Source organism: Trichosurus vulpecula, chromosome 8 (assembly GCF_011100635.1).
Source record: "Trichosurus vulpecula isolate mTriVul1 chromosome 8, mTriVul1.pri, whole genome shotgun sequence".
Classification (NCBI taxonomy): Eukaryota; Metazoa; Chordata; class Mammalia; order Diprotodontia; family Phalangeridae; genus Trichosurus; species Trichosurus vulpecula.
Genome location: NC_050580.1, coordinates 199,490,172 through 199,607,379, shown reverse-complemented (window position 1 = coordinate 199,607,379; position 117,208 = coordinate 199,490,172). Strand labels below are relative to the sequence as shown.

General features: G+C 41.3%; 1 protein-coding gene across 1 annotated transcript; it reads right to left on the bottom strand.

The window, feature by feature from the left end:
* Window positions 1-37,818: 37,818 nt before the first annotated feature.
* Window positions 37,819-105,844, bottom strand: SORD (sorbitol dehydrogenase). Its single transcript, XM_036736694.1, is given in 10 exon segments — window positions 37,819-38,184; window positions 40,243-40,364; window positions 47,221-47,396; window positions 48,287-48,352; window positions 49,882-50,000; window positions 58,544-58,703; window positions 63,186-63,350; window positions 68,349-68,382; window positions 90,008-90,278; window positions 105,786-105,844. Coding segments are annotated over 10 exon segments (1,338 nt in total). The 3' UTR covers window positions 37,819-38,018.
* Window positions 105,845-117,208: the final 11,364 nt, after the last annotated feature.

Genomic DNA, 117,208 nt, shown 5'->3' with positions numbered 1-117,208 from the left:
GGGAGAAGACAGTCCTCTAGAAGCTCATCCCAGAGGTGGTAAACCCTACTAGGCTGAACCTGCCAAACCCCCATGGCTTTCTCCCTCTGGCTCCACAGAGACCTAGAGGAGGAACAGAGAAGATCCTCTTCCTTGCCTGCATTCTCTCATCACAAATTTTCACAGTTGAGCCTGAATCAAGCCAATATTTAAGGAATATATTGCCAAGTGTCTTCCCCTACCCCCTCTCCATTCAACTTATCCTCCCTCCCAAGCAGTGATCATAGCTCCCTAGGAATAACCCATCCTTCTCCTTGATTCTCACCTTCTTTCTGCCCTGCATTTCTGGGACTAACCTTTCCCCTGCAATGATGAGCAGGGAAGTCCCTCTGTCAGTGCAGGTCAGTTCCTTCTCTGAAACTTAGAGTCTTAAAGAATTGCATAGAACCCTAGAAGCCTAGAACCCTTAGAGTCAGGATTTGAACCTAGATCTTACTGGCTCCAAGACCAGTTCTCTTTCTTTACCCCAAGCTGCCTCCTCAGGTGTTTACTTTAGGCTTTGCATTACTTCACTCCTCCTCAGCTCTTCTTACTAAACCCTTACTAAACCCTTCCTGTTTCCTTGACATTTCCACCACTTCGTGTACCACTGGGAGAACTTTTGAGCTACTTTACATGGGTCCTGGAGATCACAGAAAGCTTCATCAAGGAGGGCCCCCGGGCTTCTGATTGGTGAGCATTCACCATAATTAGCCCAACCCTGTCTGCCCATGCTGCTGCTGCCCCCAAGCCATCTTTCTAAGCCAGTTACTTTCTAATGTAGTCGGAAGAGCAATGGACTGGGCTCCTCTCCTAACTCTGCCATAGGCAGCTAGTAAGAGGGCTGTGTGGCATTGGGTGAATCACATAATGAACATTTTTGAATTCATTTTCTCATTTTTAGTATTTTTTTTGAGGGGAGAAATCAGGGCAATTGGGGTTAAGTGATTTGCTAAAGGTCACACAGCTAGTAAATGTGTTAAGTGTCTCAGGGCAGATTTGAACTCAGGTCCTCCTGACTCCATGGCCGATGCTCTACTCACTATGCCACCTAGCTGCCCCTGTTTTCTCATTTTTGTACCATGGTAATAATGATACCTTGTCTATCTCCCTTAAACTATTGTGGATTTAATAGGATTTAATGTATGTGAAAACATTCAGAGCAGTACAAAATGCTGCAAAGTATTTTGTTGCAAAATATGCCAAGTATTGTTATTGTCTCTCCATGTCCATGCTACCACCTGGCGCTAATGCCCACTACCCCTTACCTGCACTATCAGAATGATCTCCTACCTGGTCTCTGTTTTCAGTCTCCCCCACTCCTAATTTAGTTTATGCATGCATCCCGGATGAATCTCCCCAAAGCACACTTTGTTCATGTCATTGCTGTCCTAAGAGTCTTCAGTGCCTCCTTGTTACTTATTGAATTAAAGGCTTTGACTCATAGGCTTATAGATCTAGAGATGGAATTAATCAGTCAATAAACACTTATCAGGCACCTACTTTGTACCAGGCACTGTGCCAATCACTAAGGGTACAAAAAGAGGCAAAAGCTAGTCCCTGCTATCAAGGAACTCACAATCTAATGGGAGGGAGACAACACACAAACAAATATATGCAAAATAATAAATAAATATATATAAAGTGAGATACACACACACATGCACACATACACAATAAACATTTATCAGGCACCTACTGTGTACCAGGCACTGTGCTAATCACTAAGGATACAAAAAGAGGCAAAAGCTAGTCCCTGCTATCAAGGAACTCACAATCTAATGGGAGGGAGACAACATGCAAACAAATATATGCAAAGTAATAAATAAATATATATAAAGCGAGATACACACATACACGCACACACACACAATAAACACTTATCAGACACCTACTGTGTACCAGGCACTGTGCTAATCACTAAGGATACAAATAGAGGCAAAAGACCATCCCTGCTATCAAGGAACTTACAATCTAATGGGAGGGAAACAACATGCAAACAAATATATGCAAGAAAAAATACATATGTGTATGTATGTATATATATATACATATATATATATATATATATATATATCAAGATACACACACCCATCTTTTGTGGTGGCAAAGAATTGGAAATGAAGGGGATGCCCATCAATTGGGGAATAGCTAAACAAATTGTGGTATATGAATGTAATGGAATACTATCGTGCAATAAGAAATGAGGAGCAGGCGGACTTCATTATAACCTGAAAAGACTTATATGATCTGATGCTGAGTGAGGGGAGCAGAACCAGGAGATCATTATACACAATTACAAACACATAGTACCTGTAAGGACTAATTTGGATAGACTTGACTCTTCTCATCAATGCAAGGTTCAAAGACAGCTCCAAAGGACTCATGATGGAAAAAGCTATGCACATCCAGAGAAAGAATTATGGAGTCTGAATGCAGACTGAGGCAAATGATTTGCTCTCTTTTTTTTCCTTCTTTTTTGGTTTCATTTCTCCTTTCTCACGATTCATTCCATTGGTTATAATTCTTCTTTACAACTGAACTGTTGTGCAAATAAGTTCAATGTAAAGGTATACGTAGAACCTACACTGGATTACATGCCATCTTGGGGGGGAGGGAGAAGGAGGGGGAGGGAGAGAAAATTTGGAACCCCAAAACTTGTGAAACTGAGTGTTGTAAACTAAAAATAAAAAATATTTTTTTTAAAAAAAGATACACACGCACACATAAACACAAATGATTAACAGAGGGAAGGGACTGGAATTAAGAGGGGTTGATAGCACCAGCCCTGGAGTCGGGAGGACCTGAGTTCAAATGCGTCCTCAGACACTTACCAACTGTGTGACTCTGGGCAAATCACTTAACCTTGATTGCTACCTCCCCCGCCTCCGCAAAAAAAACAAAAAAAAACAAAAGAGGGTTGGGAAAAGATTTCCTGTGGAAGATGGGATTTTAGTTGGGACTTAAAGGAAGCCAGGGAGGCCATTAGTCAGACTGGAAGAGGAAGAGGACTCCAGGTATGGGAGACAGTAAGAAAAAGTTCTGAGAGCCAAAAGGTAGAGTGTCTTGTTCGTGGAATAGCCAGGAAGTCAGTGTCACTGGATCAAAGAGTCTGTGGCAGGTAGTAAGGTGTAAGATGACTGGAAAGGTAGGAGGGGGTTAGGTTATGAAGAGCACTGAATGCCAAACAAAACATTTGTATTTGATCCTAGAGGCAATAGGGAGCCATTGGAGTTTATTGAGTAGTATTGACATGATTGGATCTATGCTCTAGGACAATCATTTTAGTGGCTGAATGGAGGATGGATTGCAGCAAGAAGAGACTTGAGGCAGGCAGCTCCCTCCCCCCCCCCCCCCCCAGCAGGCTATTGCAGTAATCCGGGTGTGAGGCGTTAAGAAGATGGAAGGAACTCACAAGTAATCTAATCCAAAATTTTCATTTTATAGATGAGAAAACAGAAATCCTTGAAGGTTGACCAAGTTATTCAAGGTTACACTGGTAATAAATATCAAAGGAAGGATGTGAACCTGGATCTTCTTACTCTAGAGCCAATGTTCTTTCTCCTGGACCACAAGTCCAGACTCATTGGCCTGGCCTTCAAAACCCTAACCCTCTATGCTCCCACTGCAACCTACCTTTTAAGCTTTATCTTCTATAATTTTTTTTTACTTTTTTTAATTGTAGTTTTATTTTTTAATGAATAGAAATCTATTTTCTCTCCCTCCTATTGCCCACCCTATTGGAAAAAAAGAAAAAAAAAAGGAAAACATTCCTTGTAACAAATATATATAGTCAAGCAAAACAAATTTGCTCATTTGCTATGTTCAAAAAAATATATAGTTCTCATTCTGTACCCTGGATTCATCACCTCTCTGTCAGGAGGTAGACAGCATACTTTATCATTGGTCCTATGGAATCATGGAAAAGGGAGTTGGACTGACGTCACTGGCTTCCTTTAAGTCTTAGCTAAAATCCCACCTTTTACAGAAAGCCTTCCCCAACCCTGTTAATTCTAGGGCCTTCACTTTGTTTGTTGTGTGCCATTTATTCTGTATATAGCTTGCTTCGTATATTTTTATTTGCATCTTATCCCTTCCCATTAGATTGTAAGCTCTTTGAGGGCAGGGAAGGTCTTTTGCCTCTATTTGTATCCCCAGTACCTGGCACATAGTAGGTGCTTAATAAATGTTCATTGATTGGAGGGAAGGAGAAAGCCACACTAAGGGAAACAAAGAGCAAGGATGGGGGAAATTATTAACCTAGAATTCTTCTAATTTATTTATTATTTATTAGACTGCACAGTATTCCTGAAACATATCTTATAATTTCTTGCCTCTGTACTCACATAAAAGATATGTTTATCATTGAAATGTATGATCCACAGAGGATAACAGTCAGGTCACAAGAGCAAGGGTAACAAATGGACAACCCAAGTAAGTGTACCAGACCATCCTCTACATTAGATTTATGGGAGGACAAGAATCATACAGGTTGAAAAAGCATGCATTGGTTGTGATCTGCGCTTTTGGAAGGCATACCATCAGTAAGATTGAGAATTTTGTTGTTGGTCCTTTGTTTCAAAGAGGCCCAATGGTGTCACTGGGTGATGTCTTATGCTTAAATTGGATTTAAATGAGGCAGATTTGCACAAAATTGTCAGTCTCACTCTATCTTCACTGAGTCATCCAAGTCCAGTGGCAGGACAAAAGTCAAGACAGGAGAACATTGTACACAGTAACAGCAACATTGTGCATTGATTAACTTTGATAGCCTTAGCTCTTCTCAGCAATACAAGGATCTAAGAAAATTCCAAAAGATGCATGATGGAAAATGCTATCCACCTCCAGAGAAAGAACTACGGAGGCTGAATGCAGATCAAAACATACTATTTGCTCTCTTTTTGTTTCTTCTTTCTCATGGTTCCTCCCATTAATTCTAATTCTTTTTTACAACATGACTAATGTGAAAATATGTTTTATATGAATGTATATGTGGATTGCACACCATCTTGGGGAGGAGGGAGAGGAGGGAGGAGGAGAAAATTTAAAACTCAAAATCTTATGGAAGTGAATGTTGAAAACTAAAAATTAATTAATTAATTTTAAAAGAGGGGAAAAAAATCAAGACAACTGGTAATGACCTGGGATGCAGTGGATGACCTTGGCATCTTCAATGTCTGACCAAGCTATAAGCACTCCACAACACCTCCTTTAGCCACCTTCATGGCTATTGGAACAAATGTTCTCATCTGTCCATTCTGAGGGGGACGTCTTCACATGCTTGGTATAGAAATCCCCCTAACTCACCGACTAGTTTGATGCCTGTTGGTTATCTTCATCCTGGTTTAATGATTAGTCTGCCAAAACAGTTTTACTAGGGTGTAGCTGTTGTGCATGCTACAGCTTCTTGGAGCCACAGGTAAGAGTTGGGTGACAGGTGGATGAGCAGCCCTGAAAAGGGCTCGGCAAACCCTCACCCCAGAGGTGCTAGCCCCCCCTGAACATTTCACACACCCCATCAGTTTCCTCATCTGTAAAACGAGGTCAAGAATCTATTGAAATTCTGAAGCACCTTTCTCCAAAATGCTTTCCTATGGAAATCCTGCCAGTCCTTCAAGGTTCAGATCAAATGTTAGATCTGTTGATTCAGATCTTCACGTTTTCCATGATTTCTCAATTGGATGTGACCTCTCCCTCCCTAGTGCATATTTGTTTCTACCATTTTGACAGCATTTAACGTATTCTGCCTTGTTTTGTGGTTATTTGCATTACTAAGTTATTCCCTTATTTGTATACTGGATTCTAAGTTCCTTGAGGGCAAGGGCTATGTCTCATTCCTTTTTGGATCTCCCTATAGCATGCAGCACATAACCTTGAATTTCATATGTGATCGGCGAATGTTTGTTAAATTGAATTCCCATTATTGTGAATGGCATCCTTTTACTCAGATCTCTAGCTCTGGCTCTGGCCATCCACTCCCTCCTTCTCCTCACTCCCATCCATTAGCAAGCCTCCAATCTAGTGCTTTCATTTCCGATCCCATTTTCTATGCTCATATCTTGTATCTCAACAATATTCTCATTCTTATTCAAAGATTTTTCAAAGCCTTCATTTTTAACCTTATTTGTATTCACGAATGATGTACGACCATAGATATATTTTCTACTCATGTACACTTACACACAGACTTACATGTCAACATGGATACTCCTGCATCCATTCATCAATGAATTGCCAAAAATCTTACATTTGGGAGCCTGACAGTTAAAGTAACATTTGTAGAGGTCAAAAAACCATGTGGTTCTTTGTATTATCTGTCACCTTTTCCACACCCTGATACTACGGAAGAAGTCAATCAACAAGGATTTATTAAGCTCTTATTTATCAGGCACTGTGCCAAGTGCTAAGGATACGAATAAAGGCAAAAATAGTCTCTTCCCTCAAAGAGCTTATACTCTAATGGGGGAAACGGTATGCAAATAACTATGCACATACACGATATACGTGCAATATATATGCACATATAAGATAGTCCAGTGTAAATGGAACGTAATCTCAAAGGGTTCCTGAAATCAGACGTCTGGTCTCCAAAGGACAACAGAGAGACTTTGGTATACTAGCAATCCCACTGAAATGGCTTCATCCGCCAGTGTGATTGCCAGATTCCTTTACCCTTGTCCTAGATGCCTCTTCTCTCTCCTATTCCCACAAGACCTCCTCTGTCTTCTCTCTCTTTTCTCCGTTCCCTGAACCCTCTTTCCTTTTCTTAACCCTATTTCCCGTTTTTATTCTCCAATTCCTCCTTCCCTATTGCTTTCCTCACCCTGAACTTTGGCTCACATAAAAGATGTCATCATTTTCTTTACCTCCCTCACCCCATTCCCTTTCTTAACCTTTCTCCTTAGCTCCGCACTTGATATCTGGATAGTTCCTGATGGAGAAGAGGATGGATTCCAGTTTCCCACTGAGCAAAATGCTAGAGCCAGACGACCAGCTTTCACTTGAGTCCTCTCTCCCCACCTACTACCTCAAACTAAGAGACTGAAATTATTGTCTAAACAAAATTTCAAGTGTTACATCTTTCGGGGGAGGGGAGAGCAAGAATGACTCTGTGGTTGACCTGTCCCATCGCTCCTAGGTCTTCGCTCTGTGGCTAGCCCACTGGCTGATGGGGCTTGATAGACCATTTAGGATTTGCATGGAACAGAAATATAGTGTAGAGACAACTAAACAACCCCTGCTAGGATAAGCTGGAGTCCTCTTTCCTTTTTTTTCCCCCATCTGAATCTATATCACTTAATAAATGTTTCACATAACTTGACAAAGCCGTGTGGGATTAAATTGCTATCATTTTTGTTTATATTCTCTGCTTAACCAAATCCTACTTATATTTCAAAACCTAGTTAATCTGACCTCTTCATGAAATCTCCCCTAACTATTCTAATACAGGGTGTCCCTAAAGTCTGGACACATAGGAAAAAATTTCAACAACTTTTTATTTATTTAATTGGAATATTAACAGACCTTTGCCCCCTTGACTTCTTTTTCTGGGGTATGCTGAAGGAGACGGTGTACTCACTGAAAACCACAGATGCAACACACTTGATTGAATGCATAAAGAGTGACTGTGCTAAAATTGACGACAATGTGCAGTTATTGCATTGAGTTCACGTGAATCTTGCAAAGCGCCTCCACCTTTGCATCACAAATGATGGAAATCATATTGAAGATGTTATTTGTTCATATTCCAATTAAATAAAATGTGGTTGAAACTTTCATTCATTTCATTTCTTGAAAATATGCATTTTTGCCTATGTGTTCAGACTTTAGGAACACCCTGTACAATGATGCCTCCCTTTTCTGTGATAGAAATGATTAATAATAACCAATGATTTGGGGAGATTCCAATTTCCCTCTTTTCTTTTTAGGAGTTATCTTTCCTATTATGGTAAGGCCCTGAGCTCACTACAGAGTCAGTCAGTCAATCAATCAGTATGCATTTATTAAGCACTTACTGTGTGCCAGGAACTGGGGATGTGTGTCAAAAGAAAGTCCTTGCCCTCGAGAAGCTTACATTCTACTGGGGAAGGAGGGGTTGCACTGTAGTCACAGATAATAGAATCTATACAAATTAGATATAGAGTGATTTGAGGCAGCAAGGTAAGCAAGGCTTCCTGAAGAAAGTAGAACTTGAGCTGGGCCTTGAAGGGAGTTAAGAGTTCTAAGAGGAAGAGGTGAGGAGGAAGAGCTTTCCAGGAGTGAGGGACAGCTTTCGCAAAGACACAGAACCAGAAGAAGGAACATCATGTGTGGTCTGCATCAGTGCTGTCAAATTCAAATAGAAATTGGGGCCACTAGACCATACATAAGGATCCCTGTGGGCCACATATTGATTTAGTTTAAAATATATTATTTGTTGTGTCATATTTTTAAATTTTTGTTAAATATTTCCTAATTATACTTTAACCTGGTTCAGGCTGCACGGGGAAATGCTGCAGACCTTATGCCCATGCGGAAGTGGCATGTTTGACATGTCTGGTCTACAACAAGAAGGCCAGTTTGGGTGAAGGGTAAAGTGTATATGAATAAACTATGATTGGCCTGAAAAAATAGACTGAAATCAGATTAGCTTTAAATGCCAAACAGAGGCATTTGTATTTTATCCTAAAAGCAATGGTAAGCCATTGAAGTTTCCTGAGTAAAGGACTGGCATGGTTGCTCCTGCACTTCAGCAATGTTGATTTGGAGGATGAGTTAGACAGGGATGGGGAGATTGGATGCAGGGCGGCCTATTAAAAGGCACTTCAATAGTCTAGGAGAGAGATGAGGAGGAGGATTTGGACTAGAATGGTTAGAAAGCGAATTATTGTGAGAATGAGAATAAGAAAGAGAATGAATGTGAGAAATGTTGAGGAGCTAAAATTAACTGATTAGATATAAGGGGGCGAGTGAGAAGGAAGAGGCAGGGATAATGCCTGGGTTGGAAACTGGGCTGAGTGGAAGAATGGTAATGACCTCAACAGAAAGAAGGAAGTGAGGAGGAGATGTGTTGTTGGTGGTGGTGTCCTTTGCTGTTTGATGAGGATGAGAGGTAGGTTTAAGTGGCAAGATAATTAGTTCTATTTTGGACATGTTGAATTTGAGATGCTTATGAAACATTCAAGTGGAGATGTCTAGCAGGCACCTAGGGATGTGAAACTGGAGCTCAGGAGAGAAAGAATTGGATAAATACATTTTGAAGTCATTTACACAGAGATTATTGTTGTATGATTATGGGGTGTTCAGGGAGGACTAGCACCTCTGGTGGGAGGGCTTGCTGAGCCCTTTTCAGGGCTGCTTATCCACCTTTGGTGTCCACCTGTCAAACAACTCTCACCTGTGGCTCCACTAAGCAGTAGCATGCCCAGAGGCCACACCTGGGTAAAAAAACATCTAGACAGATGGGCTAAACTAGGTTGAGGGTAGCCAACAGGCCTCAAACCAGTTGATGAATTAGGGGGCTGTCTACCAAGCATGTGAAGACTTCCTCCTCAAAATGGGCGGATGAAAACAATTCATTCCAATAGCCATGAAGGCAGCTGAAGCAGGCAGACATGGGAGACACCAAGGTCATCCACTGCATCCTGGGCCATTGCTAGCTGTCTTGACTTTTGTCCTGCCTCTGGACTTTGACGACACAGGAAGAGAGTGAGGCTGATGACTTTGCACAACTCTGCCTTGCTTAGATCCAATTCATGCACAATTCAAGATTTCACCTCGTTATGTCATCGGTAGTCTTTGAAAACTAAAGACAAAACCCAACAACATTGTTGAACCCATGAGAGTGGAAAAACTCACTTCAAGTGTAAATAAGAGGAGAGGGCCCAAGACAAAGCCCAAGATATCCACACATAAGGAGCCAGGCATAGATGATGATCCTGCAAATCAGACTGAAAAAGGTCAGCAAGATAGCAATATCACAAAGATCCAGGGAGGAGAGAGGATCCAGAAGGAGGGGGGTAGTCAATGGAGTCAAATCCTGCACACAGATCAAAAAGAATGAGGGCTGAGAAGAGGCTATTGGAACCATAGGGTTCACTGATGACTTTGGAAAGAGCAATTTTAGTCAAGTGGAATTGTATAGAAGCAGGGGTATGCTAACAAATGTTTAACAACCAGGCTCTGGGTTGGGAGTAAAAGGGAAATATTTGCACTCAAAGGCATCTAGGTGGCACAGTAGATAGAGTGCTGGACCTGGAGTCAGGAAGACCAGAGTTCAAATCTGACCTCAGATTTTTTTATTTTTAGCTGCGTGACTCTGGTTAAGTCACTTCTCTTTGCCTCAGTTTCCTGTAAAATAAGGATGAAGCAGCATCTGCCTCATAGGGTTGTGAGAATCAAGTAAGATTATATTTGTAAAATGCTTAACACAATGCCTGGCACATAGCCGGCACTACATAAATGCTTATTCTCTCCTCTTTACATCGTACACACCTTAAGTTTATTATTAACACTTTCTTAAGTCTAGACAATCAACAAAACAATAAACTAAGCCGTGATTTTCAGTGATTGTTGGTTTTTGAGATGTAAATGCTTACAGTGAAAATTTAACAAGCTCTACCGTGTCCCTGGACAGAAGGCAGATTGCAAGGGTTTGAGAGACGAAAAAATGGAAGTATGAATATAGGAGAAGTCCTTATTAAAGCTGTCCCATCCCATAAGCCAAAGTCCCCTACTTCTCCTACACACATACACACACATTCAACACACACCCCTTAGGAAAGCCAACTCAGAGTTCCAACAATTCCCCAACTATAGAGAATTCTGTCTTAGCAAAGTGTTGGCCCTGAGGATGGGGGAAAGGAAAACAGAGTCAGAAAATTTTCCCTAAAAGAGCCCATCACACTGTAATCACACGCTTCTCTGGGGTCTATTGAGATTTCACCAGGCTGGGGTCTGGGCAAAAGCATGGGAGGAATCAGTCTTGGGAAGACAGATTAATAACCTGGGTTTGGTGATTAGTTTCTCCATTGGCGATAATGAAAGGATTGGGATCAAACAACCTTGTCAAGATCAGCTGCCAAACTACCTCATGGTGAAGAATAGGGTAAGGGAGGAGAGATATGCTTCCAGGAAATTTTATTAGACATTGCATATTGAAAGAGCAAAGAAAAATAGAGTTTACCAGTTTTTTTTTTTTTTTCCGCAAAAACTCACCCAAGGTCTGGTTTCCAGCCATACCACCAACTCTGCTCCAAGTCCCTGCTCTATAGTAATTTTGATTTTCCTTATTTCTCTCATATTAGAGAGCACAAATCAAGTCAGCCACTGCCTTGGGGAGAGGAGACCTTCCCTGCTAATTTCTCCCTTTGCTCTGCCTCCCCCTTCTTCCTGAATCTCACCACAAAGAAACTGCGTACATTGGCACCACCTGTCCATATCCCCTATAAACTATCCTGGCCCTTCTGAGAGATGGTTGGCACAGACAGAAGGAAGGTTATATAGGCTTTCTCACTTGATACAGCATTCCACCAATTTTGTTCAGACCCTTCTTTTCCCTGCTGAGGTGGTTCAGAACAATGAATCGATGCAGGGCTCAGGATAGAGATGGGGATGGAAACATGGATGCAGATTAACTTTTATTTTTTATTTTAAGTTTACAATACTCAGCTCCACAGGTTTTTGAGTTCCAAATTTTCTCCCCCCAGATTAACTTTTAGATACAGATTGGGGTAGAGAGGGGTGGGATAGGCCTGAAGATTTTGGTGAGGATGAGGATGGGGTAAAGATTGAAGACAGGGGTAAGAATAAAGATAGAGTCTAGGAGAAAAGGAGAATTGGAGCCCGAGTGGCAGAGTATACATAGACTGTTCGCCTACCGGGTCAGAGAAACTACCAAATAGATTACTTTCACCTTTTCCGAAACCCCAGGTATTCTTTTTGATTGCCCAAGCCCAGTTACTGAGGAAAGTTACCAGCCCTCTTTTCCATCAACAGGACCAGAATTCCTCAGAGCACAGGGAAGTCAGGGAATCCCTAAATCACAGCTAGGCAGAGTCTGACAGATCTGGACTTCACCACCTGAGGGAGGGGAGTGGGTTATTATTGGCTTAAGCCAATAATGGAGAAAAGCTGCTCTTTTGGAGAGCATAGGCAACATAAGTATACATATAGGTTTACCACTGGCCGTGCCTAAGCCTAGTCCCGTTTCATTCATGTTTCCCTCCATCCCACCTTTTACAGAAACTATTCACACTACAAATAAGTTCCTGCTCTGTGGATTGGGGAGAAACAGCTCATTCTACCCATGAGATTTCAATTTATCTTCTCCATTTCTCTAGAAATGAATTTGCTTTTTGTGTAAACTAAATCCCTTCCTCCTCTTCCCCACCATACTAGGGAGGAACAAAGGTAAATCAAAAAATCCCATCTTCAAGGCACGTAGTAGGAGAGAGAAGCTGTATAAGCAGATTACCATCATTCCCACTCCTCCCAAATCTCCAAGAAATAAAAACATAAATAAGGACCAGCTGAAAGCATTGGGGAGCCAGGATATTGCCTCAGGAATTTCTCAGACACTCTTATCTTCCAATAATGGGAGTAGCCATTAAAGAATCATTGACAGGCCCATCAAACTTCAGAGATAGTTGGAAGATTATCTGAGGTGAAGCTATGAGAGAAACATTTTTCTTATAACTTAAATAAATCCAAAGGAAGCTATCTTAAAAGCACTGTCCTCAATTTCTTTAGAATTCATATTTCTGGGCTAGCTATTATTAGTGGTCAAGGGACCTGGGTTCTAGGCTTTAACAAATTGGTTGTATGACTTAGCAAATCAATTTCCATCTCTGGATCTCAATTTCTTCATCTGAAAAACGAGATCATTAGATTAAATGCTCTCAGAGATCTCGTGCGATGCTATGAGTCAATGATTATCCTTAAGCCCTTACTCTTCCAGATACTCATTTGACATATATTCATTCAATGTGCAAGGTTTCCAAAAATATCCTTTTCTGGGTCTTCATCCTAACTGTGAAGTCTTTCTTAATGGCTGCTCCAGCAAAGTATGAATGCTAGCAGGTTCTACCAAGCTGGACATGTTTCAGATACAGGATACCCTAGAACTCTGATGGGTCTGGTTCTGGGAGGGGGAGACCAAGCTTATATATCACTCCTAGAATACTCTTCCTCCTCACCTTCACTACCTAGATTTCCTGGCTTCCTTCAAGACTCAGATCAAATCCTACTTTTTGCAATGACTTTGCAATGACTTCCCCATCCCCCACATTTACTCACCTCAGTGCCTTTCCTCTGAGAATACTTTCCATTTACACTGTGTAGATCTTGTACATGCATAGGTATTTATACGTTGTTTCCTCTATTAGAGTATAACTTCTTGAGGGAAGAGTCTGTTTTTTGCCTTTCTTTGTATCATCAACACAGCACAGCCCCTAACATATATTTTAGAGCTTAACAAATGCTCATAGATGGACTAATTCTACAACACCAGGGTGGTGGAAAAGATGACAGAGGATGCCACAAATTGAATGATTTGTTGATTTCTACAAATATTACTTTAACTCTTAGTCTCCTAAATGTGAGATCTTTGCCCAATGGCCTATAAATAGGTATATTACTGGAGGAACTGGATCATATCTACATTGATATTTTCAATAAGTGAAAGCAAAGGAAATCAGGTTCATACAAGAGGAGTGGTACATGGTAGGGGTGGGAGAGTGCTGTATTTCACCATGCACCAAAAAGCATCAAGAAGCATTTTATCATGAGATGCTTGTTCATTTTCCCTTACAGTACCTCTCCCCACCAGGGCTTATGATTAATTTTTTTTCAATGAGCAAAAATCCACTTTCTCTCCCTCCCACTTCACTTATTGCTTCCAAATGAGAAAGAAAAAAAAAAACGAAAATCCCTGTTATAAATATATATATTGTCAATTGAAACAAATGTCCACATTAGCTACGTTCCCCCTCTTACACACACACACACACACACACACACACACACACACACACACACAGAGTTTTATTTTGAAATGTTAGTCCTTCACCTTTCTATCAAAATGTACGTAACGTTTCATCATGAGTCTTCTGGAGTCATAGGTGGTCACTAATGCAGATCAGAGTTCCTAAGTCTTTCAAGATTGTTTGATTTTGTGATAATGTTATCTTTATATAAACTATTTTCTTGGTTCTCACTTAATTCTGCATGAGTTCAGGTAAGTCTTCTCAGGTTTCTCTGGGACCATCACCTTCATTTCTTACAGCATAATAGTATTACATCACATTTACATGCCATAACTTGTTCAGCCAGTCCCCAATTGATTGACACCACTCAGTTTCCAATTCTTTGCTACTACAAAAGGAACTATAAATATTTTTTTACATTCTTAGTTAGAGTTTGTTTGCTCAGGACTAATCCCTACTTTAATATGCTCTCTCCCTCTAATACCCCCTTGTCCTTCTTCCTCCTTCTAAAGAAATGTATTTCTTTACCCAATTGTGCATATGTATGTGTGTGTATATATTTGTTTTCTTCCCTCCTTTGATTATTGCTCTTTAAGTCCCAACTAAAATCCTACATTTAACAGGAAGCCTTCCTCAACCCCTCTTAATTCCAGTGCCTTCCCTCTGTTAATTATCTCCTATTTATCCTGTATATAGTTTTCTTTGAACATATTTATTTGCTTGTTGTCTCCTCCGTTAGATTTTAAGCTCCTTGAAGGTAGAGACTGGTTTTTTGCCCCCTTTTGTATCCCCAGTGCTTAGCACAGTACCTGGAACATAGTAGGTGCTTAAAAAACATTTGTAGATGGATTGATTACTGTAAGAAATGAGGAAAATAGATCATTTCAAAGACATGGAAAGACTCATATGAACTGATGCAGGGTGAAGTGAGCAGAGCCAGGAGAACAAATTATATAGTGACAATACTTCCTAACAAGCACTTTTGAAAGCTGTAAGAAGTATGACCGAGAAAATGAGCATTCATTATTCCTGAGGACTAATAATGAAGCCCATTGTCAATTACAGAAAAAGGATGGATTTAGAGTGCAGAAGGAGACATATATGTTGGTAAAAATACATTTACATATATACTTACTTTTTTAAAAACTTTTTTGTTCACAGTCATTGAGGGAATGTATTTTGCTTGATTATGTATATTTGTCACACGAAATTTGTTGCTTCTTTTTTTAAGATAGAGTGGAAAGAAGATAGAAAAAAAATAACAGTTGGCATTTGCACAGCATTTTAAGGTTTGCAAAGCATTTTACAAATCTTCTCATTTTAGCCTCACAACAACCCTTGCAGATAGGGGCTATTGTTTTTTTTTTTTTTGAGGGGGGAAGGCAAGGCAATTGGAGTTAAGTGACTTGCCCAGGGTCACACAGCTAAGCAAGTGTCCGAGGCAAAATTTGAACTCGAGTCTTCCTGACTTCAGGTCCAGTGCACCGAGTCACTTAGATATTTCTGTTCATCTTTTCTTTCTGAAAGAAAGAGTGTGGATGGGTGGTAATATAGATGTAAAATTACTTTCAGATGAGGTTACTGTATTATTAGTTTTACCTATTTGACTTAGTTGCAAGAGATCTCTCATGAAGTGAGAATGATCTTCGAATGTGTACAACATAAAAACAAAACACCATTAAAAGTGAAAGTGGAAAAAAAAATAGGTGGGCCAGTCTTGTAACAAGAATGAGGGATGACAGAGACAGCTCAAATGTACTTGTATCTGGGAAATATGAAAGAATAAGAAGAAATTACATAGGATAATGGGAGAATCTTCAAAGAACAAGAGTATATGCATGGTTAGGCCATGGAACGCACCTGGGAAGGAAATTCCATGGCATCATAGGATCAAAAAATTCCAGGGACCTTAGAGGCCATTTAATCCAACCCTTCTCATTCTCAGATGAGGAACTGTGACCCAAAGAAATTAGGTGACTTATGCCTGGTCATGCAGGTCGTAAATGGAAGAGTCAGAATTTGAACCAAGGTCCTCATACTCCAAATCCAGGACTCTTTCCCTTCTGTACTAGAGTATAGAGAAGAAAATCGCTTGGCCACAGGGGACTCCAAGAATAGCTTTAAGAAAAAAAGCAAGAGTTAAATAGCTTTTTGTTGGTCAAAGAATTGGAAACTAAGGGGGTACTCATTGATTTGGGAATCATTGAGTGGAGTATTGCACATGAATGTACTGAAATACTATTGTGTTATAAGATAGAGCCCTAGGCCTGGAGTCAAGAAAACCTGAGTTCAAATCTGACCTCAGACACTTATGGGCTGTGTGACCCTGAGCAAGTCACTTAATCTGCTTGCTTCAGTTTCCTCAACTGTCAAATGAAGATCATAATGGCATCTATTTTCCAGGGCGGTTATGAGGATCAAATGAGATAATATTTATAAAGCATGTAGTAGGCACTTAATAAATGCTTGTTCCATTCTCCCTTCTCATATAAGAAATGAGGAAATGGAGGTGTCAAATACACAGAATGCCTATGGACCTTATGCAACACAATACTCCCAAGGGCTGCTTGAACCAGAAATTGTAAACAGCAAATGCAGGTTATATTAGAAACAGAGGCAGCTAGATGGCACAGTAGATAGAGGACCAGTCCTGAAGTCAGGAGGACCTGAATTCAAATTCGGCCTCAGACACTTACTAGCTGTGTGACCCTGGTAAGTCATTTAACATCAATTGCCTCAAAAAAAGAAATAATTACAGATCATCAAAAGCAGTTAGTTGCTGAGAACATAGGAAGTATGCTACTGATATCAATATTTAAAGATTAATATTCTCAAACTGCAAGGTAATAGATGACATGTCATCTTCTTTGTGTCCTTGCACAGGTTGTTCCCCATGCCTGGGGTCTCCTTCCTTACCTCTTAGTACCATTCAAGTTCTATTTCTTGATTTCCTCAGCTGTCAGCCATTCTCCGAATCACTGTGGATTTATTTTGTATATAACCTATGTTTACTCATCTGTGAACATGTTGCCTCCCCCTAGTAATATGTAAGTTCTTAGAGGAAAGAGACTATCACTTTTGTATAGTATCTCCAGCACCTAGCACAGTACCCAACACACAGCAGGCTCGTAATACATGATTATTGATTAGGCACTGGTACTACAAAGAGGAAGATCCATCTCTGTCTATGTGGAGCTTATGTTATGTAGGTTCTGTATGACATATACAAGATAACTATAATACAAGGTAGGTTATATTGAGTGCAAAGTTTTTATGCCCTAATATACAGTCAATTTTTATGTAGGTGCCATGTACTACTGAGAAAAGGTATATTCCCTTCTATTCCCATTCAATTTTCTCCAGAGTTCTGTCATATCTAACTTTTCTAGAACTCTATTCACCCCATTTTCTTTCTTGTTTATTTTTTTTGGGTTAAATTTATCTAGTTTTGAGAGGGGAAAGTTGAGGTTCCTCAACTATGTAGTATACTTTTATTGTCTATTTCCTCCTGTAACTCATTTAGCTTCTCCTTTAAGAAACTAGCTGCTATGTCATTTGATGCATATATGTTTAGTATTGATATTACTTCATTGTGCATGGTACCTTTTAGCAAGATGTAGTTTCCTTCTTTATCCAGGGTAGGTTATGTTGAATACAACCCTTCTCCTATCCATAGTTATAAATGGTATTTCCTTCTCTACTTCTTTATTTAACTACACACACACACACACACACACATAATATCTAGGTCATGTACCTGTTTGGAGCTTATTATGGAGCTTGTATGTAAGTGTATGTATGACTGATTTTCTAAGATCCTCCACTTACACCTTATGCGATTAGCTCAGGCTGGAGATCAGAGAACTATACCAGGAATGGTAGAATTCAAAGAGTCAATGATAGCATCATCCTAGTTCCTGGTTGTTTCTGGTGTTCCTCTAATTAGAAAGGCATTTTCTCAAAACTTTCACCCTAATGGTCTCTGATACACCCTATATTATGATGAAAACACACTAGAACTGGGATTCAAAATTTAGCCCTGACATTCTGTGTGATTCTGGGAAAGTCCTTTACCCTTGCTAAACATCAGTTTCATTTTCTATAAAAGGCAATCATGATTCTTGAATTACCACATTAAAAAGGTTTGCTTTATTTATTTATCAATTTATTTATTTATTTGGGAAAATGGTTTGTAAACCTTAAAGTGGTTATCACTTGAAATAGCAGTTGTTATCTTTTTTTTTTTAAACACTTTGGCCCTAAGCCCATTACTGGGATTAGGAAATAAATGGCGGGGGAGCCCCCAAGAAGGAAGAAGTCACCTTTCCATATAATGATGACTGAATTATTATTTCAGCCCTGCCCTGGATTATTATCTTGTCTAATCTCATTCCTAGTCTGTAATCAAGGGAGTCAGAACAGTAAACTTTCTTCTTACTGATAGCAGCCAGTCTTGAGAACTCTTAGGAACTCCTGTTCTCCAGTCCCGAGTTCAGGTAAAGTGTGATGGTGAAAGCAGGTCATAGTAGCAAAGGTCATATAATTTAAACCTGGAATAAAGTCATCATCCAGTCCAAATTCTTCACTTTAAGGCTACCTAAACTGAAATATCAATTTTATAAGTAGAAGAAGGGGGGAAGGAGGTGAGCTAGACAAGTGTTCATCCTAGAAAGATCTGTAATGGACTACAAGTTCAGTATGAATCAGATAGCACAAGGAGGCCAAAAAAAAGAAAAAGTTAAGGCTAATGTGACTTTAGGCTACACATTCAGAGAAGCAAAATGCCTAAAATGATGGAGGTAATTGTGCCACCATCCTGGTCAGACCACACCTGGGTTACTGGGTTCAGTTCTGAGGAACAGATTTTAGGTAGTAGATTGCTAAATTGCAGAGTGTCCACAGCAGGGTGACCAGGATGGTGAAGACCATTAGTTAATGATAATGCCAGTTGAGGATAGGTTGAAGGAGCTGGGCATGCTTAGCTTGGAGAAGGGAAGATTTAGAAGGTCAGAATAACAGTCTTTAAAAATCTAGACTAGAGCAAGCTTATATGGAAGATGTGTCACCCTCTGGCACCAGAGGGCAAAACTAGGAGTGATGGGGAAAAGTTGTAGAGAGGCAGAATTAGGCTTGATGTCACTAGAAGTCCTCAAGTACAAGTTTAGCAGGGATTTATCAGTGATATTATTAGGGAATTCTTGGTCAGGTACTGGTTGGAGTAGATTGTAGATTTTTAATCTGGGGTTCATGGATCTCTAGGGGTCCTTGGGTAGATTTTAAGGGGTTCATGGACTTAGATGGGGAAAAAATTGCAACTTAACTTTTACTAACCTTTGGCTTCCCTTGTAACCCTATGTATATTATTTTATTCATTTAAAAATGTTATTCTGACAAGTCATTCCCCAATTGATAAATGGTCAAAGGATATAAACAGGCTTTTTTCAGATGAAGAAATCAAAGTTATCAATAATCATATGAAAAAATGCTCTAAGTCATTATTGATTAAAGAAATGCAAATTAAAACAACTCTGAGGTACCACCTCATACCTATCAGATTGGCTAATGTGACAAAAAAGGAAAATGATATATGTTAGAGAAGATGTGGGAAAATTGGAATTGTGATGGAGCTGTTGATTGAGTTGGTGGAGTTGTGAACTGATCCAACCATTCTGGAGACCAATTTGGAACTATGCCTAAAGGGCTATAAAACTGTGCATACCCTTTGATCCAGCCATACCACTAACTAGGTCTGTATCCCAAAGAGATCATAAAAAAAGAGGAGACCCAGTTTATGGCACCTCTTTTTGTGGTGGCAGGGAGGTGAAGGTTGAGGGGATGCCCATCAGTTGGAGAGTAGTTGAGCAGGTTGTAGTGTGTGAATATAATGGAATACTATTGTTCTGTGGGAAATGATAAGCAGGTGGATTTCGGAGGGGCCTGGTGGAACTTGCATGAACTGACACTGGGTGGGGTAAACAGAACCAGGAGAACATCGCGCACAGTGGCAACGGCACTATGAGATGACCAACTGGACTTGGTTCTTCTAAGACAATTCCAAAGGACTCAGGATGGAATATGCTGTCTACATGCAGAGGAAGAACTGTGAGGTCTGAGTGCACACTATTTTCCTCTTTTTTTTTCTTTCTCATGGTTTTTCCCCTTTGTTCTGATTCTTCTTTCACAGCATGACTAGCGTAGAAATGTGTTTGGTGTGATTGTGCATGTTCCTGAAAAAAGGTAAATTAGTAAGTAACAGATTAATTGTATCAGAGTCTCAAATATAGATTTTATTATCAAACAAAAAAAAGAAAGAAAGGAGTGGAGGAGTTTGTCCATAAGTATTTTCCTATAAACTCTGCAGAATACATTCTCTAATGGGGAATAGATGTAATAAGAATGCTTTCTCCTCCAAATTTCATTGATTTCTGTGCTGTTTTAATGTCACCAATGCTGATGGTATTTATGTCTTTTCATTTAGATAGAAATTATACAGTCAATATTTCCATTTTTAAAAAAGTTATTCTGGGAAGAAGTCCATGGGCTTCATCAGATTGCCAAAGGGGACCATGACACAAATAATAGTAATAGCTGACATTTTTACTATGTGCTACTATGTGCTTGGCACTGCACTAGGTGCTTTATAATTATTATCTCATTTGATCCTCACCACAACCCTGGGATATAGGTGTTATTATTATCACCACTTCAAAGATGAAGAAACTGAGGATATCAGAAGTTAAATGATCCACCCTAAGTCACACAGCTAAGTTAGTATGTGAGGCCAGATTTGAGCTCAGGTTTTCCTGACTCCAGGTCTAGCACTTTATCCATTGTATCCTGAGGTGGTAGGAAAAAAGTAAAAAAGTATTTGGTGGGAAGGGAGCTAAACAACCTGAGATTAAGCTAACTATTACCTTCCTGCTCTGGCTCATATCCTGAACCCCAAAGAACATTGTATTCCTTTTGTTGTTGTTTAGTCACTCAGTAGTGTCTGACTCTTTGGGACCCTACAGACCATAGCACACCAAGCCCTTCTATCCTCTACAGCCTCTTGAAGTCTGTCCAAGGTCATGTTCGTTGCTGCCATAACGCTATTCATCTCATCCTCTGCTGTCCCCTTTTCCTTTTACCTTCAATCTTTCCCAGCATCAAAGTCTTTTCCAATGAGTTCTGCCTTCTCATTATGTGGTCAAAGTATTTAAGCTTCAACCTTAGTATTTGACTTTCCAATCAATAGCCTGAATTGATTTCTTTAAGTATTGACTGATTTGACCTCCTTGCTGTCCAAGGGATGCTCAAAAGTCTTCTCTAGCACCAACAATTAAAAAGCATTTATTCTGTGCCTCTCCGCTTTCTATAGTCCAGCTCACAATGCTACTGGAAATACCATAGCTTTGACTATAGACCTTTTGTTGACAAAATAATATCTCTGCTTTTTAAGTATGCTGTCCAGATTTGCCATAGCTCTCCTTCCAAGGAGCATCTTTTAATTTCATGGCTGCAGTTGTTGCCTGCAGTGATCTTTGAGCCCAAGAATATAAAATATGACATTGCTTCCATCTCTTCTCCCTCTATTTTCCAGGTGATGGGACCAGTTGCCAGAATCTTAGGGTTTTTGTATGTTAGCTTCAAGCTAGCTTTTACACTGTTCTCTTTTGCCCTCATCAAGACGTTTCTTAATTTTTCTTCACTTTCTGCCATCAGAGGGGTATCATCTGCATATGTGAGACTGTTGCTATTTCTCCTGGCAACCTTAGTTTCAGATTTGGATTGGTCCAGCCTGGCATTTTGCATGACATACTTTACATATAAATTAAATAAATAAGATAACAATATACAGCCTTTTTGTACTCCTTTTCCACTCTTAAGCCAATTAGTTATTTCATGTTCAGTTCTAACTGTTGCTTTTTGACTTGCATAGAGGTTCCTAAGGAGACAAGTAAGATTATCTTGTACTCCCATCTCTTTGAGGACTTGCAATATTTTGTTGTGATCCACATGGTCAAAGTGTAGGCAATGAAGCAGAAGCAGATGTTTTTCTGGAAACCCCTTTCTTTCTTTTTTGTTTTTTTGCATATGCTTATTTTTATTTTTACTACATGGAATCAACATGCAAATAGACAGTACCCAATAACAATAAAAGAAGGAATAACAAAACATCTACCAAGCAAATAGAAGACCAAATAGAAGGCCTGTGCCTTAGAAAAGTAATTCAGATAATATAGAAGCTGCTCTGACTCAGGAGTTCTAGTTTGAGTTTGTTTACATCTCCGTAGTTGACTCCCTAGTGAGCAGGCAAAGGAAGGTCTACTCAGTGTTTGACTTACACATCAATCAGAAGAAAAACTGGATTCAGGATTTCAGTTCAATCCAGGCGTAGAACACAGGCTCTGGTGTCAACTGGAACTCATGAGGATAACTCCCTTACTTTCTACATTTGCATCGAATGTTGGCAATTTGGTCTCTAGTTTTTGGCCTCTCCTAGTAATTCTCAGTTCATATATTGCTGAAGCCTAGCTTGCAGAATCTTAAGCATTACCTTGCTGGCACGTGAAATGAGGGCAATTGTTCAGTAATCTGAACATTCTTTGGCATTGCCCTTCTTTAGGATTGAGACATAGACTCATCTTTCCTACCAGAGGCCACTGTTGAGTTTTCCAAATTTGCTGACATACTAAGTGAAACACTTTAACAGCATCACCTTTTAGGATCTTAATTAGCTCAGCTGGAATTCCCTCACCTCCACTACCCTTATTCTTAGCAATGCTTCCTAAGGCCCACTTGACTTCATTCTCCAGGCATCCACCTCCAGATCAGTAAGCACCCCATTGTGGTTATTGGTGAGCTTAAGATCTTTCTTGCATAGTTCTTCTGTAGTTCCGACTGTAGAGGATAGAAGGGCTTAGTGCGCTATGGTCTGTAGAGTCCCAAAGAGTCAGACACAACTGAATGACTGAACAACAACAAAAGGAGTACAATGTTCTTTTGGGGTTCCCAGTTTTTTTTATCTCAGTTGTTTTAGGATCTGAAGATTTAGTTCATCTGGGCCAGGGGACTTCATCAAGGACAAATGGGTGAGAGTTGGAGGGGACCTCAATACATTGTGAGACCAACCTATACCCAAAAAGGAATTTCCACAATAACATACCTGCCAAATCTAAACTGAGGACCTCCAATAAGAGGAAAGTCATTACTTTCTGAGGCAGCCCATTCTACCTTTGATAGCTCTGTTACAAAGTTTTTTCTGTTATCAAGCTTCACTTTGCCTCCTTATAACTTCCCCCCTTGCTCCTGATCCTAGCCTCTGGGGCCAAACAGAACAAAGCCAATCACTCTTTTCCATAACTGCCCTCAAAGATTTGGATATTCTAGTCTAGGCTAAACATACCCAGTTTCTTCAAACAATACTCATTTGGACAGTGTTGGACCTGGAGTCAGGAAGACTTGGGTTCAGCCTGAGCAAGTCATTTAACCTTGTTTACCTCAGTTTCCTCATCTGTAAAATGAGCTGGAGAAGAAAATGGCAAACCACTCCAATATCTTTGCCAAGAAAACCCCAATGGGATCATGAAGAGTCAGACGCAAGCAAACAACAACTTCCTCAACAGACCCCAGACGTTACTTAATTTCTCTCAGGCTCAATTTCCTTATCTGTGAAATAGCACCCATCTGCCAGGATTGCCGTGTGGGTCTAAGGATATGAAATACTGTGTAAACTTTAAAGCACTGTATAAATGTTAACGATGATGATGATGATAAACTCAAAGTCCTTCACCAACCTGTTAGCACTCCTTTGGATACTCACCTTTATAAAGCTCCATTGCCCAGAGCTAAACATAATACTCTAAATGTGATCTGACTAGGGCAGAGTACAGAGGGATAAATCATCACCTCCTTATTTATGAGAACAGTAACTTTCTTCGTTTTATGATCACTTAGCATTTTTGCTGCTACACCACCCTACTGACTAGTATTGAGTTTGTGGTCTGCCAAAACCTCCTGATCTTTCTCAAGCTGTCTCACCATGCCTCCTTCTCCAGCCCATACTTGTAAAGCTACTTTTTTCTTCCAAGTGTGAGATTTAATATTTATTCCTTTGAGTTTCATCTTACTACATCAACTCAGTGTTCTAAGCAGCTAGCTAGATGAAGTAGATGGAACACTGGGCCTGCAGTCAGGAAGACCTGAGTTCCTGAGTTCCAATCTGACCTTAGAGAGTAACTTAGCTGTGTGACAATGGCCAAGTCACTTAACCTCTGTCTGCCTCCGCTGTAGAATGGGGACAGTAACAGTACCTGTCTCCCAGGGTTGCAAGGATCAAATGAGATATTTGTGAAGCACTTAGCACAGTGCCCTGAATACAGTGGGTGCTTAATAAATGATTATTTCCTTCCTTCCTTCCAGGCAAGATCTCTTTGACTGTCACATATCTAGGGTATTAGCTATTCTTGCCAGCTCTCCACAAATTTGATGAAAATTCCATTTATGCCTTTACCCAAATCGTGTCCGTAAGTATTTTCCTATAAACTCTGCTGAATACATGGGGAATAGATGTAATAAGAATGCTTTCTCCTCCAAATTTCATTGATTTTGTGACTGCCAGTGGCTCAGAAATCACGCTCCTTCTGATTATAAATGAGGAAAGGTCAGAAAAATCAAGTGGATTTGCTCAAAGTCATGCAGCTGTTAGTGACATTCAGCAGTAGAAACCTGCTTTCCTGATGCCCAGGCCAGCTCCTTCCACTCTACTACACCACCCAGCTCTCTATGATATCATTATCATATCATAAATAAAGCAAATGGGAAGGCACTAGGTTATTTAGGGCACGGGTGGCTCCCCCACTGATTCCCTGGAACTTTCCTTCGAGACCTGGTGTCTCCTGAAGACCAGTCATGGAAGAGAAAGTAAACATCTTGGCAGGTCTTCTATGCTCCACCTTCATGGACTTCGGATAGGAGAGGCTGGGGATTTTGGGGACACACATTCTAAACCATGCTCAAATGGGACCTAGAATGACTAGGTATCCAGAAGTAGAGGGGAAGCCTTGGAACAGGGGGCCAAACTCTAGGTCAAGTGTCCAGGAGGTGCCTGGGGCAGTCCTGAAGTAGAGGATGAGCCAGACTGGGCTGGAGAATGGAAACTGATTTTGAAAATCCAGGTGGATGGCAGACTAGCCACCCTTGAAGTATCACCAGGGGTTTAGTGCACCTGCTTCCAGCATCAGCCCGAAGGTGTCTGAAAGCCTGAATTTTCTCCACATCCATTTGTAGAATTTATCCATGGAAACCCAGCACATAGGAGGATCTGCTCTCATGGCTTTATAAGCCCTTTAGAAATTCTTCCCTCAAATGCACAGAAGAGGGAAGGGAATACACATTTATTATGTGCCAAGCACTGTGCTAAACACTTTTCAAATACTATCTCATTTCATCCTTACAACAATCCTGGGAGGTAGGTAATATTATTATTACCATTAAATAGATAAAGAAACCAAGGTAGACAGCAGAAGTTAAGTGACTTGCCCACTTAAGCATCTGAGACTGGATTTGAACTCAGGTTTATCCTGATTCTGATCCCAGGGCTCTAACTACTGTGCAACCCAAGGAAATTCAGGAGGAAGTACAGAGAGAAGCAAGATAGTTTTGAAAGAGTAATAAAAATACTTATTATGTACTTTAAAAAAGGAAGCTTGAAATGAAATTTCATGGTTTCATATACAATGTTCTTTTTGTATTCTGCTATATGTATAGAAATGCTCTTTCTTTGGTTAAAGTCAAGGATTTTAAAAATTAAATTTAAATAAAAAACTCTTCTCTCTAATGCCACCTTCCACTCTAAACATTTCTTAATACAGAGACGGCAAGAATGTCACACTCTTAGTTCAGGAGCAATGCTTACTAGTTTCATCACCTTGAGTAAGCCATAACCTCTCTGGGCCCATGTTTCATCATTCGCAAAATGGACATAATATTTCCACTACCTGCCTCCTGACTTTGTGGTGGAGATTAGATGAAATAATGAATATAAATCACTTTATAAATGTTAACTACATAGAGTATATAAAACTAAAGAAGGAGAAGGTGCAAATTGGATAGAGGACCAAGGGGACCTTGGATTTAACCAGCCCCTAACCCCAAGTATTAGTAATCATTACTATTAATTATTAATAGTAATTACTATTATATATTATGTTATATAAACTATATATTACTATTAATTATTATTACTATTAGTAATAAGACTAACAGCTCTTTATTAAATTTTAAAAAAAAATTTTAAATTCTCTCCTTCCTTTTATCCTCTCCTCCCCAATGAGAAAGCAAGAAATATAATACTCATTATACAAATGAAGTCATGTGAAACATGTTTCTGAGCACTAACAGTTCCAAATCTTCCCATTTCTACTCAAACCTCCCATGGTACCCCTAATCTTACCCTCTCAGCTGAAGACCTTGACTCTTACTTCAATGAGACCATTGGAGATCTCCCCTTTCTTTCCTTCTTATTCATTTCACATCATTCATACATTCTCTTCCACTACCACTACGGACAGTTCTTACTTTATGTAAATTTGTATTTACATAAAGAGTTCTGAAAGAAATCCACATTCCAAAAAACATCTTATGTTAACTTTACTATTCAGTCCTGTGCTCTCTCTACACTCCTTCCCTTCAGCTTGGTGTTCTCTGGTCTTACCCTTCCTCTACCCCACCAAAATAAAACCTAAAAATAACCCTCCAAGTGAAAGCAGAACAGACACAGAGAGAGACCACCATTGCAGCCAAGATTGGGGGCTTCTCTTGAGACCTCTGGTGCCCAGAAAGGAAACCTTTGCCTGGTTCCATCCACCTCCCTTTGTGTCCAGCCCCACATGTCTATCTTCTGTCCCTCTGTTGGGGGTACCCCCTGTCTGTCTTGACCTTCAGGGCCCCCTTTCTGCCTCCCTCCCTTCCCCATCTGCATGCAAATTCATAACATGTAAAAATCATAATTATGTAGTGGTCTGCAGACCATCCACATAAAGAGATGAACCTCCTCCTGGTCAAGCTCAATTCTCTAGAAGCAACTTTTCCCATTTCCTCCCAGTTTTTGCAGGAATTGACTCCCACAATTAACCCAACTATCCCTCTTATTGTCAGTCTTTTATCTACCAGTTCCTTCTCATATGCCTAAGAACACACCCACTTCTCTCATGCCCTTAAATAACCTTCACTTGGTCCTAGCTATTAATCTATATCTCTTCATGACTAAACTGTTTTTTTTTCCTTTTTTAACATTCACTTTTTAAAATTCTGAGTTCCAAATTCTCTCTCTCTCTCCTGCCTCTCCCCTACCCAGTGAAAGAGTAAGAAATACTATATCGATTATATATGTGAAGTCATATGAAAAATTTCCATATTAGCCATACTGCAAAAAAAAAAAAGCAAAAAAATAAAGTGAAAAAAAGTATGCTTCAATCTGCCCTCAGAGTTCATCGGTTCTCTCTCTGGAGGTAGACAGCATTTTTCATGGGTCCTTTGGAATTGTCTTGGATTATCACAATGACAATAAATCTTTCACAGTTGATCATCATTACAATATTGCTATTATTGTGAATAGTGCTCTTTCTGTTCACTTCATTTTGTATGAGTTCATGTAAGTCTTCCCAGGTTTTTTCTGAAACCATCAGCCTCATCATTTCTTATGACACAATAGTATTCCATCACAATCTTATACCACATGGCAAAGAATCTGAAATTGGGGAATGGCTAGATAGTATTCCATTACATTCATATACCACATGTTTAACCATTTCCCAATTGATGGGCATCCCCTCAATTTCAAATTCTTTGCCATGTGGTTTAAGATTGTGATGGAATACTATTGTGTCATAAGAAACGATGAAGCTGATGGTTTCAGAAGACTTACATGAACTGATGTTGAGTGAAGTGAGCAGAACCAGGAGAACATGGTACATAGTAACAGCAACATTGTGTAAAGATCAACTGTGACACACTTAGCACTTCTCAGCAACACGATGATCCAAGACAATTCCAAAAGACTCACGATGAAAAATGCTATCCGCATCCAGAGAAAGAATTGTGGGTTCTGAATGCAGATTGAAGTGTACTATTTTCACTTTTTTTAATGTGGAAATATGTTTAACATGATTGTACATGTATAACCTATATCAGATTGCTTGCCGTCTTGGCGAGAGGAAAAGGGAGGGGAGGAGGGAGAAAAATTTGGAACTCAAAATCTTTAAAAAATGAATATTGAAAACTATCTTCACCATCAAAACAATGGAACTAAAAAAGGCTCTCACTCAAACTCAAAAAAATTCACTGACAAGATGTCTTTGGCAAGTGGTGATCACATATGGACATGTTCTGAAAGTGAGACCTTTGTCCTGCTTGCCAATCCATCACAACTTCAGTGCAGTGAAAATGTAAAAATTGTTTTAGACAAGACTCTTAAAGATTGCACTGAGCTTGTGTTAAAGCAGCTTCAGGAAATGAAACCTACCGTCAGTTTGAAAAAACCTGAAGTACATTCAAATGACACAGATGTTTCAGTCATGAAAGAAATGAATAGGGGTAATGACAATGGAGAATTGCAGATCTGATAACTACTATATTCTGAATACAACCTATACATTTTATTTTGAATAGGAAGCCATCAAGCATGCTAGTAATCGTGAAGAAATTTTTTGAATTGTTTTTTGTTGGTGGTGGTGGTGTGGTGGTTGATGTGAAGTAACCTGCAAAAAAAATCATGACATTAGTCATGTAAAATTTTTTGGTTTTATCCCTATGGGACTTGAGGAACATAATCATTGCTTCAGTTTTTGTAAATAGTTGGGCTAAACCTCAAATTTCTATAAAAAACAAAACTGTCCTTTCCATGAATTAAATTTTTGTGAATTGTCTGTGATTGGTATCTTTCACCAGGTCACTGCTCATGTATAACAGTACTCTTTATTTGTAGATACCTTTTTTTGTGTATATTTATTATTGTAAATCATTTGCTGCCACCAGCAGTCTGTAAGTCTAAACTCTTAAATGACACATTGATATTCAGAATTTTAATTTGTAACTAAGTGATTGAGTTTTTAAAATTGTCTTTGTTTTAAATTAAGAACTTTTTGAACTAAAGCTAGAAAATCTGCCATATCCAGCTTATTTTGCATACAGCATTTATTTACCAGAGGAATTTGATGAAACCACATTTCATAGGATAAACACATTATACTGACAACATGCTCATATTTCTAAGTTTACCATCCAGTGTCTTTGGATGGATAGCATCATGTGTAGTTAACTCAGATTCTTTTAACAGTTTCCTAAATCTACACTTTTTTTTTCTCTCAGTGCTTCTACCTGGACATAAATACAATGGAAATGTGAATGTGAATGTGAATAAAGAATTTACATCAGAGATTTTTAAACAATTGATATTAAAGAATCGGTTGTGAATGTGATAGAAAATTTAGTAGTGTGGAGCAGTGTATATATATTTGAGGTGGTAAATTGTGAAGTAGCCCAGTATTGCCTTAAATAAAATCATATTTCATTTCTTGTTAAAAAAAAAGAAATCTATCTTCGCATATAATTGGAAAAAACAAAATAAATAAAAATTTTAAAAAATGACAGAAAAACAATCATATACCACAACTTGTTCAGTTATTTCCCAATTGATGAGCATCTCCCCCACAGTTTCTAATTTTTTGCCAACACAAAAAGAGCTGCTATAAATATTTTTGTATGAATAGGTTCTTTCTCCTTTTCTTTAGTTTCTTTGGGATACAGATCTAGTAGTGGTATTGCTGGATCCAATGGGTATGCAACCCTTTGGGCATGGTTCCAATTTGTTCTTCGGAATAGTTAGACCAGTTCACAACTCCACCAAAAATGCATGAGTGTCCCAATTTTTCCACATCCCCTCCAGCATTTATCATTTTCCTTTTCTTTCATGTTAGCCAATCTGGTAGGTATGAGGTGGTACTTCAGAGTTGTTTTAATTTGCATTTTTCTAATCAATAGTGATTTAGAGCATTTTTTCATGTCTATTGATAACTTTGATTTCTTCTTCTGAAAACTGCCTATTCATATCCTTTGATCAATTATCAATTGAAGAATGGCTTTAAAAAAATAAATTTGGCTCAGTTCCCTATGTATTTGAGAAATGAGGCCTTTATCAGAGAAACTTGCTGTAAAAATGCTTTTCTTAACCCAGTTTCCTGCTTTCCTTCTAATTTTGGCTGCATTAGTTTGTTTAAAGCAAAAGTTTTTTTTTTAATTTCATGAAATAAAAAATTATCCATTTTATTTACTGCGATCCTCTCTGTCTCTTGTTTGGCCACAAATTCTTCCCCTTATCCACAAATCTGACAGGTAAAATTTCCATGCTCTCTTAATTTAAGTTATATAATTCTTTATGTCCAAATCATTTGCCTATTTTGACTTTACATTGGTATACAGTGTGAGATTCCGATCTATGCCTAGTTTTTGCAAATCCATTTTCTAGGCCCAGCAATTTTGGTCAAATGGTGCAGTCTTATCCCAAAAGCTTAGATCTCTGGGTTTATCAAGCACTAGATTACTATGGTCATTTACTACTGTATACTGTGTGCCCAATCTATTCCATTGATCCATGGCTTTATTTCTTAGCCAGTACCAGGTTGTTTTGATGATTACCCCTTTGTAATAGTGTGAAATCTGGTACTGCTCGGCCACCTTCCTTCACATTTTTTCTCATTGATTCCACTGGTATTCTTCAGCTTTTATTCTTCCAGATGAATTTTGTCATGACTAAACTTCTTGAGAAAATCATCCTCCACTTCCTCTCTTCTACAGTCTCTTTTATCTGGCTTCCAAATCTCATCATTCAACTGAAATTACTCTCATCAAAGGTACCAATGATCTCTTAGTTGCCCAATCAAATGAACTTTTCTCATTTTTTACCTCTATGTTAACCACCCTCTCTTCTTGAATACTCTCTCTCCTCTCTAGACGCTGCTCTCCTGGTTCTCTTCCTATCTGACCCCTCCCTCTGAGTCTCCTTTCCTGATTTTTCATCCATGTCACCCCCATTAAGGGTGAGTTTGCCGCAGGGCTCTTTTGCTGACCATCTTCTCTTTCCCCTCTATTATACCAACTGTTATTAAGCTAGGGTCTTCGAATTTGTTTTAAAAAATATTTTGGTAAATGTATTTCAATACGATTTCCTTTTTATTTCTACTTATCTTATTTTATGCATTTAGAAACATTAGTCTTAGACGGTCAAGACTTTTGCCTCTCTTTGTACTCCTAGAACTTAACACAGTTCGTGACTATAGTAAGCACTTAAAAAATGCCTATCTACTGACTAATTGGTAGTAGTAAAAGCCAGATAGAATACGTTGCTTTAAGGCTCACAAAAGCCCTTTCCATAGTACACTTGTAAGATAGAATGTGTAAATATTGTATCTCCCTTTACAGATAAAGAAACTGAACAGCCAGAGAGATTAAGTGACTTGCTAATAATAACAATAATAATTAACATTTCTATAGAACTTAAAGGTTTGCAAAGTGCTTTCCGTAAATGATCTCATTGGATTCTCACACTAACCCTGTGAGGTAAGTATGGTTATTACCTCCATCTTACACATAAGGAAACTAAGACTTGTAGATACATCTAGTTAAGATTCTTTTTTTATTTTTAAAATTTCTTTCCTTAATAGTATTTTTTTTTCCAATTACATGTAAAGGTAGTCTTTAACATTCATTTTTGTAAAATTTTGAGTTTCAAATTTTTCTCCCTCCCCTCCCACTCTCCAAGACAACAATCAATCTGATATAGGTTATATATGCACAATCAGGTTAAACATATTTCCACAATTATTCATGTTGTGAAAGAAGAATCAGAACAAAAGAGAAAAACCACGAGAAAGAAAAAACAACAAAAAAGAGAAAACAGTCTGCATTCAGACTCCATAGTACTTTCTCTGGATGTGGACAGCATTTTTCTTCAATAGTCTTTTGGAATTGTCTTAGATCATTGTATTGCTGAGAATAGCTAAGTCCATCAAAGTTGGTCATCAAACAATGTTGCTGTTACTGCGTACAGTGTTTGCTTGGTTCTGCTCACTTCAATCAGCATCAGTTCATATAAGTCTTTCCAGGTTTTTTTGAAGTCCGCCATTTCTTACAACACAACAGTATTCAATTACATTCATATACTGGAACTGGTTCATCCATTCCCCAATTGATGGGCTTCCCCTCAAGTTCCAATTCTTTGCCACCACAAAAGAGCTGCTATAAATGTTTTTGTACACGTGGGTTCTTTCCCCTTTTTTATGATCTCTTTGGGGTACAGACCTCATCTAATAAGTAACCTGGTTCTTCTGATTTCAAATCCAGCACTCTATACATTACATCAGGCTATATCTCAAACTCTAAAACCTACTAATGCCTTCCTCCTTGCAACTGGACTCCAAAGGAAATTAAAACCTCAGGTGGTCTAGACAGATAAAGAGGAGATGCCAAAAGTCTGACCTGACCCAAAGAAAGAGCCCTAAGGGAGGGAGGAAAGACTCTACTCAACCAGGAAGCTGGTGAGGAACTAAAGCCTTGGGCCTGGGGGATGCACCCTCCCTATTGCCAAAGGATACTTTGTTATTGTTAGTCCTTGGTTCTCAAAGAGGTCCAACGATGTCAGGAGGGTGCTGTCTTGGCTTTTAAGTGAATTGGATTTAAGTGAGGCAGGGCTGTACAAAGTCATCAGCTTCACTCTCTCCTCCAGAGCCATCAGAGTCCAGTGGCAAGACATAGGTCAGGACAACTGATGATGGCCCCCCCCAAGGACATACAAGAGGAAGATTCTACTGTGTCTCTAACCCATAGTTGATGCTTTGCCTCTCTCTGCCCTCCCATGGAAGCCCCCTCAGATCTTACATAACATTTTGTCTTGGACCTCTCTAATGTGTTTACCATATACATTGTATATACATTATTTCTGGTAGACTATAAGCTCCAAGAGGGGCAACTTCGTAAATCTAAGGACCTTCTATAAATGAGTTCCTGTTACCACTACTTCCCTCCCCTCAACACCTAAAAATGTTCTGCATGCAGAATTTAATAATCATTTATTGAGTGAATATACGTACGAATGAATGGGGCAGCAGCTCCCTGTGCCACTCCCCCACCCCCACCCCATGACCCTTTTCCACCTCTCTGGGCTGAGCTGACTTAACTTTGCCTTGTTTCTCCACCCCACTCCTCCTCCCTCCCTTCTCCCCGCCTCAATCCCCCACCTCATTTCAAGTTGCTTCCCCATGCCGAAGTCCTGGAGGCCCCTCCACCCTAGCCCATTCTGCCCTCTTCCTGCTTGTTAAACCTGGTTCCAGCTGATCCCACTGGGTGGGGTGTTGAATGTTGACTGAGAACCAGGAAGGCGCTGGCACCAGGGACAGAATACACAGAGGCCAGGACTGGTCCAGCCCTGGGAGTTTAATTCCTCTATCAGGGACTGTGGAGATGGAGTGGAAACAGCTGAGTGGCCACATTCCAAAGGCTTGGTGGGGGGAAATGATTAACTTTAATCTTTGTCAATCAATATTTATTAACTGTTCAGAGAGTGGGAGGGGAAATATCCTGGTTTCTTGCTTCCCTTCCTGCAGAGAATTCTTCATTTAAGACTAGAGGAACTAAGAGCAATAGGACATTAATTCCACTCTGGCCAGAGTGAAACCCCAGAGGAAACAGAACATCTCAGGAAAGGGACCCATTAATGTTGAGGCAGACCAGTCACGGTGTAAAAGCTGAACAAGATCTGTCTCACTCTTCTCCCCTACCTCCAACCCCACCCGCCCCCACTCGATTACCATCTGCTGGAGAAATTGCAAAATGTTATGGAACAGTAGTTGGAGGGGAGAGGAGGGGGGATTTGGATGGGGGAAGGAAGAGCTCCGAAGAATAATCTTTAGTGTCTTTCAACCTGTCCTTTCCCTGTCTCTCCTCCTAGTAAAACAAGTTCCCAGAAGTGATCCTAGTGTCAGGTCATTTACACTGTAGTATGAATTGAAGCCCAAGTGGTACCTCCCCCAGGATGCAGCTGCATCTAAAGGCCCTAATTGCATAAAGATTTTTATGAATTGTTAAGGGAACTTCTGGCAGCACCAAGCAGGTGGAGGGGCCCTTGGGAAACTCCTGAAATTATAGGCAGATAACTGCTTATTGACAGAGACAGACCTGGAATAGACAGCCACAAATTAATCCCAATTAAATCCACAGGGGCTGGGCACATAGTGAGCCCATGGGGAAATCAGAGAACATGACAGAATGATAGCCAGAGGACCTAGCTTCAAGTCCCCATTCCAATGCTTACTATCTATGTGACCTTGAGTTCCTTAACTGAGCCCTGGTTTCTTCTTCCTCTGTAAAGTGAGGTGGCACCTCAGGTTTTCTCTGGCTCTAAATCTATGGCCCTCTGAGTTCTGACCATCAGAAATAACCCAAATCTGGGCAAATAAGTTGTAAGGACACCAATTTTACTTTCCTGAAATATGATGGCCTAAAATTAGCTGAGGCAGCAAAAGGACAAAACAGGTTTGGCTGTATCTCAGGACAGAACTTCAAGAAAGATGAGGAGATGTAAGAAGAGTTGGAGCCAGAGAATCTATCTTGCTTCTTCCTATGGATGATAAGTGAACTCCAAAACAGATCAGAAAACACACCACTTTCAAAAAAAATCATTCCAGTGTGACAGCGGTGAGATCATTGGACCTGGAGTGAGGCAACCTGGGGTGGAATCCTGGCCCAGTGACATAAACGTAACTAGCTTGTTGACCATGGGTGAGTTAACAAATGTCTCTGAGCCTGTTTTCCTAGTCCAGAAAATGGGGAATAACACTTGGACTATCTCCTTCCTCACTGAGTGATGTGGAAAGGACTGTGAACTTCAAAGCTGTTTAAATGTGAATAACTCCTATCGTGAGTCTCCACTAGGAATCTTTGATTTGCCTTTTGGGGTCAGGGTCAAACATATGAACTCCCCAATTTGACCCACCCTCCACACATTTACCCCTGGCCAATAAAACTTCAGCGGCTCCCTATTACTCCGAGATCAAACATAAACTTGCATGATTTTCAAATGGCCCCAACTCTTCTTTCCAGTTTTCTTATACATAACTCTCCCTACAAGAACTATGATCCAGCCAAACTGGCCTTTCTATTATCACTCATACGTAACACTCCATCTCTGTTCTTTTGTACCGGCTGTTGGCCGATAGTACCTCAAAAACTCACCCTCCTCACTTTGGCCTGAGAATCCCTAGATTCCTTCAAGAATCAATTGCACTTGTCTTCTCAACGGAGGGCAGGGGGTGGGGAGGGGAGAGAGAATTTAAAGTTTTAAAAATTAATATTAAAAATTGTTTTGTAAAATACTAAATAAAAGCTAAAAAAATCAGTTGCACTGGCATCTTCTAAATGCAGCCTTCCTCAACACCCCAGCTGCTGTGTTCCCCATTATCTTGTATCTATTTTGCATGTACCTATATTTGTCTATTTTTCTCCCTCATAAAATTTAAGATTCTTAAGGGCAGGGAAACTTTCACATTTCTCTTTGTACATCTAGCACCTAGCATAATTGGCATGTTTCTTACTTGATGTGATACACAGGGAACTCTGTGAGAAGACCCCCTCAACCTGCTTGGCAGTGCAGTCTCATGGACTGGCCCTATGCCTGGGGAACTGAGAGGTCAGGTGCCTTGCTCTGAGTCACACAGCTAATAATATTAGGACTTGAAGCCACGTTTTCCTGGCTCCAAGGCAGTCTCACTGTCCTCTCTACACCAGTGGTAACAAATTAAATTAGAAACTGGAGGGCTACTGATCCCTCCATAAAAATCCTTGTGTGTACATACTGACTTCATCTAAAATTTTAATATTATCTAGGTTTTATTGTGTTTTTATTTATTTTGTTAAACATCTCCCAATTACATTTTAATCTGATTCCTGCTACACTGGGGAGTGCTGTGGGTCGCATGCTTTGTGTTTGACGTCTCTGCTCAACGCTACAAAGGCAGTGGGTGGGTCTTAACGAGAAAAGAATGCTTTGACTTAGTCTCAGTTCTTCAGTCTCTCAGGACAAGAAAGTCACTCCAGAGTCCAGTAAAATCCTCATTCAGAGACTCTTCCAGGACTGCATGGCCAGATGTGACAGGGAAGGACAAGAAAGTCTGGATGTGAAAGCCGTAAGAGACAATGACAAAAGTAATCTGCTAGAAAACAGTCCTGTGGCCTGTGCCCAAAACAATGTGAGCTTCTTGAGGAAAGGAATTGTTTGGGTTTTTATTTTCTTAACTTTTTCTCCCCAATACCTAGAATAGTGCCTGGTATATAATAAGAGCATAATAGATATTTGATTGAATCAAAGGACACGGAGGCATTATAAACAGAATTCACTGCCCTCATTCTACAGTCATCCCAGAATACTAGTGATCACAGACTCCTGCCCCCACAACTTCCCAGAAAATCAATTAAAAATTGTCCAGAGCTGCAGACCTTGGTTTAGTCCAACTACACCAGGGAGATCTCTAGGCAACAGGGAGTCCAGTCTTGAGGTGCCAAAAAATCTTGGTTCAGGGAAAAAGGAGAATGACACCTCAAGGCTGCAGACTCTTTGCCTAATGCCCCCCAGAGCTCCCAGGAGGTCAGTTAACCAGCTGGAGCCTGGAGGCATGCTCACTTTCTCACTAGCTCTTGGTTTCACCTTGAGCTGAAATCCAGGCAGAACTTTAGCAGTGGACATGCACAGGAGGAGAAGGAAGAAAAAAGGCCAAAGGGGTAAGAGGGTGGGGAACAATGAAAGAGAACGAGAGAATTTCTTACGTGTGACATTTATCCCTTACTGCTTAGAAAAAGAAAGATTCACATCTGCTAAAACTGGAGAGAAACTGCAGAATTAAATGTAATTGATTTTTAATCACTGCACTGTTTAAGAGAGCTGTCTGGGTGGTTCATAATGAGATGCTATGGGAGATTCAAATCCACCTGGCTAGGGAAGACAAAAGCAATGACTAAAATCCTCTTGGCCAGACAAAAAGCTTCTTTAAAGTGTCTTCTTTTAGAGCAAGGCTTTTTGAGTTTCTTCTACTTAATATCTATATTTTCATAGGTCCCTTGTCTTGGGGACAATTTAGAGGGCAACTACCCCTAAAATTCCCTACATTTAACCTTAGCTGAGGAAATTTGTGGGTCCCTCAATTTGAGAATTAAATGAAGCAATACACCTGGGAGTGGTAGATGAACCACTGGCTGGGGTATCAGAAGCACCTTTATTTTGACAGGGCCTTGGTAGCTCTCTGGAAATGAAAGAATCTGGGCGGTAAAGTTTTGTCCTTGGGCCACTTAGCTCAGCTCCTCTTCCCAGACTTCTCCCTAGTGGCTAGCGGTCTGATGGGTCTTAGCAATTAGAGTCATGACTAAAGGACTATTTCATATTTACCTCCAAGGGAAGAAAACCTCATCTGGATGCAGATGCAATATTTTCACTTTCAAAAAGTTGCCACAAACCCTAAGGAGGACTGAGCTACCTTTCTCATTTTCCTTTCTTCATTAAATTGAAAAAGTGTCAAACACCCATTCACTGACAACACTGCTTTGGAGAGAAATGTACTAGACCAGAGATGATCCACTGAAGGATCACTGCCTTAGCCTTTCCCTCCCCATCCTCCTCCTTCCTCTTAGTGAAGTGGGACAAGTGCCACTCATCCAGATTCCCAGCCTTGCCCAGCTAAAACACACCAGGAAGAAGGGGAGTTCCCCGGACCTGAGGGCCAAACTCTGCACAATGTAAACAGATAGTCACTGCTACAAATTCCCCGTTTTTATCTTTATTGTAAATTACTTCTAGGATCAAGGTCTCCTATTAGAATGTATTGCTTTTTATTTTCTCATAATGATTTCAAATAAATCACTTCAACACAAAAGTCCATCCCCTCCAAAGCACTCTGGTCAGTGAGCCCCTGAGCAGAGAGGAACAAGGGTGGAGGGCAAGAACTCCTATCAGTATTACGGATTCTGGTCGTTGGGGTCACATTTAAGCATGACTTTTAACCCTATTCCCTTACTGGATAATTCAAAAGCCTCTTGAGCCTTTTCCAGAGGAAACCTGTGGGTGACTAAGGGCTTGACATTCACCAACTTGGATGCAAGCATCGAGATTGCCATGGGCCATCTAGGGAGAAAAAAACACACACAACAATTAGACACACCCTGCAAGCATGGTCCAGGCCTCAAACACAATCACTAGCCTGCCCACATGGCTAACAAGTGACAGAGTTGGGGTTCAAAATTGAGTCCTTGAGGCAATACTTTGTCTGCCCTACATCAGAGCTGTCTGTTCTCTTGCCTGAAACCACTGCTCCCCTGTCCAGAAATGGACCATCTGAGGGTGGCAAGGAAGGCTAAAAACTGACAAGGTAGAGATGTCTCGTGCCAGCTGTTTCAGCATCAATGACAGGTCCTGACAAATGACTTAAGAGTTTTCTAAAGCTATTGCTTTCCTACCCCACGCCTCTCCCACCTCCAGCCTGGGGTCGGAAGAGCCAGGCAGATGCAGGAAATCAGTCAATTAGCATTTATTAAATACCTACTATGTGCAAGGCACTGTGCTAAGTGCTAGAAAGAATGATGGATTTTGAGTCCAAGGACCTGGGTTCCAATTCTGACTCTGCCACTTATTACCTGAGTAACTTGGGGTTAATACATCCCTCCATATCTCTGAAGTCCTCATTTCCATATATGTAAAAGAAGGGATTCGACTAGATGACTTCTAAGGTCCCTTCCTGCTCTAAACTGATGATTAAATGATCTTGATTACCTCTGAGCTCCATTCCAGCTCTAAGCCTACAAGCTTACAAGGAAGCAGCAAAAGCAAATGATGACAAAAGAATCTCCAACGCGACTGGCTCAACAGAACAGGGAGCAGGGAAAAACCAGACCTGAGATGACACAGTCAGCAGCCACGTGACCTGACTACCCCAGGGCTGCCTGCATCCTCGTAAAAGTCACTACAAGACCGGATCACACGAACACAGACTATCAGTTATCGAGTCCCATCTCCTCATATACAGAAGAAGAAACAGGCTTAGGGAGTTTAAGTGATTCGCTAGAAGTCATACAGGTAACTCAGGGTCAGGGTCGAGTTCTAAACCCAGGTTCTCAGACTCCAACCAGGATGTGTGTTGAGAGCTCCGCCCCCTGCTCCACAAGGAGACAGATAGGACAACAAATATTTAATACCCCTAGGATGCAGATAAGGAAATGAGGTCAAAAAGGTGCCCACGACTTGTCCGTGGTCATACATAGTAGCTAGCTAGCATTTTATCATGTTTTAAGGTTTGCAAAGCTCTTTATAAATATTCTCATTTTTATACATACGTATCTACACACATATAAATATATATGTAATCTATGTGTGTGTATGCATATGCGTGTATATAGTTCATATGTGTGTGCATATATGAATGAGATGTGTGTGTATACACAATGACAACCCTGGGAAGTAGGTGTTATTATCGTATGATGATCACATATAATCCCACGTTAATATTATTATAATGTAAAATGATTATTTTATGGATGAAGAAAATGAGGCAAACAAAATTTAAGTGACTTGCCCAGGGTCACACAACTAGGAAGCGCCTGAGGCAGGATTTGATCCCAGGTCTTTCTACCTCCATCCTGCATTCGGTTTACTTCACTGGAAGATACCAGCCTAGTAAATAGTGGAGCTGAGACTCAAATCCTAAAATGACTTCAAACTCGGTGTACTTCCCTACTAAACCAAACTGCTTCTCTCAGGAGCAGAAGCCTTTAGACTATTGCTCATATACAACACTCAATTTCTCCTCCCTTCTCGCCTCTGCACCAGCTGTCCCTCATGCCAGGGATGTAGTCTGTCCTCACCTCTGCCTCTCAGAATCCCTTGTTTCCTTCAAGACTCAGCTCAAGGAACAACCTACAATGAAGCCTTTCCTGAGCCCCTAGCTGCTAGTGCCAGACTGCAAGCTCCCTGATGATAAGGATTGTTTTATTTTGGGCTCTGTATCCTCAGAGCCAAGCACAATGCCTGGCACACAATAGTCCTTATTAAAACGCTCACTGATTCTCTTTGGCTCTCTAATAAATGATCAGGGAAGTGATTGAGGTTAACTCATCCATCAGGGCTTCTGATCTATTCTCCTTGTCCAAAGGTCAGCCCAGGTTCAGAGCACAGTCAGGGGATACTCACGTATTGCAGTACCGAAACACGCCTCTGATGTCCACTTCCCGCACTGCTGCATGTACCAGGGGGATGGTGGCCATCTCCCTGCCCATTCCTACTAGCACCATGGTCCCACCAGAACGAGTGGCCTAAAAGGAGATAAAAAAACATGAAGTCAGGGATTATAAATATAGGCTTTTTTCTATTACATGCTAAGTGCTATGGGACCTACAGTGAAAATGATGCTTTCTGCTCAGATTAGATGATTCCCCAGTGTCTATTTAAATACAGATGAGGTAAAGTACATAATCAGTGCAAACTCCAGAGAATAGTGAATTTTCAAGATTGGATCAAAGGAACAATTACAAAGATGCTGGTGAATTTACCTACAATAAAAATACTGTATCACTGCAGGATAATTACAGTTCAGCTCATACTTACATAAAGAATTTTACAGTTTGCAAGGCTCCCTCTTCAGAATTACTCTGTGAAGTGGCTATTGCAAAATATTGCAATTTTTAATTACAGTGTGCAATTCCCAATATAAAAACTCCCTCCACTGATCAGATCAGCAAGTCAGATCAGCATTTGCTTTTAGATGACTTGGTCAAAAAGTTAGTATGTGTTCAGAGGCAGAACTGGAACACACGTCTTTCTGACTCCAATGGCCCCTCCCCCCATCTACTACAACATGCTGCCTTTCATGCTGCAAACATTATCTCCATTTTAAAGATGAAGAAACTGAGCCTTCAAACAGGTAAATTTCAAAGTTCAGACTCAAAAGCAGATCTTTCACTTCCAAATACAGGGTTCTTTCCCCTATTCAATGCGGTCAACTTAGAAATGCGGAAAGAATACACTTTGCTAAGGTGGGCATCTGCACTAAGAATATCTTCTACCATCACACCATCTCAAATGCAAAAGCCGAATTTTGCCATATTGCTAAGAATGCTTTGCAACAACCAAGATTAATAACAAAAGTGACCTCTAACAACCTCCCAATGTTTTACTAACTCAATGACAGAATGTGGATTCAAGCAAGACCTCTCCAAACAATAGCCCAGAATGTCCTCCTACAGCAAAACCTTATCATGCCAAGCTCCAAGCAACTGGCCAAATGTTTCAGGTGGTGCATTATATCTACCTCACTGGGCTGGTTATAAAGACAAAATGAATCATGGGATCTCAGAATTAAAAGCAACCTCAAGCATAATCTAGTGTGACCTACACCCAAATAACATGGGATGAGAGTGAACTTTGAAAAATGTACAGTGCAAGAACTGCTGTTAGAATTCTGTAGCCAGGTGTGAGTGGTATACACGGGGAAGACTGAGGCTGGTCTACTGACTGGGTTTACAAGTTCTAAGATGCTGGTAGGCTAAAGCAGATAAGGTGTCTGCACAAACTCCAACATTAATATGGTGAAGTCACCAGGGAGAGGAGGCCCACCAAAGTGCCTGTGGAAGGCCCAGCTCAGTAACTCAAAGCTTACGGGCTGATCAGCAACGGATGGCTTAGCATAGTTCCTGGCACAGAGTAGACACTTAAAAAATGTTTATTGATAATTCCCACCCACTTGAGCAAGACAGGGAGACCCAATCTCAAGGAGAAAAAAAAGGCAGAATTTTGTAGTATCAAAACTACATTAAATAAACAAGTGGTTAATAGGCTGATGCGTTAAAATCCTTTATATCACCAAACACATAAGAGCTTAAAAATGCTTGTTTAACTGAAATCAACTCTAATCATAACACTACTCATCATCATGGATTCTGAACTGCTCCTATATCCATGGGTTCCTTAACTGGTGACAATTTCCATGCTGTATTACAATAACCTCAAATCAAAATTACTCACGTGTAGGTGATCTGCCTCATGGAATTTCATCATACAATTTATAATTCTAAAATGCTTTCCTCTCACTACCCAGCTTTGGGTTGCCTTTCTTACACTATCATTCAGGGAGTACTTGAGGAACACAAATTAAGTATCACGTTGGTCCAAACAAAACTTAATTAGGAAATGTAAATTGGCTCTTGCTGCCAAAAAAAGAAAACCTTAACCACCATTCTAAATCCAGCTCAAACCTCACCTCTTCTGGGAGGTCTCCTCAGACTTCACCAATCCGACCTTCTCTTATCTCCATAGGTCACTGCACCTCACGGGTGGGATTCTTCTAATTGTTTCAAGAATGTGAACTTTATCTACTTGTCTAAATTGTAAGTACTATGATTCTTCTGTGTCCTTTTCATCCTCAACCTCTCCATGCAAAGCACTAAGCTGTGTGACTCTGGGAAAGTCACTTAATTTCTCTGTGGTTCAATTCCCTCATCTTTAAAATGAGAGGGTTGGAGCAGATGGTCCCTTTCAGCTCTAGATCTATGAGCCTACAAGGCAGGGAGGCAGCAAAGTAGATAGCTGGGCCTGGAGCCTGGAAGACCCAAGTTCAAATCCAGCTTCGTGATGTTAGGCAAGCCACTTCATTTCTGCCCCCTTCAGTTTCCTCAACTGTAAAATGAAAATTTTAGTATGTGGAACACCCAAAACTAAGAGGCAGGTGAGGTGGCAATATCTTGTTAGTGCAAATAAATGAATGAATGAAGCATTTATTAAGCACTTACTATATGCAAAGCAATGTGCTAAGCACAGGAGAAATTAATTAAAAATAAAAGTCCCCATTCTTGAGGAGCTCACATTCTAATAGGGGAAGATAACTCATATTGAAGGTTTCAGCTGCAGGTTAGATGGAAAAAAATTCTCATGGTCCTTAGCGGATATCAACAAAGTAGATATTAATGCCTCTTCTTCAACGTCACAGATATAGAACATGTACGCAGACATACAGATCTGGGAATCATCTGCATAGAGATGAACACAGAACCTACAGGAGCTGATGAGATCACCAAGGAAGATAGCACAGACTAGACAGAGAACCAAAAACGGCCGAGGAGGACACAGCCTTGAAAGACATGAACATGGGCGTGACATGAACAATCAGCAAAGGAGACCGAGGACTAACTTAGACAGATAGGAGAACCAAGAGGTTCTCTGTAAGAGGTCAAGAAAGCGTAAGATTGAGAAAAAGTCATTGGCAAGTAGGAAGCCATTGTGTTGCCACATCTTCTAATGTCTGTGCGAGGGGAAAAAAAAGGAATAAGAGACCTCTCACAATAGCCAGTCTAATATATACACATATACATACACATACACATACACACACACACACACACACACATATCTAAAATAGACAGAGAGCAATCTAAAAGGGTGACTTTGGTAACTTTAGAAAGGGCAGTTTCAATCACAGGATAAGGCTAGAAGGCAGATCGAAGAGAATTTAGAAGAGAGTTAGAAGACAGGAAGTGGACGAAGCGTAGAGGGTTTTCCCCAAGAGTTTGTTCATGAAGAGGAGGGAGGACTAGACACGTGATGATAGTCAAGATCAAGTGAGATCTTTTACAGACAGGGGAGATGTGGGCTTATTTGTAGGGTGCAAGGAAGGGGTCATTAGATAGTGAGGGATTGAAGATGAGAGAGAGAGGGGGAGAGGGAGGGAGAGAGAGGGAGAGGGAGAGGGAGAGAGAGAGAGAGAGAGAGGGAGAGGGAGAGGGAGAGGGAGAGAGAGAGAGAGAGAGAGAGAGAGAGAGAGAGAGAGAGAGAGAGAGAGAGAGAGAGGGAGGGAGGGGGGGAGAGGGAGGGAGGCGGGGAGAGAGAGAAGGGACTGTGAAGACAATTTGCTGGATAAGTTGTCAGGGAATGACATCATGGCAGCATGTCAAGAGGTCATCCTTGGCAAGGAATGGGGCCACTTCTTTATGTGAGGTTGAAATGAAGGAGGAAATGTCGCTCCAAGGGCTGGGATGGCCTTCTTGGAATAGAGGGTTTTCCAGGTTCAAACTTGAATGAGCAAAAGAAACTTCTTGGTTGAGAAATTCCAAAAGAAAAAAAAAATCTTCATTTTCCCTGTCAATGTTTCCTCCTCTCCACCTCGCCCCTTAATACAGGGAAGGGCAATACCAAACATAGGCATCACCATGGCAGGTCTCAGTGTTTGCTGTCCACAGACAAAGGAATGTTGGGGCAGCCCCAACCTTCGTTCTGTGGGTGTGACTTTTTTTTTTAACAAGACCAGGGTAAAGAGATGACATCAATTCAGCTCCTGTTGCACAGGTCACCTCTCCCTGTCGAGTATTATCTAGTCACTGCCTGGGAGGGAAGTATTTCTAAAAAAGATCCATCCTGGCCACCGGCACATTGCCTCCACCTCACCCTGAGGTGGCCATAGCATTCTGTGTCGTCCGTCATGCGTGCTGGCTCTGTTTTTGACGTCACTCAAACAGGAGGTTCCCCGTTTTAGGGATTTGGTAGCGTCAGATTAATACCCCACCCATCATCCTGCCACCAGCTGAAAATGCCAAGTGCTCCCAAATGCTCTAAGAATGGCAAGAAAGGACCTGGGTTTGATGCTGTCTCTCAGAGCAGACTGTTTAGGTTCCTTGAGGGGAAGGCTCCTACAAAATACTTGGGTCTCAAATACAGGAGGTGCTGCATAGCTATTTACTAAATGGCTAGGCGGTGTAGTAGATAGAACACCTGGTCTGAAGTCAGGAAGATCTGAGTTCAAGTCCTGCCTCAGATACTCACCAGCTGTGTGACTCTAGGCAAGTCATTTCACCTCTGTTGCATCAGTTTCCCCTTCTTTAAAATGAGGATAAAATAGCACCTACCTCCCAGGGTTGTGGTGAGGATTAAACAAGACAATAATTGCAAAGTGGTTAAAATCTCTCTCTTAACACAGTGCCTGGCACGTAGTGAACACTACATAAAAGTTAGGTATGATGATGACAATGACCAATAGGTCATTACCAAGCTAACACTGTGTCTGACAAACCAAGCGAGGGGCTGGCGAAATGTACTGCTAGTGCAAAGCTTAAGCCCCTACTATGGCAGAAAAGGCAGCTGCCCTCCCTGCCCAGCTCACGTAGACAGAGTGGTTTCTTCCTGGGGATGTTAGGTTTCCCTAAAATAGCTCTGTGACTCAGAGACGGAAGAAGGAAGTACCAGCTCCCAGAAGGCAGCCAAGAGTCCAAGGTTTCTCAGTGATGCTTGTGAATGATGCCTGAGGCAACTATAGCTGTCACCTAGCCTTGACTTCTTTGCCACAGGCTTTCCTTATTCTTTCTCTTTCCATGATTCCCTCCCTATGCTCCAATTTTCCTTTTCGCCCCTTCTTTTCCACTTTCCATGCTTTTTCCTTTCTTTCTTCCTTTCCTCCTTCCCCACCTAGACCTTGTTGTGAGGTCATGGGTTAAAACCCAGTGCTCCCCAGAGGCACTGCTGATTTCCACCGGTGGCCCTCAAGTCTTTGGACTCTCATCTATTCTAAGTCCAGGAAGAGGTTTTTCAGCCAACTAACGATGTTTGGAGAAGAAATGTGATTTTTATGATTCACTGTGGAAGACTTGCTGGGTGTGATCTCACACTGAACAGTCATGGACAGCAACGTCCCTGAACAAAATGAGATGGAGAGAGGTGGAAGGTGCTATCCAACCCTGAGCCAAGTTGTGGTTTCCTCGGCCCCTCTGATGCTCCCTTAGTCCTCTGAAAACAGCTTTGTTCTGTTAAATGATAATAATACCCCATGTCTCTATCATACTTCTATGTTCTGGGGCATTATCACAATTATTCTTGGTCCAGACAATGAAGCAGGGCGCTCCCAATGTGCAAATACCCTCTCCATGGCTGAAGATTAGCAGCTCCTCCCAAAACATGCCGTCTTAGAGAGTTGTCCATGGCATTGAGAGGCTCAACGGCCTACTCCAGGGCATACAGCCAGTATGTGTTAGAAAAAGAATCTTGTATTCACAAACACAAGACAGAAGGTTCCAACACTAATAATAAGAGAAATGTAAATCAAAACAACCCTGAGGTTTCCTCTCACACCCCAAAAATTGGCAAAAATGACCAAAATGGCAACAGTCAATGTCGGAGGGGTTACAGAATAATAGACACAATAATACATTGTTGGGAGACCTGTGAAACGGTAAGCAGTTTGGAATTATGCCAATGAAGTGACTAAAATGTCTATGTCCTTTGAACCAAAGCTCCATTACTGGGCTTCTATCTCAAGGAAGTTATCGATAAGAAGAAATTCCTTACACACAACCAAAATATTTATAGCAGCACTTTTTGTGATAGCAAAGAACTGGAAACAAAGGAGATGCCCATCCAGTGGTAAGTGGATATGATGAAATACTGCTGTGCTATAAGAAATGACTATTATGATGAATACAGAGCAGCTTGCAAAGATCTACACGAATAACACATAGCGAGGGAAGCCGAGCCAAGAAAACAATATGGGCGATAACCACAACAATGTCACTGGAAAGAACAATCGCACACCAAAAATCAAAAGTGAATAATAAAATTATAAAGATCCAGCAGGACTCGAATTGAGATATATGAAGAGACACCCCCCAACCACTGCTTCATGGAGGTGAGGGGGCCACAGGCATTATACATATTACATGTTTTTACATTTTTTTTTCAATTTATCAATCAGTTGTGTTGGTTTTTAAGTCTTTAAAAATATTAATTGTTACATGGGATGGCTCTCTGTGAAGGGGAGGGAAGGAAACATCCTGGGGATAGCTATGATGATGTAAAAAAGAGAAGACAAAAATCATTTCCTCTCATTTACTCTTCCTAACAACCCAGTGATTTAAGCAGGATGGATGTTATCATCTCTATTTTACAGGCAAATAAACTAGAAGCCAGAGAGGGTAACTGATGGCCTTTTAAGTCAATCAACAGGTTACAACAAGTCAGTGATGAAACTAGAGTCAGAAAGCAGGTCTCCACACTTCTGGTTAATGAGCTTTTCATGATACCATACTACCTGCAAATCAGCTGCGCATAGTGTCTTGTTAAACAATTAAAACATCATTGTCCATTTTCTGCTGAAATAAGACCAACCTATGATTCACTGAGCAGAAGAAAACTCACATAGATGCCGGTCTGGATAGAAGATTCCACTCCAGTACACTCAATGGTGATATCTGGTTTGTGTTTGAGGAGACTTTCTATCTTACTGGCAATTTCCTGAGGGCTCTCCTTACTGATGGGGAGGGTCAAAGTGGCCCCACATTCTTTGGCTTTTTCCAGTCGAGAGCTGTTCACATCTGAGATTAAACAAAAGTAGCCTGGTCAAACAATGAAACCAAAAAATGGGTGGAGATAGAGAGAGTAGCAACCAAACTCTTCCCTCTCAGAATCTGAGCAGCTTTCTTAAGTGTATTCTAAACCCTTAATCAGATGTTCTCTCTCTTTCTTTTCCTTCCTCCCCTCAACACACACACACACACACACACACACACACACACACACACACACACCCCTTATCAATCAATCTCAACCATTTATTAACAGGAGGACCACAATATAGGAATAGCTCAAACAACTAAACTGATGCAATGCTTTTTTTATCCATAAGGCAAAGAAAATACCATAGGATGAAAACTTTTCCCCAAGTAAAATTATAATATTTGTTTGTAATTACTTGTATTTAAAGTATATTTGCATAGATAGGAGAAATTATAATGAATTATGGTAAAATTATTTTTAAAAATAATTTTGTGTGCCAATTGGCACACCTGGCCCTTCTAACATTAAGGATTTACTGCATATGTGCCAGACACTGAGCTAAGTGCTAGGGATACAAAAACAGTACCTGTCCTCAGGGGGCCTACATTCTAACAGAGTAGCTCTGACACTACTTGAAACAGAGTCTGGTCACATGCAGCCATGGACTTCCTCTTACGGCAAAGGCAGACACATAGCCAGCCTGGATTCTCACAGAAGGAAAAGCTCCCATGTCATATAGTGAAGCAAAAAGGGCTGACGCTGGGCCTTGCCTGGCCCTCCTTGAAAATCACAGTCAAGGGGGAAAGCAAAAGAACACATCCCAACCCATGCGCCCATCTGCTAGTATAAACATTGTCCACAAGGGTGACAGCTTTTTTCCCATCAAACGTGTTTTAAGGAAAGAGAAACTGAGAAAAACTAGTCTTACCCGTCACTATCACTTTAGACGCACCCATTGCTTTAGCCACCAGCAAAGTGACCATTCCAATTGGTCCTAAACAAAACAGACAGATTTTGTTATAAATGGAATGCTTAACATGTATGAATTGTGTACCTGGTAAGGGCAGATGGCTATTTTTCACGCTTCCATCTCTCATAAGAATCACAGGACCACAGGTTTAGAGATTAAAAAAAGACCTTAGGCCATCTAAGTCCAATTTTCTCATCTAAATGATAAGAGAATAGGCCTAGAGGTTAAGAGACTTACCCAAGACCATACAGACAGTAATATGCAGAATCAGAATTTAATCAAGGGCCTTTCTAAGGCCATAGCTTTTTCCATTGTTTCAAGGCATACAACATTTCTGACCACTTACTGGAGGCTGTTTTAAGACATTTCCAAAGATCAAAGAGGCTTCAAGAGTGGATCAGGTTAGTTCAAGACTTCTCCTAGGTTTTCTAGTAGTTTCTAGAGAGGTCTTAAAAGGTTCGGAATATGTTCCCCTACTCTCCCCAAAACCACCCCAAGAACCTACTCTTGTCATTCAGTTTTTTTTTCAGTTTCGTCTGACTCTTCGTGACCCCATTTGGGGTTTTCTTGGCAAAGATGCTGGAGTGGTTTGCCATTTCCTTCTCCAGCTCATTTGACAGAAGAGGAAACTGAGGCAGACAGGATCCCACAGCTAATAAGGGTCCGAGGCCACATTTGAACTCAGGAATATGAGTCTTCCTGACTCCAGGCCTGGAACTCTATCCACTGTGCCACCTAGCTGCCCCCCTCTAGAACCAATCAAATCTTCCCAAGTAGAAGATTCACAAACTAATGGATCCACTAAGGGCAAAATCAGTCAGTTTTTAAACTATTATAACTGCCATTGATATCATTATAATTATTTAGCTAGGTCACCTGAGTTTCCCTTGGCTTGCTATGGTAACACCTTTAGCTACCCAGCATTCAAAAATATTTCTCCAAAATTCTTAGCATGGCATCACTCCCTAAGATATCTTAAAATATATTTTATAACTGTGTAAAATAATATATGCTATCTGAGTGGTTACATATTAGCTAGTCAAAACATTATCAGGGATTAGTTTATCAGATTATTATATTGACTTATTACCACCCATTTTCACCTAGCAGAGAACAAAGTTCTGGAGGAAACAGCCCATAGGACTGTTAAGTTTTGATGGACGAGAGCTGAGTGGGGTTCATTTCAGAGCCAAGAGGGCACTGGAAAGGCTATTTCTGGGAAGCTAGAAGCAACATGGAAGCAGCAGGCATGTAGAAAAAGCTGCTGAAACGGGGTAAAGGATTTAGGAAAGGTGAAGTGGAAGAACATCAGGGACAAATGGCACTTACTTCATTGCAATTTTGCCCAACACCAGATCTCTTTAGGAAGACTCCATTCTCCCTTCTCAATGTGGTCTTCCCCCCAGCCCCACATGGCCAATTTGTGGTTGGTTCTACCAAGAACCAAACCAGAATCAGTCACAGCTTGGAAGCTGGGAGGGGAGGGTGTCCATACTTAAAACTGGGGGTGAAGGTAGCATATAACAGAAACTGGGACCAAGTCTATTACATACCAGCTCCACACACAAGGACCTTGCTTCCCAGAGTGACTCCGCCTCTCCGACAGGCATAGATCCCCACAGAGAGTGGCTCGACCAGGGCCCCTTCCTCAAAGGTGACATTGTGAGGGAGTCTGTGGGACCACAAGACACAAACACTTAGGGCTCAAGAAGTGAATCTCCTTTTTCACAGATAAAACCAGCTGCAATTGTCCTGGGAATGGTGTACTTGATTTGTCTTTTGTAAAAAATGTAGATCTTCTAAAGTAAATGGGATGATTCATTTCAGAAGCAGGAGGCCTAGCCATGGCAGTTCAATCCCACATGCTGGTCACATCTACAAGTGTATGACTTTTCTCAAGCTGATTAAGCCAAATATCCCAAACATTAGAGAGGTGAAAAGATGGTGTCCTTTGCCATACCAAATCCACCACACTATTTCCATTAAAGTAAAAAACTGACTAGCATAAGCAACTCTACCTCCATCCCAACTCTTGCATGTGGGTAAGATGCCTCTCTCCACATGTAAATTATCTTTTCCTTAGACTATAAACTTCTATAAGAAAGTATTTAATCACTTTATTTAGGTTTTCTTTTCCTTTTAAGTTTCAGGCAGTATCTTACAGAGGCAGCACTGTGCATTGGCAATCAATCAAAAATTTAACCGACAAGCATTTATTAAGCACGTACTATGTGCCAGGCACTTGGATGAAGACACAGAAAATGAAACACCACCTACTCACAAGGAACTCCCATTCCAATGGGGAAGACAACAAGTCCCTATTGTAGCGTGGACTTGAAGTCAGAGGACCTAGGTTTGAATCTCAGCTCTGCCCCTTTCTGTGTGACTATGACAAATCATTTACCTCTCTAGACCTTAATTCCTCATCTGTAAAATGAGGGAGTCGAGGCTAGAGGCCCACCGAGGTTCACCTCTGGTTCCAAATTTATGATCCTATTATTCTCTACTTAAAATTGCCATCTTTATCTCCCATCTCCAACTTAGAAAAAAAGTTTGGAGGAGAAGGGACATGTTATTTCTTAAGCACCTACTATGTGCCAGGCACCATGCTAAATGCTCCACCAATATTATCTCCTTCGAAATTTGAGAAGAAAAATCTGACACAATGATTTGGCCACACATTCATCAAACTCTACTTTTTTAGGCTTTGAAGGAGACAATCATGGCTGTCAGCAGAGGTTGTTCAAGGATTTTAAGAAGAACAATCACTTTCCAAGCTGGAGGTAGAGAAAGATGGCACAAACTCGTACGGATTATAACCTAGCCAACGCAGACAAAGCATCAAACCACAGCTGGCAGCCTGCCACTTGCTAGCATAGGGAGAGAGGGGAGGGAGGTTCTGAGGCAGCTCTGTCACTGACTAACCAAGCCAGCTTGTTTCAATCCCCTGAGCCTCAGTTTCTCCATCTCTAAACTGGGAGTAATAATAAGTTACTCCCTATCTCACAGTGGTGCTATGATGATCAAGTAATGGAACACATGGAAAGTATTTTGTAAACTGCCAAGTGCCGTATAAATTTGGGCTATTATTATAAATCCCCATTCATTGCTGCTTTTCTCTCTCCCTCTTTTCTACTCATTTGTCTTCCTCTCTTCTCCTTCTCCTACCCAGTTTTGGATCTTGACCAACAATGAGTTCCGGTAGCTAACACCGTATGTCTCACACACAGTGTGCACTTAATAAAGGTTTACTCAATTGGATTAGATTCATCTTGCTTCCCCTGGACCAAGGAGGGAAATCCAAATTCAAGGAGGGAAGTCCAAAACCACATCCAAACTGTTCCATTACCTGGAAAATCAATTTACCCTTTTCTCGCTTTCATACAAAAGCAAGACCAAGCTGATACTTCAAAAGGGGGAGCTTGCTCAGTCATTTGGTAAGCCAGTCAATAAATATGAACCTACTAGATGCCAGGCACTTCTGTTAGGGTGCTGCTGATATAAAGAAATATAAACAAGATTCCCCACCCTAAAGGAGCTCACCATCTAATGGGGAAGACAACATGCAAATAACTGTGTATAAACAAGCTATATACAAGATAAATTGGAAATAATCAACAGAGGGAATGTACTAGAATTAAGAGCGATCAGGAAAGACTCTGTGTAGAAGGTAGAATTTTAGCTGGGGCCTAAAGGAAGCCAGGGAAATTTGGAGGTGGGAGGTGAAAAAGTAATGCATTCCATTGGTGAGGGACAAGAGCAGAGTAAAAAACTGTCTTGTTCGTGGAACAGCAAACAGGCCAGTGTCGAAGGCTTTTTCCACTCTAAGTTAAGTGACCCCAGGTCAGGTCTGAAATATTCTTATAATCCTTCCTACCCTGATCTTAGAGTGAAAATATCAAGGGAATAGGATGTTGGGGGGTGGTGGTGATGAGTTGGGGAAGGAAAATTATGTGAGAAATAAGGCATTCTGATCGATTCTTCTTTTGCTCAAATAGGTCCTTCCTCAAACTTATAGTTCAACACAGATAAACGCAATATGGGAGAGGCAATATGATGAACTGGTAAGAGTCATAGCCTGAGAATCAGGAGACCTGGCTTCTAGTCTCCGCTCTGCCACTAACAAGCTGCGTAATTTGAGCAGATCCCTTATGGGCCTTCGGTATTCTCATCACTCAAGTGAGAACAACAGAATGGCCCACAAGGTGATCACCGAGGTCCCTTCCAGTGCTAATGTATTTTATGAGCTGGACCGAGAACCAGGAGATCCAAGCTCGAGATCCGGCCCTGCCGTTCACATAATCTCTCTGAGCCTCTCTAAAATGGAGAGAATAGTATTTGAACCACCTACCTTACGGTTGTGGTATGAGGAAATCACAATGTCAATTTTAAGTCCTTATAGAAACATGAGATAGTATTATTACTATTATGACTGTGTTTTATGTTCCAGCACTTTGTGCCCTAAGATCCTTTCTAGCTGGGGTGTGACTTATGTTCTACATTTTAACTTTCTGGGTTCTAAGATCCCTTCTTGCTTCAACATTCTACCTTCTAAATTCTAGCATTTTATATTCTAATTTCCTTTCTATCTCTAACATTCTAGGAGCCACCCAGTCACACGAATGAAGCAATCTGATGGCATCATCAAGAGGGCTCAGAAAATAGGGAAAAGGGGCAGCAGAGTTCAGAATGATGAAGAAACCAGCAGGGATGGGGAAGAAGGAAGCAAAAAACCAAAGTGAGTAGCATGACCATAAAGCTGTGGTAGAAAGCAGGGTGCAGGCTTAGGGCTCGGTTACTGGCATGTGGGAGAAGTCAGGTAGCCATCTCAGAGGATGGAAGTCCTCCAAGAAACACCACTGTCATGACCCAAGCAACACTTCCCTGATCCAAACCTCCCTGTGGAACAGGTCCCTCTTGCTTATTGGGCTAGTCCTTTCTCCCTGGGCTCCCACATTACACTTGAATCAGATTACTTTCATAGATACCTCTGACATTTCTGGGTCACTGCAGTTTCTGCATTAGAAAAGGAGAAGTGGAAAGAATCTCTCCTAAGAATGGAAGGGGAGAGAGGCAAGGTTTTGGAACTATTTTTAAAAAATAATAATAACATTTTATCTCCTCCCTCTGCTTCTTTGCAGAGGCAGGAGTCTATGGGTGTAGAACACTGCATACATCAGCCTCTTTTTCCTAGATCTTGGTTAGTTTTACTGACCTGAGGATTTTCCCCCACTTTCTTATTCTTTATTATAAGGGATTGTTCTAACCATGCCACATCCATGATGAAACTCTGAAATTCTCTATTCCGACCATAACCTCCCATCCTTCCATCTCTCCTCTGTCTTCTCCCTCCTCAGCCCTTTCTTCATCTTTCCTGAGGACTGCAAACTCACCATATCTCTCTTCTCCCAATTCATCAGCCCTGCTCTAGCCTCTCTTTTTTGGGGGCCTCCCTCAACTATCTACTACTCTCCTCTTTTCTCCTTCACTTTGCAACAATTTCTTTTTATTATTGGAAGATTCTATTCAAGTCAATAAACATCTGTGTAACCAAGGCACAGAGGTACGGAGACAAAGTTTAAAAAACAAAAACAAAAATGGGTCTAGTGGAAAGATCACCAAACTTGAGCACCGAGCCTAAATTTGAATCTCGGCTCTATGACCCCAAGTAAATCATCTAACCTTTCAGAGACTCAGATTTCTCAATCTGTAAAATGAGAGTGTTGGACTACTTGACCTTTAGGATTCCTCCTAGCTCTAAGTTTATAGTCCTATGATTATAGGATCTAGGAAGGAAGTGAAGTCCTGATTTATGCTCCAAGTTCCACAAGGCGAGGGGCCTTGTCTACAGCTCATCACCTCCCTCCTAGACTACTGAAATAGCCTACTAGCTGGTCTCCTGGCTTCAAGGCTCTTCCCATTTCAGTCCATCCACCACCCAGCTGTCAAAGTGACCTTCCTAAAGCACAGGCCTTACCATGTCATCCACTCCCACATGCTCAATAAACTCTGGCTGCTCCCTATCAGCTCCAGGACTAAATATAAAATCTTGTGTTTAGTATTTAAATACCTTCCTATCTTTCTAGTCTTCTTACCCATTAATTCCCTCTGTTTCCTCTGGCATCCAGTATCACTGACCTCCTTGCTGTTTCTCACACGGGACACTGCATCTTGGTGCATTTTCACTGGCTGCCCACCCTGCCTGGAGCTCTCTCCCTCCCTCTTCATATCTGCTTCTTGGTTCTCTTGGCTTCCTTCAGTCTCAGCCAAAGTCCCCTTAATCTCAGTGCCTTCCCTTGGAGATTCTGTCTAATTTATCCTGTATATCTCTTGTCCGTAAATAGTTGTTTGTACGTTGTTTCCCTCATTAGACTGTGAGCTCCTTGAGAGCAAAGACTGGTTTGTCTGTCGTTTTTTCTCGGTGAGGTTTTGTTTTGGTATTCTCAGCACTTAGCATAGGTACTTAATAAATGCTTCTTGACTTATGTTGATCTAAACCAGCAGATGATAGGCAATTAACTAAATGCTTGCTGAATTCCATCAAACTTCCATGGTCTTGCTATTAAACCAATGTAGCGCTTAAAATAGATTACCTAATCTGAGCTTTCCATCAGCTTAACAAAAAGGAGAAGGCATGTATTTTTATTCCTATTTTATGGGTGAGGAAAGAGAGGAACAGAGACTCTGTAAGTTGCTTGAGGTCACAGAGCTAGCCAGACTGGGAAGCCATGTCTTTTGAATCCAATGCTCCACTGCCCTCCACTTGGGACTCCCCTGACTCTTTTGTTGGCTGCTATTCACTCCCTACCAATCCTCAATCCTGGGTGATGTCCACCATCTGCCTTTTCTTCTCATGGTGCTGAACACCAGCAGAGGATGTCACCCAGTCATGCCAACTGCACCCTCACTATACTACACAGCAACCTTCTATTTGTCCCTGACTGACACTCTGATATTTTCCTCGGCTTCCCTTCTCAACTGTTAAGAGAAGGGAGTTAGACTAGATGATCTCAAGTCTAGATCCAAGCTTATGGTCTAGAGCCAAGCTGATCCTTCTGGTCAGTCAAATTCATGGACTCACTGTCATCCTTGCCTCTTCTCTCCCCTTTAGAGCCTACCTCCAATCACTCAAACCCATCCCCTTCGAACCACAAACACAGCTGACACTTCAGTTCAAGCCTCCATCAATTCTTGTCTGGGCTACTGCAATAATTCCTATTCCAGTTTCTTCCTTCTCTAGTCCACCCTCCATACAACTGCTAAAAACAATCTTCTGAATAATGCACAGGTTGGACCATGTCCATGCTTAAAAGCTTTCAATGGCTCCCTATTACCTGTAGGATAAACTACAAACTCTTCAAACTTGCAGCTAAGGCACTTAACAATATGACTTCAATATCTTTCTAGCTTTATTGCAACAATCTTCTCAATTGTACTGTTATAGCCGAACCATACTTTTTCTCAGCAGCTCCTCGAACTCAACACTCTATAGCCCACTTCTGTGTCTTCTGCACAAGCTGTCTCCCAAGCCTAGACTATACCAGGCCCCTCCAGGCCTCCATGAAGTATTCTCTAATCCACCCCTGCTCCCTTCCCCCTTCAGTAACCTTGCATTTACTTATCTGGATACATACAGTATCTACCCACCTGAATGCGAACTCCTCACTGGCAGACTGTTTTTCATTTTGCCTGTGTAGCCTCACCACCCAACACACAGTGCCTTTCCCATCACAGGCACTTAATGAATTTAACAAACCCAACTGCAGCAAGGTCCCTTGTAGCTCTTATAATAACATCGGAGGGCGGTGGAGTGGGGATTGACAGTGTGGAGCCGTGGGAAGAGAGTCGACCTTGGAGAGTGGATGGAGGGCCAGTCTTGGAGACAAAAAGCCCAGGATTCAAACTCTGCCTCTATCACAAACTAGTTGCTGATCCTCCCAGAGTCTTGACTAATGAGTTAGATCAGTACAAAGAGCTTCAAGCCCAGGAAACTCCCTATAGAGACACAATCACAGGTCTGGGTCCTACCCCAGACACATACATACTATACATACATACTTCACCCCACTCCCCCCACACACCACACAAACATCACACACATATCCAGATAGCACAAACACCACACATACATACCACATACAACATATACACACACCACACTATACACAACACATATCACAGAAATACCATGTATACCACAAACCACACATATACACACCACACACAACACATACATATATCACTGAAATACCACACACACCACATACCACATAAACACCAACATATCACATACACACCTTACAAACGCCACATACACCACACATACATCACACAAACACCACAAACATCACAATACACATACCATAAACACACCACACCATACATACCACACACCACATACACACACACACACACACACACACACATATACACGACATTTCCATAGAACTTTAAACTTTAAAGAGTGTATTCCATATATTATTTCCTCTCATTTTCACCAGGCCATGAGGTAGGTACTAGAGTATTATCATCCCTATTTTACAGGTAAAGAAATCGAAGCTCAGAGAGGCCAAGCAATGTACTTGTAGATGAAGAGCTAGGAAGTGCTGAAGGCAAGATTTAAATCCTGGTCTTGGTCAGGTCTCCCTGCTGCCCTATGTCATGCTGTGTCTCGTGAATCTCTGGTTCTAAGGAGGTTGTGCAGGTCTAAAAGTCCCCATTTTACAATAGAGATGACTGAAGTTCAGAGATATGCACCCATCTGTCCAGTCTACGGATCATTCTGTTTGCCCAAACTGCATCTCTAGACCAAAGTGGGAATACCAAGGAAAGGGTTTTCTCCGGGTCTAATGCCGATTTCTCTGCCATCCGTATCAGTGGCTACTCATTTCTATAAATGATGTTCTCTCTTTTGAAGCTAGACTTGAACACTGTCTAGAAAAAAAAATCAGCTCTTGCAGGAAGCAGCTTCCACTTAATTTAGGGGCCTCTTGTTACACGCCAAACATTCCACTTAGATTCCACGGTCCCTGCACACATAACCTATTTTCTCCTAAAGTCAGGTGAAGTTGTTGATTTAAGGATGGAAAGAGATTTGTGGCCTTAGAGGCTGTTCTGTGGGGGACTCAAATTCAGGTCTACAAGACTGCACCAATGGCCAACACTCAGAGAACTGAAGAATTTCAGAGCTGGAACAGAGGACTTCCATGGGGCCATTGGCAACTTACTTTTGTCTGGGGATGAATTCCCCAGATAAGCCTTACCCTGGTGAGGCTGGGGCCTTGGAAAGATGGAAAGTTTAGCAAAGAGCCAGTGTTGGTGCCAGATATGATTACTGTTCTAGCAGTTCAGAGACTCACATCCGAGTCCCCTAAGTTAACTATGTCACCCTGGGCAAATCACTGGACCTTACTGGGCTTCAGTTTCTTCAGCTGTAAAACAAGGGGACTGGAATAAGATCTAAGGTCTCTTCTAGTTCTGGGAAAGTCTGTTCTACGAAGAGTAGTGCAAGCCCCATTTTGGTTTACTGTTAAACAAACACTTATTTCTTATAGTAGTGAGTGTAGCAGTGGTAAATAAATTTTTTTTAAACTTTTAAAGTTCTCTGTAGACTGGCTTTCAATCAACGTCCTGAACACAATCTCTCTATATCACCCTCCCTACTTAGCATTTCAGTCCACTAATATATAGGACAGCCTGGCTTACTGCTCATATACCAAGGAACAAGTTTTGAACAAGAAATTTTTTCAGATAGTTTTACCAGAAATTGTCTTGTTAATGAAATATAAACTGTGACTAAGTTCTCACTAAGCATTCTGTGATTGAATTTCTCCCTAGGAAGGGAGTGAATGATTTCTGCCACCATTTTCTACTTGAAAGCAAAGGTGCTGAGGAAAACCAGGTAAAAGTACAAGACCAACCAATGCACGCTGTGATTATGCCAATGGGACCCTCCCCTGATGAGCTGGGGGTGGGGGGAGTCAATTCTGCCTTGCTGCTAGCAGGGAGGGCATTCCTACCAGAATGTCAAAAACATGGTGGAAACTGTGTTGGGGGATGGGGAAAAGATCTCACAGGAAGAATCTCCAAACAGATGACAAAAGATGATCTTCTCTCACTCTCTGCTACTACCTCCCCAACAAAACACAAGGGCAAGCCATGAGATTTCTGTTACGTGGAGGAACAGTGAGTCTTTAATGCATAAGCGGTACTAACTTGTAGCAGAAATCCGCGTTGTGAATGTAAAACCTGCAGAGGTTCCCATCGTCGGGAGGTGTAGCACAGAAAAAGATGGTGGGGGACAGATTGTACCGGCCAATCTTACAAAATTCATCAGTGTCTCGAGGAACACCCGGCTCAATGGCAACCCTGTCACCTGGAAGAAGAAAACAATCAGCCTTTAATACACAGGGGCAATGAGTGGCAGCTCCTGCTGACACGTGGGCCCTGGGGCCTTGTTCTTGATTCTTTGTTCTCCGTGATCAGAAGGAGACAGTCTACGGCCTGTTACCCTGGCTAAGTAGCAGGCACAGATGTTATGCAGGAATGAATATTCATCAGCAGGTACCACAATAAGAAAACCTGGACTGCATCTTCCCCAGGGGGCTGTAGGGCATCTTTGTCATTAGGTTCAACCTAAGGAAGCCAAAGAAATCCTGCCACGGATCCATGCTCTCCGTGAATTTGGGACACAGCCATCTTCTACAGGAAAGAGAGCCCTTTTGTTGATTTCTCTAAAGATCCAGTCAGCATGTCTTTCACCAGCTAACAAAGAGGACCCCAACGGCCAAGACTGCCACTAAGCTTAGGGAAAACAGTAAGCTGACACATGACCAAGGCAGGCTCAATGTTCCATTCCCATTAGGTGCCTGGAGTTTATGGCCTGCCTGTCCTGAAATGCAGCCACAAAAACTGGGGAACAACGGAAAGAGCCCCAGACTGGTCATAAGAGAACCTGGGATCATGGTTCTGCAAATTGGCTTTGCAAATTACTACTTGTGTGACAATGACATCTCAGGTCAAGAGCTAGAAGAGACCTCCAATGACACCTACACACTCCTCCTGCCTAGTTTTATAAGAGAAACTGAGGCCCAAAGAGGTTATGTGACTTGTCTAAGCAAATCACCTCTATAGTCTCAGTTTCTTCATCTATAAAATGAGGTTAGATTACGTTATCTCCAAGACTGCTTGGGAAGTACCATGGGCAGTGGAAGGGAAGGAAGGAAGGAGGGAGGGAGAAAGGGAGGGAGGGGAAAAGGAAGGAGGGAAGGAAGGACTTATTAATCACCCACTATGTGCCAGGCACTGTGCTAAGTTATCTCACCTGATCCTCACAACAACCCTGGAAGGCAAGTGCTATTTTTATCCCCATTCTGTGGTTGTTGTTGAGTCATTTTTCAGCATGTCCAGCTCCTAGAGATGCCATTTGGGGTTTTCTTGGCAAAGATACTGGAGTATTTTGCCATTTCCTTCTCCAGCTCATTTTACAGATGAGGAAACTGAGGCAAACAGGGTTAAGTGACTTGCCCAGGGACATACAGCTAGTAGGTGTCTGAGGCAAGGTTTGAACTCAGGAAGATGAGTCCTCCTGACTCCAGGCCTGGCACTCTGTGCACTATGGCACCACCTAGCTGCCCTTGTCCCCATTTTATAGTTGAGGAAAATGGAGTTTAAATGATTTTCCCAGATTTACCCAGAGTCATACAGCTAGTAAATGTCTGAGACTAAATTTGAACTCAAATCTTTGTGACTCTAGGCACAATGTTCTATCCCCTATGCCACCTAGTTGTTGATCCCTGTGGAGTTTCAGGACCTGAACTCAAATCTCAATTCTGCCATTTACTAATACTTAGCACTGGGCCTAGCCCATAGAAAGAGCTTAATAAATATTTTCTGATTGCTTGATTATTACCCAGGTGACCTTAGGCAAGTCACTAAGAGACTGCATGCTTAAGCCATTTGCCTCTGAGCCTCAGTTTCTCTATCTATAAAGTGAAGGGGTTAAATTAGATGTGGTCTCTTCCAACTCTAAGTCTCTGGTGTTGGTATCTTTCCAGCTCCATCCTTCCCATGATCCTATGTATCCCTGCTCATTACAAGGACATTTCTTAATTGGTGAAAAAAAAAATCTGTCTATGCTAAAAGAGGGCAAGAATGAGGCATGCGTGATTTAAAGGAAAGGATAATCCAGGTGCCATTTGTATTTGGCTTTAGAGCAGATTAAAAACACAATCTGCACTCAGCCCAGTGCCCAACCCTAACCCCCTTCCCAACCCAGCACAACTGGGCCAAAGCTGGGCTGAGCAGGTTAAAACAGCAAGGTAAAAAAGGACTCTAAATTATATATAAATCTGTCAAATGGATAATCAGTCATCTGCAGAAAATAGACATTTGAGACGGGGAGGAGGTTAAGTTTGTTGTTACAGGTATTGTTGTCCACTAACAAAAGTACACACAAAACCAAGTAGATCTAAACCCCAACTGAACTCAGGATGTGACTCATAGCAGCCAATCGGATGACGACCCAGAAAGCCCTGCAGGAGGCAGGCCTCCTGCCAGAGCTCCAGACTTCATAGCTCAGATGTGAAACCTCCCTTTTTGGCTGCCCAGAACCATACAACAGCCAAACAGAATCTGCCCACAGAAGGGACAAGAAGCCTCAAGATGTAATCCCAAGGAAAGATCCACAAGCCAAGGCAATCAACAATACACAGTTTAGGAATAACCTGATAAAAGCAGCCCTCAGCAGGAAAATGGGGACAAATTACCCAGTTAAGATGACTCAATTAAATTCTTAATAGATTAATTCACTCACCTTACCATGGGCCCCAGAAAGAGTTTGGGGGTACATTATTTAGCATAGGAAGGGCCATGTACGTAAGAAGAGTCTAGATCAATCAAGTCAGATCAATGAGCATTTATTAAGCACCTACTATTTGCTAGGCACTGTGCTAAGCTCTGGGGATAACAAAGAAAGGCCAGAAGAGTTCCTGCCCTCAAGGACCTCACATTCTAATTGGGAGACACCCTGCAAACAATCATGTATATACTAGACAGATATACATACACACACATATATACATACATGTGTGTATATGCGTATACAAATGTGTGTATGTGTCTAATACACAACACTAAAATCTCCTATATATATCTCACCCAGGCTGAAAGTGTGGGGGTTATTCATTGGCCAGACCCACCACTGATCTATATGAAAGCTCTGACATGATCCATTTCTAGCCTGGGCCTCCAGTTCACCCTTCTTTCAGTAGTAACCCAATGGTCCCCCACTCCCAGGGGTTCACCACATTGATGTCAAACTTAGTGGGGACACACAATTGTCAAAACCCAGTGCAGCTCAGAATTCTCAAGAGTTGTTCATGACTGAATGACTAAGTAACAGAGATACATGTGTATGCAGGCAGGCATGTGGACAAATGTTTTATCTCTCCAGCCAACTGGGAACAAGGCAAAAGCAGGCTGGAAACAGCACTGAACATTTCTCGTTCTTATAGAAGTAAAAATTTATATTAGTAAAAGGTTTTTACATTGACAAAAAGTTACATCAACAATAAAAAAGCATAACCCTAGTTCAGGTTCAGACCCTTATCTTGTAATTAAGAAGTAACAAAATCTGTTGCTATGATATGTAAACCTTTGTGCAATTCCCTCATACTAATCCTGCAGAGTAATTCATAGGACCATAAGAATTAGAGACTTCAAAAATCATTTAGTGTGATTCCCCTCATTTTACAGATAAGGAAACTGAGGAAGGAGTGGCTCAGTCACTTACCCAAGATCACAAAGGTAGAAAGAAACTGAACTGGGACTTAAACTCAGGTCTTCTGACTCCAAACTCAATGAACTTTTCTCTACTACTGCCTCATAGATAACCAGTGCCTGACACATAGTAGGTGCTTAAAAAATTTGTTTGACTGATGAGTTAATTGATAATCACTAATATGAAAGCAGACCCTCTTCAGGGAACATTCTCAGATGATTGACACCAGTGGTGTCAAACAAATAAAAACTGATCCCTGAGGGCTGCAAATTGACTTAGAAAACCATATTATCTATGGTTCATTTTATTTTTATTCATTTTGTTAAGCATTTCTCAATTCCATTTTAATCGGATTCAGGCTGCACTAGGGAGTTCTGTCAGTCACGTAGGCTATGAGTTTGATACATCTGATATAGCTCTAAGACCTTCAGGAGTCCTGTCACATCAACTTCTATATGCTTAATTTGACTCCAGGAACCTCATAGAATGAGCCAAGTATGTGATGAAGGAATGGATTCCAACAACAGTTTCTACCATATGATTTTATGGAGGCCTCTTTGCCAATAAAATGGAACATTAATCAAAGCCAACAGCTATAACAAAACATCCAAGAGACAGTCCCAGAGCCCTACTGGTGAGGTTTCTTTCCCTAGATTAAATGTACCAGAAAGGAGTTTGGAGGTCCTCCTACTGTCTAATCCCTGGTTCCTGGACACAGGAGAAGCAGTGAGAGACAGCCTAGTGTAGGAGAAAGAGCCTGGGACTTGGACACAGAGAACCTGAGCTACAATCCTCCATCTTCACTGTGTGGGCCACTGTGAGCAAGTCATTTAGATTTTAGTCCTCAGTTTGCTTGTCAGACTAATAAGGTGGTTGAACTAAATTCTCGGGTCTCTTTCAGCTGTAGATCTATGACCCTATGATTCTATGAACACTAGGCCAGGCCCTACTTCCTTCATCAGTAAAAGGAGGGGGTGAAACAAAACAACCCCCCCAGCCCAGGTCCCTTTCAGATCTGTGAGCCACTGAGAAGACTCCCCAAACGGTTACTGATTGATTGGAAAACAGTCTGCTCACCTGGGAGAAGGTTCTTTACCAATGCTCCCACCTTCACCACAGTTCCTGAGGCTTCATGTCCCAGCACCATTGGCTTTTTAACCACAAAGTCTCCAATCCGACCATGCTGCCAGTAGTGGATATCAGAGCCGCAGATTCCAACTGAATGCATTTTCAACAGCACCTCTGGGGAAAGGAAAGGAAGACATATGAAAAACTGTGAAATGCATAAGAGACTTTCTTTTTAGGGGCTTTCAAGCCTTTCCTCTGTCTTCCTGATATTCTTCCTATCCACCCCCAAATTTTTACCTTAAGTATTTATTTTCTAAGTATATTTATTTGTAAATTCATTAGCTTGTAAGCTCCTTGACAGTGTTGTGTTGTCGTTCAGTCATGTCTGGCTTTTTGTGACACCATGTGGGGTTTTCTTGGCAAAGATACTAGAGTGGTTTGCCATTTCCTTCTCCAGCTCATTTAACAGATGAGGAAAATGAGGCAAACAAGGTTAAATGACTTGCCCAGGGTCACATAGCTAGTAAGTATCTGAGGCCAGATTTGAACTCATGACTCCAGGTCTGGCACTCTAGCCCCTATACCACCTAGCTGCTCCAGGGATTGTCTTTTCCCATTTTTTTTCTTTTTGGTATCCCCAGCACTTAGCACAGTGCCTGGCATATAGTCGGCACTAAATAAATGTATCGAATTGAATATATGTACATGTTTTCTGCCCAATAAACTCCTTGAGGGTAGGGACTTGTTTCATATTGGTTTCTACACCCCGCCTGGTACATGTAGGAACTTAATAAACTGTCATTCACTGAATTTCTATGTGAGGATAGTTTGAGAAATAGGCCAGATAATGTGGCTACAGAGTAGAAAGCACTTCAAAAGAGAGTCCTTAAATATAATCAGTCAGGATTTAAGTACCTTCTTTTGCCCAAATTCACAGACTCACAAAACAATAAAATCTCACAAATTGGGGGGGAAGGACTTCATTTATGCTTACACTGTAGGGGGAAGTCTGTAAAAGAAAATTAACAGTACATGCTGAGAGAGAGGTTTAAATGATTTAAGAGAAGGAACTATGTGCCAGCAAGTAATTGTTTTCAAACAATTAATGTGTTAATTATCAGCAATCTTTATCTCTCCATTAGATTTGGCAGGCACCCTGCTTAGTGCCCTTTTGTGGGCCATAATGTGAGTTACTATCTCTGCTTAAAAGTAATAAAATGGCATTTCTTTAAAAAAAATATTTTGTGATTCAAACCCTCCACTAATTCTGACTACCCTTCTCTTTAATTAGTCTGAATTAATGAGGTCCTACTGCATTATTAATTTGTTCTTTTAATCTTGGGAAAAATTATGTTATGGAATGCCTAATTTTGCTTCAGACTTGTGTTAAGATTAAAGTAAAACATATACATTACAAAAAAAAATCTCCCCAAGAAAAGCTCTGATATATTTTGAGGACGTTGGGAGGAGGAGAACAGAAAGGAAGAATCTCTGCTTTGTATTGCTGAATCTCCTTAAGTGATCACAAATTACAAGAACAGGCTGGGTGAGGCTGAACTTTCCTAGCTCTCAGTTTCCAAACCAAAGTTAAGAAAGTATCAACACTTATATTCTTTCTTCTGAATTTAAAGTGTTTTTCCTCAGTTCCATTCAACAAACCTTTACTAAGGACCTACTATGTGTGAGAAACTCAGAGGCTCATAGTTTTAGAGCTGGAAAGGACCAGAGGGACCATCCTCCAACCCCTTCACCTTACATAAACTCTGATCAGAGAAGTTAAGAGACGTGTTCAAAGTCACATTGCATACAGCAGATTTAGTATTCAAATCCAGATCCTGTCCCTCCAGATGCCACCAGCCCTTTCTACAATGTTATGATCTGCCTCCCCTACCCTACTTTGCTACATGGTGATGCTATAAGAGCTTCCATCCTATCCGGAGAACACTCAAGCCTAGAATGTCTGTCCCTCCTCGTCCTGCTTCCTGGCTTCCTTCAGGTCCCAGCTAAAATTCCACATTCTACATGGTCTTTCCTGATCCCCCTTAATGCTAGTGCTTTCCCTCTGTTGATTACCTCTAATTTATCCTGCATAAAGTGTTTATAGATAGTTATTTGCATGTTGTCTCTCCCATTAGATTGTGAGTTCCTTCAAAAAAGAGACTGTCTTTTGTCTTTCTTTGTGTCCCCAGTATAATAGCACAGTGCCTGGCACATACACAGTAGGCACTCAATAAATGCTTACTCACTGCTTACTGACTGACTGACACAAATGAGTACATGGAAAGTAATTTCATGATGGAGAGCCCAACTCTCTACAGAGGAAGCTAACAACTAGGGACAGGAAGTAGCATCTCACCTAGGCACCCATCTTCCTTATTCAAATAATTCTTCAGAGAATCAATTTCATAGTGAGAAAAAATGTTGTGGAAGGAAAAAAAAAATTTGTTACCAGAATGGGAGATTTGACTAATAGGCCCCCATTCTGTTGCTAACTAACAAAATATGATCTGCTTATGCTGAATACACAAAACCTTGCTATATAAGGTATGTCTTCAACTCACAAATGTAGTACCCAATTGGCAATTAGGGACTTTCCAGGTCAACTTTACTATAGAGACAAACTGTATCCCACTGGTCTATCCAAACATTACAAAATGGTACTGACTGGGTGCCCTAAGCAAGCCTGAAAAAAAAACTACAAACTAAATCTGAGGCTATAAGGCAAAATTAGCACAGGAAGTCAAAACTCCCATGAGCAAACAGTCTTCCTTAGCACGTTAATGAATTTATTTTCCTTTTGGTTTGGCTACTCACATAAAATTGTTCCAGAGCTCTCAAGGAACCCAGGCTGAAAAATTCCTCAGCCATATAAATGTACCCCAAACATGCCAGCTTATTACACCCTTCATCGTCAAGACCCATAAATAAGACAAGAATAAACATGGCTGGGAAATAGTGAGACCTAAATACCGCTCCAGGAAAGCCAAGGAAAGAAACTATGCCAGGCCTTCCGTGCCCCAAGGTATCACTGGTTGTAATCAGGTCCCTTAACTTTTGGGTCATTGGGGTCTCTCCCTGTGCTCACCACAATAACAGACAGACAGATACACACACACACACACACACACACAAACACACACTAGCTGTGTGGCTCTGGCCAAGTCACTTAACCTCTGTTTGCCTTAAACCACTGGAGAAGGAAATGGAAAACCACTCCAGTATCTTTCCAGGAAAACCCCATGGACAGCACTGGCATGCTATGATTCATGGCTCATGAAGAGTCAGACACAACTGAACAAATGAACAACAAATATTTACACTACCAACTAAACATCATAAAAATCTTTGAACAGATTTCTTTGGAAATCTCATCCTTCCTCTATTTGCCATATATCAATATAATCTGAAAGTCCAAAATATTTTTAATTGCTGTGTTAAGGCGGCTAGAAAAGCTTATCCGATACGGAGATAAAGGCTTCAAAGCCCATTTGAGTCATCCCTACTCTCTGGAACAAATGAACACTCCAGTAATCGGGGATTGTAAAAGCAGGAGTTTCTACAGAAATCTTTCAAGATACCTGCCCAAAGTGTATAAACTTCTTGAAGGTTGGAGTCTTCTCTGTGTGTGTGTGTGCGCGCGCGCACGTGCGCATATTTTTTTTTAATTAGCTTTGTGATTTTATAAATGGAAAGTGCTCCAGTTGAGGAACTCTCTTTACCAATGTTGATCAGCATCTTCTGGGCAACCTGTAGCCTTGGAGAGTTGCCTGGAGACCTGAGAGTGACCCAGTCAGAGTCACAGAGGGAACATGTGACAGAAGTTGAACCTGAACCCAGGTCTTCCTGGTTCTAAGGTCAGCTCTCCACACACTACACTACATTACACTGCACACAGCTGATGGGAAATAAAAGTTTTTTGAATGAATTTGAGTTTGAGGTTTGTAGGGCTAGGAGAGGCAAGGGGGAGATCTGCCCAGCAACCTAACAAAATATCTGCAGAATAAAAGTAGGCAAAAGCATAGGCTTCCCTCCCTTCTTGGCAGACCAGCTTACTGTACTTTTTGATCTTTATCCTATGTCACTCTGATACACATATATATGTGCTTTAAGGGTTGAGGGAGACTTCCTTTATTGGCTGCCCTCATAAGCCAACCCCTACAAGGCTATCCTAGACACAGGATAAGGACATCCCAGACATGAGGAGGCCCCATTTGAGTGTTGGTAAATTTAGTGATAGTCACTTTTTAAAAAATTATGTTCCTTGAGAAGGGAGATAAGAGGATGAGAAAATATCTTATGCCTCTCATTTCTAATTATGCAAAAAATGCTTTGAATTCCCTTCGTTCACACTCTTCTCCTCATTTCCTTTTTTATTTCTCTTATTCCTTTTTAAAGTTTGTTGAGTAAAATAATTTAATTAAGTAATCCCTGAATTGTGAGTTTAAAAGAGAGCTAAATTTGCCTTCAGGGTTTTTGGGCAATAGGGAGCTCTTGGATAAAGGAACTCTATTTCTACCACAGCAGATCAGTACCTGCTCTGCAATTTACAGTTGTAGAGAAATGCTTGGGGCATCAGGAAGTATATCTCCATGCCCAGGATCCCAGCACCAGGATGTATCTGAGCCTGGCCTCAATCTCCACCTTGACTCCAAGGCCAGCTATCTCTCCATTATGTCAAGTTTGCCTTCATCACACAAAAAGCCTTTGGAAAAGGCTGATCCTCTGAGATGGCATCTTTTGCTCATCTGTCTCTATTCTTTTTTTTTATTCTGGGTAGCATCATCATTATTATCAAATCCCATTTACATGTAGCATTTCCTAGTGCCAGGCACTGTGCTAAAGTGCTTTACAATGATCTCATTTGATCCTTGCAGCAATCCTGGGAGGTAGATGGAGGTATTGGTGTCCTCATTTTAGAGATCAGAAAGTTGAGGCAGTTAGACTTGCCTAGGGTCACACAGCTAATCAGTGTCTGAGACTGGATTTGAATTTAGGTCTTCCCAACTCCAGACTCAGCACCCTATCCACTGTACCACCTAGATGCCCCCATTAAACTCATCCATCCAAACTCCGTACGATGGGACGGCAGACTGGCAAAAGTCAAGGGAAGTAGGGAACGAGGGAAGTCATTATGAGGAGAGCAAGAGGAAAGAAATACTGCTTGAGACTTACCATTTGGGCCTGGTTCATGAATTGGATAGTTTTCCTAAAGGAAAAAAAATACAACATATTCAGCGTCCATTGTCATGAGGGGATTAGTAATAATGACAACCAATATTGAGGCGTTCTACTTGCATCTGGTCCTCACCACAACCCTGTGAGCTAGAAATGGTCATTATCCCCATTTTAGAGATTTGGAAGTTGAGGCTCAGAGACCGATCATAGAGCCAGTAAAAGTCCAAGGGGGGATCTGAACAAGCATTTTCCTGATTCCAAATTCAACGTCCTACCTACTCTACCACACTGCCTCTTCTGCTATCATGAACAATTTTTTCCATGTTTCTGGCTAAGATTAGTGGTACAATGGAAAGAAGGCTAGGTTTGAATCCTCAATCTGACACTTAGCTGAGTGACCTTGGGCTTTATTCCCTTTCTTTGAAAAACAGAGATAGTTAGACTGATCTTTAGATATCCTTCTCAGTTTGTGAGCACATAATCCCATCTGTGTGGCCTTGGCTTAATCACTTACTCTCTGGGTCTCAGTTTCCTCATCTGTAAAAAGAAGGGATCGGATTAGAAGACTTTTGAAGACCCATCTGGCTCTAAATCTATGAGATACTATTCTCACTAAAGCATTTCTTTCCGTGAGAGGCAGGCAGCTCTCAAGATGACATTACTATTGGATGGGTGCCCGATGTGTTCAAATGTCATACCGCACAAGTATGATGTGATGATTCAAAGTCTTTCCCGGGGGGATACAGTAGCAACACTCTGGTTTCCTGAATAATGGAACAATTGGCCTATAAATAACATCGACAGCAGGCTCATTAAGTTTTCAGGCAACCCCAAGATGGTGACATCAGTGTCACTAGTTCCTGGAATTGCAGACAGGATAGAGGTAGAGCCCTACAGAGGGCTACCCCTGCTCCCTTGCCACCTGGAGAAGTGCCAACTCAACCACAGAGGAGAAAACACCTAGATAGTTCTCTGGGGCAGTCCAGCCCCGGTTGTAGGGACAGGCACAGGAGGGGCTGATGAGGGAAGAAGTTCCAAATACCAATCTCTCTTACACCCACTTCTGCAAATTGCCTGGGGCTCAAGGGAACCAGGTAAGTGCACCCGTTTTCTCTGTTCACCTCCCCCAAACTCCCTTCTCCCTCTCACAACTCCCCAGATTTCAGCTATCTCTGGCAGGAACAATCCTTGGGATTGTCCCAGGGTCTTTTTCAGCCCAGGCTTCCTTCCTTTAGGAAAAACATACATTCCTAGACATAGTCAAGCATTTATTTGTTTGGTCTCTGTAATCAATTCCAAGGGCACCTTCTCTCTAGAACAGAAATAAAAATGGAAAAAGGATCAGACTCCACTATCTACCTCAGTCAGTCAACTGGCATTTATTAAGTGCCTAGTATGTGCCAGGCACTGTGCTAAACCCTGGGGATTAAAAAAATGGGGAAAAACAGTAACAGAGGTCTCTACTCTCAGGAGCTCAGAGTCTAATGGAGGATACAACGTGTAAATAACTAAATACAAACAAGATACACACAGGATAAAGTGGGAGCGGTCTCAAAGGAAGATACAAAGAAGATTAAGACTGGGAAAGGCTTCCTGCTTTAACACCCTTGTAGATTAGTGCATGTGGGTAGATAGCTAATGTTTATCCACCCCTTATCTCCCAGAATATCCAGGCCACACTTCAGCATCTGAAACTTTAAAGGAAGTTTTAGGATTTTTGGCCACCTTAGTGAACTAGGGTAATAATGATTCCCATTTATAGAATGTTTAAAAAGATTTGGGAGGCAACCTGAAGTAGCAGAGACCTGGCCTCTAACTAGGAAGACAAGTCCCATCTCTAACACACACGAGCCTATGCCTATTAGTTAACCTCCTCTGCAGCCATCTGCATTGGCAGAAGTTCCTCCCCTATAGAGCTTGGTCCTTTCAATTAGTTCAAATAAAAAATTCCCTGAAGTGGTCTCACATATTTGAATTCTCACTATTTGAAGTTATAATTATGTAAAACATGGTCATTCGTTACAACCCATTGGAAATAGGAAGTGTGAATTGTGCGCACTAAAACTGAAACCTAGCTATACCAATGACATCACAGGTCTGGTCCCTGTCCTTTAAGGTTTATACAGGGTTTCCTTGCTAACAATCCAATCAATTGACATGAATTTATCAAACACCAGGCAGTATGCTAGACTTAGAGATACAAATATGAATAACAAAACCATCCCTGTTCTCAATGGGGGAGGCAGGTCTGGGGGCTAGGGGTACAGGGGAGGGGAGGGAATGCAAAGAGAAAACTGACAATCAGAAAGGTTAAGTGACTCACCTGTGGTTCACTCATTTTTTTCCAGTCATATTTGACTCTTTGTGACCATATTTGGGGTTTTCTTGGCAAAGATATTAGATTGGTTGACCATTTCCTTCTCCAGTTCATTTTATAGATGAGGAAAACTGAGGCAAACAGCGTTAAGTGATTTGTCCAGGGTCATATAGCTTTGTAATAGCAAGTAAAGTGGGACTTTTTGTTGTTTTTTGTTTTGGTAGGCTTCTCAGCACTAAGGCAGTCAAGGGCCTTTGATTCAATCAAGAGTCTTTGATTGAATCAGGGGTCTTTGATGACCTGCTTGATGACCTCATGAGAAAGCTTAGGTCACATGGGTTTGAGTTGCATAGTTGTGATGCCCTCTGACCCTGAAGAAGTGTATATATACTCTGAAGTTAGCATTTTGCTTGGGGCTCACTCACTGGAAGAATATCATGTGATTTGACCAGACGAGACTCTGGGTAGCCATTGGAGGCCCCTGCCTTTAAAAACCCAGATGTTGGTGCTTCTCTCTCTAGTAACTATGTATGTAATGTCTTGGACAGACGGCTAGAAGCTTGTCTGCTGATTTGTGTTATATTGCTCTATTTATATAATTTCTGCTTGTAATTTCTGTTTGCATTTTCTCTGAAGTTCAGGGTGCTGATTTTTTCTCCTGAATTAAGTGAGATTGTAAACCCTTTAAAGTTGCTTTCCTTAGAAAAGCAGATCAAAGAACCTGTGCTAGCAGGTGTACTGGTGTTATTGGTCTTACACAGCCACAGTAGCAGCAAGTAGCATTGTTGTTACAAGCTTGTAAGTGTCTGAGACTGGATTTGAACTCATGAAGATGAGTTTTCCTGATTTCAAGCCCAGTGCTCTGTCTACTATACCATCTGCCTGCCCTGAACCTGTGGTAGAACAGCTAGTAAAGGTCCAAGTAAGATGTGAGCCCAGATATTCTGATCTCAAGACCAGTGCTCACTTCACTACAACTTACTATGATCAGAGCTACTCTAGAGTCTGTAGGTTGCCTGTGTTGTTTATTTTCCCTTTCCCATAAGGTCTTGAAATTACTGGTAATTGAAAGCAAAAGGGAAAAATGGAGGAGCCAAAGTGTCCATTTTACAAACACTTGAAGAAATACCTAAGAAGTACTCTCCTTTGGGGCAGAAATCAGAGAGGGCAACCATATATAACCTCACGCAAATCTCACAGCCATAGAGCCATCAATCAATTAACAAATAATCATTTAGTAGTTACTTACTATGTGCCAGGCACTGTGCTAAGTGCTGAAGATACAAACAAAAAGCAAAAACTATTATTCTGCCCTTGAGGAGCTTACATTCTAAGTCAGGAGAAAATAGCCAAGTAAGTACATAAAAGATAGATACAGAGCAGATTAGAGAGATGGAAGCTAATCCTTGTAGGATAAAGCACTATAGCTGGGGAAGAACAGGAATGGGGGGAGGGAGAAGGGGAAAGAGACAAGGAAATCCCTGAACTAGGATTCTAAGAAGCAAAGAAATGAGGAGGAAGAGCATTATCAATCTAGGGGGCAGTCAGGACAGAGAGAGAGAGAGAGAGAGAGAGAGAGAGAGAGAGAGAGAGAGAGAGAGAAGATGGAAGGAGAATCTTGGGAAGAGGAAGTGCCAGTTCCATTTAATTAAAATTCAATTAAAAGAAACCTAGCTCACAATTCAGAGCCTACGAGCCTCACGTACTCAGTACAATAGATGTCACTGACACCTTACCTGTGACAGTGGCTACTCTTGTAAAGCTCTTTTGAGCTGGATGAAATCATGTAACTTCAGATGAATCATGTAACAAAGGATTATGGTCTTCACTTCTAACCATGAAAATGCAAGCCACCTTACAGGCAGTGGTGGGCTCTCCCCACAAAATGTATGCAGGTCATACCTTTAAATTTAATCTGCATTAGTAACACTTTATTACTTTCTTAAGTATAGACAATAATTAATAAATTAAGTCCTGCTTTGTAGCATTTGCTCATTTCCAAAGTGTAAATACTCTATACTGAATATTTAACCATCAGCTCTAAAGAACCACTATGAGCTGGCTCTAGCCAGGGCCCCTCTCTCAGGGCAGGGACTGATTTTGTTTGTGTATTCCTAAGACTTGTGGCTTTGCCAGCTGTAGGTGCTTAATAGATGCTTGTTGAATTGAAACAAATTTTAAGGTTGCTCAAAAGAGGGAGAAGTATATTTGAAAAAGAATGAAATGTTAAAGAAAAGAGCATCAGTAAAATGTTTTTTTTTTTAAATTTAGGGTTGAAAAGGATCTTATAATCTCTTTAAGAGGTCATCTAATCCAGCCCACTCATCTTACACAGGAAGAAATAGAAACTTCAATTTTAGAAGACAGATGATAAGATTCAGAGCTGAAGTCACCTCAGTCTAACTCCCTCATTTTACAGATAAGGCAACTAAGTGCATTTAAATATATACTATTCATACATACACGTGTATACTTATATATATATAAGTGAGTATATATATATATGTATATATATATATATACACACACACACACACACACATATATATGGTATGTACACACGTGTGTATGTATATGTATGCATGTGTATGTTCATATAAATTTACTTAAGAGCACTTCCTTTAAATAGTCCACATTCCTTGAATGCAGGCAAAGAATCCAACTGTGAGATATTGTTGTCCACAAGACTCAGTAAGCAGTCCCCAGGTTGCCTTCTGTACCAGAAGTACTTGGGGAATCAGACTGTAGGAAGCTGGACCTTTGCTTTCTAACTAAAACAATCGGAGAAAGCCTGCATTGTAAAGAAGCACAATGTTTGCTCGGTGCTCTGCCCGTTCCAAAGATGCGACAGTACCTCTTCATGGACACTAGAGGGTACTGTGCTGATAGCCAGCTGGTTTTCCCTGTTACTAGATAAGACCTTGAGAGATAAAAAACCAATATTAACAAAAGGGCGGCAGGCTGCCTCATCCCCGTGGAGCCCTGAGAACTTCTCTGGGGCCTTCCGTTACTGTTACAACACAGTTACTGCTTCCCATCTCAGTAACAGACATGTCTGAAGTTGCAGTCCCAAAGAAACTAGCATGAAATTAGTTTACAATGCTTATAATTACTGAAATTAATATTACTTTCACTAATTAAAGAAATTCGTTTACAGTGGTTGTAGGCTCTACTTTTTGCTAGGATAATCTTAGGATCACAGAATGTTAGAGACGGGAGGAATTATGAAGATCCAATAGATAAGGAAACTGAGGACCAGAGAGGAGAGTCGTAATAAGTGATGGTGGGAGATGTGACAGCCAGGTGGTGAAGTAGATAGAGCACCAGGCCTAAAGTCAGGAAGACCTGAGTTCGAATCCGACCTCAGATATTTACTAGCTGTATGACCCTGAAAAAGTCACTTCACTGTTTGCCTCAGTTTCTTTATCCATAAAATGAGTTAAAGAAGAAAATGGCCAACCACTGCATTATCTCTGCAAAGAAAACCCCAAGGGGGGTCACAAAGAGTCAGAAACATCTGAACAACAAACTGCTAACTCCAAATCCAGCATGCATTCCAAGCAAAGGAGGAAAAGCTTACATATATACACAATGCCTGTGTGTATGCATTCAAACATGTCTAATCACATATCTACATGGTTGTACATACATACATACGTGTGCATATACATAGATGTATAAATGCGCATCTATATATATATATATATATATCCACACACGAACATTTATTAAGCACCTACTATGTGTCAGGCACTAAAGCTACATTTTGGGGTTATGAAGACAAAAGTAAAAGTCTCTCCCCTCAAGAAGCTTACATTCTATCAGAGGAGACAACCTATACATATATGGTATTTATAAAATAAACGCAAGGTGATTGCGCATGGGCGCTAATAGCAGGAAAGGATCAGGGATGGCCTCATGTACAAGGCTGCTCTTGAATGAGACTAGGGAGTCAGGTGAAGAAGGACTGTATTCCAGGTGTGGGAGATGTCCAGCCCAGAGATATGAAGATGGGGAAGGGGGAAGGTGCTGAAAGAAAGCCAGTCTGACTGGGCTGCAAAGTATAGGAAGGTGAGTAATGTGTAACAAGGCAGGAAAGGTAGGTTGGGGACAAATTATGAAGGTCTTTAAATGCCAAACAAGGTCTTTTGTATTTTATTGTAGAGCAAGAATTCTTGATCTGCAATCTGGTGAAATCTACGGACTCTGTCTCAGAATGTTTTTAAATAACTCAAGGAAATGCTAAATTTTGGTTAGATGTTAGTAAAAGTACCTATGAAATTTGTTTTTTTCTATTCAAATTCACAAACCTCTTGAAATCTATCCATAGACCCTTTGGGAGTCCATGGACTCCAGATTAAGAACTCCTGTTCTAAAAGTGATGGGAAGCCACTGAAATTCATTGAGACAGAAATCAACATGGTCCGATCTGCATTTTAGGAAAATCACTTTGGCAGTTGTGTTGAGATGAATTAAGAGTAGGAAGAGATGAGTCAGAGCCACCAATTAGAAGACCATTACAGCAGTGTAGGCAAAAGGTAATATGGTGGTACATGATATAATCATGCTTTGGGGCATGGTAAAATATCACTATAAACACTGGCCTAAGTGGTCCTCAATCATTCTATTACTAAATCTGGTTGCTGTTCTTTAAAATAGAAAAAAAATGGGGAAAAAATTTTCCTTTACATATCACTTTAGTACAATAAATATATGATCCGGTAAAGATAAAAAATAGCAGGCGCTGGGCTAAACAGTTCATATTTTAAAATGCTATTACAATTTTAAGAGAGAATAGCATATCTGGTTTTTCATTTGTGGTTCTTCACTGGCCAAATTCCTCTATTTGATGCTTTTCCTTCCTGGTCTATTCCTGAAATATTCCTGCGGTAATGTGCTTCCATCTGTCCAGATGCTGTACAAAACCTCTCAGCTCAGCTATGACAGACCGAGCTTTCATTTTGCCTCCCAAGTCTCATGTCTCCATTAGGTCAGAAAGTTTTCTGAAGCTCAATCAGGCCTATTAATGAGATCTGGAGGCTGCAAATTTCTCATCTCTAAGGAATGTTAGATATTAGTGAAGGGCTAAACAGATGTTTAACAACTGTACTCGTTATCCCATAAAAGCAGATTAGTCTGAATTGTTCCCTTGAAAACACAGGTTACATGTAGTCCTATCTATCTTCTTTCCTTAAGGTCATCTGTGGATACAAATAAAAAACCTTCTTCCAATTTCCTTAGCAATGAGAGCTTGGTTTTCTCCTTATGAAGTAAATGTCACCCCTCAAGTTTCCTGACTCTGCCTAGAGGCAAAGCCCATTTTCTGGCACTGAAATCCACCCACAACAATGATCTGAAGATTCCTTTCAAAGTGTGGGCTGACCTAAAACGTTTTAAAAATAACTTAGCAACCAGTATGTATTCAAGCTTGAACAATGACTGTTTCAGACTCCAAGCTTTGTTCCTGGTATTTCAAATCAAAATGCTGCAAGGCAATTTATCCTACGCCACATTTCAAGGTCGGACAATATTAATGAATATAATGTAATGTAAAACATCCATAAAGCTTTTCTAAAAGCTACCTCTTAAAATATTGCTGTGGAATTGCAATGCAAACAGATAGTCACCTCGGTATCCATGAGAAACAAGCTGCTTAAAACTATCACCAGTGATGGGGTCGCTTCTATTTCTATTATACTATAGGTTCTTGGGGCGGCTAGGTGGCGATAGAGGAGGGAAAGAGTGCCAAGCCAGGAGTCAGAAAGACCTGAGTTCAAATCCAGCCTCAGCCAAGTCCCTAGGCAAGTCACTTAACCCATTTGCCTCAGTTTCCTCATCTATAAAATGAGCTGGAAAAAGAAATGGCAAACCACTCCAGGACCTTTGCCAAGAAAACCCCAAATGGGGTCACAAAGAGTAGGACATGACTGAAAACAACTCAACAACAATCCTCCGGGCACACGCAACTTGTGTTTTTAAGTTGCGTATTAAGTTTAATACAGTAATTCTAGGAGGCAGCTAGATGGCACAGTGGATACAGTGCCAGGTCTGAAGTCAGGAAGGCTCATACTCCTGGTTCAAATCAGGCCGCAGAATTTATTAGCTGTGTGACCCTGGGCAAGTCACTTAACCCTGTTTACCTCAGTTTCCTCATCTGTAAAATGAGCTGGAGAAGGCAAACCATTCCAGTATCTTTGCTAAGGAAACCCCAAATGGATTCACAAAGAATCAGACAAAACTGAAAAAAAAAAAAAACTGAACCAACAATAAATAGGTTCTTATGGTGATCTATAATGCCTATAGACCACTTCTCAGAATAATGTTTTTAAATGCACAAAATAAATTACATAGGATCACAATTATATAGAAATGCAATTATCAAAATGTTTTTTTAAAAACAAATAAACAGACCCCCTGAAATCTATGCATGGACCCCTTGGGGTTCTGTGGCCCCAGGTTAAGAACTCCTGTGTTATACCTATTCTAACTTGCAGACTTCCATCTACCTCTTGCCTGGCAACAGCCTTCAAATTGGCCTCCAGACCAGTCTCTCCCCAGCTGCCAAACTGATATTCCTAAAGCATCAAAAGTCATAGATGCAAAGTTCAAAGGAACCTTAAAAGGACATTTAATTGAACCCCCTAGTTTTACAGAGGAGAAAACTGAGGCTCAGGGAGTTCAAGTGACTTGTCCAAGGAGATACAGGTAGCAAGTAGCCATGTCATTCCTGCCAACCTTTAAAGAGTTCAGTCTAAAAAAAAAAGACAACAGAATTAGGTCACTGCACGTTCATTTTCAAGTGGAGCATGCATGCGGAGCTGCAGTCAAAACGGAGCTCCCTTTGAGGTTAGGGTGCAGTTTATATACCCTTTCAACAGAGAATGATGTCACTCCATTATTATTTCACTCCTGGACAGAGAAATTATCTCCAAACCAGACCAGCCCTAGTTTTACCAGACCACTCCCACCCTTGGACCATCTAGACAAAAGAATCTGTCTCCACCCAAGCTTGAATAGAACACAAAGGGCTTCCCAATTTTAGATCCTTGAAGACTTGGGGGGGGTGGGGAGGGGAGCTGACCAGGATAAGAAGAGTCACTGCAATCTCACTATCAGTAACGTCCTGAAGAAAAATTGAACTTAAAGTTAGGACTTTGGAAGAAGGGGGGGAGCTCTGAATCTCCAAGAAATTGGTTATTAATAATCATTTTCACACTCCTTTGCCCAAGAATCTCCACTGGCTGCTAGGCAAGGTTGGAGAGAGGGATCACCGGTGTAAAGGCTGAAGAGATGTCAAGGTGACAGAGTTGAGCAAAGGCCACTGGATTTGGCAACTAAGAAATAAATAGTAGCTTTGGAGAGAGCAATTTCAGTGGAATGATAAATAGAAAGAAAAAGCACAAAGCAATCAAAAACAAATGTCGCCAAATTATAAAGACTAAACTTGGCCCCAAAGAAGAGATAATGAGAAGACACTTCTCATTCCTTCTTTTCATGGGTGCGAAATATTGCATCCAATCTCAAATTTTTTCTAATATATTTATCTTAATGAATTTTTTCTCTTCCTACTCTTAAAAATTCTTTTTTGTTGTAACAGGTAGCTCCTCTGGAAGGCAGAAGGATGGGGGGGGGGGGGAATTTGGCAATGCAAAACCAAAAGATATTAATACAAGTTTTTTTTTTTTTAAAAAGTTCTAGTGGGCCCCCCACTTGCCTCTAGCATCAAATGATACTAACTCCCCTTTTTGTCATTTAAAACCTGCTTGCAGTCTGGCTCTGTTGTGGTCTAGAAGTGCTGGGAACCCCAAAATGCAAAGGTACAGGGCCACAGGTCTCTGCCTCCAAAGAATTCAAAAAAGGGAAAGACCCTCTGTCCTTGAACTGTCCCACAGATTTCAGGAGTCCAGGTTCACCTGGGGCATCCAGCTGTTCCAGCCTTCCCCATCAAAGACATTACTTTCCCCTCTCCGCCCCCCCCCCCCAAGAGGCAATGTTCCTAGTACATAGTATCCTATCTACATCCTTCAAACAGGCTGTCCTCCATCACTGGACCACTCTTGTTCCTCATTCCCATATTCGAGAACCCCAAGTTCTCTTCCAAGCTGACCTTAAGTGTCACTTCATTCTTGACTCCCAGCATCATCAATGAAGTTCCTCCCCACCCCAAATTCCAAATACACATTTTGTATTTATTTTGTATATATTGTGAATTTACTTATCAGCGAACAAGTCACAGCCTACCAGTAGAATGTAAACTCCATGAGGGCAGAAACTACTTGTTTTTTAGTCTCAGCACAGAGTCCAGCACGTAGTGAGGCTAGAATACTTGTTGACTGACTAAGCCATAATAGCCCATAGCCTCTCACAGTGGCAACATTAGTAGTTATCATTGCAAGGTAAGATTTGTAGTCAACAAGTATTTAGTAATCACCTACTATGTACCAGGCACTGCGATGAGCACCGGGGAATCAAAGAAAGGCAAAGGTCAGTCCCTGATCTCAAGGAGCTCACAGGCTAATGAGGGAAACAATATGCAAACTATGTACAAACAGCTACACTGCAGACAGTCTCAAAGAGAAGACACTGAAATTAAGGAGGCTTGGGAAAGGCTTCTTGTAGAAGGTGAGATTTTAACTAAAGTCCAAAGGAAACTAGGAATCAGCATGCCAGGAGGTGGAGGTGAGGAGGGAGAGAAGTTCCAGATGAGGGTCCAATGTCCTTTGGAATTAGCATAGTAAACCGAGCATTTTGACAAACAATGGATACGTATTTCCCCAACAACAGGAAGTGAAACAAACAAAAGGAGAAGCATTTTCACAATTGAACTTTTTAGATTCTATTGGCTTTTCAGACAGTCTGAACTCACAAATTCACAACAACCCTATACCTGAAATCCTATCTGAGGCTTCTGCTTGGTTGGTTTTGTTGGGAATCTGATTGAGGCAAAGGGCTGGGTATGGTGTCCTTCGCTGCTCATACCACAACCTGGAAGAAATTGGTTTTTTCCCCTTTCTTGGGGGAATGAAAAGAAAATGTTAAATCTCTAGAGATCTCCAGTATCAAGTCTAGGCTCATTGTGAAATTAATCAATAGAACCACTGGACTCAGTGGTGCAAGCATAATCCTATTACATATTAGTGGTTATTCTTTGAAATTCTAATCCCATGGTCCAGTGGAGGGTCCAGCAGAGGACAAGGCTGCCAGCCAAGTGAAATTCTAATCCCACGGTCCAGTGGAGAGTCCAGCAGAAGGCAAGGCTGCCAGTCGAGTGAAGAAGTTATATCCTAAACTGAGGCACAGTTACTACATAATTCTGACCTCCCTCTCCAAAAACTACTTTAGCAATAAAACATACAAGTGCAAGTAATTAAGTAAATACAACTACATCATTATTTTGGATTTTTCTAAAATAAATTTGCTTTACTTTTAAAAAAAATTTTGATGCTTTTTTTGTTGTTACATTCATTTCTGAATATAGCTCTTCTTCCCCTATCAAGAGACATCCCTTGTAACAAAACAGTGCGGTGGGGGGGGGGGGGGGGAGGGAGGAGGAAAACCAACAAACTATATACTGTCAACCATTACTGAATTTGTTCTAAGAAAAACAAAATTAGGCTGCATGTGCATGTTTATTTCTCTCAAAGCTGGAGGAATATGCATATAGAGATATGTATGGGAGTTCAAAGGGGACCTTATAGCTTCAGAGTAATTCCCCCTTACCCCTCCTTCCTTTCCTTGCTCAGGATGCCTGTGTCAGCCAAACTTATAGTCTCCATATGTGTTAACCATAATATGAGAAAGGAATTTCTTAATTGGATACAATAAGATAAGAGATGTCAAGGTGTCAAATGAAATTATAGATCCAGAATGTCTGTGTTTCTTCTTTCATTAACATTAGATAATATAACGTAAGAAAAATCCCATTATTCAAGATAGTGTCCGGTTCAAGGCACCCTGCCCTGGACAATCATAAACAGAAGAATGCTCCTGATCAGCTTCATCCGGCCTTGTAGGTGCTGACACAGGAAGGGGCATTTTAGGTTCACTCAGAGAGCAAAGCAAAGCGTGTCTGTTATGGCAGAGCATGCAAGGCATTATGATAGGTTAAGCTCAGAGCCGGCCAAAAATATCTTTCTCCTGATTGGACAATCCATGTTTTAGGCCTTTCTCAAGTCTTGGGGGGCTCAAAATGGTTCACAATACATTGTTCCATGCTCACAGTCCCCGCCTTCTGCAATGAAGGAAAGGTGCAACAGTTCTGTTATCTTAAAGATTAACTACATTATTTTCCTCCTGGTTTAAAAAAAATCAGATAATCTATTAAACATTCCAAAAGCAGTTGCCTTAGTCACAAACCAAGAATCAAAGTTGAGAGTCAGAGGTAGCCTTAGGAATCATCACAGGAGTGGGGAACCTGGGGCCTCAAAGCCACATATAGCCTTCTAGGCCCTTGGGTGCAGACTTTTATCAAGGAGATTGGTTTTATGAAGTTTGGATTCAGTCAAAGGGTGGTACTTGAGGTCATGGGTTCCCCACCCCTGAATGCAGTCCCTATTTGCAGGTAAGGAAACAGAGGCCCAGGGAGAAATAATTTGCCCCAGGAGCACAACCAGTTCTAGAACCAAAGTCTGACTGAAATTCCAATACACTTTCCACTAAACCATTCTGTTTCCTGTCACTTAATCTAAATGAACCTCAGCTTCCTTATTTGTAAAATGGGGATAATAATATTTGCATTAATGACGGACCTCAAGGGGTTGTTAGGAAGGAAAGTGCTTTCCTAAACCTTAAAACACTACATAAATATGAGTTATTATTACCTGCTGTGTGACTTCAAGTAATTCTTACAACTTCTTATCTATAAAACAGGGAAAATAACTACACCACATACTGGTTATTATATGGGTCACAATGAAACAATATACACAAACTGCTTTGTAACCATGAAGTGTACATATAACTTCTGTTTAAATGAGATAAAACATATCTCTAATTAGGACAGTGTACATAAAGGACTTTGTAATCATAAAGGATAAATATAAACTGCTAATGATTTTTATTTATATCAATCACGAACTCTAAAACTGCTCCTTTTTAATTTAAGCTGGACTGCTGGTTATAAAACCAAAGCTGATGATGGAGATCCCAAGCCCAGTGGACGGCAGAGGCCATCTGATCCAATGTCCTTATCTGACAGACAAGAAAACTAAGGGCAAGAGAGGTTAAATGATGGGTCCAAGATCATATAGGTCAGGGCTGTCCAAAATGCGGCTGCAGTGAGATTTATGTGGCCCACCTACAAGCATAGAAATTTACATAAAATTGCTTTAGTAAATGAAGCTGAGCTATGCAGAGCTCTCACTAAAAAGGTAAATCAAAATATATTGTCTATTGTTTCAATAAAAACCTAAGGTTGGACAGCCCTGATACAGGTAATAGAGGTATCTAAGGCGGATTGAAACTTATATCCTCTGACCCCAGAACCAGTGTTTGCCTCTGCATGGGTGTTTAATAATAGCCTTTCCATGGTATTCAGTACCTGAAAGTAGAGGGCAGATTTTCTACATTCCTTGGTATCATATGCCCGCAGGCTCCCATCTCTCAATTATGTTACAATCTGCTCTTCGTGTATGCTAAGAACTGTTCTTCTTTACAGCAAGAAGAAGGGATGCAGGGAGTCTGAAAAGGAGGCACCTACTATGTACTAGGCACTGTACTAGTAAGCACTTTACAACTATTATCTTATTTGACCCTCAAAACAACCCTGGGAATTAGGTGCTATTATCATCCCCATGCAGAAGTTAAGTTATTTGCCTGGGGTCACCCAGCTGTTAACTGTCTAAAGCTGGATTTGAACTCAGATATTCCTGACTCCAGTCTCATCCCTCTATGTCCACTGCCACCTAGCTGTCTTGGACTGAACCCAAGAAAGGGTTTTAGTGTGAACGTCTAGAGACTTCTAGTGTGAAAACTCCTCAGGCAACATATAGGCTTAAGAAGTTGTCCTGGGCACAGAGAAGTTAATCTACTTGCCGTGGTCACAGAGTTGTTTCAGGTGTAGAACTTGAACCTAGGCCTTTCTGATTCCAAAATCAGTCCTTTATCTCACCATCCCAAGTTGCTTCTCCTTCCTAAGGATGTAGCATTAAAAACAGTTTCCTGTGGAGGTTAGCTAAGCCCACATCCATACTCCTCCATCGTCATAACGACTTCCAAATTTCCCACAAAAATAGGCAGAATCATATTTCTAGCAATCGAATAACACAGTTAGGATAGACCCAGGTTGCTCCTGTAATCAAACCTAGTTAAAAATCTCCCCTTCCTGGGGCAGCTAGGTGGCGCAATGAATAAAGCACCAGCCCTGGAGTCAGGCGGACCTGAGTTCAAATCCAGCCTCAGACACTTGACACACTTACTAGCAGCGTGCCCTTGGGAAAGTCACTTAACCCCAATTGCCCTGCCTTCTCCCCTCCAAAAAAAAAAATCTCCCTTTCCCTAAATACCATTTGAATGTAGAGGCCATTCACTACATTAAATTTGTGGTTGGACACTTAGATTTACATGTTCATTCACTTTAAATGCTTGGACCTTGTTTCTACATCGTCTATGTTTTTAGACTTAAATAAAATGTCAATAAACCCACTGGGCTCAGTGTTCCTCACTGTTTCTTTTACAACTTAGTCTACTTAAATGGAATTTTAAGGATGGCCTCCTCTATGCCAACACATTTTCAATGATAAGAAATCTTGCTATTTCCCTACATACTTGCCTCCTCATGCATCGATTTAGCCTTTTTTTCCTCAGCTCCCCTACCCTTTCCTTTTCAGTGAAATCATTATTTGCTTGAAAAACAAGTGACAGTCACTATCTCCCACTCCAGGAATTTTCAGGGGCTGTCCCTGTTCCTGGAATGCTCTCCCTCTTCATCTCCACCCCCTGATTTCCCTCAGCTAAAATCCCACCTTCTACAGGAAGCCTTTCCTTATCCCACTAAACTGTAGTGCCTTCTCTCTGTTGCTTATTTCCATTTTATCCTGTCTATAACTGCTTTATACATAGTTGTTTACATATATTGTCTCTCCCATTACACTATCCCTATCACCATCACTCAGAAACTTCTCCTTTAAGGTTAACATAATCTACATCTACCACCCAGTCAAAATCCTAATAACTATTATTTGTCTACAGACCTCTCCCAGGACACCCCCCCCCCTTCCCTCCTCAATTAATTCAATACCTGGCTCACAATCTTTATCTCCTCCCCAATGCCTAACCTAATACTAGGGGACTTCAACATACCTATTAATACTCCCTCAAACACCTCACCACCTTCAAACCTCCCAGGTCTGTAAGACTATGCCTAAATGTACCATCTCCATGTTCATAAAATCTGAAATTCTCTTCTCTTACCCAATGTCTACTAGATTTCTACCTCTTAATCTACTTTCCAATACCAAACCCTACTCTGTCCACACTATGACCTCCAATCTCTTGACCCCTCAATTCTCTCCTATCTATCATACCTGTATTAGCCACACTTTTTTCTTTTCCCCAACCTGACCTCTTTAGGTGAACCAGTTCATTTCTATATTGTCTTCTTCTCTCTTATTGTATCAATTATTACATCCTGCCAAACCTCAGCCTTGGGTCACTTCCATTCATCCACAGCCTTCATTCCTACACGTGCTACTGAATGAAGGTAATGAAATTCACGCGATTATCCTGACTGGGTCCCCTACAAATTTATGTTATATCATCTCAACCGGGCACTCACTGAGACGCTTCCAAACCTTTTCATCCCTTTTCAAGTGTCCCAAAGCTCCTCCACCCCCACCCTCTCATCTGAGAACTATGGAGGAAACGGATAAAACCTGTGTGCTGTGATTTGGGGGAAAACATCTTCCTCCCCCCTCCCCCGCCCCCCAAAAAAGGTAGTCTTAGAGATCAAAGAAAGGTAGCTACAGAGTCATGTAAACAGACAGACTGTATTTTATTCAGCAAGACAAGCCTATACATTTTATCTTCTTCAAGACAAAACAGATATTAAAGATAAAATAGATATTCTGATGAGCTTGATTAGAGACAAGCTTTATCTCCAGCCCCATACCAAGATGGTCTGATGAGACTAACTACAGGGAAAAAACCCCACCACAACAGGCATGACCTTAGGCCACTCAAGAGACAAGGTGAACAAACTATAATACAAGCTTAAGGCATTCTCAGGCAAACCACCTGCCACTTCGTTCCTATTATTCAACCTCCCAAATAAGGAAAGTAGCTAAGCAGCTTCACCTGATAAGTTCCTTTTGCCACATGTAATGTGGCCCTAAAGCCATATAAAGCCCTACATATATGTGTATCTCCCTTTTTTCTGCAGATCTGCTAGCTACCTGGCAATGGCCCATCAGCTGACAATAATTAAACTTTTAATCTTATCTTCTATCCTTGCCTTTGAATTTATTGCTGTGGTTGTTTTGCTGTTGTTCAGGTGTTTTTCAGTTGACCTCCAGTCAAATGGACCAAGGTGAGGAAGAATTACTCTGCTGGAGGATCTTGGGATCTTTGAGGAATACCACATATTTTACTGAAAAGAAACTGAGGATATTCTCTGCGAGATACATTTTCTCCCCTTCTCTGTAGCTCACATCCCCCCTGATGCCTTCCACCACCTTTTTCACCTGTCTCACAAGACGAAGCAGTGCTTCTACTTGCTAAGACCAACTCCTTTACCTACACAAGCAATCCCATTCTATCCCACCTCCTCCAGCAAACTGTCTCCTCTATTTCTCTAATGTATCTATAATTCGCTAACTTATCCCTCTAACGTATCACATCTTCAATCTCCCCTTGTCCAGCAGCTGCTTCTATCCTGCTAACAAGTATGCCCGTCTCCCTATCCTCAAAAAATCCAAAGTCACCAATGATATCTTAGATCCAACTGCCTTTTCTCAACCCTCATCCTTCTCATCCTCTCTGTAACCTTTTTGTCCCTCTTCTCCTTGATACTCTCTTCTCTCAAAAACTCCGAGAAGGCTGTCTTCAATAAACATCTCCACTTTCTCGCCTCTTACTCTGTTCGCTCTTGACTCTACAATCTGGCTACCAACCTCACTGTTCAACATGTCTTGTCTGAAACTGAACTCTCCCCCCAAACTTCTCCCCCTTCCAAACCTCACTGTTACTGTCAAGGGCATAGCTGTCCCTCGGGCTTGAAACCTAGTTGTCATCCTTGTCTATCTTTCACATCCTAAATCCAATCTGTTGCCAAGTCCTGTCAATTCTACCCTTGTCACATCTCTACAATAAAATGTCTTCTCTGATACTGCTACCACCCTGGTACAGGCCCTTGTCTCTTTGAGCCTGGACTACTGAAATAACCTGCCGATTGGTCTGCCCGCAGCAAATCTCTCCCCACTCCCATCCATCTTCAACTCAGCTATCAAAGTGATCTTTCTAAAGCAAAGGTCTGGCTATGTAACCCCTCACTCAATAAAGTCCAGTGGCTCCCTATCATCCTGTGGATCAAATACAAAATCCTATTTTATGTTCGAAACTCTAGCCCCACCACCACCACCCACCTTCCCATTCTTCTTACATCTCATACTTCCATCCCACATGTACTCTTCATTCCAGCGATATTGGACTTGCTGTCCTTGCCACAAGACCTTCATCTTCCAATTTCAGACACTTTCACTGGCTGTCTTTATGCCTGGAATTTTCTCCCTCTTCATTTCTGCCTTCTGGCTTCCCTGGCATCCTTGAAGTCTTGGCTTAAATCCTGCCTCCTACAGGAAGCCTTCCCCAATCTCTCTTAATTCTAGTGCCTTTCCTCTGTTGATTATTTCCTTATTTTATCCTGTACATAGCTTGTCTGTACATAGTTGTTTGCATATCATCTTCCCTATTAGATTGTGAGCTCTCCAAGGGCAAGGACTGTCGTTTGCTTTTGTATCCCCAATGTTTAGCACAGTGCTTGACACATAGTAGGCACTTAGTAAATGTTTGCCAATTTGGGCTAGAGACAATCAGCTTTGGTGGCAACTAGGTGGCACAGTAGGCCCGGAGTTCAAATACAGCCTCAAATACTTACTGTGTGACCCCGGGCAAGTCACTTAACCTCTGTTTGCCTCAGTTTCCTCAACTGTAAAATGGAGATAAAAATAGCACCTACGGCCCGGGGACGTCATGAGGATCAAATAAGATAATATTTGCAAAGTGCTTAGCACAGTGCCCGACACACAGTAGGTGGTATACAGGAGGCAGCTATTGTGCTAGGCACTTTTATAAATATTAACTCATTTTAGATATATAAATGTTAGCCACTATTGTTGTCATTATCATTATGATTATTATTATTTCACTGGCTATAGAGACCTTTGCTAAGGTAGAGGGGAAATTCATCTATAACTCATAGCCTTAGACAGTAGCCTGGGGCATTGAGAGATTAAGTGATTTCCTAGTTAACATATATCAATAACCAGAGTCAAAACTTCGACTGTCCGGATTCCCAAGGCCAGCCCTAGGCTATCAGGTGAGAATGTCTCTCAAAAAAAAGGAGAGAAAAAAGACTATTGTTTAAAATCTCTCCTAAGTCTAAGATTTTCTTACAGCTGTAAAGACAGCCACCAGCCTGTGATTTTATTGGTGTAGGAACTCCTCCCACCTACAGATAACGATCTTACAGCCTTAGAGAAGTTCTACATTATAGGTTAAAAAGACTTCTCCAATGGAATGCAACCTCTGTTTGTAAAGTGGGGACTGCCTGCATCTATTTCATTTTTTGCCCACCTACTCCAGGGTTTTGCCCCTGCCTATCCTTCCTACTTTGGCCCTGCAGCCTTCTTCCTTCATACAGAAGGGGAAACAAACTGGGCTAACTTCTAACTTGTGGTTTTTGTTTACAACACTGGCCTTGATCTTCTGCTTTTATCTCTTCTCCGGGTCTCATTTGTAAATTCCCTTTTTTCCTGTGTTTCATAGTCAACTCGTGCTCTGGGAGCAGAGGATTCCAGAGCTAGACAGAAGCTTAAGAGATTATCTAATCCAACTCACTTGTTTTTACAGATGAAGAAACAGGGCCCAAGAGATGATTCGAGTCTCCCAAAAGTCACACGGGCAATAACACGGGAAAGATCCAAACTCAGGCCTGATTCGCAAATCCAGCCTTTCTTTCACTACTTCTCATTAAAAAGTCAGGCACTCCATGAAATGTTGGTTTCTAAATTTTGCATAGCCAAACGCTCCCTCATAACTGTAAGGAATTCCTGTTGAGACCAGTGCCCAGGGTTAGGTAGCCGCTGTACCTAGTGGGAGGACTCTATTCAGGTCTTCCAGACTTACAAGGTGGCCTGTCCCTCCTATGTTTAAATACAAATGCGCATCCCAGAATTGTGTTCCACACAACCCATCCTCACATTCCCTTTTTGCCTGTTGCTTTGTTCTGGCAGAAGAGTGCCACAAGTAACCATAGTGGTACTAGTCTCTGCCTGCAGAGATGAAGGACTTTTGGGCGGGGAGTAGAGGAGGGAAGGAGATATAAGTGAATGTTAAACTCTCCTTCTTGAGAAGGAGTACCAGATCTGTGTTTTCTTTCACAACTTGACTAATATGGAAATGTTTTGCATGACTGAACACATTTAACCTATATTAAATTGCGTGCCTTCTCAATGAGGGTGGAGGGGAAGGAAGAAGGGAGGGAGAGAATTTGAAGCTTGAAATTTTAAAAAATGAATGTTAAAAATTGTTTTTACATGTAATAGGGGAAAAATAAAATATTAAATAAAAACATTATTATCAGGGAGAATATAGTACCTGAGATTCTGAGCTAGAAGGAAATTTAAAAGGCCCTAAGATAGCCCAACTCCTCAATCTTATAAATGAGGAAACAGAGGCACAGAGATGTATAATGACTTGCCCAAGTTCTAAGGTGAAACTGAATCTAAGTCTTCCTGATTCCAAGTCCAATGCTCTATTCACCATACCACAATGCATCTGCCACAAGGCTGAGATGGCAGGGTGCTGGATACCATGGGTCAATGATGACGGCTGTGAATTCAGTGCAGGACTAGTTTGGCCACTTACCCTGGAACACTGATTTCTCCCTATCCCAGTATCTCAGGGAACATCTCTCTATTTAAAAATCATAAAATAGCAGGCTGTTAGAACTGCAAATGGCCTTAGAGATCAATGAGTTCAGACTCACTGAGGAAACTGAGGCCCAAGAAGAGCTTATCTGGGGTTTAAGGGTAACAAACTCTTAAATTCTTCTTTAAAGTCAAAATATGAATATTATTTTCAAAGGCACAAAGGGAAAATATCCCCATGATATGGTGGGGCAGTGTGACATAGTCAAAGAAGCCCTTAGCTAACACCTGGGATCACTGCCTGGAATGACACTTACTAACTAGAGACCACTGTCTCTTGATCTTGTTTCAATGAGTTTAGGCTGTGGGAAAAGGGCTTTGTAAACCTTGAAGTGCTAGAAAAACATGAGTAATTCTTATTATGGGATGGAGAATCTTCTCTTCTGCTTTAACTGACTTTGCCAGACTTGAGCAACCTGGGCAAGGGTATGGATGCAGCAGTGAAGGGAGGACTGGCCAAAGTCCAGCTGACTTGGCAGTTGCTTGACCTTTAGTCCCCGGGGCAGAAAACAAAGGTGGCTAGGAGTTTGGTAGAATGAAATAGGCCAACAGGGCAAATACCTAGTTTGCAAGCCAAGCACCTGGGGGGAGGGAATGAGAATGAGCAAAAGGAAAACATTCATTGGAAAGTGCCAAGAGAAATGGAAAAAGGCAAAAGTCCAAAGAGAAGGGAATAATGAAGGATGGAAAGAAGATATAGAACTGGCTGTAGAGGGAAGCGACCAGTGGATAAGGAGCCAGAATGGGGGTCTTGTGCAGGATATGCAGACAGAAGGAAATAATCAGTCCAGAGTTCAGAGAAGGATGGGCCAGGGATCTCAGGAATAGCCTAGTTTGTTTTTCCTTGGTACCACTTTTGAGGGATGCAAATGTCAAGGCTAGAAAATGCACTCACAGTTGGCATGAAGGAGAATGGCTCTGCACCCCATTTTCCCAGCCCTAACGGCCTTAAATCCGAAGTTGAGTGTACCTAAACTGAGGGGGATTGAGGGAATACTTCTGGGCTGAATTGGGCATTTGGCGGAGGGGAGCGCGCTGGGGATGGATCAGAGGCAGGAGTGGAGAGTCTGAATCTGGCAGGGAAATGTTTTCGGTGAAAGCTAAGGGACCTGTGCTGGGCCGAAGGGTGTTAAGGAGAGGAAGCTCAGGGATCAAAGGAAGCGGGCTCCCCACCACCACCTCCCTTCTTGCTTTACCAGGCGCAGATCTCCGGGTCCGTGCACCACCACAGAAAGGTTATCAGTGTTTCCCGCCGCCATGTCGCCAACTGCCAATCTGGGGTCTGGGGCTCGTGACTGCAGAGGGCCGGTTCCCTCTACGAAACAGCCAGAAGCCAGAATCCTAGATAAGGTGCGGGAGGAGGGCTCCGGTCCGTACGCTAGACAACGTGGGGCGGGGCTCCCCTCCGCTTAGGCGGAGGGCGGGGAGAGGGCGGGGTGGTTCTCCTCTCCGCTCCAATGGGAGGTCCTGCTATGGGGAGGTTCGCTGTTTGCATGTTGTCTCTACTATTAGACTGTAAGCTCCTTGAGGATAGGAATCGTGGGGTTTTTTTCATTTATTTGCTTTAAACATTCATTATTTTTTTAAAATTTTAAGTTCTAAATTCTCTCCCTCCCTCTCATTCTCATTCCTTTCCTCCCCACTCATTCAGAAAGTAGGTTCTATGATATCAATTAAACATGTGAAGTCATACAAAACATTTACATATTTGCCATTTTGCAAAAAAAAAAAAAGCAAGAAAAACGAAGAAAGTGAAAAAAGTATCCTTCAATTTGCACTCAGCTCATTCGTTCTCTCTCTGGATGTGGATAGCATTTTTCATCATGGGTCTTTTGGAATTGTCTTGGATTTCTGTATTAAATTAAAGTAGCTAGGTCTTTCACAGTTGATCATCATTACGATATTGCTGATATTGTGTTCAGTGTCCTCCTGGTTCCGCTCCTTTCACTTTGCATGAGTTCATAGAAGTCTTCCCAGGTTTTCTGAAACTACCCTGATCATCATTTCTTATAGCACAATAATATTCCATCACAATCATATGCCACAACATGTTCAGCCACTCTCATAGCTCCTCAATTTCTAAATCTTTGCTATCACAAAATGAGATGCTATATTTTTGTAGCTGTGGGTTCTTCCCCTTTTTTATTGTCCCTTTGGGATACAGACCTAGTAGTGGTATTACTGAGTTAAAGGGTAACCACAGTTTTATAATCTGGCAAGTGGTGGGTGCTTAATAAATGTTTATTGATTAAGAGTTAGCATGCTGTGCTTACCCTTTAATCCAACAATACTCCAGAAGAATTCTGGAATTGGAAATTGAGGAGATGTCCAACAATTGGGGAATCGCTGAACAAGTTGTGGTATATGAATGTAATGGAATACTATTGTGCTATGAGAAATGATGAATTTCAGAATGGATTTCTTAAGAAGCTCACATTAGAAAAATCAACAGAGGGAAGACTAGCATTAGAGGAGTTCTGTTTCCCCAGTGAAATCACAGATCTGGGTAGATTTCAAAAAACCTGGAAAGACATGAACTGATGCTGAGTCAAGTGAGCAGAACCAGGAGAACATTGTAGATAGTAACAGTAACATTGTTTGATGATCAGCTATGAGTGATTTGGCTCTTCTCAGCAATGCAATGATCCACGACAATCCACATCTAGAGAAAGAACTGATGGCGTATGAATGCAGATTGAAGCATACTATTTTCACTTTCGGGGAGTTTCCATGTTTTTTTTTTTCCTTTTGTTCTGTTTCTTCTTTCACAACATGATTAATGTGGAAATGTTTTACAAGATCATACATGTATAACCTATATCAGATTACTTGTCATCTTGTGGAGGGGAGATAGGAAGGAAAGGGAGAGAAAAATTTGGAATTCAAAATCTTTTAAAAAAAATGAATGCGGAAAATTGCCTTCACATGTAATTGGAAAAAATAAAATACTATTTTTTTTAAAAGTTCTTGCTGGACCAGCAGGTTCTTGGTTGGAATCCTGTTTCTGACACTTAGTAATTATGTAACCCCAGGAAAGTCACTCTTTGAATCTCTGATTATAATTTTTGTAGCAGCTATCTCTGAAAGTTATTGAGGGAGGAGATAGAGAGTAGCTAGCATTTATATAGCTCTTTATGGTTTGGGAAGCACTTTTGGTTATATAGCTCTTTATGGTTTGAGAAACAATACATATTTGATGTCATTAGATTCGCAGAACTCTGTGAGGTAGGTGATATTCTCCCCAGATTAAGTGATTTGCCCAGGGTCAGACAGCTCAGAAGTGTCTGAGGCAGGTCTTCTGACTCCAAGGTCTACACTTTATCCACTTCACCACTAAGCTGCCTCCTTATTTTAAGATAAGTATGAAAAGTGACAACCATAAAGTGCCATATAAATTTCAGCTATTGTTTGATTGATGGATTGGTTGTTAGGAGTCATTTAAGGTCTGCTATTATTATTATTGATGGGTCAGTTGATCCAGATCTGTGATTTCACTGGAGAAACAAAACTCCCCTAATGCTAGTAGTGCCTTCCCTCTGTTGATTTATCTCATATGAGCTTCTTAAGATCAGGGACTCTCTTCTGCCTTTCCTTATATCCCCATTGTGCCTAGCACATAGTAGGTGCTTAATTCATGTTTATTGACTGACTGTCCTAGGAATTCCTCTACAGGTGAAGATCAGCACCTGCACTTCAGCTAAGGAGTCTTAGAGAGTTTTTTAAACCATTGAGACATTAAATAACTTGGCCCAGGATTATATGATGGGATGTGTCAGAGGCAGGACCTGAACCCAGGGTCTTCCTGACTTTGAGGTCAGTTCTCTATACACTGTGGATTGGTTGGCTTTCCCCCTAAATTCACAAGGATCCATAAAATTCCAGGGCACCAAGGGAGCTTAAAGTTCCTCCAATCCTCTTATTTTATAGAAAAGGAACAAAGGCTCAGAAATGTGGGGTGAATTGCTAAAGATTACGCAGGTAGTTTATTAGCAGAAGAGGAGGACCTGAACTCAGCTATCTTAACTTGGAGTCCAGCACTCTTCCCATACTACGCTAGGTTTCTGTTTTCTCTCTCTTTCATCTTGCCTCTTGCTTTTTCATGACTGAGACCCCCTAATCAGAGAACAGTGGAGGCTGAACCATACATAGCTGGCCCTCAGACTAAATAATCAATAAGCATTTACTAAGCACAAGTGCTTAGTAAATAATAAAAACAAATAAATAAAATAGCAAAGGTGCTGACACTATGTGCTAGGCATGGATGGTGCTAAGCACTGGAGATACAAAGGAAGGCAAAAACACAATTCCTATTCTCAAGGATACAATATGAAAAAAAGAAGTACATACAAGATACAGTGCAAATGGGAAAGCAGTCTCTACCTCAAGGCAGCAACAACTCGTTTATACAGGGCTATGAGACTTACAACTTAATCCAATCCAATAAATGTTTCATTCAGCCAGTCAACAAGCATTTATTAAACGCCTGCTGTGTGTCAGACAGCATTGGGGATACAAGAAAAGAAAAAAAGACAGTCCTTGTCCTGACTCACAGTCTAATGGAATCTCACATTTAATATCTAACAATTCTCACAACCAACCCTTTGGTAGGCAGTAAAAGTGTTATCATGCCCACTTTATAGATGGAGAAACAGGTTAATGTTCTACAGAGTGCCATAACGCAGAGATGGCCCTCTTCTGGGTGATGACTAAAGCAGACTCACTGAAAGCAGAATCAGCACTAGCATCACCATAGGCTTAGAGAGACAGAACTCAATTCAAGAAGCCTTTATTAAGTACTTCTGCTAAGTGGATGGTGATAGTGTTCAGTCTGATCCGTCTCTCTGGGACCCCATTTGGGATTTTCTTGGCAAAGATATTGGAGTGGTTTGCTATTTCTTTCTCCAGCTCACTTTATGGATGAGGAGCTAAGGCAAACAGGGTTAAGTGACCTGCCCCAGGTCACACAGGTAGTAAATGTCTGAGGTGAAATTTGAACTCAGGTCCTCCAAACTCCAGGGCTGGCACTGCACCACCTAACTGCCCCCTAAGTGGATACAAAGACGAAAAAATGAAAAATAGTTTCTGCCTTTGTTTGGGGAGGGGGGACGGGAGAAGGTGGGGGGGATAGGATCCAGACCCCTAAAAGGAAAAGCCCTGAATTTTCCCAGAAATATCAGGGCATCTAGCCCACTCCAGCCCACCTTGATTACTTAATTATCTTACTTAACACTTCTTATCCCATCCAGATCTCTTTCTCTGTTACCTTTGGACCACCCCAGGCTACTTGCTGCTCCTTAATCCCATCCAGATCTTCTCACAATCTTTTTCTGTATAAATGTACCAATCTTACTCCCATTAAATTGCACAGATTCTTATAATCTCACCTGTCCAACAGGTGTTACAATAAAACCTAACACAGGGTCAAGGGAGAAAATTGGATAAAGTGGGGTAGGATAGGAAGGAACAAAATATCTTTCACAACATGAGTATTGTGGAAGGGTTTTGCATAATGATACACATGTGGTCTATGTTGAATTGCTTGCCTTCTTAGGGAGGGTGGGTGGGGAGGGAAGAGGGGAGAGAATTTGGAACTCAAAGTTTTAAAAGAAGATGTTCAAAAAAAAGTTTTTGCATGCAACTAGGAAATAAAATATACAGGCAACGGGGCATAGAAATCTATCTTGCTCTACAAGAAAGTAAGGGTAAAGGGGATGGGGGGGAGTGGAGTAACAGAAGGAAGGGCTGACTGGGGAATGGGGCAATCAGAATATATGCCATCTTGGAGTGGGGGGAGGGTAGAAATGGGGAGAAAATTTGTAATTCAAACTCTTGTGAAAATTAATGCTGAAAACTAAAAATATTAAATAAATAAATAATGATTTTTTAGAAGGGGAAAAAATAAATAAATAAAATGCATCTCTATAGTTTTGTGAGTATAGGTTTTTGCAAACTCAGTGTTCAATCTATAGCCTGACTTAATTTACCTGTAGAATTTGTTTAACTAGGTTGTTTTCTTGGGGGGATGTATGGGATTATAACTCCATTTAACTAAGTTTGTTCAACTTTTATGACATTGAAGGAAGCATGGGATTATGAATCTGTCTTATGCACTATGTACAGGAATAATTTTTCTGTTACTCTGATATAATTTTGCCTACAAGAGGTCTTGTTAAAATCTTAGTCTTCATTCAGGTTTATTTATTTATTTGTTTGTTTGGGGTCTGAGATCTAAACCTATGTTTAAGCATAATAAAAATTAGAGTTTTTTTTTTACATTGAAAAAAATAAAAAATAAAACCTCACTACTCTGACTTGAAAGAAGGCTTGAGTGATCAGATTCTTTCAAGGCAGACCTTCCCTCTACCCTTACATTTTGAGGTTCCTAGCACCCCAAACTTCAACAATAGGACACTTAGAGCCATCAGGAAAGGTTCCCCATAGGAAGTGGCCCCTGAATTGAGCCTTGAAAGAAGCTAAAGATTCTAAGGGTATATGGGTAAAGTGGATGGGGGCGGGGGGGGGGTGAAGTATATTCTAGGAATGCAAGAGAGGGGGATAGGAGATATAATGTTGATTTCAAAGACCACTAAATAGTTGACTTTCCTTGGACTGGAGTAGGGGTGGGGAACCTGCAGTGAGGCCACATGTGGTCCTAAAGTTCCATCCCTTGACTGAATCCAAACTTCACAGAACAAATCCCCTTAATAAAAGGATTTGTTCCGTAAAATTTGGACTCAGTCAAAAGGCTTCACCCAAGGACCTAAAAGGCCATGTGTGGCCTCAAGGCCGCAGGCTCCCCACCCCTGGACTGGAGAATTATATGAGGAAAAAGTAATGTGCAATAAATCTAGAAAGATAAGCTAGAGTAGATTGTGAATAGCTTTAATTGACAAGCTGAAAAGTTTGAATTTTATCCTAAAGATAACAAGAGAACCACTGAATATTCTTGAGTGGAGGTGTAAAATGGTCAAACCTATATGTTGAGAACATTCTTTTGGCAATTATATAGAGGGTAAATTGGAGAGGGAATAGAAGGGAGAAACCCAACTAGGATGCTATTACAATAGTCCATGTGAGAGTTAATGAGGGGTTGAAGCCAGGTGATGGCTAAGGGAGTGGAGAGAAAGTAATGAAGTCCTCCAGAGGTAGGATTAACAAAACTTTGAAATTAATTAGACACAGAAGCAGGAGGGGGAGGGAAAGTGAAAAGGATGACTAAAATCCTGAGCCCAAATGACTAAAAGGTGTGGGAAACAATTATCAATAACCAATATCTTGGGGATTCAGAGCTCCCCCTCCCCTTCTTCCCAAGTCCTGACTTTAAGTTTAGTTTTTCTTCAGAAGGACACTACTGACAATGACAGTGCACGGATTTTCCTTATCCTGGCCAGCCCCCCACCCCCGCAAGCTTGCAAGTAATTTAATTTAAGGTAGGAAAGCCCGATGTGTTCTACTCAAGCCTGAATGGAGACAGATTCTTTTATCTAGCTAGCCCAAGGCTGGGAGTGGTCTGGTATAGAGATATTTTCTCTGTCCAGGGGTGAAATGATGATGGAATGGCATCAGGCCCCATTGAAACGGTATATAAACTGTGCACCCAAACCCCAAAGTGAGCCCAGTTCCAAACTGCAGCTCCAATGCATGGACGTATGCATGCCGACCGCCTCAAGAGAAATAAACATGAATATAACCTAATTCTGTTTGTCTTTCTTAGACCAAATTCTGAAAGCTGACAAAGAATAATGGTACTTTCACCAGAAATAGATAATTTGGGGATAATAGAAATTTACAGGGAAAGCTAATGAGTTCTATTTTGAATGCTTTGAATTTGAGTTGCCAATGAGACAACCAGATGGAGATGTCCAATAGACAATTAGTGATGAAGAGCTAGAGTTCAGAAGAGAGATTAGGGCCAGATATATAAATATTTTATTAAGTACCTACTATATGTAATGTAAGGGAAATAGAGATGATAGTCCCTCCTTCAGGGAGTTTATAATCTAGTATGGGGGGGGTGAGATACATACAAAAATAACTATAATACAAGTTGTAATATCATAGTAGGCACTTAATAAATGCTTATAAATTGATGGATTCATTGATTGTACATGGATAGGAGAGAGAAGTGAATACTTCTAGTTAGATGTCTCAGGGAAGAAGGTAGCAACTGAGCTAAGACTTTAATTTGGCATTTGTTATATTTGTTATTATTTGCAGGAACTGTGCTAGGCGCCAAGAATACAAAGGTTTAAAATAATAATCTAATAAAAATGATATGACATGAACACAAATAAATATAATGCCAGAGAGAATATAAGGGCCAAGGAAAGATAGAAGGTAGTAACCAATATCTTGGAAATTCAGAACTCCCCCTCCCCAGAGTACAGTAAACATATCCTGTGTTGTAGACCTAAGTGTACAAGAAATAATTTTAATTGATGTAATCCTTATTCCAAATTCAAGCATTATTCTGTGTGTGTGTATGAGAGGGAGGTAGGGAGGGAGGGGAGAGAAAGAGAGAGAGAGAGAGAGAGAGAGAGAGAGAGAGATCCAAACTGACAGCATTCCCTCATGCCCTAGGACCTGTGTCTTCACAAAATATTTTTTAAAGTAACATTTAGAGGAATCTTGGACTAAGAAAAGCTCACAATATGACAAAACATTGTTGCACAACTCAAGGTAAGGTAAAAGTTAGTTTTTTGCTTAGTCAGTCCTGAACAACAGTCACTTAATCTTGTAGAATCATTTTAAAACCACTCAATCATTCTATGACCACTAAGCATGTGAAGACTTTCCCCATGGAATGGTCAGATGAGAACAATTTGTTCCAACGGCCATGAAAGCAGCTGAAGCAGGTACTGTGGAGTGCTGAGAGCTTGATCAGACCACAAAGGTTATCCACTGCATCCCTGGCCATGACCAGTCTTCTTCTGTCAGGACTTTTGTCCTGCCACTGGACTTTGATGACTCAGGGGGAGTGAAGCTGACAAATGCCCAACTCTGCCTCACTTAAATCCAATTCAATGGAAAGTAAAGACATCACCCGTAATGTCACCGGTCCTCTTCAAAAATGAAGAACAAACAACAACAACCTCCCAAAAGCTCTTTCCAATCCTCCCACCCCACTACAAGCTAGCCACAGGTAAATATAAGTAATCAAGTCACTTCCTTCCTCAGACCAATACACTCTTCCCTTCGGGGAAGGGGGAAGGTTATGTTCTTAACTAGAAGTAAGATATTTCTCTATTCTAAGTCTAGTTACCACTCACTCCATTTTCATGAACGATTTCTTCAAAGTTTTATTAAATACTGACAAAGTACTTTTAAAAATTTCATTCTGGTAAGTCTGGAAAAGACTTTAGACTAAAGAAATATTTATTGTTTAATATCTTTAGCTCAACTTAAAAGAGCATTTTAACATGTTAACACAGTGGTCAAAAAGTAGTAAGTCAAATGCTACCATTTATATAGCCCTTTAAGGTTTGCAAAGCACTTTTTGATCCTCAAAACAATCCTGGGAGGAAATTACTATTATTACCCCCATTTTACTGGTGAAGAAACTGAGGGAGGCAAATAGTGGGTAAGTGACTTGCCCAGGGTTACACAGCTGGCTGAGGCAGGGTTTAGAACTCAGGTCTTTCTGACTCCAGGTCCACCCAAACACCTACCTAATGAGGAAGGAGAGATCACTTTGAGCTGACAGCATTGGGGAAGGCTTTGTGGAAGAAATCTGATCATTGACATTTGAGTGTCTTATCATTGGTGTCTCAAATTCAGCACAGTGTAATGAGTACTAGATGTAGAGTAAAAGGGCTTGGGTTCAAATCCCAGCCTTGCCACTTCTTATCTGTGTGACCTTATATAAATCATTTAATCTCTCTGGGTTTCGGTTTCCTTCTATGTAAAAATGGGAGGATTGAATTAAATGCCTTTAAGATCCCTTTCTGCTATAAATTTATGATCATATAACCTTTCCCCCTAAAGTCTCCCCTCCTCCAAACTTCCCTATTTCTCTTAAGGGTATCAGGACCCTTCCAGATGCTCAGTTTCATAAGCATGGTACCATCTTTGATTTTTCCCTTTCCCTTGATCCTCGTTTCAAGTCAGTTGTGCCACCACATCTTTCAAATCTGTCCTTGATCCATTCACATGACTAATAGCATAGTCCAGGCTCATATTACATCTCACTTAAACTTACAGTAATATCCTCATAATTGTTCCCCTGTCTTTACCCTCTCTAATGTGGATACAGCATGCAGTGCCCTAAGGGTTAAAAAGAATATTAGCAGTTGCTTTTCCCAATACTTTGTGAAGCCTCTCCTGAGTGGGGTTGGAGCTTATTCTGTAGCTTATCCTATAATTTGAAGGCATCCTAAACTCCATTTCCCCTTATCTCAAAATACCATAAAACTTCTCCTTAACTTGTACCAAAAGAATTGCTTTTGGTACCCTAATCTTATGTCCTCCTGTCCTTCTTATCCTGTCAACCATCTTCTTCATCCTGTGTCATAAAATTCCTCCTTACTTGTAAGCAACCTTCTTCCTCATCCTGTTGGTTCTTCCTTAATCTTTAACCCCCATAATAAATCCTAACATTACATTATCACTCTGAAACCTCTATATAAGCCTAGTTTTCCAAATATCAGTGCCTTTTACTCAGCCCGGTGGCTGCAGTAAAAGGTCGGTGTGTGCTTTCACGTAATAAAGCTCCCACTGGTTACCAAGAAGTCTAAGTGAATTCTTTCACAGCTGGACCTTGCTCTCTAGAATCTGACTCTCAACACTCTCCCCTCATTCCTCCACACAGCTGCCAAAATAACCTTCCTAAGGCACAGGTCTGAATAGGTAACAGACCTGCTCAAAAGCCTTCAGCAGTTCCCTGTTGCCTCTAGAATAAGGCTTCTCAGTTCTGTATTTAAAACTCTCCACAGATTGGCTCTAACCTGCCTTTCCACATGATATTCCTTAGCACCCCCTGTTTCAGTCACACTGAACCTCCTCTCCTCACCTGTCCTGGAACACTCTCCTTTCTCTGCTCCAACCACTGACTTCCTTGGCTTCTTTAAGTCCCAACTAAAATGCTATCTTTTACTCGAAGCCTTCCCCAACCCCTCTTAAGTCTAGTGCCTTGCTTCAGTTAATTATTTCCTATTTATCTTTTATATAGCTTGTTTTGTATATGTTTGTCTGCAGTGTTGTCTCCCTCCAAGTATATTGTAAGCTCCTTCAGGGCAGAGGCTGTCTTTTGGACCAGAGTTAGGAGGTCAGGGAAGCTGGGGCTATGGGGCTGGGGGGCAGTGCTACCACACCTCTGGCCTTTCCCCCAGCTCTGAAGCACCTCAGTGGGAAGAGAAGAGGTCTGCAGTTGGAGGACGCTGAGGGTCGCTTGTTGCCAGGGTCTGGGGATGCAGCTCCAGAGGCCCTGGGATGCCCCTTCTACCACTGCTCTGGTTACTGGGCTTCAACCTCCAGACATTCACAGTACTGACCAGCTACCCGGAAGATCAGTGCAGCTGGAGAGCGAATGGTTTGTCTTAGGAGAGAGAACAGCATGAAGCAGCTATCCCTGCATTGTGCTAAGGGTTCTCTGTAGTAGCTGTACCCAGCTGGTGCCCTTCGCCTTATCCTCTCCCCCAGCCTGCTCCCAGGCAGTGCTGGAGCTGAGGCATATCACAGCCTACATCAGGTACTCTGGCCCCTTCTGGGAGACCCAAGTCTATGTGGGGAGAGACAGACTCCTGGAACTGCTGTTGGCAGAGGCCCGGGGGCCTCCCAGGGGTTGGTGTGTCCGCCGGCAGCCACAGGAGAAGATAGCACTGTTTGTTCAGTTTACTCCACATCAGGACATCAATCACAGAGTAGCAGCCATCCACTGTTAAGTTTGGGGCACCTGCACTTGCACCTGTACCTTCCCCCTGTTCACCCCAGTGGATAGGCTCCACCTATCCTGCAGATGTGGCCCCTCAGTTAAAATGATCAGAGGTCTTAAAGGGGGAAGCTGAACTGGCCCATCCCCCTAACTTCCCTTTTCCAGGTAGACACTGCTGCTAGAGTCCAGGGTACCCCAGGTTGGTGAGCATCTCATGTTGGACGTGACTTTTAATGGATTGGGTTAGGAAGGACAGGGATAGGAGGCAGAAAGCTGGAGAAGATGCCTTTGGTGTGCAGTCATCTTGATATCAAATGATGTGGATGCAAACAGTGCCCTAAGGACTAAATTGCCTTCTCCCTGGTTTGTACTCTAACTTGGAAATGCCTTAAAGTCTCTTGATACAAAGGTGCCCTAAGGGATGAGTTTCTCTCTGCCTGGCACCCTAAGTCTCCTCCCCTTATCTTGAGTTATCACATAACTTCCCCCTTATCCTGGACCATGGAATTCCTTGTCTCCTCCCCCACCCTGGATCATAAAATTTCCAGTCTCCCTTATCATTGGTTGTCCTCTACCTGTGTCCTTATCCCATCCCTAAATCTCCAGCCCCAATAAGAAACCCTAAAATCATCCTACAGGTTGTATGGCTTTTTGTCTATATAAGTCTGGTCCCTTCCCTACATCAGAGGCTTTGTTTAGCTACTTGCTAAATCTCAGGCCCGCTGCTTTTGTGTCAATAAAGCTCCCAATAGCTACAGAGAAGGTCTAAGTGCATTCTTTCACATTTGATGAACCAGCTCTCCCAACTCTGACCTCATCACCAAATGTATGTGCTAATAGTGGTATTTTGGGGGAAGTCTAAGTATACTGCTAAGTATGTCTGGAGAGAGAGAGAGAGAGATTGTCTTCCACCTCTTTTTGTATCCCTAGCACAGTGCCTGGAACACAGTAAGTGCTTAATATTTGAACAAATTGTTGCACATGATTGTAATGGAATATTATTGTGCTATAAGCAGGATAATTTCAGAAAAAGCTGGGATGACTCACATGAACTGATAAAGTGAAGGAAGCAGAACCAGGAGAACACTGTACACAGTAACAACATCGTATGATGGCTCAAGAATACAATGACCTAAGACAGTCCCAAAGGACTCCTCATGAAGCATACAGCCTCCAGAGAAAGAACTGATATCTGAATACAAACTGAAGCATACTTTTTCTTTCTTTTATATTATTTTTGAGTCTTCTTGCACAAAATGAGTAATATGGAAATGTTTTACATGATTGCATATGTATAACCTATATCAGATTGCTTATTGTCTCAGGGAAGGGGGAGGGGGAGGAGGGATAGAATTGGAACTCAAAACTTTTTTTTAAATGTTAAAAGTTGTTTTTAACATGTAATTGAGGAAAAAATAAAATATTATTTAAAAATAAATAAATAAAACAAATCTAAGTCCTCCTCTTAAAAAAAAAAGGAGAAAGAGAGGGCATGTTGTCACCAAGTAGGGATTCCATAAAATCTGAGAATCCCTGACTCCTGATGGGGCAGGGCTTTTTATGCTGTAGGCCACCAAGAAGCTTCATCAATAACTGCAGCCTTAGTGCCCTGGACCAACTAAGTTTTTAGGGAAAGTTCTTTGCTTTTTAGGGAAAAACAAACCTACCCTACATGGCAGGGATCTTAGTAAGTGTTGCTTCTGTCACTGCACTGGAATGAAGTTGGTGCTTCAAGAAAGAGAATGACTTCAATAGATATAACTGAAGAAGGAATTCCAGGTATGACAACTGACTGTCATAAATAAATGGAGGAAAGACAAGACAAGACAAGATCAGGCTAGTAGTTCAGTTTGGCTAGAATGAAGAGTGGGCAAAGGAGTGTATTGTGAAATAAGGCTAGAAAGACAGATTGGAATTACATTGTAAAGAGCTTTAAATGCTAGGCTGACTAAGGAATTTGTAGTTTATCCTAAGGTAGCTACTGAAGGTTTCTGAGGGGAGTGATATGATCAGATATCTGAATGAAGAACATAGTGTCTGAAGGCTGCTTTGAGGAAGGCCCCTAGAGGTTGGAGGCCTCTCTTAATGATCTCCTAATTGCCAAATCTTAGGACCTTTCTGTAGTTCTCAGAATCTATTGGCCTTTTTAAAGCCCCCATCCTTGATCTCTCTTCAGCTTTAGGCACTGTCAATTACCACCTTCTCTTTGAAACTCTTCTCCCTAGGTTTTTGTGGCATTGCTCTCTCTAGGTTCTCCGTTTCTCCTTATACCTGTTTGACCACTTCTCTGTCTTCTCTGGTAGATCCTATCTGCATCTCATTCAACAATGGTGGGGTTTTCCCAAGGTTCTGTACAGGGCCATATTCTCTTTTCCCCCTATATGTACTATTTCACTTGGGGGTCTCATCAGCTCCCATGGTTTCAATTATTATATCTGTGTAGATATGCCAACTAGGTGATGCAGGGGATAGAGCACCTGGCCTGTAGTCAGAAAGACCTGAGTTCAGATCTGGCCTCAGACACTTACTAGCTACCTGACCCTGGGCTAGTCACTAAACCCTGTTGGCCTCAGTTTCTTCATGTATGAAATAAGCTAGAAAAGAAAATGATAAACCACTTCAGTATCTTTGCCAAGAAAATCCCAAATGGGGTCACAAATTGTTGAGCAGGACTGAACTGAACAATAGCTTGTAGATAGCTCTCAGATCTATTTGTCCAGCCCTAACCTCTTTCATGACCTCCAGTGTTGTATCTCTAACTGCCTTTTAGATATCTGTAATAGTAATTAAGGTCAGTCTCTTTGCTGTCCTTCTCTTAAGTGCCTTTAAGGATTCTGGCCTTTGTTTGAATGGGGCAGATAAAGTGGGAATTTGCCTTGGAGTGTTTCTCAGCATTAAGACAATCAGAGAGTCACTGAATTTTATATGATGTGATTCTAGGGATGGAGACCTTTCACATACCCAGCCAGGGTGAGGTTAGAGCCCTCAGGGCTCTGAACAGGATATAATTGAGGGGGCCTTGGCATTTGACTTTTGGGGCACACTCATGGAAGGGGTGTTGAGACTCTGGGCAAGCTGCAACTGCCCCCCAGCTTCACAACCCAGATAATGGTGTTTCTCTGGTAACTATGAATTGTTATTTGAATCACACAAGGTCTGTCTGTTGATGTTTGTAATTTCTGTTCGTATTTGTCTTAAAGTTCAGGGGGCTGATCTTTTCCCCCCAAATTGTGAATGATATTTGTATGTTTGATTAAACTGAGATTGTTAACCCCTTAAAGTTGCTTTCCTTAGAAAAGCAGATCAAAGAGCCTGTGTTGGTAGCTTTCTGTGTGCTGGTTTTTGGTGGGTCTCACACCCCTACAGCAGCTGCTAGCAGATTATTGCTACATCTCAAATTGTATGTGCCATAGACATCTTTAACTCAACATGTCCAAAACCAAACTCATTATATTCCCCCCAAAACCCTCCCCATTTCTAACTTCCCTATTATGGTCAAGGGTGCTACCATCTTCCCAGTCCCCAGGCCCACAACCTAGATGTCATCCTCTACTTCTCCCTCTCCCACCCTACCCCCCCCATTATCCAATTAGTGGCCAATAACTGTATGTTTTACCTTTTTAATGCTTTTCCTATGTGACTCCTTCTCTCCTCTGACACTACAGCTACTCTGGTGAAGGTCCAGGAAGACTGGTTAGACTCTACCTCAAATCTCTCTCCATTCTAATCCATCCTCCAATCAACTGTCAAATTGACTTTCCTAAAATACATATTTGACCATATCACTCCTCTACTCAGTAATCTCCAGTGGGCCCCTATTGCCCCAAGGATCAAGTATAAAATCCCCTGTCTGGCTTTCAAATCCTTTTATAACCTGGACTCTTCCTCCCTTTCCAGTTCTCTTATACTTTACACTATCCCCCATTACTCTTCACCATCCAGTGACACGCCATCTTTGGACTCCAGAGATTTTTACTGGCTGTCCCCCATGCCTAGAATGCTCTCCCTCCCGGCTTCTCCAGTTTCCTTCAAGTATCAGCTAAGTACAACCCTCTGCAAGAAGCTTTTCTTAGTACTCCTTAACTGTAGTTCCTTCATTCTGAGATGACCTCCAATTTATCTTCTATGTGTCTTGGATGTGCTTGGTGACTTGCATGTTGTCTCCCCTGTGAGGCTGTGAGCTCCTTGAGAGGAGGGACTGGGGTTTTCTTGCCCCTCTTTGTATCCTCAGCACTTAGCACACAGTACCTGGTAGGTACTTATTTGAGTATGACACCAATGTTCTAAAGGACCTTCTACTGCTTGAATGGCCTTAGAGACTTTCCTGAACAACCCTTACCCCAGGCACTAAAGAACCTTGGTGTAGGCACAACTGGAAGAGAAAAACTAAAACAGAAAGATAGCAAGAAAGATTACAAACAAGGTGATGGCTCCTCTCAGGAGTAACAGAAAACTCTAAATTCTAGGCTTTGCTTCCCCAATTTGGAAGAACCAGCTCGTGGATCTTAAAGATCTTTTCCATGTGGCAGAAATTCATGGAATCCATGGAAATCAATTTAATGCCAAATCTTCGCAATCTACAATGTATCTCCAGGCATAATGCAATGAGAATGAGCAATGGCACCATCAGGAACATTGTAGCCCCAGTAGCCTGTCTCAGTGCAGGGCCAATAGCAAAATTTAGCCTGGATCACCTCTCCTCAATAGTCTTCATTTTTCCAGCCTTTTCCTTAACATTGAACTTTATGTTAAGTTGGACTCTGCTCACCTGAGGGGTGGGATGGCGTGGGGTGGCATTGTCCCAAGCTTTAGGCTTTTCCTTGCTGCTAGTTTCACAGCTAGTTCTGGGACTATATTAGTGTTTGGTGCTTCAAATGTGGTGTGATCTTGGGAGAGGCATGGTCACTGTTCTACTTTCTTCTCTTGTTCTTACCTTGGAAAGGCTTCTTCCTTGTAGCCAAAAACTCTAGCATTCCTCTCAGCCCTGGGACTGTGACCTGGAACTGGGTATGTGCAATGGTATTTCTAGATAGCACCTGGTCCTCTACCCAGTGCTAGCACAGGGGTCTGTAATTTCTTTCTGACCAGCTGACTAATCCTCTTACTGTCTCTGGGCTGAGAGCTCTGAAACTACTGCTGCTGTCTCCACACCAGTGTCATACATGTCTCCTGCTCACCTCCTCAGTTGTCTTAAGTTAAAAAAAAAAGTCTCGTCCCAACCTTTAGTTGGCTCTGATGCTTCAGAATTTGATTTGAAGATTTTTTTAAAAAGTTATTTGGAGAGTAATGTTAGAAGAGCTCTGCTATAGTGCTTCCTCTATTCTGCCATCTTTGTTTTCCATTTAGGTCCTTGTCTTGGATACAAAGATTTCAGTTAGAAAGGACATAGGAGAATATGATTACAATGATTACAGTAGCTAGATGGCTCAACAGATAGCGTGCTGGGCCTGGAGTCAGGAAGACTTGAGTTCAAATCTGACCTCAGACTCTGGGCAAGTCACTTAATCTATGGTTTCCTTTATCCACTAGAGAAACAAATGGCAAACCACTCCAGTATCTTTGCCAAAAAAACCCTATGGACAGTATTGGCATGCTATGGTCCACAGGGTTATGAAGAACAGTACACAACTGAGTGACTTGAACAACAGCAACACTGTTACTCAGTCCCCTGAGAGAATATAATGTGGAAGACCTACAGAAAGGTGAGAAGCATGGTGGAAAACACTGAAACAAGCCATCAGAGGCTCTTCCTATATAGACCCACCAACACAGCAGGAGATAAAGCAACGTAAGATTCCCAGTTCCCTTATGCAGCAAGTAAGGGCTAAACAAGGAGACACAGCACCACCCTTCTACCCAGGAAGAAGAGGGGGAGGACAGAACTTGGAGAGAGAGGATACTATCAGGAAAACACCGCAGAATAGAGGAAAAAATATACAAGTCTAACCACCAGATGGTACTACTAGTCACCATCCTGATCCTATTCACTGAAAGTCTGTGTCTCTGGAAAGTCCCCTTCCTTATCCTCCGGGCTGTGAGCTCCTTCCTGGTCCAGAACAAGCTTGGGGAAGTACCAAAGTAATAATTGACAAGTCTTATCTCATATAACCTCCCCTGGTAAAAACCCTGCATAAAAGTAAATATCTTTTTAAACAACTTATTGCCATTGCTCTACATAATCCTCTACAAACAAACACCTCTCCTGCCTTCCAAGCTTTTTGTTGGGTAACATCTAGGATCCGTAATTTGCTTTACTGGTCTTACACTTTCTATTTATAATATCCCTGACGCTTCCTAAAACTGTACATGTCCTTTTGATACCCTCTGTTCCCTGAAAAATTTCTCTGAATAAGTTTTGGTAAGGCATTGGTAAATATCTGTAAGAGAAAATTTCTTTCTTTGAAAAAAATAAATCAGGGCAGATATTTCATCTTAGAACCAGGTTGCTAAGAGAGTAGTCTTTTTAAATTAAGGCTATATACCCTAGCTTCCATTAAAGCCTACTCTGATACCTCATCATAGGATAGAGATGACCCTGGAGCCAAAGTGGGTATAGTGGAAAGACCTAGAGTAAAAAATCCTAGGTTTTGAGTCCTGGCTCTGGTACTTACTATCGGTGTGAATTTAGACAAGACACTTAACCTCCCTGGGTCTCAGTTCCTTCATCTCTAAAATGACAAAGTTGGTTGAGATGATCTCTAAGGCCCCTTCCTAAAATTCTAGAGTTCTGGCTCTTGAAGATTATTTCAGTGGAGCATAAACTCTGGAAATTAAACTCAAACTGAAAAAACTAAATCCTAAGATTAGGGGATCACGGACTTAGAGTTGGGAGGCACCTTAGAGGTCATCTAGTACAACTTTCCCTCCTTCACCCTCTCACATTTTAACTATAGCCCCCAAAAGTAAAGTGATTTGCCCAAGAGGATCTCTTGGGCAGTAAGGACAAGAGCCATATTCAAACCCAGCTCTGATTCCAAAACCAATGCTGTTTTCCCTGTTTTCCCACATGCCTGACATAGGCTGACATCTTAGGTCGACTTAAGCCAGCTGTCCTAAGTTTAGAGAAGCTCATTCCCTAAAAGCTGGCCAGCTGGTAATGAACGTTTTTGGCCATCTCAACTCACCAAGACGTATTACAGGTTGTGTTCTGAGTCATGGAGTACCCACAATAATAATCTCCCGCACCCATTATACAAGGCTATAAACATTTATAGCTCTTTCACTTTACAGTACTGTCTGCCACGAGGGCCTAATTTTGTAGAGCCAACAGAATGATCGTGCTATGAATGATGCACCAGTCACTACCCTCATAAACTGCGTTGTTTTTTTTTTTTTTGTTAACTCTCTCTCTTCGTCATAGATGCTTGCTCCCTGGAGAGCTGGGCCAGACCGAGCTTTACAATTATCATCCCACTTGATCCTCACAAGAACTCTTGGAGATTGGTGCTGTTATCACCCCCATGTTACAGAGGAGGAAACTGAAGCAAATAGAGGTTAAAGGACAGTCGGTGTCTTGAGGCAAAATCTGAACTCAGATTATCTTTTGCTGTTGTTCAGTCCCACTCTTCACGGCCCCATTTTGGGTTTTCTTGGCAAAGATACTGGAGTGGTTTGCCATTTCCTTCTTCTGTTCATTTTAGAGATGAAGAAACCGAGACAAACAGGGTTAGGCAACTTGCCCAGGGTTACACAGCTAGTCAAATGTCTGAGGCCAGGTTTGGACTCAGGAAGGTGGGTCTTCCCAACTTTCAGGCCCAGCATTCTGTGCACTATGGCGCCACCTAGCCGCCTACATATTCCTTACTCCAGGTCCAAAGCTCTGTCTACTTCAACATGGAGATGCCACTTAAGGATCTAATTAATAAGAGAAGCCCTCTTCCTGCAGCACAGACTTCATTAGACATCACAAATTTCATACTGTGCATGAAGCCCTGAAAATGGATTGAATTTTTCTCTGAAATCCTAAAGTTTCTCATGGCTCCCCTAAAATATTCCATGGCATTCCTTCACCATAACTTCTTTAGCCATTCCCCAGTTGATTGGCACTCACTTTGTCTCTAGATGGTAGCTGGCACAAAAAGTCCTAGCATAAATAGTTTAGTATCTGTCGGACATTCATTTTTGTAATGATGTTTTAGGCTGCTGGGTGGCACGATGGATAGAAGGCTGTCCCTGCATCCATAAGACCTCAGTTCAAATTCAGTCTCTGATACTTACTAGCTGTGAGACCCTGGACAAATAATCTATTCCTGCTTGCATTTCCCCATCTGTAGAATGGGGATAGTAACAGCCCCTTCCTGCCAGGGTCGACAAGGATCAGATGAGACAGTGTTTGTCAAGTGCTTTGTAAACATTAATTCACTGTGTAAGGTGAGCTGCTTGTCAGCTCATTCCTATTGGTATTTTTCTCCGGGATCATAAGCCTCATTGCAATGTCAGTGGCCAAAAGGTATGGATAGTTTAGTCACTTTTTCTTTTTATTCAAATTGACATTCAGAAGAGTATATATGCAAGTAGTACCTTGTAACGGATAGTGAGAAGGGTTGGCTTCAAACCTTGCCTCACATGTTCTTTCACTGTGTAACTCTGAGTGAGGAACAACCTCTCCGTGCCTCCATTTACTCATCTCTAAAACGGGAGGTTGAACTCAATGGCTTCTATGGTCTGTCTGAATTCTAAATCTGGGTTCTCATCGAAAGTACAATCATATGTCTCTTTCCAAAGCTTCCTCCAGTATTTCAGGAAGGAAGCCTAGCAGGACCAAGTCTGAGACTATAGCAGAAAATGGTAGTCACTGAAACTGTCCTGTGCTACCTAAAAATAGAGACCTTGTAATATTAGATGTGTAATATACAAGAGAAAATAGGTATACTAACCCTGTGTTCAACAAATCCCAAGAGCTCACCTGTTAGGATTGGATTTACTAGTCATTACAAAATGCTGGGAAAACTGGCAAGCAGTCTGGCAGAAACTAGGAATAGATCAACATCTCATTGTGTAAACCAGGATTAGCTCCAAATAGATACATGCCTGAGATATGGAAGGTCACCTCAAACAAATCAGAGGAACCATGATAAAGATTCATTTTATAATTATGGAGTGGGGGGGGCAAGTGCATCCCCAGAGAAGGGGTGGAGAAGACTGTACAGAATAAAATGAGGGATTTTTTATCACATGAAGAAACTAATGTATCTAAAATGTAAAAGCTAAGCAATTAAATGGGGAAAGGATTTGCAGCAAGTTTCTCCAAAAACAAAACCAAAAACGAACATGTAGCTGCCACTGAAAACAAAGAAAGAGCCCCTCACCTCAAAGAGTTTACATTTTATCAGGCGAAACTACATGTATACATACATACATACTACATATAACACACACACACACACACACAGAAAGTGAAGGACCAAGAGGTAGCCATGGCATGGTGGAGAGAAAGCTGACCTTAGAGCCAGGAAGATCTGGGTTTACATTCTGCCTCTGCCATATACTGGCTGTGTGACCCTGCGCAGGTCACAACTTTCTAAGTGCTCTAGGCAATTATCTAAGACCATGTAGAGAGTTGAGGGTAGAGAAGGCATCTGGACTCCCTGAGCAGCTGCCGTCCAGGCCTATAAAAGCACGCTAGACATACTCTAGGGACTATCTACTCTCAAGGAATTCATCTTTTTGACCATGTAGTAAAGGTTAGGGGAAGGGGATTTCTCACTCTTTCCCCTCCCCACCCCACCCTCAAACCAGGAGCAAAAAACGACAAATTGCCTCAGAATCTCAAGGTATGTACAGCTCAGTGAAGATCCCAACTTCTACAGGAAACCTTCCCTCATCTTCCTTAATGCTAGTTCTCAGGAGTTATTTCAATGAAATCATGGGTTCCATATCTATCTCTGCTCCTAAGTCAAGGCCAGACAAGTAACAGTTCTCAGAGGTGGGATATGAAGTCCCTCATTTGCTAAGTCATTCTCCCAGAAACCCTGAAGGCCAAGAGTCATCTGCAACAGTTTCAAAGTCTACCTTTTCTTTCTGGCTGGCTGATAACTGTTCATTTACTGAGAAGAGGTTGTTTACAAAGAGGGAAAAGAAATGGCCAAGCTTGCTTTTTTACTCAGCTGGAGACAACAATCTAATTTCTTCTTCCAAAGCCAATACCAGCACATCAATTTACAGCCCCAAGCTCCTAGTTCCTAGGCTAAGTTCCAGATGGGTGGCACCCTGCATTGGCGTCAAGAAGACCTCAGATTCAATCCTGCCTCAACTCCTTATTTAACTACCAGTGTGACACTGGGAAAATCTTTTCACTTTCCTCAGGGATCAGTTTCCACACCAGTAAAATGGGTGGGAGATCTGTGGCACAAGTTCACATGGCTGTTGTGAGGATCACATGAGAGAATGTGTGTAAAGGGCTATAAAAATGTCAGTTGTTGGCCTAAAGCACCAGATATTTTCCCATAAGCAAATGATCACATCAGGTTTGGGTGCAGGATATCCCTTGATTAGGAACAAATCTCATTTTCTCTGAAAAACAAGTCAATCTGTTGAGAAAAAAAAAAATTCCCCGCGTTGTTGCCTGAACAAAATACTCTTCTCAGGTAATAGTGAACAGCACTCAACCTCGCGTTGGCTGTAATTGATACTGTGGGGAAACGGCCTATCTATAGGTGGCACAGTTTTCTTCCTGCTTTGGAGCTGGTGTGCGCTGGATTTTGCAGCCTTGTTAATGGTTTTGTACAGATGAGATTATGTACGCTAGTGTGGGACCTGATATAAAAGTGCAATGAAAAGAACACAGGATTTTGAGTTAGAGATTTTTGTTGTTTAGTCATTTTTCAGTTGTATCAGACTCTTCGTGACCTGGATTCAAATGCCAACTTTGTCCCTTATCTCTCTGTGTGACCTTACACAAATCATTACATTGTGAGCTCCTTGAGGGCAGGGCCTGTCTTTTGCCTCTTTTTGTACCCCCCAGGTCCTGGCACATAGTAGGTACTTAATAAAAGTTTATTGACTTACTGACTTAATTCTTTTTTTTTTCTGACTTAATTCTTTTACACACACTCTCTCTCTCTCTCTCTCTCTCTCTCTCTCTCTCTCTCTCTCTCTCTCTCTCTCTCTCTGTCTTTGGCTTCCTTATTTGTAAAAGGAGGAGGTTGCATTCTATGATCACTAAGGTGCCTCCTAGATCAAGAGTTCTTGACTTTTTTGTGTGTGTAACAGTACCCTTTGAGATTCTGGTGAAACTTATGGACCCCTTCTCAGAATATCATTTTTAAATGCTTAAAATAAAGTGCACAGGATTAGAAAGGAAACTAAAATACTGAAATGTTGCTATCAAAATATTTTTACATTATTTTTTATTTAATATTTTTAGTTTTCACCATTGACTTCCACAAGATTTTGAGTTACAAATTTTCTCCTCACCTCTACCCTCCCCCTCACCCCAAGATGGTATATATTCTGATTTCTCCTTTCCCCAGTCTGCCCTCCCTTCTATCACCCCACTCCCCTCCCCTTATCCACTTTTCCCTTACTTTTTTGTAGGGCAAGATGGATTTCTATACCCCATTGCCTGTATATCTTATATCAAAATATCTTTTAAAACAACTTCCTAGACCCCAGGTTAAGAACTCCTGGTCTAGGGTATTATTTCTGGAAATACCACCTTCTCAGTCAGTCAGTCAATAAGTATTTCTTAAATACTTATGATGTGTCAGCACTGTATTAATGCTGGGAATACAAGTACAAGTAGAAAGACAGTCCCAGCCCTCAGGAAACTTACATTGTAACGAGAGGAAACTACACATAAAAGAAAGCTAAAGGCGGGGGGGGGGGGGGGGGAGGCATAAAATAAGATAAATAGAATTACGAAGGAAACCAATTGTATTAAAATAGTTATCAAAAGAAAATTTTAAAAGTAACTGACCTCAATTAAAAACTTATGATTTAGATCTACATCCCTAAGATTCTAGTTGCTTAGTTCAGTTGTTTTCAATTGTGTCCAATCCTTCATGACCCCATCTGGGGTTTTCTTGGCAAATATACTGGAGGGGTTTGCCATTTCCTTCTCCAGCTCATTTTACAGATGAGTAAACTGAGGTAAATAGGGCTAAGTGACTTGCCCAGGGTCACATAGTTATTAAATATCTGAAGCCAGATTTGAACTCAGGAAGAGAAGTCTTCCTGACTCCAGTATCCGCTAAGCTGCTTAGCTGCCCAGTAGGATTCCAGGTCAGCTCCAAACTTCCACATTCAGAAATAACTTCCCTATAGCTATCTATCCAGGTGAGCAGTGGCTGTTTGGACAAATTAAAGCTTCTCACATAATCTAGGAATCTTCAGAGCAGGGGACCTGAGGTCCAGAAACTTTTTTTCTTCACGTTTTGATAATATTTCCACATAATTGGTTTCCTTCACAATCCTATATATTTTATTTTATGCATTTAAAAACATTAGTTTGAGAAAGGGTGGTTAAGAACCTCTGCTGTAAAGGATTGAAATCTTGGTTATCTTAGACAAAGACACTCATGGCAGAGATGTTCTTGGCTCTGACTAGGGATAAGACAAGTTGCATATGGCTGACTTTTCTCTAGGTGGATAGATTTTATCTCAGTGGATAGATTGCTGATTCTGGAGTCAAAAGATCAATCGATCAGTAAACATTTATGAAGCATGTGACAGACACTGTGCTGAGCACTGGAAATACAAAAAAGAAATAAAAGATAGTCCCTGCCCTCAAGGAGCTTACATTCTAATGGAGGAGACAACATGCAAACAAATATATACAGAACAAGCTATATAAAGCACAAATAGGAAATAATCAACAGAGGGAAGGCACTAGAATTAAAAGGAGAAGGCTTCCAATAAAAAGATGGCATTTTAGTTGAGACTTAAAGGAAGCCAGGGAGGTCAGTAGTTGGAGTGGAGGAGGGAGAGAATTCCAGGTATGGGAGATAGTTACGGAAAATGCCCAGAGCCAAGAGATGGGGTGTCTTGTTTGTGGAACAGCCTGGAGGCCAATATCGTTGGATCAGCAAGTATGAGATAGAGAGTAAGGTATAGGAAGTCTGGAAAGGTAGGAAGAGGCTAAGTTATGAAAGGCTTTGAATACCAAACGGAGCATTCTGTATTTGATCTTGGAGGCACTGACATGCCAGACATGATCAGAATTGCATTTCAGGAAAATCACTTTAGTAGCTGACTAGGGAATGGATGGAAGTGTGGAGAGATGTGAGGCAGACAGACCCACCAGCAAGCTATTGCAGTAATCAAGGTGATAAAAATCTACATTAGAGTGGGGGCAGGGTCAGAGGAGAAAAGGACATGAGTTCAAATCTTGCCTCAGACACTGCTAGCTGTGTGACACTAGATGAGTCATTTAACCTCTCTCAGACTTAGTTTCTTTCTGTGAGGGGGCTGGACTCTATGATCTCTAAGTTCCCTTCCAACTTTAAATTCTCCCCCATTAGATTGTAAGCTCCTTGAAAGCAGGGAGTGTCTTTTGCCTCTTTTTGTATCCCCAGCACTTACCACAGTGCCTAGCACATAGTAGGTGCTTAATAAATGTTTATTGAATCGAAAAATTGATGGTCCTTTGAGTCCATGCTCTGTAATGTAAGTACATCTGGATGAATCCCAGGACACAAACAGTACTTTTCTTCCATTCTTCCCCTGACATGGTCCAGGCCTAGGGATAAGAATAAATCCCAAATTAGGCCTAATGTACTTTCAAGTTCATAGCAGGCTTGGGAGGCTTGACTTAAGGGGTCCTAGATTGAATGACATCCAGGGTTGGGTTAGAACTAATTATATTTACTTCTTAGCGGCTGAGACCAAAGCTGAGAAACAATCAAGAGAGTGGGAGGGAAGAGGAAAACACTATTCACCTGGACTTTGTCCTGCTTTCTCTTAGTCACTCCTGGGTGGGAGATAATGGTTTTTGTCCAGATCAGAAGTTTTATCAATGAATTTAGGGAAATCACAGTGAGGGAACTCCCTCTACCTATGTGGGTCAGCCATAGTTCTTTAATTATCTTAGAGAATTGCCTAGAGTCGCTGAGAGATTGTGACTTGCTCAGGGTCTCTTAGTATGTGTAAGATACAGGGCTGGAAACCAAGCAAGCCCCTCTATCTACCGATCCCATTCTTTCTATATTGTCTCATTCCCTCCAGTCTAGTTAGATTAGGCAAAGTCTCAGGGACAACACCAGTCCTACCTTCCTTCTCTCCCACCTGTGGTCCCTTCTAGTCAAAGAGACCACATAGGTTTCTGAAATGACTGCTACATCTCGCTAGAGATGACCCTGGGGTTCCATGAAGACCACCAAACCAGTTTGGTCAGAAAGCCAAAAGTAAGTGGACTAAGCGCTGTTCAGACTGAATTTTTGCCACAGGCCCAGGATGCATCTCACCTTAGTCAGTCAGGCAAAAATATTTATTAAGACCCTACATCTCCCCCTCCGGGCAACGTGTGACTTCATATTGTTGTGTTTTTCCTTTGTTTTCGAAGAAGACCATGACATCAGGGAAATGATGACATGCTTGAGCAAGGGAGGGTTGTGCAAGGTCACCAGCCTCACTTTCTCCTTCAGAGCCATCTGGGTACAGTGACCAGATATTCATCGGGATGCCTGGAGATGACCCAGGATGCAATGGGATAAATGTATGACTTAATAAGGATGGAAAGACAAAAGAGAATCCCTTGTTCTCAAGTTCATTCTGAAGGGAGAGACAATGTGCAAACAACTATGTGCAAATGAGATATTTACAGGATAAATCTGTAATAATCAACAAGAGGGAAGATGCTAGAATGAAGGGGAATCTGTAGAAGGTAGGGAGTTTAGCTGTGATTTGAAGGAAGCCAGGGCAGCCAGGAGGCAGAGACGAGGAGGGAAAGCATTCCAGGCTCTGGGGCAGTCAGTAAAAAGACTCAGAGTCAGGGGATGGAGTGCCTTATTTGAGGCACAGCACAGAGGCAAGTATCTGGATCCAAGACTACGTGGGGTGGGGAGGAGAGGTGTAAGAAGACTGAAAGGGGGTGGGAGTGGGGCAAATTAAGAAGGGCTTTGAAGGCCAGAAAGAGGATTTGATCCTGGATGTGACAGGGAGCCATTGGAGGTAACTGAGTAGGGTGGGGGTGATGTGGTCAGACTTGCCCTTTAGGAAGGTCACTTTGACAGCTGAGTGGAGGACAGAGTGGACTGGGGAGAGCTGAGACAGGCAGAGCAACCATCAGGCTATTGCAATAGTCCAGGTGTGAAGGTCTGCACGAGGCTGGTGGCAGTGTCACAGGAGAGAAAGGGACATATGTAAGAAGTGTCATGAAGGTAAAATTGACAACACTTGGTGACAGATTGGGTGTGGGAAGGAGAGAGAGGGAAGAGTAGAGGATAACACCTATGTTATTCATCCTCTCAACAGTAATACAGAAGTTAAGAGAAATGGTGGATTCTGGGGGAAAAAAATGAATTCAGCTTTGGACATGCAGTTTCAGCTGCAGATCCCTTAGTATAATGGCTATATATACATTACACACACACACACACACACACACACACACACACACACACACAAATAGAGTTTATATAGCACTTCACAAATAGCATATCATTTGATTCTCACAACAATTCCATTAGGTAGGTGCTATTAATTGCATTTTACAGATGAGGAAACTGAGTCTGAGAGAAGTTAAGTGATTTACGAAGGGTCACATAGCTAGTGTGTATCTGAGGTAGGATGAGAAGTCCGGTCTATGACTCTATGTCCAGTGCACTAAGTGAGCTCATTTCCTTCCCTAGAGAAGCTCGTCCTAGGCCAGGGGAAAAGCCAGTTCTATGCATTTTCATCTTTCATTTCCCTTTCCTTCTTTGGGGAAAAACCACCATTAATCAAGGCCTAGCCCTGTTCCTCTTGCCTGGTCCCACTGCCTCTCTTTTCCTTCCTTTTTCTGTCTGTGACTCATTCTCCCTCTGGGAATTGTAGTGGCCTCTCTCTCTTTCCTCTTCCTTCACCTTCTCTTCCAGCGCCCTTCAATCAGTCAACCCTTTGCTTGGATTCTGCTGGCATAATCTTTGCTTTTATTTCAGCTCTTCTAGAGCTCCATAGTTTCCATAACCCTGTCTGCCTCATCTGGTCTTCTATGACAAAGGTCCTTCTCTTACCATCCTCTCTTCTGTAGCAATATATGTTGCTCTGGGTGCTTATTACTCTTGCTGGTGCCCCCAGGAACAAAACTCTCGACCAACGGTCTTAACCTGGAGTCCAGGAAGTTTTTTTTTTTTTTTAATTTTCATAATGACCATTCAATGTAATGGGTTTCCTTTATAATTCTGTGTATTTTATTTTAAGCATTTAAAAATGTGATTCTGAGAAGGGGTCAATCTGATGACTGAGAAGGCAGTTACCAGATTGCCAGAGGGGTACACGACACAGAAAAGGTTAAGAACTGCTGCCCTAGACATACATTTCAGTAGTGATGGAGAGTTACATTCCAGGCAGGGCTTACGTTTTATTCTGTTTTTGTTTTTTAAAATACAGT